Source organism: Danio aesculapii, chromosome 1, assembly GCF_903798145.1.
Source record: "Danio aesculapii chromosome 1, fDanAes4.1, whole genome shotgun sequence".
NCBI classification, from domain to species: Eukaryota; Metazoa; Chordata; class Actinopteri; order Cypriniformes; family Danionidae; genus Danio; species Danio aesculapii.
This window is the reverse complement of record NC_079435.1, coordinates 50,739,196-50,883,374: the sequence shown is the minus strand read 5'-3', so window position 1 is coordinate 50,883,374 and position 144,179 is coordinate 50,739,196. Positions and strand designations below refer to the sequence as shown.

At 34.4% G+C, this 144,179-nt stretch overlaps 5 protein-coding genes across 5 annotated transcripts in view; 4 read left to right on the top strand and 1 right to left on the bottom strand.

Moving 5' to 3' along the window:
• eif3f (eukaryotic translation initiation factor 3, subunit F) overlaps positions 1-3,336 on the top strand; it is an 8,589-nt gene extending 5,253 nt beyond the window's left edge. The window contains exons 5-8 of the mRNA XM_056462143.1: positions 1,927-2,018; positions 2,109-2,245; positions 2,812-2,925; positions 3,216-3,336. Coding sequence (XP_056318118.1) covers positions 1,927-2,018; positions 2,109-2,245; positions 2,812-2,925; positions 3,216-3,293 — 421 coding nt within the window. The 3' untranslated portion in view covers positions 3,294-3,336. The remainder of the gene's footprint in view (positions 1-1,926; positions 2,019-2,108; positions 2,246-2,811; positions 2,926-3,215) is intronic.
• An 11,499-nt stretch (positions 3,337-14,835) lies between these two features.
• Positions 14,836-27,300, top strand: zgc:77880 (zf-DHHC domain-containing protein). Its single transcript, XM_056462132.1, has 9 exons — positions 14,836-14,964; positions 18,001-18,089; positions 18,336-18,409; positions 19,209-19,321; positions 21,070-21,131; positions 21,220-21,340; positions 21,461-21,533; positions 23,426-23,570; positions 26,476-27,300. Exons 1-9 carry the CDS (start codon positions 14,840-14,842, stop codon positions 26,565-26,567), a joined length of 894 nt encoding a protein of 297 aa, XP_056318107.1. The 5' UTR covers positions 14,836-14,839; the 3' UTR covers positions 26,568-27,300.
• A 2,809-nt stretch (positions 27,301-30,109) lies between these two features.
• On the top strand, positions 30,110-39,394 carry pip4p1b (phosphatidylinositol-4,5-bisphosphate 4-phosphatase 1b). Its single transcript, XM_056462120.1, has 7 exons — positions 30,110-30,259; positions 32,798-32,982; positions 34,792-34,898; positions 36,680-36,785; positions 36,875-36,927; positions 37,019-37,109; positions 37,206-39,394. Exons 1-7 carry the CDS (start codon positions 30,157-30,159, stop codon positions 37,347-37,349), a joined length of 789 nt encoding a protein of 262 aa, XP_056318095.1. The 5' UTR covers positions 30,110-30,156; the 3' UTR covers positions 37,350-39,394.
• A 2,105-nt stretch (positions 39,395-41,499) lies between these two features.
• Positions 41,500-56,438, bottom strand: LOC130218616 (FERM domain-containing protein 7). Its single transcript, XM_056450891.1, has 12 exons — positions 56,313-56,438; positions 52,252-52,356; positions 50,962-51,004; positions 49,625-49,703; positions 49,431-49,528; positions 49,234-49,348; positions 48,067-48,214; positions 47,139-47,234; positions 46,606-46,769; positions 44,626-44,694; positions 44,152-44,227; positions 41,500-44,073 (listed from the first exon to the last, which is right to left on the bottom strand). The coding sequence occupies exons 1-12, from the start codon at positions 56,436-56,438 to the stop codon at positions 43,021-43,023; spliced, it is 2,172 nt and encodes a 723-aa protein (XP_056306866.1). The 3' UTR covers positions 41,500-43,020.
• A 32,054-nt stretch (positions 56,439-88,492) lies between these two features.
• On the top strand, positions 88,493-140,171 carry dachb (dachshund b). Its single transcript, XM_056453709.1, has 4 exons — positions 88,493-89,057; positions 129,664-129,779; positions 139,786-139,911; positions 140,140-140,171. The coding sequence occupies exons 1-4, from the start codon at positions 88,618-88,620 to the stop codon at positions 140,169-140,171; spliced, it is 714 nt and encodes a 237-aa protein (XP_056309684.1). The 5' UTR covers positions 88,493-88,617.
• Positions 140,172-144,179: the final 4,008 nt, after the last annotated feature.

Genomic DNA, 144,179 nt, shown 5'->3' with positions numbered 1-144,179 from the left:
ATTTTACAGTCTATGGTTTTAATCGATTTTACTTGCTTTTAACATCTTTTAACTAATACTTCTGTTGATCAGCGCCACCTCCTGGACAGATTATTTATAAAATATGATCTAACAGGAATTACAAACAACATCTGTGCGTTATTTACCCTTTCCGTCAGACAGCATCTTGTGCCATTTAAATGGAGCATTGTCATGGCAAAAGTGATCATTTTCTCTTCTTTTCGAATGTATAACCAACCCAAGCAAATGTAATACACCAAAATGTTTGACACACACGTAGCCTGTACTGTCCTACTAACACACTGATTGAAAGACATAGTAAAAATAAAGGGGCATTTTGAAATGACAGAAAAACAAAATACAGTGGTAAATACTACACAAAAACTAAAAGCATCTTATCTGATGGCAGACACTGAATTAGGAGAGCATTGTTCTCATGCTTAACCGCATCTTGCAGAAGTATAACGGCTTTAACACACGTCTTTCAAATCAAAATCAAAGTTGTGGTTCACAAAAACACTCCATAAGCCATTCAAAACAGTATTGACAACCATTTTTAGATCAAGATTTACCAGTTGTGAACGGAAGTTCTAAGCCTCCTACCGAAAGATGCTGGTCGCTATGGTGCCCTCCATTCAGCAATGAAGAACAAGGTCTATAGAAAATATTTATATTTATATAAAAAAAGATATCTATATCTTATATATACATAATATTAGCCCCCCTGATTTATTAGCTTCCATTTATATCTTTCCACAATTTCTGTTTAACTGAGAGCAGATTTTTTTTCAACACATTTCTAAACATAATAGTTTTAATAACTCATTTCTAATAACTGATTTATTTTATCTTTGTCATGATGACAGTAAATAATATTTGACTAGATATTTTTAAAGACACTTCTATACAGCTTAAAGTGACATTAAAAGGCTTAACTAGGTTAATTAGGTTAACTAGGCAGGTTAGGGTAATTAGGCAAGTTATTGTATAACGATGGTTTTTGTTGACTATTGGACAAAAAAAAAATAGCTGAAAGAGGCTAATAATTTTGACCATAAAATGTTTTTTAAAACATTTAAAACATACTGTGAAAATTTACTTGCTCTGTTAAACATAATTTGGGAAATATTTAAAAAAATAAATAAATAAAAAGGGGGCTAATAATTTTGACTTCTGCGCGCACGCGTGTATGTGTGTGTGTGTGTGTGTAGATAGATAGATCGATAGATAGATAGATATGTAATGTAGATATAATATGTATGTTCTTATTATTATTTTTATATATATTTTTCTGAACATAATAGTTTTAATAACTAATTTCTAATAAATAGATCTATTTTATCTTTGCCATTATGACAGTATATAATATTTCACTAGATATTTTTTAAGATGTCAGTATTCAGCTTAAAGTGCAACTTAAAGGCTTAATTATGTTAACTAGGCAAGTTAGGGTATAACAATAGTTCTGTAGTTAATTGAAAAATGAATAGCTTGATGGGGCTAATAATATTGACTTTAAAATGTTTTTTATTTTTAATTTTAATTTTTTTGCAAATAAATGCTTTTATTTTAGCTGAAATCAAACAAAAAGAGTTTCTCCAGAAGAAAGATTTATAGGTAATACTGTGAAATATTCCTTGCTCCGTTAAACATAATTTGGGAAATATTGGAAAAATAAAATATAATTCAACTGTATGTAAATGTTTGTAAAGTGTGTGTATATATACATGTGTGTGAATTTAAATATGCATGAAAAATTTACACACAACACCTTTTTATGCAAACCTTTATTTTTTTGCAGTTAGTCATGATTCATCGTTAAACAGAATTAAAACAAACCGTCTGCAAGTCATGTTCTGTTATGCCACCTTTTCAAAGGTAGGTTTCCTCTTCTGCATTAATAGCATTTATTTATTGTGTTTTTAGTTCACAGATGGGTGTGCCAGGCAAGACTGTTGGTGTAATGTTCACCCCGCTGTCAGTCAAGTACATTTACTACGACACAGAGCGCATCGGAGGTCAGTAATTGAAAGGCTTTACCGTGTTTGCAGAGTAGGGTATTTTCTTGTGAGTGTGTTTTTTAATGGTTTAAACTTGTTTCTCTATAGTGGATCTTCTCCAAAGGACTCGTGCATCTCCCGGCCGCACCAATGGACTGACCACAGATCTGGCCCAGGTAGCCGGTGCAGCAGGACGTGTGCAGGAAATGCTGGCAACAGTGCTCTCATATATAGAGGACGTGCTGGTGAGTGTTTTTTTTTTATTTTTTATTTTTTATTTTTTGTATTTCCGTGTAATGTTAGTACTTGGTGGACTGATTGAATTCAGAAGTACTTTGTGTAAACATTATAGCTTAAGGAAGTAATTCTAACTTCAGAGCTGTCATTTAAGTTTTTAATTAAGTTTTTTGCTTTTCTGCACAGAAACTAATTTAAAAATGTTGTAATAAATGGCAAATATAAGGATGTAAATTCATATTTAATTTAATAAAGTAATTTATTCATGTTTTAATTGAGTTTTTATATATTTGTATTTTGCAACACTATATAAATATATTCATGTGCATCTATAGCACAATACATTATAGATTGATATACTACATCTGAAAGCATTTGAAAATGCCACACTTATTAATGTTTTTTTTACTCTAAGCTCATTTCATAACTTTATTGGAGTGTTTGAAATAAATCCTCCTGTGCAATGATTCCATAGTCGTGTGCTTATATATAATAATAACTTAAATTTTTAATGAATTTTTTATTTTTAAATAATTAACCAGTGCGTTTACTGTTTTATTGCTGTATTTTCCAGTCTGGTAAAGTGATGGCAGACAACAGTGTTGGTCGTTTCCTGATGGATCTTGTGAACAAAGTGCCCAAGATCACAGCAGAAGACTTTGAGAGCATGTTGAACTCCAACATTAATGTAAGTGGCATTAAATACTGTGATATTCAGTGTTTACTTGCTTTAAAATCAGGGGTGTTCCCATAGTGTTGAGTATTTTAATTTGGGGAGTTGTCATGGAAGCTGTACTGATAATTTGAGTAAATAGTGTTTAAAAACATTTTAAATTTCCAAAAGACTCACACAAACTTACCTTATCCGATGAATATTAAATAACTTGTAAACTCCAAAGCAGTGCGAATCTTGTAATGTCTTCCAGATTAAACTGAAGAGTGCTTTCATAGTTCTTACTCTTGTTCATTTCTTTTCAGGATCTGTTGATGGTGACCTACCTGGCCAATCTTACTCAAGCTCAGATCGCGCTTAACGAGAAACTAGTTGTTCTGTGATTTGGAAATTAATATTAATAAAAAGTTTTGTCATTCCAGAAAACTGTCTTGATTTTGTTTTGCTTTTTTACATTGTTACATGTCTGAGAGTTTGGTTAAACTTTAACATAAGAACAATCTAAAACACTTGGTGAACCCTTTTTTTTAAACGTTGAGATAACATTCTCAAAACAGGAAATTTTCAGAACATTGAGGGAACATTCCAAAAATATGAGAACCTTCCAAAACATTGAGGGAACATTCTGAAGGATTGAAGGAACATTATGAGAACATTTCAGAAACATTGACAGAACATTTCAAAAACAACATTCCAAAGACACTGAGAGAACACTCTAAAACCATAAGAACATTGCAAAACACAGAGAGGACATTCCAAAAACTTGAGAACATTCCAATATATTGAAAGAAAATTGCAAAAACAGCAATATTCAAAACATTGAGAAGTTTCTAAAAACATGAGAACTTTCCAAAACAATGAGGGAATATTCTGAAGGATTGAAGGAACATTATACAATCATGAGAACACTTTAAAACATTGAAGGAACGTTCTAAAAACATGAGAACATTCCAAAGCAGAACATTTCAAGAACATGAGAACATTACGAGGGATTGAAGAAAAATTACAAGAACACTCCAAAACATTGAGGGAACATTTCAAAACACAGATAGAACGTTCCAAAATATTGAGAGAACACTGCAAAACATAGGATTATTCAAAACATTGAGAAAACGTTCTATAAACATTGAGAGAATACCCCCAAAACATTAAGAGAACATTCCAAACACATAGGAACATTAAGAACATTCTAACATGAGAACTTTCCAAAACATTAAGGCAATATTCTGAAGGATTGTAGGAACATTATACAATCATAAGAACACTTTAAAACATTGAAGGAACATTCTAAAAACATGATAACATTCCAAAACACGAAGAACATTTCAAGAACATGAGAACACTCATGAAATGAGAATGAAATGAAAACAGAAACATTCAAAACTGGAACGTTCGAAAAACACGAGAACTTTTCAAAACATTAAGAGAGCATTCCAAAAACATAGGAACATTCAAAACTGAGATAACATTCTAAAAATGAGAACTTTCCAAAACATTGAGAGCACATTCCAAAACATTGACAGGACATTCCAAAAACATGCGAAGATTTCAAAACATAGAGAACATTCCAAAACATTAAGAGAATATTCCAAAAACATAGGAACATTCAAAACTGATATAACATGAGAACTTTTCTAAACATTGAAGGAACATTGCAAAAACTTTGAGAGAGCATTCCAAAAACATGAGAACATTCCAAAACATTGAGAAAACAGTCTAAAAACATTCTAAAAACATAAGAACATTCTTAAAACATGAGAACATACCAAAACATTGAGAAAACATTCTAAAAACATTAAAACAGAGAGAACATTCTAAAAACATGAGAACATTCCAAAACATTCTAAAAACATAAAAACATTCCAAAAACAGAGAGAACATTCTAAAAACATGAGAACATTCCAAAACATTGAGAAAACATTCTAAAAACATGAATACATTCCAAAACACAGAGAGAACATTTTAAAAACAGAACATTCCAAAACATTGAGAAAACATTCTAAAAACATGACAACATTACAAAACATAGAGGGCACATTACAAAAACATTCAGAAACATTGAGGGAATGTTCTTAAAACATGAGAATACACACAGGGAACATTTAAAAAAACATTACAGGAACATCTAAAAACATAAGGAAAACATTAAGGAAACATTCCAAAAACATGAGTGCATTATTTCAAAACATTGAGAGAACATTCTAAACATTGAAACATTCCAAAACGCTGGAAAACACTTATACATAGCACGAGTTCATGTTTTTATTAAAACTGTCATTTTAAAAGGAGTTAAATCAGAAATACAGGCTCGCAGGTGGTCAGAAGGATTAATAACAGCAGATGACAACACTGCATACGTAACGCTCGTCCTTTTATGACGTCATCAGGAAGACCGCAGATGAGTATGGAAGGCCATTAGGGCCAAAACGTCTGCAACAAACGCGTTTACACGTTATTACGTGTTAACACGTAATTTACGCGTTAACACGCAATTACGCGTTAACACGTAGGTACGTGTTAACACGTGATTTACGTGTTAACACGCAATTTACGTGTTAACACGTTTTTTTCAAACTAATGTCATTTTTAAACCATTATCATTTAATAAATTCTCCAACCTGCTCATTTTAAAATGTATAATGTCATTTCACTTAAATCACAATAAATGTTTTGCAGTCAATGATCTGTAGTAGATATTTTGTATTATGAAAGGCCAGACATCTTCTGCAATGTTATGTTTGATGGCCAGGGACATTTTAATTCTTGTCATTCAGCTGCTGAGATTTCTTGAAAAACATGTCCAGTGAAATCAGTATGAGCTTTATTTGACAAGTGTGGGCAAACACAAGAAACGTTTTGTGGTTGTTGTTTTTTTTCAGGAGCACAGGATACATACAAATTAACACAAGAACACAGAATGACATAAGTGGATATAAAATAAACAATAAAACATTTTGGTTACAAAAATCATAAACAGTAAGGGTTGTGTATATGTATGACCATAAAAATAAACAGTTAACAACTGATCTAATAATAAAGATCTATAGAGATTAAGATGTGTAGAGATCTGAAGGTTGGGCAGGTGCACAGCAATAATCCTCTCTGCTGTCCGGACAGTCCGCTGCAGTCTTATGTCTGATTTGGTGGCTGATCCAAACCAGAGAGTAATTGAAGTTTTGTCAGATGAAGTGGCGGCAGATTGTGCATTCTCATACATGTAACAGGTCAATAATTACTTAACACATAAATGATTTAATGCTGAGTAACCTATCTTGGTGAGGTTTATTTCTGCAAATAATGCACATATTGTAGAACAAACATTTTATAAAAAATACAGTTTCTTTATAATTTTGTGTTATAAATTTATGCTTGTAATATACATTTATTGTTTACAGAACTTTGGACTATGTACTTTTGTCTCTGTACTGGAAGCTCCAATCACCAAGACAAAATATTCTTGTGTGCAAACAATTGACAATAAATAATTGACAAGTTTCGATAAAACTATGTAATAACAAAGCTCCTTTCTGCCTTAGGAAAAAACTAAATTATGATACTAAATCAAAATTACAAGATAAAAAGTCGAAATAATGTTTTAATAACTCAAAATTATGACTGAATAAATCTGTAGAAATGACATGACAATAAGTGGCGACAAACCACCATCTAAATGTGGAACTTAATTCTCTAAAGAGGATTAATCTAATAAAACAAAGTTTTTTTAGAGAGTTATTAAATCTTTAACTGAAAATGTCATTTTTTCCAGCATGCAGTTTTCATAAACAAGCTAATGAAATAACCTAAACTTAAATTAATGTTCCATGGTAATTTACTTGACAAGTAACTTTGCATTTTAGTGGGTTAAGTCAATACAAAATGAAGTTAATTTAAAATAATATTTCCCACATTATCTTTAACAAACAAAAGGAAATTCACAGTATTATCTATGTCACAGTGTCCTATACAACAAAAATAATTATTCTGGAGTCATAAGTCTTATAGTGTGTGTGTGCGCATATATATATATATTTTTTTTTTTTTTTTACTTTCTTTAAAATATTAAGATGTTGTTAGTAATTTTATCTTGACAGACTGGCACAATTCAGCATGTAGACTCTCAAATTAAATAAATAACACATTGCACAGGCATGCACAGAGCATCTCCGTTCTCACAATGAGTTTCTGAGTTCTATCATCCAACCAAGTTTGTTCTTCCGAAGTAATCTGGGAACAAGGTCAGTGCTGCAAATAGCTTGTAAAGCCTGGCTCATTCAAAGAGACTTGCGCAATGAATGATAATGTCATTAATAATCAAAACAGTACAAATCAGGCTTCTCTAAAACAGTAAATATTGCACATAGAATTTAACAAATAGTGTTTTGGCGCTGAAGCATATAGCAGACTTGTGCACTTCAGATGGTATTCTCTCTTGTTTATTGTGTAGATAAGACACACACACAAAAAAAAAAAAACACCCACACATTACAATTAAGATATAAATTATATCAAATGTTTCAAAAAGATAATTTTCCAAGAAATTATTTCTTTTGTTGTGTGGAAAAGGGTTTGATTAATAATCTACTGTAATTGTTGCGTCTCAAACCACTGTCATATGTCTGCTACATTTTTAATTTCTCATTATTTTAAAGATTATAGTGCTTTCATTTTCTCCTCACTTGCTGCAGGAGTTTTAAAATCCTAACCGATAATAAAATCTGGTTGCAGCGCACACGAGGCGAATCTTCTGTTATTTCATTATCACAAATCTTAAACATACGCACACTAAAAGATATGAAAACTGCGGCACAGCACACTACAAGATACTCTTAAGATTGTGCCTAATAGAGCACCTAATTGAAGAATAACTCTGCTTTTTATTTATTATCGGCTAGGTTACAAATATTTGACCATCTGCCTGAGCGAACAGCCTGCAGAATGAAAAATGGTGCTTGTTGGGAAAAAAAAAAAAAAAAAAAAAAAAGCACATTAGGTTTTTTTATGGATCAGAGAGAAGACAAAGGCAGATTAACAAAGAATGCATATTTAATGATACTTTAAACAATGTTGAGGTTGTTTAGAACAGAAATATCATCAACACCAACGTAAAAGAAAGCAAAACAAACAGAACTTAACTTTGGGTGGTAACTGAAAACAAGATGATGCCGGTAGAGGTAAACACAGTACAGGATTCACAGCACGAAATAACAGACGGGATGACAGGCAAACTGGTGGGCGGGCGGGCAGGCAGGCAGGCAGGCAGGCAGGCAGGCAGGCAGGCAGGCAGGCAGGCAGGCAGGCAGGCAGAAGCTATCAAGTCAAAGAGAACCGAGTCTGGGTACTAACAAATAGATCAGACAGAGAATGAGTGAATGTTCCAGGCTTATGTAGTGCGAGCAGGGTGATGAGCAACAGGTGAAGGTGATTTAGTATTCTGGTGATTGGGGCTGTGCAGGTGCAGTGAATAAATCTGACAGTCCAGAAGGATTCCTGACAATTATTATTATAAGCTAATAATATCTCCATAATACTGGGATGCACTGTGCTTCGACTGGCTATCTATTTCAAAAGAAAAATTGTTACCTGTTGCACTGCAAAGCCAATAGTGTGGAAAAATATAATTCACAATGCAAGGAAACTCTGGTCTGCAGTTACAGTACTGTCTCTCCCTGGGAATTTTTTGTTTTCTATACTTTAATTTTCTAAACCTTACATTTTAATGTTTAAGCATTTTGTTTCATTAGCTACAGATCTGGGTCATAAATACCACACACACATAATAAAGTGTGGCTAATGAAAAAAATTATAATTTAAGCTTATTATAAATTAGCTTATTAATTTATTCAGTGTAAAACCAATGTGATTCTCGCCAGCTATTTTTTCAGGCTTTCAGGACGTTGTCACAGCCATGAACGGAATAACTGGCTGTATTAATAGCCTAATAATTACTTATTGTCATTATGGTAATATTTGACTAACTGCCTATAGGCACAACCTCAAAATGGTTCCTGGCAGTTATAAAAATAAATAAATGCATGCACTCGAGGTGTGCTGCAATTGTCTTTCATATATGAAATGAAAGTTTGTATGTGAGACAGAAATTAACAGAAAATTGCGGCTCATCGTGTACGATTTATTTAATTTTATAACTGCCAGGAACAGCTATGCAAACTGGGACATAATAACACGTATTTTGAGGTTTTGCTCATAGTGTCAGGTAATCAAATATTATCATAATAATAATAATATTTATTATTATTATTATTATTATTATTATTATTATTATTAGCAGGTTGTTGATAAAGCCAGTTATTCCGTTCATTGCTGTGACAAGGTCCTGTAAGCCTAAAAAGAATAGCTGGGGAGAATCGCATCGGTTTTAACTAATAAATAAATATATATAAGCTAATTTATAATAAGCTTAAATTATAATTTTTTTACCCACAAGTTTGTGCGGTATTCTTGAGCCCAATGTGCAGCCAATAAATCAAAATGCTTAAATATTAAAATGTCCTTAAAACTATATATATATATATATATATATATATATATATATATATATATATATATATATATATATATATATATATATATATATATATATATATATATATATATATGTTATGTTGGTTAAGTATAGGGAATAGAATAGTATAAAGTATAAAAAAAAATCCCATAGTCCCATAGCCTAAACCGAAAAGAGTAGGCTATAGGCTATAAGATTTTTTTTTTCAGAGAGAGATAACTGCAGGGCCAGGGTTTTGCATTGTGAATTATATTTTTCCACATAGCCAACAATTTTGCTTTTGAACTATATAGCCAGTCAAGGCACAGTATAATAAGTAAAACTGACCACAATTTAGTTTGCCTGCGATAAACTGGCAGGAAATATACATTAAATACCAAGGCTGATTATTTTACTGGCATTGAGGCACACTATTACAGATTTTCAACAAAAATATTATAACATATGAGGAAACATATTTGACAACAACAGATCCTATTATTGTCACAACAAATGTCCTTAATTACCTACCTAGTTGACAGCAAGCGTCAAGTGTTTATTGAGATTGTGTCTGTCATCAGTTCTTTATGAAGCATTACACAGAAGCGCGTGCGGTGACCGCAGCGATGTTCAGCTGATGAGGCGCATTTATTTAGCCTGTAACCTACCCTACTGTATAAAAAAAATTTTTTTACGTATAATGTTCCATTACTTAAAATTTCATTAAAATGTATATGTATAGTTTATATATAAAATGAGCCCTAGCTTATTTCGCTTTGATAATTATGCAAGGATAATATTGCATATTCGGTTTAGGCCTGGATAAATTATGTATTTTATACAAGGATTGTTTATGGACTAAGCTAACTGTGATTCAAGCGAAAGGAGAGAGACCGAGTGCGCGCGCGAGATGACTCATATCTCCTTGGTGACCAATCATGGTTTTTCATGTTTGTTAACCATTTATTAATATGATTTACTATTACCATTAACAAAGCATTTGTGAGTGTAATTATGAACCTTATTGTAGTGTACACTCCAGCATTATCTAATGTTACATTTGTTCATTGTTTGTTCTTGTTACCACTAATGTGTTAATTAACACTGTAACAGACGTTAATAAGAGTTATCTTACATTTCTTTATGTTTAAGGATCACTTTACTTCTATTGTTTATGCGGGACTTTTATTTTGACAAGAAATCCGTTTTTCAGAGCTAAAAAGAAATGATGAGAGAACAGTATGGGCATTTCATGACGGTTTAAAAGAGGTCGTACGAAAAAGGACGGTCTATAAGTTTATTCAGCAACCCCCCGAAAAGGCATACGGTTTGTTATTGTAGACTATTTCATTTAAATTATTTTCGCTAGTCTCTCTCTCTCTCTCTCTCTCTCTCTCTCTCTCGAATTTTTTTTTATCCTCGTATGAATACAGCCCAACGTTTTTTTACAGTTAGATGACTGGTAAAGAAGCAGGCTATCGGAAATTGAAATAAAAACTGTCTCAACGCAATCTCTGCCTTATTCCTCGCTGCCAAATATGTTGAGCTCCTTTTAAGGAAGTGGACCAGATGGCGTAGGCTCGACGTAGCCATTGTGTAACAAAACGATTGCGCGCATCACCACATTAATATTTAGGAGAAGGATTACGAGCTGTTACGACAGACACAGTCATCGGGACACCACAGCTACGTTTTACTTGAATTATTCATGATGCAGTGACCGAAGCACTACGATGGGCTTACGGTGACCTTACCTCATCAACCAAGATCATGACGGGAGAGTAACGCACGCGGAAGTGCGTTAAGAAATACAAACCGAAAGCATCAAGTATCGCTGCTGTTTAATGTCTGGTTCAGTTATTTATCGAAGCCAGTTTCTGCCAGGAAATCATGCTTTAGAAATAGAGATTATGATTTAGAAAAGTCGAAATTATTGGATAAAAATCAAAATTGGAGGTCCAAGGTGGAGGTGAATAATTAATCTAATGAAACATGAAATCCTTATAGTAAATTGAATCTTTAACTGAAAATGAGATTTAAATTGTTAATTTCTATTATATAGTATAAAACATATCATTTCAAATAAATATCAAGACATACAAATATACTGATTAATCATATATATATATATATATATATATATATATATATATATATATATATATATATATATATATATATATATATATATATATTACAATTCTGTCTAAAGATGTTAAAGTGGCATAAAACAGTATATATAATGCACAAATATTTAATACTACTCCAGTCTATACAACAGGATGAGTCCATTTTTATGGTTGTCATGTTTTATGTTTTGTATTTGTTACAGCCAAAACATAATTTTATGTGTAAGCCTTGAATATTGTATTGTGCTCCACTCTGATTTTCCACCTTTGACCTTTTCCAAAAATTTCACCCTTGTGCTCTCCCCAGCTCTCAGGTTAATTAGCTTCCAGCTGCTAATCATTATGAACCTGCCTGAGTCAGAGTGGTTTGGCTATAAATACTGCCTTCTAAAGCTATAGTGAGTTGAGGAACACTTCTTAGTTGGTATTTGTGATTGCAGTCACTAGTGGTTGTGGTAGTTGGATTAAGCCTTAAAGCTAAATTAATATTATTGCGCCTGCATTTCCATTACTATTTATTATTTTGTGTACTTTATTTGAGATTTACTTCCAAGTGTGACTAAAGGGTGGGTGCCTTTTATTTTTTATATCTTTTCACCTGTTCGTTTTTTTTGGGGGGTCCATCTTTGAGTTTTTTGTTTGTTTTATTTATTAATTTTTTTTGCATTGCTAGTCCTCTAAATTTAGCTGCTTTCTCTTTGTGGTTAGGCTATACTCCCTCAGCTTGACAACTAGTTTCTATTAAAGTTCTTATATTTCTAATAAACATCTTATTTCTATAAAATAAAATCCAGTTGTTTTTTTTTTCTCTCTCCTCTAACCTTGTGCTGACTCCTCACTCTTGGGCTGAGGATTGAAGTGTGTTCTCCACATTTCTTTAATTCTAATTCAATATTTGTACCAAATTTTAGTCTGTTACATCTTATTTCAAACGAGCTCCTTGATTTAAATAAAAAAAAAAAATATATATATATATATGTGTATCTCTTTTAAAGAGTACACTTGAAAACATGGTTTATGGAAATTATTAAAACTGGATATTTTAGTAGTTTTCAGAAAATGGTATTTACATTTGAGTTTAGAAGATTTATTAATAAAAACATGTAAACTAAAACATTTAAGTAACCTATTTATATAACTTTTAAAATTTAAGACTGTTAAGAGATTGTCCATTTTACTGGCCACTCAATGGATGACAACACAATGAAGCAATATAGTCTAACTCTTTATCTATTTTTTTTTCTTTAACAGCGAACCTCCTCAAGACAGTACTTTCTGTATGAAATTTATATTTGAAAAACTAGTTTGTGAATACCACCTCATGTAGAGGTGAATAAGTTGACAGAAGCTGAATTAAACTTGCTCAAATGCTGTTGCTGTCAAACATTGTTTACTTAACTTAGTCAGTTTAATGATAAAGAGAACGACCGACTATGCAATGCTCTCTTTTAAAGGTGTTTTATTTAGATATATTTGTGGCTGCTGTATTTTGTAGTTTTTCGATACATGTAAAATGGATGTAGTTAGTTTTTAAAATGCATTTCAATGTGATGCGGTGGCGCAGTATGCTGTCGCCTCACAGCAAGAAGGTTGCTGGTTCGAGCCTCGGCTGGGTCAGTTGGAATTTCTGTGTGGAGTTTGCATGTTCTCCCCTCGTTTGTGTGGGTTTCCTCTTGGTGCTCCAGTTTCCCCCACAAGTCCAAAGACATGCCGTACAGATGAATTAGGTAGGCTAAATTGTCGTGTGTGTGTACACGTTTCCCAGTGCTGGGCTACAACTGAAAACGTTCTGGATGAGTTGGCGGTTCATTCACCTGTGGTGAACCCAAATTACTAAAGGGACTAAGCCGAAAAGAAAATGAATATCGAAAAAATTGCCCCTTAGCCTATTTATATAACTATTACAAATATGTACATGTTCAAATATAATGTTTTTGAATAATATGTTTTATGTAAAATAAATCTATATTTTCACACAATTCTCAGTTAAAGATTAAATAACGAGCCTTTTTTTTTTTTTTTTTTTTTAATTAAACTTTTTATAAAATCATCCTTAGAGAATTAAGTTCAACATTTAGATAGTGCTTTGTGGCCACCTATTGTTGTAATGTAATTTCTACAGATTTATTCAGTCATAATTTTGAGTTCTTAAATCATAATTTCTGCTTTTTATCTTGTAATTTTGATTTAGTTAATCATAATTTGGGTTTTTCTTACCTCAATTGTTTGCACACAAGAATATTTTGTCTTGGTGATTGGAGCTTCCAGTACAGAGACAAAAGTACATAGTCCAAAGTTCTGTAAACAATAAATATATATTACAAGCATAAATGTATAACAAAATTATAAAGAAAAACTGTATTTTCATAAAATGTTTGTTCTACAATATGTGCATTATTTGCAGAAATAAACCTCACCAAGATAGGTTACTCAGCATTAAATCATTTATGTGTTAAGTAATTATTGACCTGTTACATGTATGAGAATGCACAATCTGCCGCCACTTCATCTGACAAAACTTCAATTACTCTCTGGTTTGGATCAGCCACCAAATCAGACATAAGACTGCAGCGGACTGTCAGGACAGCAGAGAGGATTATTGCTGTGCACCTGCCCAACCTTCAGATCTCTACACATCTTAATCTCTATAGATCTTTATTATTAGATCAGTTGTTAACTGTTTATTTTTATGGTCATACATATACACAACCCTTACTGTTTATGATTTTTGTAACCAAAATGTTTTATTGTTTATTTTATATCCACTTATGTCATTCTGTGTTCTTGTGTTAATTTGTATGTATCCTGTGCTCCTGAAAAAAAACAACAACCACAAAACGTTTCTTGTGTTTGCCCACACTTGTCAAATAAAGCTCATACTGATTTCACTGGACATGTTTTTTAAGAAATCTCAGCAGCTGAATGACAAGAATTAAAATGTCCCCGGCCATCAAACATAACATTGCAGAAGATGTCTGGCCTTTCATAATACAAAATATCTACTACAGATCATTGACTGCAAAACATTTATTGTGATTTAAGTGAAATGACATTATACATTTTAAAATGAGCAGGTTGGAGAATTTATTAAATGATAATGGTTTAAAAATGACATTAGTTTGAAAAAAACGTGTTAACACGTAAATTGCGTGTTAACACGTAAATCACGTGTTAACACGTACCTACGTGTTAACGCGTAATTGCGTGTTAACGCGTAAATTACGTGTTAACACGTAATAACGTGTAAACGCGTTTGTTGCAGACGTTTTGGCCCTAATGGCCTTCCATAGATGGGAAGATGGCTGCGTTTCGCTGTCGGCGAGACCCGTGCGGCTTTATTTGTCTTATTTTAACTTATTTCAGCGTCTTTTACGCGGACTATGTTGTAATTCAGTATGTCTTGATTCCCGCGTATTCTGGAAGGTGAGTTACCGTCTTTAAAGAGCCAGTTTTTGAGACCCCACGCGCCGCTCGTGAGCTCATGATATGATTGTTAATTTTCAAATCAATCACCCATAGCAACAGCAGATCAAAAGCAACGCGCGTGCCTATTCTTATCGCCTTCTGATGGAGTTTCCCGCGAAACGTGTTTCAAATGCGCTTGAACTGTTTACAAACGCATCGTCGCTGTCAGGCAGTCTGCAGTAGTGCATCGGTTTACTACACTTGTCTCGGTTACATTCGAGGTCTAAGGTTTCAGGTTATCTCGGTTGAAATTAACAAACCACCTTATAAGACTGGTGTATTATGATATTCCTCACTCACAGGTCTGTTTTTGAAAGTGTAACGTGGTACTCTTTAAAACATTCATGCCACAGGTTAACAAACTCTGAATACTATAGTTCATAAATGTTAACATTCAAGGTTGTTATCATCAATGTCTTCTAGCTGAAAGAGAGGACATTTTAAATGGAAAATGTATTGTTTATTTATTTTTAGTTTTGTGTAGGTGACATGTTTGAGCTTATTAACAATTTTCTTTCATTTGAAGTTATGTCCAGTGTTTCCACGGGTCATGGAATTTTAAAAGGTCTATTTCATTGTTATAATGATTTTTGTCATTTTAATTTTTGAAGTCGTGGAATATAAGGATTTTTTGTTTATTGCTTGAAATTTGTGTTTTAATTGATCAAAATGTAAATTTTAAATTTCTTATTTTTTATATTATACTGTTTCACACCTGTTATGGCCAGTGGTGGAAAGAGTACTGACAAATCGTATTCAAGTAAAAGCACCATTACTTGCATAAAAATGTAGAGTAAAAGTATCTGTTGTAAATATTACTCAAAGTATGAGTAAAAAGTAGCCCTTTCAAAAGTGCTCAAGAGTAGTGAGTATTACTCTGTTAAATGCTGATGCATTTATATGTAATTTGTGCATGTGTTTGTAAATGTAACATTCTGTAGTGCATCTAGTTATTGCCCAGCAGGCACACAACGTCATATGATGTTAATATTAGGTTCAATTTGGGTTGTGATGTCAGGTGACCAAAATTCAACTTTTATTTTATGTTATGTTATTTTGATGTCCTATAACGATGTCAAATGACGTTGATATTTGGTCGATTTTAGGTTTTTAGAAAGTGACTAAAATCCAACGTCGACCTAACATCTAAAACCAACATCATATTGTTGTCAAATACTGACATTTATTCACCAGTTTATGGCAACCAAAATCCAACGTCTGATAGACGTTATAGTGGTAACATCCACACAAGGTCAAGCTGTAACATCATTAGACGTTGGTTTTAGGTTGGACATTGACGTTGGCCTGACGTTGAGTTATAGCGTCAACCCGATTTTCATTTCCAAACAAAAATGCAACGTCCCCATGACATTAGGGTACAATGTGAATCTGACGTCTTGTGCCTGCTGGGTGTTTAAGGCCATTTCGGTCATCATACAGTAAAGATCCGTCATCTTCTCATCAGTGACATGCATCTAAACAGTCTCTGGGTCAATGCGCGTAGAGATTTTGAACATCTTCTTGGACACTTTTAATGCCTCCAAACAGTTTGCTGCAATTATAAAGTGCCCATGTCTTTAGGTAGTTCATTATGATGCGATTTACCTTCTACAGTATGTGCAATTTGATTGGACAGGAATCACAGGACTGATTTTTCTAATCCCCATAATAAAGTAGTGACTGCAGGTTGAAGGAAAGTAGTGGAGTAAAAGTACAGATACAGCACTAAACATGTACTCAAGAGAAAGTAAAAGAACACATTTTAAAACTACTTAGTAAATTGCAATACCTTAGAAAAACTACTCAATTACAGTAATTTGAGTATTTGTAATCAGTTACTTTACACCACTGGTTATGGCTAGGCTATTTTTCGGCTCCAGTTTATTTCTTTTACACTTGTAAGCTGGAAGTCACCAAACTGTACCAGTTAACTATAGCCAGCAGACACACAACGTCATAACACATTTTGAAGTCCAATAACGATGTAAAATTATGTTGATATTTGGTTGATTTTAGGTTGTGTTGAAAAGTGACCAAAATCCAACGTGGAGCCAACATCTTAAACCAGGGATGTCAAACTCAGTTCCTGGAGGGCTGGTGCCCTGCACAGTTTAGTTCCAACCCTGCTTCAACACACTTACCTGTAGGTTTAAAACAAGCCTAAAGGACTCAATTAAACTGTGCAGAGCTGTGTCTTAAGCCAATGTTATATTGACATCAAATACTGACATTTATTTGTCAGGTTTGGCAACCAAAATCCATTGTCTGATAAACGTCATAGTGGTAACGTCCACAAAACGTCACGATGTAACATCATTAGATGTTGATATTTTGTTGTTTTTAGGTTGTGTTAGAAAGTGACCAAAATGTAACGTCTGTCTGACGTTGGACATTGACGTCGGCCCATCTTTGGGTTCTGACGTCAACCTGATTTTATTTTCCAAACGAAATGCAACATCCCACGACGTTGGGGTACAGCGTCAATTAGACGTGATGTTGACACTCATGCCTGCTGGGTAGTATAGCATGTCAGGATAATATAAATTTGAAGTGCTTTGACTTCAAAATGACCACTTAAATGACAGTGTGTCACAAAGTAGACGACAGAAAAGCTAAATGCTAAAATGTAAATCTGAGGTAAATTATCTATTTTTGTTCTCATAGTGGCTATTAAAGTCATACAAAATGATATTTAATTATAAAAAGTGTCATTGCTATTATTTTAACATATTAATAATGTAAAATAATGAAATATAAGCACAACAGTGACCTGTTTTTGTGTTCATTTGTTGTCTTATTAGTCTGTGAAATAAGGTAAAACTTAGGGAAGTTGATATATGACTTAAATCGTGACCTCTGCTGGCCATATTAAGAAACACCAGAAAGCAAAACGATTTTTGTGTTTAATACATAGGCTATGTGATATTTAAAATTATTACAATTATTGTGAGTATTTTATCTTGTGAATTGACAGTTTTCATTTTTTATGTTTAGTGTATGGTGCACTCTCCATGGATCTGTGTTTAATATTATTCTATTACTGCTACTTGCGTGCCATTCGAAGGCAGTGTTCTCAGACCCTGGTAAGTGCTGCAAAAATGTAACATTGTTACATTTAATATCTTGTTTAATAAATTTATTTTAATTTATTTGATTTTCCCTGGGGTTGATTCGTAGTCTGGTAATGTTTTAACCCTGAAACTACTGTACCATGATGGTTGTTAGTATTATTTTAATATGAAAATTTACCGGACTGAAGCAGTGTGAGTCTACTTTAATCATTCATAGATCTATATATAATAAATCAATTGATGCATTTACTATTACAGGTATGGTTCCTCTACCTGAAACAGCCATTGATTTCTCTGACCTGAGATCACAGTCCAACCGTCTAAATGACAGAGTGAGTGGCACTGTTCTATTTCCTCCTATAACTATTAAAGTTTTATTAATGTCATGTAAATGTAAAAGTGTTTTTTTAACTGCTGTTTTAATGTGTTTTAATGCCATGTGTCAAAGTTATCTGCGTTTACAGATGAAAATCACATATGTCTCAACGAAATCCAGTTATCATAAGAAAATACATTTTATAACATTATTAAGTGAAAAAAAAAAATAGCATATAGTTCGCTAGCCTGTGTGTGGCAGCATTGCGTCACAGTGAATGAGTCGGCCTATCTGGTTTTGGAATATAAAAAAACAAGGTTTTTTATTGGTTTTTGGTCAGTGTATCTTTTATTCATTGGATTTTCATTTTAGAAACAGATATTGAAAAATAAAAAACGAGTCATTTTTTATTTTTGTTTTATAATTAAAAAAGAAAATTTAAATTCAAAGCATTTTTTGATTTTCGTTTTTGAATTTTAAAACGAAAAATCAAAAAACGGCTCGTTTTTTGTGTTCATGGTGAAAAACGGAAAAACAAAATTCAAAAATGTTTTTATTTTGAATAACAAGAACTAAAATCACAAGAAAACAAAAAAGAATAAACACTTGTTTTTTATATATTCCGAAACCAGATAGGCAGACGCATTTACGATGACGCAATGCTGCCACACACGAGTTATTTCTGATAACTCATGAATCAAAACAGATCAAATACATAAAACAAAATACATGCTTGTTTATATAATTTGTGTAGTGTGTCTGTAGTGAGTGTGTGTAGTGATTATATAGTGTGTTTATTTAATGGTTGTGTTCAGGGCTGTGAGGGCTGGACGGTGTGCAGTCGCTGTGAGACGTATCGTCCTCCTCGAGCTCATCATTGTAGAGTGTGTCAGCGCTGCATCAGGAGAATGGACCATCACTGCCCATGGTCAGTCTCTTCTTGCTCTTCACTGGCTAATCTCATCACATTATTTAGGCCTATTTATCTGTATTATTTCAGACTATTGGCTGTATTTACTTATGACCGGGCACACACAAAATCTGTGCCTTTAGAAATCTACAGAAAACAGATTTCCACAATTTTTTTAGCCTATTATTTAATATAATTATTTAACTATGCAAATGTGTGTAAATATACTGTTCCTTCAGGATTTTGTGAGTCCAATAGTTCTTGAGACCAAAAAAAATTTTTTTTTGCATTTTTAAAGCAAAACACAAGAATTGAATCATGAAGTTCCATACGTTTTGAGAAAAGCAGTCACAAAATCAGTCATTTTAGCATATATATATTAGGGATGCTCCAATCGATTGGACGGAGATCGGTATCACATTTTATCGGTGCTCGCCAATCTGGCTGATCTCATGAACTGATCGCAGGTGTTGTTTACGGGTTTACATACAGAGGAAGGGATGCGAGTGCAAATGAGATAAAACACCCCAGAAATCATAGAGACGAGGGCGAATTAGCAAGAGAACAGATAGCGAGACGAAAACCGGGCTGAAAAAAAAACGTTTAAAAATTTGTTATTTTTAACTTGAATTTCATAATATACCTTTTTGTATTATGCTTATCGCAAAAAAATCTTTTCTCTCATTTGCAATGTTTTTAAATTGCTTTGTTAGTCATTTTTCTTACAATTTTTTTATCTAACATTTTCTGTAAAGCTGCTTCTGACCATGAAATGTCCACACTAAATGGTTAAAAGAGACCTGTTTAAGGGTCTATATGCAACATCCTTCATTTATTCTCTTAGGTAAGGAAAGATCTCCACTTAAGTATCATACTTGGAGGGAAAATGTGCTTTATGCATTATAAAGCTTGAAGCATCAGAATCGATGCTCTTCAAATATATATATATATTTGAAGTCTTATCACAATCATTTCAATCAGAATTATTAGCCCCCCTTAATTTTTTTTTCCTTTTTTAAATATTTCCCAAATGATGTTAAGCAGAGCAAGGACATTTTCACAGAATGTTTGATAATATTTTTTCATCTGGGGAAAGCCGTATTTCTTTTATTAAGGCTAGAATAAAAGTAGTTTTAATTTTTTCAAACCCATTTTAAGGTCAATATTATTAGCCCCTTTAGCCTATATTTTTCTTTGATAGTCTTCATAACAAACCATCGTTATACATTAACTTGCCTAATTACCCTAACCTGCCTAGTTAACCTAATTAACCCAGTTAAGCCTTTAAATGTCACTTCAAGCTGTATAGAAGTGTCTTGAAAAATATCTAGTCAAATATTATTTACTGTTTTCATGGCAAAGATAAAATAAATCAGTTATTAGAAATGAGTTCTTAAAACTATTGTTTAAAAATGTGTTGAAAAAAATCTTATCTCCATTAAACAGAAAATGGGGGAAAAAATAAAGAGGGGGCTAATAATTCTGACTTCAACTGTATGTATGTATGTACATATGTATGTGTGTGTATATATATATATATATATATATATATATATATATATATATATATATATATATATATATATATATATATATATATATATATATATATATATATATATATATATATATATATATATATATATATATATATATATATATATATATATATATATATATATATATATATATATATATACACACACACACGCGCGCGCACACACACACACAAATATATTGGTGTTCTTTTTTTCTCCTTTTTGTAGGATTAATAACTGTGTTGGAGAGCTTAATCAGAAATACTTCATTCAGTTTCTCTTCTACACGGGTGAGTTTTAAAATTAGCTCACAGACAATATTTTACAAAGCAAAGGAGCATGCAGTGTTCCAGCAGACCTGCCATGTTGTTTCTGTAGGCATGGCCAGCTTGTACTCCATGGCACTGGTGGTTTCGGCCTGGGTATGGAGGATAAGGAGTGAAAGAGAAGGAGATGAAGACAAAGAAGGAGAAGAAGCTCCCAGCAAACATCTTATTGTGTAAGTTTGTGCACATTTTCCTCTGAGAAACTATTTGTTATAGTCAATATCGCTTTAATATTTTTTGCTCAGCTATTACTTCTCTCACATTGTTTTTCTTATTGATCATTTTTGTTTCAGGGCACATTATATTATTTTACTGGTGGAGTCGATACTTTTTGGAGTTTTTGTCTTGGTGATATTTTATGACCAGGTATGTTTCAACTATGAAAACCTTGTTTATTACTGACATTCAGGGCTTGACTTTAACTTTTTTGATCATCAGCCACTGTGGCTAGTAGTTTTTCAACATTACTAGCCACTCGCCATTTTCACTAGCCACAATTTTATTGTTGGGAAGATATATTTTATACACATAAAGATGACTTTAACGTGCTAAAATTACTTTATTTAGATTTTGCATTATCTCCAGATGCCTCCTCATTCATTTCACTTTTTGTGTGTCGTGTATGAGCTCAATAACCATGAGCAAATGGGTCATGGTTTCATAGTATTACAATTAGTTTTTATTTCACATAATTTTCAGAGCTCAAAATGAAGGATTTACTAAATGTATCTTTGACCACACCAAACATAAACAATTAATTATTTTTTAGTCACACATTTTAAATGTGTCAAAACAGGCAAAATATAACTGTATACTGTACTTTTTATTTAACAAATCATATGCACAGTAATCTGTCCTGGCTAAAGGTCCCAGATCACCAGTTAACTACACATAAATGGGGAGTTAATCTCCCATTAAAGCAATGTTATTGTAAAAAATTATAATTGAACCATATTAACGCAAAAAAAGCAGGTAAAAAACATACCGTGTGATAATGAAAGGATGATCACGCACACGCACACACACACACACGCACACACACACACACACACACACACACACACACGGTTAACGTTAGACCCATAAATAATCTGTTCAAAGAATGGTTAAAGCCAAAGCAACTGGCACTGCTCACAATAAGTTAACTCTGGAAATCTTGAAAGCAGCAAGACTATGGGTGCACGTTCATCAGTTTTTGTCTAGTCTATTTGAAAGAGAACCGATCGCATCAGTTGTGTTTGCAGATTACAGTTACTTCACGAAAGTAAACAGGTGCGCGCACGCGTTATAAACAGTCGCGCACATCACCTCAGCTCATCACACTCAGTGCGAGTGATTATCCTCTCATTCGGTATTCATCTGCTTTGCTCGCGCGAAGTTGCGAACGCAATTATTTTTGTCAGTCGTGTTGCTTCTCAATTCTAAGATCGCCTTTGCATGCATATTGGACCATCCTTATTGTCGAACCCTGCTTTTAAGATTTATTATCTGGGAAATTTGTTTTCAACCAGCCAAAGTGGCTAGTGGGAGTGTCTGTCTTACCGGGCGTGTGTTAATTTAAAGCACTGCTGACATTATATGTATTAATATCATAAAATTCACCTACAGCCACAGAACTGATTCATTGTTACAGTGTGTTTACATGTCAGAAATATTCCTTTTTTTCAACAGCTTAACATACACACTACCGGTCAAAAACTTGAACACATTAAGAGTAATTCATGTTAAAAAAAAAAAAAAGAGTATCTTCTGCTTACCAAGGATTTATTATTGGATAAAATTAAGATTTTTATCCAATAATTTAAGTTTTTATTTTATTTATTTTAATTTCATATACATTTTTTGTGAATATTTTTTAAAATGCAGTTTATTCAGTTGATTTTTTTTGCATTTGCATTGAAAGTTTTTTTTTTTCAAGTATTATTTTAAAGATATTTTTGATCAAATAAATACAACCTTCTTGGGCAGAGAAGAAATCTTCTTTTATTATTCATAATAATGTCAGTATTTTTAATAGCAATGTACATATTCATTTTAGGTTCTTATAGAAGCCATTTAATAAAAATTTTTAAAGTATTTTAGGGATTTTCAGCAATTAAAGTCTAATTAAACAGAACTGACATAATTTTATTGACCATATCTAATCATCTTTTATTTATATTTTAAACGGCAAAGATCATGTTATGACTATCTTTGTTAATGCTCAACATAAATATATTTGTGTTGATCTGTCATCTCTCTCGTGTTTTTGTCCAAAGCTGGTGTCCATAATAACAGATGAGACGCCCATTGAGCAGATGAGGAACAGACTAATGAAAGACAAAGCCAACAACAGCCAGCCATCACACGTTACACACACAAGAAAGCCAAAAATTGCACTGCTGAGAGAGGTTTTCGGACGGGGTGAGTATAACCATGTTACAAATGATTAAAATATGATTTGGTAATACAATCAGGCCCATAAATATTGAGACCTTGACACAATTCTGACAATTTTGTCTCTATACACCAACACACTGGATTTAAAATGAAACACACTGCATACTGTCAGCTTTAATTTGAGGGAATTTACATCCAAATCAGGTGAAAGGTGTAGGGACTACAACAGTTTGCGTATGTGCCTCCCACTTGTTAAGGGACCAAAAGTAATAGGACAATTGGCTTTTAAGCTGTTCCATGGCCATGTGTGTGTTATATTTAAATTAAAGCTGACAGTCTGCAGTTAAAGCACATCTTGTTCGTTTTATTTAAAATCCATTGTGTTGGGGTATAGAGCCAAAAATGTTAGCATTGTGTCGATGTCCAAATATTTATGGGCCTGACTGTATTACCTAAATAACACTGTATAATATGTCCATAGTAAGTACATCTGTATATCTTATCATGCATGTATACCCTTAGTAGCTATCAAACCACCTTATTCATATCCATAATACTACCTCTATTTCTATATTGCAACCAGAGATGGGAAGTAACGAAGTACAAATACTTCGTTACTGTACTTAAGTAGATTTTTTTTGGTATCAGTAATTTACTCCTATTTATTTTTCTTACAACTTTTTACTTTTACTCCTTACATTTTTGCACAAATATCTGTACTTTCTACTCCTTACATTTTTAAATCGGGCTCCTTACTTTTGTTTTCATGTGTTTGGTGGCGCGATCTATATTATTTCTTGTCATTGTGCACTTTGAGTGCCTTTTTTGCAGTCAGTCTATTTTTCAATCTATTGTGCGCCTCTGTGCTGCATTGCTTGGCTTCTTCAACCAAGGTTATCATGCATTTCATGTAGGCTAGTTGATGAAGATTACTGTGTGAAAGGCAAGAATGGCTACACAAATTTAATAAGACACATTTTGCTCAATTGGATCACAGGTAAACAACAGAGACGCATTCCAGTTCAAAAATATGCCATACAAATGCTTAAGGTCAAAAGTCTTTTGTCTAGTCCACTTCCGATCATACTGCACAGGCTTTCTCTGGTCTTTCAATCTAATACCGCGAAAAAAAGGGCTTTTCTGTAATGATTTGTACATTTGAAGTTCTAAAACAATCAAATACTTTATAAAAACTTTATGCATTCCAATTTATTTCCTTTATTTCTAATAAGTTCATCTTTCCTAATACAGAATTTATGCTGTTTTACAGTTTTTAATATATATTTTTTTGACTATATGATTTTACTTATAGGCATATTAATCTTGAATATGTTTTTAACAAATATTTTACAACAACAAAAGTACAGGAACTAATCTGGGCAATTCATGAATAAAAATATAATGCAAAAAAATCCTGAATTTATCACGTGAATAAAAGATCATGCACATGTTTTGTAGGTTGTAGTCACGCCTGTGTATGTAGCATTTAGCATAGAATAAATGCATTAACAGAATTAATGTTTATCCATTAAATAAAATATCCACAATACCCTGGAAAAATAACGTGCTATGTATTAGAGCTGCTAAAGCAAAAACAAAAAGAAATAGTTTGCAGTCACATACAATAAGTATTTATTTTAGCAAAAAAAATACATATTTTCAATATATTTAATACAAAAATATTCAAATATAAAATAAAAAAACGCAGTATATTTTGGACAGAATTCAGTGTAAAATGTAAGACATTATTTATAAAGACAGACAGGGCTACAGAATTATTTTTAGAGTGTATGAACATGAATGGCGGATGTTGTATTTGATCCAACAACTGCTAAACTACATAATGAATGCTGCGAGTTTGCATCAAGATGATGATACATGGGAAGAAACTGGATATTTACCTACCTACTGAAACTAAAACATGTAGTAGTAACGGGTACTTTTTACTTAAGTACATTTTTGAGGCCGTACTTTACTTTTACTTGAGTACAAAAGTGTAATCAGTACTTCAACTTTTACCAGAGTCATTTTAAACATGAGTATCTCTACTTCTTGAGTAAAGGATTTGTGTACTTTTGCCATCTCTGATAGCAACATATGGATATCATATATATCATTCCTGCACTTACTGCTTATATTTGCACTCTGGTTAGACGCTAACTGCATTTAGACAATAAAGTTGAATTAAATGTCCATATCACCCATTCCTAGTTGACATGCAGTTGAAGTCAGAATTATTAGCCTGCTTTTAAACTTTTCTTTTCTTTTTCTTTTTTTTTAATATTTCCCAAATGATGATTAACAGCGCAAGAAAATTTTTCACAATATTTTAGATAACATTTTTTTTTCTGGAGAAACTCTTATTTGTTTTATTTCGGCTAGAATACAAGCAGTTTTACATTTTTTTAAAAATCAAATTTAAGGTCAATATTATTAGCCCCTTTAAGCAAATTTTTTTTCGTTATACAATAACTTGCCTAATTACCCTAACCTGCCTAGTTAACCTAATTACTCTAGTTAAGTCTTTAAATGTCACTTTAAGCTGTATAGAAGTGCCTTGAAAAAATATTTAGTCAAATATTATTTACTGTCATCATGGCAAAGATAAAATTAATCAGTTAATAGAAATGAGTTATTATTGAAAAATCTTCTCTCCGTTAAACAGAAATTGGGGGTAAAAATAAACAGGGGGCTAATAATTCAGAGGGGCTAATAATTCTGACTTCATCTGTATATTTTATAAATTACCAAAGACCATGATTATAAAATCTTTCATTTTCTACTGTTGGGGAGGAAAAAGAATCCTAAGGGTGTGTAAATTACTAGCAAATTTAAATTTTCGGCTGAACCATCCCTTCAAATGTAGTGACCCAAGGTTCTCAACAGCATTTCTAATAATGCTAAATGTATTTCTCTCATATATCTACAGGTTCTATACTGTGCTGGTTATTCCCGCTTCATTCCACTCCTCCTTCTGTTGGCGGCATCAGTTATTCAGCACTTCCTGATTACGATGTGTAACACTAACTGGTTTTTCATCAGTTCTTTTGACCGCTCAATCAGTATGGCAGTATCGTGTGTGTGTGTGTGTGTGTGTGTGTGTGTGTGTGTGTTGGGAACTGTGAATATTACTTTACTGAGATGCAGATTTCAGCTCTCATGAATGGTGTGTGAGTGCTTTTGTATACTTCTGCATACTGCTTCTCCATCACACACAGAGATTATTACAAGGTACTGGATCTTTTTCTCCTTAGTCTGTTTCTTTAAATGATTTTATGATTTTTTTTTCAGGAGTCTTGTTTAAAGTTGTTAAATCAGTATGTTAACCAGCAACCAGTATACATTGTGTTACTTAACCACTGATTTGCATTAAGGGACAAGGTCAGCTGAGTTGACTTTAACAGGTAAATGCAATAGGACTCGTTGTCATTCATTTCGATTTCATGGTGTGTGTGTTTTTGAGTACATGGACTGTACTCCATTTTACATGAGGACTGTATATAAAGATGTATTTTATAACTTTAATTTCTGACAAAAGTGTTTTCAGGGTACTGGACTATTTTTGTTTTATTTATTTATTTGTTTTGTTCGAAACGTTCATGCTTTTGCTGTTTTGCGGACAGCTTGAGGGATGTGTGTACATAACAGATGAACATGTATATTGATAATGTTTACATTGATATTTATTTGTGAATTTGTGTCTGTCTAAATGCTGCTCTGACTCACGTGAAGTAAAAGACATGTTTTTACATAACTCTGGCTGCTTCTCGCTTTTAAAATCGTAAGTTTAAGTGGAAATAAAACCAGTGGTGTTGAATATAAACACTGTTTTATCATTTAGGACATTTACAGTAAATATAGGTGTGTTTAATCAAGTTAGAACTTGTAGTCATCTTAATTTAGTCTTTTTAAATACTAGGAGTTTTTATAATAACTGTATAGGTTAAAGACATCCTATTTTCTGTTAGTGTTAAATTATGATTAACCCTTATGTACTGTTGGGGATGTTTTCATCCACTCTGGGCTGATTTTGAGTCTTAATTTGGCCATTACTTTTTCTGTGTTTCAGCTAGCAGAATCATTTTTGGTGACAAATCGTATTTTGACACATATTTTGAGAAAATGCTTTGAAATTTTTAAAGAACTTAACAATACACTCTGGGCACATTTACTACCCTTTTGTGATGTTGGGGATGAAAACATCCACTGAATTAAACTGCTGTAAAAATGCTTCAGATAAATATTAAAAAAAAACATTTTTTTGCATAAATCTATTAATCAACTTCAGTCCTGATCAAAACTACTAAATTGCTTAGAAAATTACAGGATTTTTACCTCTTTAATTGCTAAATTCATAAATTCATAAATTCATTGATGTCACTGATTTGGTGAAAAAAACACAAAATGGTGTATTTTTAACCTTTTATCAATGTCTTGGACATGTGAAACAACATTGACTTTGATGCATCGTTTTTGATTCATTTTCAATTTTTGAAAAATTCAACTGTTGGTGGGGCTGTTTTTGCCCTATTGACTTCCATTATAACCACTTTTTTTTATTGCAAATCCATGATACCATATAGTCATGCATTTTTGATTGGTGGTGGATTTCCCTTTTGGTAAGAAGTAAAATTTGTAATTTTTACTGTGCATCATCAGTTGACACCATTACCCCTTTAGACAGTGCACTTTATGTGGAGTATAACAGCAATTTAAAGTGTGAATGTGTGTCTGAGTGTGTGAGAGTGACCTTTTGCGCACTTTCCTTGATGTGTCTGAGAAAATCAAAATATTCATCTCAGTTCTCAGTACTACATGGAGTAAACAAAAAACGAAGACTGTATTTATTCACCATCAAATGTGGTTATAATGGAAGTCAATGGTGCAAAAACAGCCACAAACAGTAAATTAGGGAGAAGAAATTAAAATCTCACAATGCATTAAAACTAATGTTGTTTCTAATCATTCACATGTCCAAGACCGTGATAAAAGATCCAAAAAAAATCCATTTCACAATTACTTTTTACATTAAAAATATGTCAATTTTGGCTTTTTTTTTTCTCAAAATTAGTGACATAATTTGTGAACGTGGCAATTAAAGAGATAAAATACCTGTAATTAAAAAAAAACATTTAGTAATTTTAATCAGGACTGAGAAATTCAGGTTGAATTTTTTTCTAAAACAATGGAAAAATGTATGCATTTTTACAGCAGTTTAACTCAGTGGATGCTTTTCATCCCTAACATAACAAAATAGTAAATCTGAACAGTGCACAAGGGTTAAGTGATCTTTTGCATAGAAATCATATTAAATGCAAATAAAATATTTCAAATAATATTTTAGGGAAAAAATAAGCATATGTAAAATGTACATTTCTGTAAAAAATGTACTTATTAAAATATTGTGTCTAATTTGTGTTAAATATAAAAAACTTGAAAACGTTCTTGATCACAAATAAGAACTTTTAAGTGTTTGTTTACAGAAATTTTAAAGGATTTTGGCGAAGTATAAAAATTTAAAATGACAATATTTCTTAGATAATCTTTAAACATTTGCTCACATTATTCCAGTTCTGAATATGCCGGACAAGATTTTTTACTATATTAACTCTCTTTACTGTGCAGGGTATCTTTTGGGTTTTTTAAAGTCTTGAATCTTAAAAACTATATTTCAGGCCTTCAAAAGTCTTAAATCTACTTCAATATTGTGTTGTAGGTCTGAAATCCTGTTTTTAACAGGTCTTAATTTTTTTTTATTCATGTATAACTTTACGATCTGGCCATTAACAATCATACAGTCACCAACATTCCCTATCTCAATAAAACTTTTTATTTAAAAATAGAATTAACGGTATTTCTTTCCTTACAGTAACATTTGTTTAGCAAAAGTTCTCTATTTACTGCTGAGGATACTGACCTGGCATATATTTACCATTTAATTATCATTATTGTATGATTAAATGTATTAAATTGTAATCATTTTTGATAGGGCAAGTAAAAATCTTTTCCAATTGGGATATTTGGGAAAAAATCCTTAGCATTAAGCCCTCTGTAAGTCTAAAATATCCTTCATAATGGTCTAAAAAATCTTACAACTTGGTGAAACCTGCAGAAACTCTGCAATGTGTTTAAATATGGGTTTATCCACTAAAACAACAGTTAAAACATTACTATGAAGAAACAAATTATCTAATTATCTTACAGAATAATTAAATGACCTTACTGTAAATAAAAAAAGCATTTAATTTGCTTCTAATGTTTGACATTCACAAATACAGTAGGCTTTATTTTTAAAGGCGTCTATAGTGAGTGCTGAACATTAATATTTCACTGAACGCACAGCACACCTAAATGAGAGAGAGCTAATTAAAATGGGATCATATAAATTTTTCAATTCATTCTAGCTCGCCGCTCATTGGCCCAAACTGCGGTCACGTGCTAGTGTTGTTATTTTTGTTGTCGACTTCCTGGTCGCAGAAATCATGTGATTCTCTGACGCTTCCTGGAGCTTTACTTTCACGCATCACTTTTTTTGCTTTGCGTGACATCATTTACTAGTGACAAACACCAGCATTAGGATTTAGTTGCAGATTTTGTGTTGGTTAACGGCATGGCTGACGGAGAACGATCACCCTTACTGTTGGATGGTCGCGATGGAATGAAGGGACTGTCACCGGGAGACGAGCCCTACCGACCGATGAGCAAACCGCAGAGTGAGTCAAACATGATCCAGATTGACACTGGCTTTGTTTAACAGCCTGTTTATTTTGCTATCCACACAGTATATTTGAGCATATGCGAATTGGAAAGTACTATTCAGTTTCACTGGTGATACGCTCACGTTGTCTAAGTAGACAGGACACTGTTAAGAATTCAGCGGTTTATGAATTGTGTTGTCTTTTACTGTATACACACCGCACAGTGAGTGCATATGTTGATCATGTTGTTCAATGTGCAGTAATCTGTAATCTGCAGACCACGAGCTAAGCACAAATAGATTAGCGTCCGATTACTGAGTACACCTGAATCACATGACTAAAGGAATCATGATTTATCAGTGTATCAGTCTGAGTGTTATTGACTCCGTGATCAGCAGGAGTATTAATGAACGCTGTTCACTGGCCTTTCCATTTATTCATTTTCAAAACAAAAATACAATGAATGTGGATATATAGAATGACGATTAGCCTAACATAGTATTGATCTTTAATACGTGTATTTATTAATTTACTTTATTAATATTCATATTTTGTATAATCAGTCCTATTTCACCTTCTTTGAACTGTTCTTATCATTTCAGCATATTTATATTGTCTGTAAGATATAATTTGTGTATAAAGGTAAAACATGTACAGTATTATTAATGTTGTGTAAAAAGCATACGTAAAATATTCTTTGTATTTAAAATGATCTGTTTTAATGCATATATACTTGTGTGTAAATATTTATACATTAAAAGCGATTACTTTTTTACATTTTTAACTTCTATCTATCTATCTATCTATCTATCTATCTATCTATCTATCTATCTATCTATCTATCTATCTATCTATCTATCTATCTATCTATCTATCTCTGGAGGACGAAACTTGCAGAAACAATAAATAAATAAATACGCAAATATATAAATAAATGAGTAAATAATTCCATAAATTCCTGCATAAATAAAATAATAAATAAATAAAACACAAATTCCTGCATAAATAAATATATAAACAATTAATGGTGCAGGCAGGTAAAGTTTTTTCTCCCCCTTTCAAATGTTTATTTATTGATTCTCATTAGCTTGTTGTTGGCCTGAGGAAAAGTAAATATGGAACTATGTTCAACAAATGAATAAACATTCAAAAGGGGGTAAAAATTCATTTTCAGTTTAGCGTTTTCCAACATTCGTATAATTTATTTAATTATTAATCTGTTTGCAATATTAATTACTTAATTATTTATGCATGAATTTGTGGATTTTTTAAAAAATGTACATTTATTTATTTATTTGCATGTTTATTTAATGTTTTATTTCTATCTATCTATCTATCTATCTATCTATCTATCTATCTATCTATCTATCTATCTATCTATCTATCTATCTATCTATCTATCCATCCATGCATTCATCCTTCATTCGATCCATCCATGCATCTATTTATCCATCCATCTTTCTTTAGTTCTATCTATCTATCTATCTATCTATCTATCTATCTATCTATCTATCTATCTATCTATCTATCTATCTATCTATCTATCTATCTATCTATCTATCTATCTATCTATCCATGCATTCATCCTTCATTCGATCCATCCATGCATCTATTTATCCATCCATCTTTCTTTAGTTCTATCTATCTATCTATCTATCTATCTATCTATCTATCTATCTATCTATCTATCTATCTATCTATCTATCTATCTATCTATCTATCTATCTATCTATCTATCTATCTATCTATCTATCTATCTATCTATCTATCTATCTATCTATCTATCTATCTATCTATCTATCTATCTACTAGCTGAAAAATTTCTAATTTCTCTGGATGTTTGATTTAAGTTTGTGTATTATTATTTTTTTTTACCATATAATGCATTTTAAAAATAAATATAAATTATTAAAGAGTGTGCCATGTTTTATTTGATATTTTAGACAGCGCAATAATTTTAATGAGTAAAATGAAGATGTAATGGAATAACCCTGATTTCCATTCATAGCAAATAAAAAAAACATTTGAAATTCTAAAGAAACAAATGAGGTTTATCTGAAATTTGTAAGACGTTTTATCAAACCTTTTTAGAAAAAAATAAATGTTTTACTCAAATCCATACCTGAAAAATCCAGAAAATTCAAAGTGTTTTTTAAAAATGTTTTCTATAGTTGAATATACTTTAAGAAATAATAATATATTTAATATTATTTATATTAATAATTTTTTTCCAAAACGTTTCTGACATTTCTGTAATAATGCATACTGCAGCTATGACATAAAACTAACTGATGACTTACACAATGTATTCCTGTGAGTTGTTATAATAAGATTTTCAGTTTATGAGTAAAATGAGTTTATATTGCAGAAGAAAACATCAAGTAATGTTTCCAACAGACCTCATACTCTTGAATGAATGAAAATGAGAAAGTCTCAAGGGAATCCCTGCTGAATTAGTCTTCTGTGTTTTGACATCATGAATGCAACACTAATAATACTTGAATGACAAGGAAATCTTGTGATTTTTAGCTGAAGTCAGTCATTTTCCCCCAGATTTCGCAGTGTTCCCGTCAGCTCCTCCAATGCTGGGAGAAGCTCCTCCGCCGTACTCCCCGCTGGGCTCTCCGGAGAGCAGCAGCGCTCCTGTCATCGGCTGCAGAGTCTGCCAGTCGCTTATTAGCGTGGAGGGCAAAATCCACCAGCATGTGGTCAAATGTGGTGTCTGCAATGAGGCTACAGTGAGTCAACAAACACATTCATTTAGGATTCCTTTCATCACATGTTCAGTGATTAGTGAGGAGATGAAACCTGTAGCAGATTTAAAGGGACAGTTCACCCAAAATTAAACTTTACTGTTTAATTTTATTTCAGTATGTTGATGTACTTCCTGCTGAAACAGATTATTAAGTAGGGGGTGGGGCATTATTTTACACATCATTACCTCATAGCAAACTAAAGGTAATGGTACATTCACACCAGATGCAGATGAAGCATCAAGCACAATGATTTACATGTTAAAGGGCACCTATGGTAAAAAAAATCTACTTTTCAAGCTGTTTGGACAGACATATGTGCATGTATGGTGTATAGACTGTCATATTGGGGTGATATAAATACACCCAGTGCTTTTTTTTTCAATTTAACAACATAAAAAACGCTGGACCAATTGGAGCGGTTTTCAGATCGATCACAACTTTGTGTAGGAGAGCGGTCCCCCCGCCCACCAATATTGATTGACAGGCGCGTCATCATGTCCTCAGTTTGTTGATTCACGTCCGCTATTTTCAGCGTGAGTCGAAGCATAATCACTAAAGGAACACGCTAGCTCTATTTTTAGATGCAAGGCTCATTGGGCTCAACACAAGATCAATATTCTCCACATTATCGCTCTAATCGGAATTATTGGTTGTATCTTTAGGTAGGTTTGCAAACATGTGTACTTCTCATTGAGTCTACCTTATACTTCAGCTGTTTGCATTTCTCGCGATCACAGAAGCTCCCTGTGATCTTAACTAGGTGCTGCTGTACCTGACGCTGCATTTTAGAATTCTAAACATGGGTTTCTATCAGGGTACACACAACGGCGTGACGATTCGGGACACTTCATGTTTCTGCCGCGCCACAGTGAGTGTCTGGTGTGCCGTGTCGTGGCTTCGAGCGACGCATCCCATGCGCATCCCATTTCAAATATACATGACAGTTTCAACATATGTTGTTTACGTTTCATGCCTTTCTGACACAGATGGTTCTCAATGCATCCCCAAGTCCTCTCTCATGCTCTTTTATGACCCCTTTGCCTTAACCTATCACCTGTTTTCAAAGATATATAATGGCAGATTCGTAGGGCCCTCCACTCACCTAATTAAATGTGTCTTCATATAGGTTTAGTAAATAAAAATCATCTTCAGTCACAGCGGAATGAACCGGCAACTATTCCAGCAAATGTTTTACACAGCCACGACCCAGGATTGTGAAACACCAATACGCTCTCACATTCACACACACTCGCACTACAGTGTATATCTTTGGACTGGTGGGGAAACCGGAGCACCCAGAGGAAACCCACATGAACACGGCATTATAGGAATCACCAAGAACCACAATTTAAGCTACTTTGTTCGACTTAAAGGCATAGTTCTCTCAGAAAATGAAAAATCTGTCATCATTTACACACAGTTTACACAGGTTTCTTTCTTCTATTAAATACAAAATAGGTTATTTAGAAAAATCTTGGAAACCTGTAACCATTGACTTCCATATTCTTTGTTTTTTCTACAATGGAAGTCAATGGTTACAGGCTTTCAGTTTTCTTCAGAATAGCTTCTTTTGTGTTCAACAGAAGAAAGAAACTCATAAAGACTTGGATCCACTTGGGGATGAGTAAACAGTGAGTACATTTACAACTATCCCATTAAAAGATAAAAATCCCTAACATATCAAATAGCCCGAGGGTCAAGAAATGACCTGCAAACCTTCCTTTTTGGGTGAACTCTCCTTTTGTGAAAATAAAAATTCAGACTGTGAGATAATTTCCTGTTTTTCTCTAGCCTATAAAGAACGCTCCAGCGGGAAAGAAGTATGTGAGGTGTCCGTGTAACTGCCTGCTCATCTGTAAAGTCACCTCACAGAGGATCGCCTGTCCTCGGCCTTACTGGTGAGAGAATTAAGGAGCATTTTAATCTGATATCATGCACAGTATTGTTCTGTATTACATAAAACTACTTGTAACGTCTGCCCTAGGTTGTGTATAGTTGGATTACCGCTCCAGTGTGTTAGTTATGTAGAGGTTTCTAAATGTAGCTCTTACGTCCAGTGTTGTGTTCATATTCATGATTAGTGAAGTTTATTTATAAACTAATTTTGAGGATCACATGCTTATGATTGTTCACGGCTGGTCTGTTATTAGCTAACGCTAATCAATGTCACTTTAAAGCTAGTATGTGAATGATTCTCTAGCGTAATATCTAAAGATTTGACAAAGCAGATGATTTTGCTGACATTTTAAGATTATAAGGCTAAACGGCATGAAATGCCATCAGTCTACAGAGATTTCCCAGTATTTCTCTGTTGCAATCGGGAGATCACAGAATTACTATGGTATAAATACAGCACTACAACATACAAAGGAGAGACTTAGACCGATTTAGAAAGTCATTTACCTGTTTAATGATTGATTGATCGGCTGTAGTTTGAAATTATGTTATGTATTATTAGTTTTTTTCTTAGTACTTACTATGTGGTCTCTGTCGCCATCTTGTGGATAAACATCGTCAACCGTCTTTGCTCAATGACAGGCTAATGGCCGCCGACGTGCTGTCTCTCAAAAATGATAAATATTTTAAAATAGGCGTTATTCTTATAACTAAACTGCATAGTTGCAATCTAAACAACCACATTCTCAACAAAAAAAAGCCTCAAAAGTACATTATGCTGTCCAACAGCAGCAATATTTGTCAAACTGTAGTGTCTATTGCTTGTTGCTGTATGTTGGCGGAGTAATACACAAGGGTGAAGGGTTAAGAGGCTGGACGAGTGTTTTTACAGTTAGAATATCGGACGGTTATCAGCCAATCAGATTCAAGAACCAGACAGAACTGTGGTATAAATATATTTGTTTTATAATTGTGCATCTTGCGTTTTAAGTGTGATGTTAAACAGAAAAAAATTAAATGTAAAATCGGCTAAAGATGACATTATTAGCCCCTTAAGAATATATATATATATATATATATATATATATATATATATATATATATATATATATATATATATATATATATATATATATATATATATATATATATAAATAGTTGAAGTCTGAATTATTAGCCCCCCACTTAGAATTTTTTTTCTTTTTAAAATATTTCCCAACTGAAATTTTCACAGTATGTCTGATAATTTTTTTTTCTTCTGGAGAAAGTCTTATTTGTTTTAATTTGGCTTGAATAAAAGCAGTTTTAATTTTTTTAAAAACCATTTTAAGGTCAATATAATTCGCCCCTTTAAGCTATATATATTTTTTTCGATTTTTGAGCCTTTAAATGTCACTTTAAGCTGTATAGAAGTGTCTTGAAAAATATCTAGTCAAATATTATTTACTGTCATCATGGCAAAGATAAAATAAATCAGTTATTAGAAATTAGTTATTAAAACTATTGTTTATAAATGTGTTGAAAAAAAAATCTTCTCTCTGTTAAACAGATATTGGGGGAAAAAATTTACAGGGGGCTAATAATTCTGACTTCAACAGTATATATATATATATATATATATATATATATATATATATATATATATATATATATATATATATATATATATATATATATATATATATATATTGCTTTGCAACTTTATCTTCTTATTATTTTTAATGCTGAGTTTACAGAAGGAGCATCATTTAACATGTTTGTGTTTTTTATTTGCTGGGATTAGTAAGCGCATTATCAATTTAGGTCCAGTTAATCCTGGTGCCGGGAGTCCAAATCCTCAGCCAACTGGAGCCAGAGTTTCCTGTGGCCACTGTGCAAACACCTTCCTGGTAAGAACTTTTCATATCTATTAAAAAAAAAAATTCAAATCTTATTCTCATTCATTTTCACATTGTTTGTGTTTCCATTGTTGATTTAGTGGACAGAATTTACAGATCGGACACTGGCTCGCTGTCCACACTGCAGAAAAGTGTACGTTTTTATGTCTCTCTTTATGACTGCGCTGTTACATTAACTACAAATGAAATAATTGCACGAACTTCAATTCTTTTTATCCATATAGTTCATCGATAGGCCAGAGGTACCCTCGAAAACGGAGTTTGATATGTTTCCTGTTGTGTTTGATCTTCGTCATAACAACTGCAGGATTGATTGTAAGAATAAAGCATTTTCGATTTCCTTCTCTTTTTTATGCATTTCAGACTAACAGAAGTCCTCTTTTCTCTGTTTTTCTTTCTCTCTATATATAGGCTGGTACATGGTTGAAAGCACAGAAATATAAGGGCATTTATGCATCCTGGGTATTTTTCATTGTCCTGGTGCTGGTTACTTTAGTTCGAGCTTTACACTGGGCCTGCATGAAAATCAGTGAACCTCTGCACAACTACTCATAGGAGAGATTCATCCACGAAGAGCAACAGACAAGAAAATGGAGAACATGTTCATAGTTTGATGCTCTGTCTAAATAGGTGAAAACCTGTCAGGAAAGTATCAGTAATAATTCACCTCAAAATCAACGCAATAAATAGGTTTGATAACGTGTAATGGCCCAAAATCTTTAATACAGAAACAAAAATAAATAATAATAATGAAAATAATAATAACAATAATTAATATTCCTTTTGTTTTTAGGAGTGAATTTGATGAATGCTCATTTCGTCCTTAGAATAAAAGGTTAATAAATGTAATTGCAACTTTTTATCTTATAATTCTGAAATAGCTTTGCCCCTCAATTCGAAGTCAGAATTAAGAACTGTACAATATAAACCCAGATCTGAAAAAGCGTTAAGAATTACCACACGTAACATTATTTATAGCAGCTCGATATATTATTATTATTTTTTTTAAAGATTTTTTTGGGCATTTTTGCCTTTATTTGACAGGACAGTAGATTGACAGAAAATGAAGTGGGAGAGAGAGGGGTTAGGATCAGGAAAGGCCAATGAGCCATGATTCAAACTCGGGATGCCCAGAGCCCTGCCGCCCCATATGTCGGCGCATGAACCACTGGGCTATGGCGCCAACATAGCAACAATTGCAACTGGAGTTACTAGTAGTAAGAAAAAAGTCAGAATTGCTAGTTTATAACTTGCTGATCTGAGATGTATAAACTCAGCTGTGAGCAAAAATTTGTGTCAGATTTGTGAGTTGGTGGAAACAAGCTTCCATAGAAATGTGTGATGGACGCTTTTTACCAAATTGTGTTTCTTTGTGTTTTTTTTCCCCTCCCTTTTTCCTTATCTTCGCAGTGCTTCACTTTTGTACCCAGTCTGTTCACATTCCTATTATGAATCCACTTCCTAAACACTGCACACGGAGAAGAAGCATTGAGAAACAAATTCCAGCATCGTCAGTAATTAAACACAAAATTTTAGCTCAGTTGTGCAAACTGCTAAATCAGGCCATTTTTAATCCTGTGAATTGACTCTTGACATCACTGTGGCTTCACCCAAATATGCTGAAGCTTTATGTTTGAATGAGACTGTGACCAATTTGCTGACAGAAAAGTGCCTCAGATGACAGTAAAAATTACTAATACGGCTGTTTTTTTCCGTATATGAAGTAATCGTAAATTTTAGCTTTATTTAAAGTTGTACCCTGACCTGAAACATGAAATGTATTAGCAACAACAACTACAACAAAAAGAAGTCAAACTTATGGAAGTATTTGTAAGGGTTATTATAAAAGTGGAAAAAGCTAAATCTCTATTTAGGGAGCAGTTCATTGATTAATAATTTAGTTTATTGTTGTCGCATGGATATTATTTGACTATTATGTTTTATGATGTGTGGCTCCGTTTTAAACCAAACCCTTACCTTCGTTTTCCTAATCCAGCATCATCAGCATATCTTCACTGTAAAAAGTTGACTTTAAAAGCAACAAATTTACTCACTTTTTAAAGTAGTCAACTAATCACTTTTAATGCAGAAAATTTACTCACTTTATGTTGTCAACTAATAACTTTAAAAGTTACAAATTTGCTCACCTTTTTAAGCGATTAGTTGACTTTATAATTTAGTAAATTTGTTGCTTTTAAAGTGATTAGTTGATCTAAAAAAGGGAGTACATTTGTTGCTTTTAAAGCGATTAGTTGACTACTTAAAATGAGTACATTTGTTGATTTTAAAACGATTCTTTGACTTTAAAAGCAACAAAATTACTCATTTTAAGCCAATTAATTGCTTTAAAAGGGATAAGTTGACTACTTAAAAAGAGTAAATTTGTTGTTTTAAAACAATTAGTTGACCCAAAGAAGTAAATAAAGGTATTGCTTTTAAAGCAATTAATCGGCTTTAAAAAGTAAGTTTGTTGCTAGTTGTAATTAGTTGACTTTACTTAAAGTGAGTCAATTTGTAGCTTTTAAAGTGATTAGTTGACTTACAGAAGTGAATAAATGTTACTGCTTTTAAAGCAATTAGTTGACTTTAAAAAGTGAGTTAATTTGTTGCTTTTAAAGTAATTAGTTGACTTTAAAAGTGAGTAAATTTGTATCTTTTAAAGTGATTAGTTGACTCACAGAAGTGAATAAATGTTATTGCTTTTAAAGTAATTAGTTGACTTAAAAAAGTGAGTAGATTTGTTGCTTTTAAAGCAATTAATCTACTAAAAAAGTAAGTCAATTTGTAGCTTCTAAAGTGATTAGTTGATTCACAGAAGTGAATAAATGTATTGCTTTTAAAGTGATTAATCGACTTGAGTAAATTTGTAGCTTTTAAAGTGATTAGTTGACTCACAGAAGTGAATAAATGTATTGCTTTTAAAGTGATTAATCGACTTGAGTAAATGTGTTGCTTTTAAAGTGATTAGTTGACTTTAAAAAGTGAGTAAACGCATTGCCTTAACGTAAATTAGGTAAATAAACTGTGTATAAATAAATATATATAAAAAATCAAGTTACAATGGGTTTACTTACTTTTTTAAAAACTAAAGTAAACTTGTCGCTTTTAAGGCGATTGGGTTTACTCAGTAAATGCTTTTTACAGTGATTAATGGATGTAAATCTAAACCAATTGTTTAGGCAGTCACCAAATTATGCTTTGCTAATTAAAAAATGTAAAATATCCAACCATATTTGATATTACCAACATTCTAGAGATTTCGAAACAATACTTTTGTTGATGTTTTTGTTTTTTTAAATCAGGCATCTATGGTTCTATAGAGTAGCTGAAGCATTAGATTAGTACTAACAGACAGTTTTACTATTTCTAAAAAAAAAAAAGAAAATAATTTATTGTCTTTCCTTTCCTTGAAACAATCTGCACATAAAATTTTAGATGTTATAGTGAATGTAAATATTCATAAAAGAGAATCGCTGTGAGTAATTTATCTGTGATTTCAGGGAGAAAAATGTGCAGAAATTGTACTTTTAGAGGTCACTAGCAATGCTTTCTACAATATAAACCTGTAAAAGGTGCATATTAGCCTTAGAGATAAGCTGTTGTACCTCTATAGGTAGTATTTTTACACATTTTATCCTGAGAGAAGTCAGATCTACATGTATTGGCTGACCAATGGCTCCTTTGCAGCTGGGATGAACTCTTTGCACTGTACTATACATGAGAAATACAGGTATATTAATACAGATAAATATATATACTAAAACAGTACCTATTCTGTAAAATACAGAAGTGACCAGTATGTTTTTATTTCTGCTGAGTTTGATTTGTTTACATTGGTTGTGCAGTTGTACTGTGCATTTAATTTTTGTTGAAGATGATTATATATATATACACATTGTTGCACTACATTTTAGCGATACCGCTAATAGATCCTACAATTGTCATCAATGGTTTTGTTGTTGAACAGTTTTGTAAGTTTGTTTGTGACTAAAATGTTTTAATCTCTGAGTATTTGTGGGTTTTTGGCTGTGAATTGCAACTGTGAATGACAGCACACAAAATGTAATGTAATAGTTTTGGGAAGATTTATGGTTTCAAGTTAAAGCAAAGATTTAGTAGGACAAATCTAAAAAATACTTAGACAAATACTGACTAAATTAATTTATAACCTGCAAGTTCTATAAGATTGTCTTCTCTTTGATAAAAAAAAAGAGATAATTTCCTTTAAAATAAGGTTAAGGTGGAATCTGTTTTATGATGGTTGTCACAACGTTGTATTAACATTATTTTAATAATGGTATGGACTTTTAGTTTCTTTTCACAGGACAACAATTAGAGAAGTTTTAAAACAATAATTTATCAGAGATGTAAATTTACATCTGTTGCCATTAGTACACACACTTTAATCAAACCCAGATGACTAATTATCTTAACAGGCATAGACACAAGGTAAGGTTAAATATACAAACATTTAACTTCACCTTGAAGTACTACATGACCTTGCAATAAATTTCGGTTCATAGACAGAATTTCACATCCTTTTAAAAAATGATTTAATACATATTACTTTTTACTATGTTAATATGAAATGATGACTAATTGATGGTGTAGTTTACCCCAGAGTAACACTATAGTCATTATCTACACACCCTCATGTTATTTCAAAGGCAATAATATACAGTCTCAAAACATATCCACTAGGTCACTCGCCATCATGTCGTATTCATATGTTTGACAGATCTTTTTCAGTCAGTTGATAGTTCACATAATCTTTCTGTATTATTCATGATCTAGTTCTTGAAATCATCATCTTGTTGTGTTGCCCAGAAGAATGTAAGTCAAGCATGGTTGAAACAACATAAGGGTGAGTAAATGATACGTTTTTTTGTTTTTTTTTGAGGGCTTAACTATGCCTTTACATCAATTCAAAGCAGTTAACAACAAAATATTACATGATCAGAAGTTCACTGAAATGGTTCAAATAGTTATTTACAGTAATATTACTCCACTGATAAGTTATGTGCCCCCTTTGTTTCTCAGAATGGTACAAAGTCTGTAACTGAGGTACCTTTTCAAAGGCACTATGATGAATAATCAATGTCAGCGGCGTTCAATCCTGCTCCTGCCAGAAGATAAGCCATCGACCTGTCTCTAATGATCCTGAAGACTTAGATTTGTACTTGGTGTACTTATTTGGGTGCTAGAACAAAACTGATAGGTGTCAAAACCAAGTCCTGGTGGACCGCAGCCCTGTACAGTTTAGTTTCAACCCACTTACCTATAGATTTCAAAGAAACCTGAAGGACTGAATTAGTTTGATCAGCAGTGTTTTATTAGGGTTGGAACTAATCTGTGCAAAGCTCCGGCCCTCCAGGAACTGGCTTTGACACCTGTGCTGTAGAGGGTTTGGGTACCCCTGATTTAAAACCTTGATTGGGTGCTAATATGTACCTTTACATGTTAGGGGCAGCTGTGGCCTAATTAGTGTTGGACCTGTGATCCAAATGTTGTAGATTTGAGTCCTTGCACCATTAGGGATTGTAGGTGCATGAATGAAAAACCATCACTCTTTTCTACCATCAATACAATACGTGATGTGAGTCCTTTGAACAAGGCACCAAACCCCCAACAAATCCCCAGGCACCACAGAAAAAAAAGGGTTAAATTTAGAGCACACATTCTGAGTATTGGTCACCTTACTTGACCACATCTCAAGACTTTCCTTTTAAGGTCAGGGGTAGGCAACTCCTGAAGGGCCACTGTCCTGTAGAGTTCAGCTTAAAAAAATATAACCCATGTCTTTGGTTTGTTAAGGTAATACAGGAAAAACAAAGGCTATGTGTAAACTAAACAACAGTGGTCCACCGGGACAGGAGTTGCCTACACCTGTGCAAAGTCTACAGGGAATTGTATCAAACCTGAGATTGAAAGTCAGTGACATGAGGGTCATGGTTACTCATACTAGAAAATTGTACAATTAGGGGTTACATTTACCTTTGAGTTACAAGTCTGACTCTTTAGCCATTAGGCTACAACAAATCCTTTGGCTGACTTACCACTGCTCCAGGAATGTTTTTGGGAACCACTGCTTTACAGTTATAATATTTAAGGATATTCACTAATGTGAGTATGGGCTACCTTTGGGAAGGGTGACACCTCAGAGACAGATTTCACACAACTTCTAAGAGCACAAGATCTGGCCAATGGTTCAAACCTTTCTTCATGGCTATAACTTCATCACCTTAATTGTGGTAAGAGCTGTGCTTTCCTGATCATTTAGGCAGTCCTCTTCCTCATCCTCTCCATCCTCTTCATCAAGTTGGAGGCTTCCAGAAGAGATGCGCATGCGTGCCAATGGTCCAGAACGTACCACTTTACCCAATGCGGGAAAATAGGGGTAGAAGGTGTCTGAATCTGAATCACTGTAACTACTTGTGCCAAGTACACATAAAGAGGTGGGTCTTTCTGGGAGAGGGACGGGACTTAGAGGCAGGTAAGTGGGCCTGGCAGGAACCTGATGTCGAGAAAGGTGTGGATAGTATCCCAATGGGCGATACTCAGATGCATAGGCAGCAGCGTTTGAGGCAAGAGTGGGTCGTTGGAATTTGAAGTCTGGTTGGCTTGAGGTTCGACGGGGTAAGCCAGTCTGGAAGGTTGAATCGTCACTATAATGACCTGCTTCCACTCTGCTCAAGTCCAGTTTCCTATTCAACCCAGCCCTCAGCCCTAGTCCTCCTCTAGGGTACAATCTTGATTCACCTAATCCCAGGCCAATTGGACGAAGCCTTTCCTGCTGCTTCTGAAGTTGCGGTGACAAGCAAGAGGTCGGCCTAGATGAGTGAGCAATTTGTCTGGGCAAGTATTGCAGAGGCACATGGTTCTGATGGGTTTGAGGGAGGCGGTCTAGGGATGAGGACGTGTGGTCTTGCAATAGGTATGGGTGAGTGGCGAGTGGGAAAGTGGGCAGAACTGGATGAAACTGGAGGTGGGGTGCATTAGGATAGAGGAGCACAAGATGCTGTGCGCTTGGAGACAATCTCCTCTTTGCCTTCTGTCTCTGGGGTCCTCTACTCCGATGTTCAGCCCCTGACGTAGACAGGGAACGAAGCTTGGGAGAGGCAGAGTTGCTTGAGAAGGCAGGATTTCTTGACAAGGGCCTGGATGTTTCCAGCTCATTAGTGAACATGACTTCCATTGCAGATAAGCTGCGCTTTGTTACACCTGTCTGATCGCTGTGTTGCCGAGTAACAGTTGGGTTTGGAGGTAGATGCTCGTATAGCTATGTGTGAAAGAAATTAATGTGAGACACAGGATCCAAAAAACATCTTTTAATTGTTGGTAATTTACCATACAGTACCTGCTTGGAGACATCAGTCAGAATGTCTGGGGAGGATCTGCATTGCCTAGTGTCATATTCTGACTTGCAGTAACTTCTGAAAATAAGTGCAAAACAGACTGTCGGTACAAAACAAAAGTTGCACTTTCTTTATTCCTGTAATCTAAAAGTAAAAAATGTAAAGTTTAATTTTCAAAAACAACGTTAAATCATTTGTGTGTTGACTTTCCAATATGGTACGCTTATTCTTGTGGACTTAATATGGTTACGATTTATTTTTCCATGACACTCTAGGATATCCCAGTTGATGTTTTAGGTTTAAGAAGTGTGCATATGACTGTCTTTCTTTGAGTGGATCAATATATGTTGACTCAAGCCAATGGTGTTTAGGACTACCTGCTTGTAGACTCTAAGAGAGGACAGCCAAAGTGTTTGGGGAAAAACATAATATGTTAGAATTATATTTAAGACACAACATCCAGAATAATATCTTACCTTTCAAAAGGCAAATGTTTCTTGTCTCCAGAGCCCACACACTCGAGAAGTTGCTTCTGTGTCCTGCCACTACAATCCCACAATCAAAGAGATATAAAGATGATTTACAAAACAATTGTTACTCATATGCAATAAAAAAATAAAAATAGCTTTATTTACAGACTGATTGAATATCAGTATTTCCAACTGATATGTATGTAACTACTGCATGGTCTACTTTTAATAGTGGGTTGTATATGTACTGAGCAATTTTGATAATCTATAAACTTACAGTACTGTTTATTATTGCTTAATATTAAAACGTCCTGATATAATATTCTCTCTATTTCTGTGTGGAGTTTGCATGTTCTCCTTGTGTTCGCATGGGTTTCCTTCGGGTGCTCTGGTTTCCCCCACAAGTCCAAAGACATGTGGTATAGCTGAATTGGGTAGGCTAAATTGTCCATGGTGTATGTGTGTGAATGGGAGTGTATGGATATTTCCTAGTGATGGTTTGCAGGTGGAAGGGCATCCTCTCCGTAAAACATATGCTGGATGAGTTGGCGGTTCATTCCACTGTGGCGACCCCAGATTAATATTGTTGTACAATAACAGTAAAAACAGTATTTATTTAAAGCATAATTTGTTTGTAATAATGAGGTTTGTAAACATATTTCAGTCATTCTTGATCAATTTACTTGTTTTTTGTTTTAATTAAACAACCCCAAATCTTTGGAAGAGTACCACTGGTAAACATTTGATATTTAAAACTTTGACAGTTACTCATTTTATGCACTACTAAATCAGCATATTACTAAATCATTTTCAGCGTATTTTCAATTTGCAGTTCGCATTATATCCTGAACAGATGCATGATTGTCAATACATCAATCAAACCTACTCAGTATGCTGACAGCTCTGACACACATTTTCCACACATTTTATTGTACTGCTGAACGTGGGTAGAGGCATATCATAGAGACGAGTTAAATCCTTTAAAATGACACTAACATCTCCATCTTTGTCAATGCATAACTGTAGTATCTTATCATGTCACCACATTACTGCACATTTGCATCAGCTAAACTTTTCTCAATATTGTTATATCACCAGACATGGCCACTTTTACTTTCTACTGTCACTCATATTGTCAGTCATCTTCAATAAAATCACTATCATAAGAACCATCTCTCTGTTCAGCTAAGAAGATTAGAATGGCTCTATTTATTATCCTCATTAGACTCCCTACCAAATTTAACTGGTTTTACTTGAAGATGACAAAATTAATTGTTTCTTCGATGCAACGCAGACACAAACAATTTGGTATCTGTTCAGTAATAATAATAACGGTTATTATGTACTGACGTCCTTTATCACATATGTGTATATGATGGTAGCTTATATGGTGAAAGAGGAGACCGTATTAAAAGGCTCCAACTACTTAAAAAGCAGATAACTGCACAATTCACTGCTTGTGAGTTTGTTGGACAGTCTTTTACTGAGAGGGAAGTACATCAGAACCCAGCTCGGACCCTTTGACCTGCTGGGGTGTTTGTGAGGTAACATTTTATTTCCTCTCTCGCCTGTTAAAACAGTAACGTTAGCTGTGGATCCAGACACGAGTGTCTCTGCAGAGCGAGTTTTCTCCAAGAGATGTTACCATATGTGTAAAAGGGTTTACATGTTTACAACTAGTTTACTCAGTTAAATCCACCATAATAAAGCTATGCTGTGTTATTAAGGTTTTACTTCAAATGCCGTCGTAAAACCATGGTTCATATTGTAGTTACTATGGTTTTACTTCACATGCTATAGTAAACTATAGTTTCATTTTGTTTTTCCTACAAACATTTTTTAACAACAGTTACTGCAATAATACTATGGTTCACTTTCGTAAGGGCTCTCTCAGAGGGTTAAGGAAGGTTATTAGGAAAAATCAGTGGACTATTGAAACTATTAGACAACTATTGCTCAAGACTGCATTTCACAAATCTGAACTACCTGTATCTGAAACTGGATCCTTTGCTGGACAGAATGGATTTCTGATGTGACTTTGGTTCCTCTGTAAGTCTGAAGAACGCATGATACTCCACACACATCTTCCAGAAGGCCTTACACACGTCTCTGCTGGCCATGGAAAACTCCACCGTGTCTCTCCTCGAAGGCTAATATAGTAAGAGTGAATGACAAATTAAGATACTATTCAACATTCCATGCTGACTGTGAAAAAGATGTTGATTAGTAAAAACATTGGCCTCAATTAAGAGAATCTGCCTTGCTTTTTCTCAGTGTTTTTCTTTCTTTGCACTTCTATTTCATTGTTGTTGCTGATGATAAATTGCTTGTGCTGTTCCTCATTTGTAAGTCTGCCAGCTTTAGATAAAAGCATCTGCTAAATGGTTACAAGTAAAATGTAAAAGTCAGCACTAGTGTTGCAGATTTAATATATGAAGGAAAGATTACTTTGAGTACCTTGAGCCAAACTATTGTATTTTTTTCCAGCAGTTTCCAGTATATGATCATTTGTGTCTCACCCCAGTCTCAGTGTGGAGTTTGATCAGGAAATGTTTCCTCTTGAAGCTCAGTTTGCGGATCTTGGCCCAGCTGAAGGTATTGATCTTCGTGTTTCCCTGAAAAGATGGTAAATAATTAAACATGCAAAAAAGAGTTTTTATTTCTTTGCTGCATTTAAGGTTGATTTGTTTTTAAAGTGTTTTAAACTGAAAATCATTATTAATTACTCACCCTGATGTCATTCCAAAACCCTGAGACCACTTACAGCGACAGTCTTGACAGTTCAAAGTCCAGAAAACAAACCAAAAACATTGCCAAAACATCCCTTGTGATTTCAGTGGTTTAACTATAAATCTATGAAGTTCCAAGAACATTTTTGTGCCCAGTTTTTAGTTTTGTGGTGCACAAAAGTGTTCATGGAGCTTCGTTTGACTACAGTTTAACAGCTGAAGTCACATGTAATGTTTTGACCACCCGCTTTGAATGTTATTACTGAATGTGCATTATCAGTGGTTATCAGCTGATAGATTTGGGCCAGTAGGAGTCTTCTGCGCCTACTAGTACACATCAATTTCCAGCTGTATGTGATCTATAGCTGATTAACCACGTGGATGGATGATAACAGCCTACTAGCTCATATCTATCAGCTAATACCCACTGATAACGTCCATTCAATCGAGTGATAACATTCAAATCAGCTGGTTTTGACAGTGTTTTTGTTTCCTTTTCTGGACTTTGTCTCTGTACTTTATATGGAGGATATGAGAGCTCTCTGATTTTTTCTAATATATCTGAATTTGTGTCTCAAGATGAACGAAGGTCTCAGGAGATTAAAAATCTCACCAGGGTGAGTAATTAACAACAGAATTTTCATTTTTGTGTGAACTAACTTTTTAAACTAGAAGGCTTCTTTTATTTTATGTGTGAGCATTTATTTTTGCACAGTACCTGAAAAACAAGTACTCCCATATGGGTGACAGCTAGGTTGATTCTCATGCCTTCTCCATCATGAGCAGGATGAGGGCGAATCCCGTACATGTCCATTTTCCGAGCAACTTCCAGCAAATGCACATCTGATTCGGCAGGAGTGTGACCTCTGAACCCAAAAACAAATTTTGTAAATGATAATAGCTAAGTTAAAGATGCTGAAGCATTTGCGTGGGTTTTGATTTTATGTCTAATGCTGCATCCCAAAGTAAAGCATCCTTTTTGTAAAGTACATATCTTTGAAAAACAAGCAGATGGTAATTATATGGCATAATAGCAAGTCAACGGTCACTAGCATTCGGTAGGTGTAAATAAATAGGCAGAACGACATTAACCTTAACACCTTATTTAATGTTCTACCAAAGAAAAAAAGTCTCCTAAGTCTGTGAAGGCCTGTGTCTGTGTAAATTAATATCAAAAACTTTTATAGAAGTTAACAATGATGCAGATTAAGTAGAATATCGGATCAAATATAAATGAAACATTAAATTAAACTGCTCTGTTAAACACCATTTGGGAAATATACAGTTGAAGTCCAAATAATTAGCCCTATGGTAATTGTTTATTCTTTTTCAAATATTCCCCAAATGTTATTAAACAGAGCAAGGAATTTTTCACAGTATTTCCTATAATATTTTTTTTCTTCTGGAGAAAGTCTTGTTTGTTTTATTTTGGCTAGAATGAAAGCAGTTTTTAATCCTCTTTCTTTTTAAAAGCAGTTTTAATTTCTCTTTCATTAAACAGAAATTAGGGGAAAATATACAGGAAGGCTAAATTTGTAAATCAATATATCCACACTTCAAACTTCCAATAAAAGTAGCAAACCAGCTATTTTTGGGATGCTTTTTACAACATTTTGATTTATATATAGAATAGATATTGTTAGAACTGGGACACAACATAAAGGACCTCAAAAAATATTTTAAAAGTTTTAAGTGCCACATTTTTGCCTTACTGAGTCAACGGGGAATGGTAAAACATAAAGGATTAACATTGAAAAAAACAACTCAAATGTGGTGATGTGGAATGGAAAAATGTAACAAAATATCATGTACATTATAGGAGGATGATGAATGTCAGTGGTAGTATGATTTCAGGATGCTTATAATTTGAATAGCTATCTGTTACCTGTTTTTTTTGTGAAAACGAATTATTTTATGGTCCAAGTACTCCTGGTTTGGTACGTATTGTTTATTTTCAAGATGATGAGCATCCAGCTCCTCGTCATAATCCCCAATTTCTGCTACAATGTGGGGTAGAGAGAGGAAACTGTAAGTGTTTTTGATATTTACGGCCAAAAGTTTAAATTAGAAGAGATAAAATACCTTGCAGTATATGAGAGACCAGCAGGGCGGCGCTGTTATCATTGCAGGTGAGGCTGCCATTGGACAGATCCTGTTTGATCTGAAGGGCAAACAGATACCTGTATAAAAGAGGCAGCAGTCAGCCTGAACGCATATCACCTATTAGCATCTATTTATTAGTCTGTGTATCAGTTAATTATATATAAGTGGTTTACCTGGTCAAGCCTTTCTGCAGTTGTCCTGGGTCTGGAGGGAAAAACTTCACTATGAAATGGAAAGCCACATCGCTGGTGTCTGTGGGAAGTACAAAATCTTATTTGACTCATTTGTGCACTCTCACACCCACTATATGCACTCACCGGCCACTTTATTGGGTACACCTTACTACAGTAGTACCGTGTTGGACCCCTTTTACCTTCAGGACTGCCTTCGAGCAGAAATCGAGACTCATCAGACCAGGCAACGTTTTTCCAATTATTTATTGTCCAATTTTGGTGAGCCTGTGCGAATTATAACCTCAGTTTTCTGTTCTTAGCTAACAGGAGTGGCACCTGGTGTGGTCTTTTGCTCCTGTAGCCCATCCACCTCAAGGTTTGGCGCGTTGTGCGTTTAGAGATGCAGAACATACCTCAGTTGTAACGAGTGGTTTTTTGAGTTACTGTTGCCTTTCTATCAGTTGACCATTTTCCTCTGACCTCTGGCATCAACGAGGCATTTGCACCCACAGAACTGCATCGCACTGGATATTTTCTCTTTTTCGGACCATACTCTGTAAACCCTAGAGATGGTTGTGCGTGAAAATCCCAGTAGAACAGCAGTTTCTGAAATACTCAGACCAGCCAGTCTACAACTAACAACCTTTCTTCCCCATTCTGATGCTTGGTTTGATCTGCAGCAGTCGTCTTGACCATGTCTACATGCCTAAATGTATTGAGTTGCTGCCATGTGATTGGCTGATTAGAAATTTGGTTAACAAGCAGTTGGACAGGTGTACCTAATAAAGTGGCTGGTGAGTGTATTTACTAAATGCAAAGGATCAAGTGAATGGTCATAGTATTTTAAGGTGGTAAAAAAGAATAATAATAGTAAACAGTAAATAATAGTTACTGTTGAGTTCACAAACCTGAAGAAGAAATTGTGAATTCAATAGCAAGTAACTAGTAGAGGGAAAGTGGGGTAAAAAGTGCCAGGAGTTACACACTCAAGGTAAAGGATTTTTATGTATTTTTAAAAATAAGTTTATTTGCAGAAAATGCTGCTGACATGCAAAAGCAGTGTGTCAGCAGCATTTTTAGCTGCTGGTGTAGTTTTCTACCAGTATAATGAGTGTTATGTCAACTTGTTTTGGAGGAAATTTGGATCACTAAATGATTTAAGACTTTTTGGTCTTTTTAAGAAGCCCTATTTCTCAATAGCGGGTATCCTTAAATATACTACTAGGTGCATTCATTTGATCCCTGGATCCTTTCTCTTTGCCAACAGTAAATGTTCTACCAAACCTGCCACATTGTTCCCATTCACCATTACTGAGCTTAATAAGAATAAAACTCACTTTTGATTTGCTTAGCCACTGGTTTAAGGAGTTCAAGCCAGACCTGTAGAAGAAACAGACAAGACTGAATTTTAGTTTCTGTTGCAATTTCACAAGTGGGACAGTTCATTGTTGTCATTTATTGTTCAACCTCATTTTTCCAAACTGTATTTTCTTCAGAACAAACCTTAATTCAATATTTACTGGTAATCTTGCCATGCAACTAGGGCTGCACAATATGTCATTTAAGTATTGATATTGCAATGTACGCATCCACAATATTAACATCACAAATCTACATTATATTATTTCGAACTACTAAAATGTCAATAAAAGTCACTTTGTTAAAGAGTTAAAGAGTTAAAGAGTTAAGAGTTAAAGAGTTTAAACTTCAACATCAAAAGTCGACAGACATCAACATCCAATAATGCAATTCACAACCATAAATAAATGGAAAACAATTGTGAATCACAAAATACAGAAACTGTTCATTACCAGATATTTTTTACAGTGGTCTTAAAACTCTAATTATTATTTCTAGCCGAAATAAAACAAATAAGACTTTCTCCAGAAGTAAAAAAAAATATTATCAGACATGCTGTGAAATTTTCTTGCTCTGTTAAACATCATTTGGGAAATATTTAAAAAAGACAAAAAATTAAAAGGGGAGCTAATAATTCTGGCTTCAACTGTTAGTTAACATTATATCGAAACATCTATTTATTTTCCAAAACGACTAACCACAGAGTTGAGGGATCAGAAAAATCTCAATCTGTAAGCCTATTTTATATATTAAATAAGGAAAAATAAACATACGTTATGGATGTGACCAAAAAAAAGCATACCAGATTGCAGTATACAACATGCTTTGTAGAAATTCTGTGAATTAAACTGCACAACCCAAAATAAACGATGCTAATCAAAAGGATTAGAGTTGGCTCACTAGAACAAAAATGATTGATTTTATTTAAATGTTTCCATTTATGAGGGAAAAGCTTGGTTATGTACTGTATGACACCTCTCCATTATGTATGTGACAGATGTGAAATTGGCACTTATGTGACTCTGTCAGTGTTTCAAACAATTATTTTTGATTTAACAGAGGCATTTGTGAGTATTTATGCAGTACTGTAAAATACAAGCCTACACAAAAAACTCAGAAAGGGCTTCACTATTTTAGTGAAAAAAAAAATTTCATGGCAAGGTTGACATTTGCAAGGAATACTCCTAACCATGATCGTTTTTGTAGATTAAAACTCTTTTGCCTTCCTTTTTTCTTGACATCATTGATAATCAAAGGTCTCGACTCACAAAGCTGCCATTATGGTGTCGAAACTCCAGGCCGAAGTACTCCTTCTCCAGTAGCTTCAGATGGCCACACACTTTATTGAAGAAATCAGAACCCATAATCTTTCTCTGTGGGAAGACGAAGATGAGAGAAAAAAAACACACAGAACAGCAGAAAACGCGTTACACATCTTGCATGACATTTTAAAATTGATTCCTCTCTCAGTGCTGCATACATCAATGTTACTTTTGAATGATGTGACTGCAGTGTCAGTGTGAAATTACTCCTCGGTTTGCTGCTTTCTTCCATCTGTATTACTCGATTCGGGTGATAATGAGATGGTGATGTGAGTCGTGCAGAATGTGACTCCTAGAGCAACTTTCTCTGGTAATTGAATCTGCAGCAACGGAACTGCTCAAAGAGAATTATGGGAAAGTCAGATGCTCAGTGAGTCAGACTGAAAATACAGGGTTGCTGTCTAATGAGTGTGTTTACGGGCACATATGTGTGTGAGGATGTGTCCCTGGAGCCTGTATTTACTGTGACAGCGAAGCACAGAACCTCCACATTAGCCTGTCAAAGACAAGGAACGAGAGAAGATGATAGAGGTATAAGGTCTGGAGCAAGCGTTAGATAGAGATGTCGAAACAGACCAGAGTACAAAAATAAAGATAGATCTGTGAATTTCACGGCAGGGTGAATTTATGTCAGAATGTACACACTTCATGAATACTTGTGAAGGCATAATGGATGCTTTCTTGCGCTGTTTACTGAGTACAACTGGGGTTTTTAAAGTGAATCATTTCTGAACATCCACTACATTACAACTATGTTTAGGGAATAAGTTACATCAGATATCTACATTTCAGATTTTCTGTAAGAACTACACAATATATGAGAGGTACATGTCTATTCAATAGTTATAACATCAATGCCACTGGGTAGCAGTGTTATTTTAGAGTTATTTATATTTAATAGAAGGCTTTTTTTTATCTTTTCAGTTATAATTTTTAGTATATTACTATGTCTTTGTTTTTTATATACAGAATTATTAGGCTCCCTGTTTATTTTTCCACAATTTCTGTTTAACAGAGAGAAGATTTCTTCAACACATTTCTAAACATAGTTTTAATAACTCATTTCTAAAAACTGATTTATTTTATTTTTGCCATAATGACAGTACATAATATTTAATTAGATATTTTTCAAGACACTTCTATACAGTTTAAAGTGACATTTAAAGGCTTAACTAGGTTAACTAGGCAGGTTAGAGTAATTAGGCAAGTTATTGTATAATGATGGTTTGTTCTGTAGACTATCGAAAAAATATATAGCGTAAAGGGGCTATTAATTTTGACCTTAAAATGGTTTTTAAAAAATTAAAAACTGCTTTTATTCTGGCCAAAATAAAACAAATAAAAGTTTCTCCAGAGGAAAAAATATTATCAGACATACTGTGAAAATTTCCTTGCTCTGTTAAACATCATTTGGGAAATATTTAAAAAAAGAGAGAAAATTCAAAGGGGATTTAATAATTCTGACTTCAACTGTATATAATTTTTTTGCAATGTAATATTAGTTCTCAACCCGAGTTTTATTCAGCTAGATGCTGAGTAAAGTTTATTTCTTGTAATATATTTGAATTTTAATATATTCAATTAACAAAATTAACTTTTATTAGCTTTTTAGTTAACAATGGCATACTAAATATAACTGAAATACTACTGTAGTTGTATTAATAGTAAAACTAAAAATTTTAATAACATTTTAAATTAAGTTTTTGTTTTTATGATTTCTTTTTTCATTTATTTATATACACTACCTGACAAAAGTCTTGTCGCCTATCCAAGATTTAGAAAAAACAAATAATATCTTGACTTCTAGATCACGCTTATTTTACCCAAATAAAATATGATCATGCCTTGATTTTTAATTATTTAATTAGGACAGTAAGGTCTGACTTTGCTTAGACAAAAGTCTTGTCACTTAACAGAAATAATGTACAGTATAGAATATAAAGTCATGGTGCAGTGGAAAAAAAATTATATTGTGTATGACTCCTATGAGCTTGGAGGACTGCAACCATTCATCTCTGCAATGACTCAAATAACTTATTAATAAAGTCATCTGGAATGGCAAATTTATGATGATTCATCAGAAAAAAATTTACCTTCTGCCACTTTTCCAAGTAATCAACTAGAACATCTGGAAATCAAGTTATTATTTGTTGCTCTCACAAAAGGTAAGAGTCAGGTAGTCTGTGTGTATATATAAATATATTCATTCATTCATTCATTCTCTTTTCGGCTTAGTCCCTTTATTAATCCGGGGTCGCCACAGTGGAATGAACCACCAACTTATCCAGCACATGTTTTACGGAGCGGATGCCCTTCCTGCTGCAACCCATTTCTGGGAAACATCCATCCATACTCATTCACACACATACACTACGGACAACTTAGCCTACCAAATTCACCTGTACCACATGTCTTTGGACTGTGGGGGAAACCGGAGCACTCGGAAGAAACTCACGTGAACGCAGGGAGAACATGCAAACTCCACACAGAAATGCCAACTGACCCAGCCGAGGCTCGAACCAGTGACCTTCTTGCTGTGAGGTGACAGCACTACCTACTGTGCCACTGCGTCGCCCATGTATTTCAATGTAAATGTATACAATTGTCCCATTTTTAAGTCTGATTACTTAGCCAACTATTAGCAAAGCTCTCAATACAATACAAACATTCATGTCAACATGTAATAGCCTAATTATGCACAGAAACTTGCCGACTCTAACAATCAGTATTAATCTCTATAATAGCAAGCAAAGAAAACAACAAAAGTTCATCTCTCTACAACCTGACATCTTTCTTTCCGATTTCTTGTATTCTTCCTGCCTTCTTTACTAATTGCCTGTTTTACCCGAGGCTGTAGGGGAAAGCTGGAATGAGGCCAGGACCATCTTCTGTTCAGTGTAGGCTACGAAATTTACCCCATTCAGACACACACATGCCTCACAGGCACACATTCACTCTCTGTCTTTTTTTTTTTTTGTTTATCTCCCCACCCCCTTGACTTTACATCTCACCTGCTTTTTCTGACTGGCAGGACAAGATTGTGCTGCATAAAAGCAGTGAAAACCCCCAGGCACATCGACACACATACACACAACGCATCCTCAAGAAGAAGCAGCAGCACAAGGATAATAGGACGTGAAATGATGCTCCTTTACAAGCAAAACACAGCTGGACCAAAAGTGAGAGAACCCCTCACTCACACACACACACAAGGATATACTAACATAGAATATAGGCTATTTTTAACATTATCAATTACAAGGTAAAACAAATAATAAATAAAGAAGGAAGGAATAAAGAAACTCCGACACTTATTTCTATGTCATATAGACAAGGAAAAAAACATTGCAAAGCATAATTATAGGGTATAAAGCGGGCTTGTCACATTTTTTTTTTTTTTTTTTTTTTTTTTTTTTTTTAACTTCACTGCATGTTTCACAGGGTAGAGTTATTTTTATATCTGCTTTTGGAAAGCCACGTAGCTTGAAGTTACAGCTACAGAAATTAGCTTACTTTAATTTCCCCTCCAAGACTATAGTTCAATAATTCAACAACACAAGCTGTTTTATAACAATTCTTCCCCAATTGAGGGCTATGTTTTGACACTACAAATATACAAATTTAACATTTTTAATATTAATTTATCAAGCATAAGTGGAAAAAGTAACGTAACGTAACGTAAACGTATCAAACCTTTATCTGGACACCAACATGGGAAATACGTGTCAAACAAACACAACTACACAAATACCTTCATTATAGTTAAGATTTACTTGTTTACACTACATATATAGTAAAAAATACACTGTTAAGAAAATTACTGTTATTGTTACAATTATAATTACAAATATCACAAAAATAATTTTAATTTAAGACGGTTTGAGTTCCAGCTAAACCACTGCTATAAAAACAGCATTCACAGTCCTGTAGTCACTCTGTCATCGCCCTGACAACTTGCCCCAGTCTTTATATAGCCTACAGTATGTATTTTAAACCTTATTTCTCACCTCCACCTCGAAAACTCTCTCGCTATCGTCTAAGAAGATGACGCGTAATCGCAGTTTCTCATTCTTGTTCTTCCGCGCAGCTGCCCTATTGACAGGTGTCTTCAGCAGCTCGAACTTGTCCACCATCTTCAGAGTGTTTAGGGTTTCAGCGACACACTTTTCATTTATGTAAAGAATAGCAGGTCCATTTGGGTGTCATTATTCTCCGTTTGTTGCTGTATGAGGGAGTTGCGCGCGCGTTCTCGTGACGAGTGTTCACGCATGCTGTTCTTAAACTGAGCAGCATCAGCAGCGCTACTGTACTGCATCTGATCACAGAGCATCTGTAAAGCTTAAACCGTATATTATCGTTGTTTTTTAGTGTTGTAGACAAAATTACCGGCTGTCAAAATATTGTTTTAGTCACTTTATTTAACGCTGAATTTAGATAATGTCTGAACGTAAGCCTGTGTGGTTTTAAACTAGATAGATAGATAGATAGATAGATAGATAGATAGATAGATAGATAGATAGATAGATAGATAGATAGATAGATAGATAGATAGATAGATAGATAGTTTAGAAGTTTACTTTAGTTAATTGGTTAATTCACAAAAGTTAATTTAATTATTTGATAAATTTTATTAAATCTATGTACTTCAAGTATCCAAATGTTTTTTTTTTACTCATATTCTATGTACAGTAGCTTATGAATTTATATCAATGTACTTGTAAACATACTTTAATACTTGGGATTAAATGGGCCCACCTAGTTTATTAAATTATACTTTATAAATAATACTATAGCTTAAGTATAACAGTAGTTAGGCTACTTAGTTTAAAACTATACCTGTACTGCAGCTATGATAAGTGAACTTATTTAAATACTGATAGTTTACTAGTTAAATATCTGTAGGGCACGTCTTAGTTCATGAAAGTACACTTTGAAGCTACTGTATACTCACAGCAAACTAGTTTTGAAGTTTTATACTGAATAAATTGGCACATGTAATTTTTACTTAAGTGAATTTAACTATTTGTTTGCACTTTACTGTTTAAGTATTGAGTTTACTAGTAAAATATTCTAAGTATTTAATTCACTATTATGCTTTTTTATTCTTGAAATTGACAGTTTTCCAGAAAAATTCAGAGGTTGTAAAATGTAGTTAAAGGAAAACAAATGTTAGGCTACATAATCAAGTGATTAAACAACAAGACAAAATTGCTTATACTAAAGTATACCTTTAAGCAGGCCTATATCTTAATCACCATGTGAGTTGTTATAAGCTATTTACTTAAGCATATCAATTGTATATTAAAAGTCAAGAAAGCTATATAATTTGCAAATATTTATTAAGAAGTTTAGACTACTCAAAGCAGCAAAACAGAACAAACCTTTTGTTTGAAATGTGTTTTTCTCTTTAACTTATTATTTTAAAGACATTTGGGCTTAAAAATCCATCCATCCATAAATTAAATATATGTATCATAAATACTGCCCATCCCTGACTATATTTATACTGCAACTAATTGAACTTATTTACTTACTGATAGTTTACTAGTTAAATATTTGTAGGGGACTTCTTAGTTCATAAAAGTACACTTTGAGGTAGTGCATACTCACAGCAAACTAGTTTTGTAGTTTCATACTGGATAAATAGGCACTTGTAATTTTTACTAATTCACTAATTCTCCTCACTCTCAGAAATCATGGTACGAGAGCTGTCACTGGGGTGGTACCTTTTCAAAACATACATATTTGTACTTAAAGAGACCATATTGGAACCTCAAAGGTAAATATTAGTACAAATTTCAAGAGATACACTTTTGTACTAAATAGGTACTAATATATACCCTTGAGGGTATAATTCAATTATAATTAAGGACCCGTTAGTTGTGTATCTTTTGAAAAGGTACCACCCCAGTGACAGCTCTTGTGCCTTTATTTCTGAGAGTGTAATATGCATTTTTTTCTTAAAATTGACAGTTTTCTAAAATGTAGTTTGAGAAAAAAAAATGTTAGGCTACATAATCAAGTGATTAAAAAACAAGCCAAAATTGCTTATACTTGATAGGCTATATCTTTAAGTAGACCTATGTCTTGATCACCACATGAGTAGGTATAAGAAATTTAATAAAAAGTTAATAGTTAAAATTTTCCTTTTACACGTAATTTTCTACATGTTATCCATGTTTAATTTCTCAATGACATGCAAGCATACAACCAAATAAAAGATTTCATGATTGATTTTTTTTAAAATTGATTTACTTCCGGTCATGTGAGGCTTTCAGCTTCCTACCCCTATTTCCAGGATGCTACATGGAGGCAAATCCTCCCAAATAAAGGCAATTTTTATAATAATTTTTTTTTTCACAAATATATATCAACATAATCATTAAGGGTTCTAGATTCATCCAAACAAAACAAATCTTACAAGAAATCTATGTTTTTTGTATACTTTGTCAAAAGATCAAGCAGCAATTCTAGTTGCCGGTGGGCAAATACAAATATATAAGTAAATAATGGCAAATTAAGGAATAATGTATTAGTAAGTTCATAAATCAAAGTTATTGACCTTGTTTAATGATTTTTGTTTTTATAATACCCCATCTAAACATAACTTAAGCCTTTAACTGATATCTTTACTTTAAAATAGACTTTGTATATTGATACAAATTGATACAGAGCAAAATCCTCAGAGTAAAATTAACTTTTCCCACTTGGAAATAACACCATTTTTCATTTATTAATTTTTTTGACTAACAGTAGTCTGTTGAGGAAACTAGTGTGCATTTCATGACTTTTAGACAAATGGATTAGTTCTTTGTGTTTTCAAATTCATGAAATTATATGATAGATAATTTTGGGGAGGGTTCATATCAAATGGTTCTCTAATTTTAAACATGAATTGATCTGTTGAAAGCATTTTTTTTAATTAGAATGCTAAATGTTCTCCTCCTATTCAAATTTTACAGGTTCTTACACAATGCAAAACATGTTCATATAGGACACTATTAACAAGGCCACATGCATTAAACCATTAAAAGAAATCTGGGCACAAATGGGTTAAAAGTCAAGTAGGCTATATAATTTGTAAATATTTATTAAGAATTTCAAATTTAGACTACCCAAAAGCAACACAACAGAACAAACCTTTTGTATGAAATGTGTTTTACTCTTTAACTTATTTTTTAAAGACATTTGGGCTTGTGCCTAGTTAGACACTTTTCCATTCAAATCCATCCAAATCAATCAATCAATCAATCAATTAATCAATCAATCAATCAATCAATCAATCAATCAATCAATCGGAATATTTTAAAGAATTTTACTGTAAAAATATAACTAGTCGTGCATGATTAATTCTGTATTATTAGAACTATTATATTTCTGTTTTTTTATTATGACACGTTACCAAACAATCGTGACTAGACGCATAATGGAAGAACGTGGGCTATAGAACAAAACTGTAATTGCAAATCTTATATCAACCATAAGAGGGAGCCATGTACTAATGTATTCAATAGCAACGCCGCAGGTAAAGCAAACAGCATACTGTAACGTTATCTGAACAGTTTCACGTGTAGTTTACAACTGCGCGTGGACTGTGGAAAAACAGATTAAACTAATTAAAACACGTCAACCACACAAAATAGGACAGGCAGCTGATCCGTTTGTCTCGTCCTCACCTTTTGTGCGGTGTGTTCCTCGGCAGGTGAATGTAATCTGTTGTTTTGATACGGCGGAGCGGAACCTGTAAGAGGAGCTGAAGCCGAGCTCTGCCGACCAGCTGCTGCTGTTCCATCACAAATCATCACCATCATCATCATCATCATCGACCTGTTTGATTTTCCGAGCACCTGCCGGTCTGTGTGTTTCCACCGGCGGAGAGGTAAATCTGTCGACCACCTTAACCTAAAAACTTGCCTACTACAACATCTGGAGAAATGCTAATGTTCTGGTTTTACACATATTCTCTCTCTCTCTCTCTCTCTCTCTCTCTCTCTCTCTCTCTCTCTCTCTCTCTCTCTCTCTCTCTCTCTCGCACACACACACAGACAAAGGAATAAAGCTTAATAACATAACATAAACCTAAAACACAACATAAAACAATAAAGCTTATTTTTGAAAGTCAGATTGTTTAAATAGCCTAGAGAGCAGGGGCGTAGAGGACATTTTAAAAGTGGGGGGGACAGCTGAATGAGATCATACTTTCATTCTATTATTAATCATCTGTTTTTAAATGGTCTGTCTCTAAAAGTGAGTGGGACGTATTCCATATTTTATCGCGATATTTTATTTTTATGCGATACATATTGCGATATTGTATATAATTACACTAGATTAATCGAATAGCTGTATTTGTGAAGAATTTACATAATTGATTATGTCGTAGTACTTTTTTTTTCTGGTACTTTTAAAATCTAAACGGTCCATATTACAGTGTAACAGCTAAATACTGTACGTCCATACAAAAAATAAACATGGTTTTACTAAAAAATAAACAACAACAAAAAAAGTATACCTGGCAATATGTTTTAGTTTATAAACTTTTTATACACTTAATCGTTTAATTTTAGCAGGTGTCACCTGTAAATCATTGCAAAAATGTATGATAGTCATTATTGTTTTTTTTTTCTTTATCAGGAGAAACATTAATAAATGTGGCACATTCTTATGTACAAAAAAAGCTGTATTTTGGTTTGATGCTAAAAAACACTTTTTATCTTTGACCCACATGCATGATGTGAATATAGGCCACATAAGCACTCCTGAAAGCTGACAAAAACAACCCTTAAAAAATGTATTAAAAAAGGCGTCCACCTATAGCTGTCTCACATGTACATGTGTATCGACAAATGTGAGACAAATCGTCTCATCCATTTGTTTCTCCCACCTTAAACTTTTCTTCCCTGTTATCACTCATTTTCCACTTGAAAGGTATAAAAGCACAAATGCCCAGAAAGAGTTACTACAAAATGTCACGGGTGTCATTTGGAAAATGTCATACAGCGCCTGGCATGAGAAGGGTGATATATTTTAGAGCTCTTCTGTTAATTTAGTAAGCAGTCAGTGGTCCTCTGGTTCATCTCACCCTGGGGGTCTGAGAAAAAAATAGACTCTGGAAAAGGTCTAAACCATTCCAACCACTTTGCCCTTGATGATTCACTCACCTACACACTCAAATCCACATATTTAGCCAAACATCTGCCTTAAACTGTCTTCCTATTAGCTAATCCCCTATGGTTGTTTTTTCCTCGCTGTTTGCACAGATGTCGTTTAAGGATTAAGACCTGCATTTTGCCTTGCTTTCTGGTGGTTAGGTTTGTGTAGTTTATGGTTCTGCTTTTTAAAGTTGCACTGCTTTTTTGACATGTAATGGTGGTGAAGCAGCTCTATAGTTAATGCTTAATATTGTGAATAAAAGTAAGTAGTTTATTAAATGTCAAAAAAAAAAAAAGTTACAGGATTTGCAACATAGGCTCATTCTGAAAACGTAGCCCTATATACATTTCTGGTGATTGCGAATTATATAGCGTGCATAAATAGAGGTGCGTATGGCTGCATTTCATCTTTAAAACAAACGCTATGGGGCGTTATGACACTGTTCCTTTTAGGCTAAACAGCTGACTGCTTACCTCTTTGTGGACTGCTTTCCCACTGTTACAAGTTTGACCAGTCGCTCTTTGCGGGAGTCAGAGGATTTGAGACGTAGAGTTGTGTTGACCGTGATGACGGGGTTCGAGTCTGGCAAAGAACGGTTGCAGAAAGCAGGTAAAACAAAAACAAAATCCCCCCAAAAAATAAAACAAACAAGTAAATAACAGGGTAAGAATGTGGTAAGATCTGAAAATGTGATAAAAAAAACAGGCTGCCGTGAGGGCTTTTCTTTTTCTGGATTGCTTTTGAAAACACTGTTGGTTAGGATTAGGAAAGTGGGTGGGTGGGGTTATCGATCAGTCAGTGAGTCAACGCCGACCTCTGGTGGATTTACACAAGAAGAGCCAGGCATGAATGGCACTCGCGAGAGAAATTGAGATATGAAAAAGCATACACAGTGGCCTCTGGTGTATTCGCAAATATAAAAATGCAAAAAATATAGCTCCTGGGACATATTTGGCACTCTACGGAAATGTATATAGGGGTACATAATCTGAATGAGCCTGGGTTGGGGATTTGGCTGACTAGCGTTGGTCATTTAGCTTTAACTTAATTGCATGTAATGTTGTACAAAAGGTGCACAAAACATTTTCTTCACTGACAGCCATTCAAACATTACAGTTCATTTTAATGTTTATTTATTTCTTGACTGATTGATTACAAGAAGCATACATTATACTGCCTAAAATTTTGGAGTCAGAAAAAAATAATACATTTATTTGCCAAGACAATGAAAAAAATGAATTATGTTTATATGTATGTTTTTGCCATTATTTGTTGGTGCTTGGTGGCACGGTGGCTCAGTGGTTAGCACGGTCACCTCACAGCAAGAAGGTCGCAGGTTCTTGTCCCAGCTCGCATTTCTGTGAGGAGTTTGCATGTTTCCCCCTGTGTTCGCGTGGGTTTCCTCCAGGTGCTCCGGTTTCCCCCCACAGTCCAAAGACATGCGGTAAAGGTGAATTTGATTAACTAAATTGGTCGTATGTGTGTGTGTGAATGTGAGAGTGTATGGGTGTTTTCCAGTTCTGGGTCCCCTGATAAATAAGTGACTGAGCGGAAGGAAAATTAATGAATGAATGTTGGTGCTTGTTAAAGCATTACAAAGGGAGAAAACATACTTGTACCTCAGTTGGTTTAACATTGTATGAATTAATTAAATGTTGGGGTCCAACTTTTTTTAACATTTTCTCTATACAGTGTAACTATTTGTGTAACTACCGAGTAACATTAGTTAATGACATGTACTTATGGTTATGGTTAGAATGCTGGTTAGTTACTACAGTCAGTCATGTTAATTACTACAGTAAGTACACATAACATTTGTAACAAGGACACTTTAACTTAAATCTGGGGTTCCAAACAGTAACACTTTATTTTAAAGATAAAAAATATCAATTATTAAATGTTTTTAAAAAATGTACAGATTGTTTTCACAGTGCAGTAATGACATTTATAATGTTATAAAAATTCAGATTCTTATTAATTACATTGAAAAAAATGATTTCTGAAAAAAATTTGCAAAAATTTTATATGGGTTGTTTTTTTTAACCACTAACCTTAAAAATAATAAATCCATGGAATCATCTTTGAATATTTTTTTTCAGATATATGCTCTTTAAAACTTCTTATTCAAAACTGAATTCTTGTCATGCAACAATATTTGTTTTCTTGAATATTTGGCTTTGATGTCACAGAAACAATTTACATTTAGAAAAAAAACATTATTTAAATCATAATATTTTATTTTATCTTTATTTCACTTATTTTACTGTCAAATAATGCAGTCATGGTGAGGATATGATATTAAGTTGTACTCCTAATTTTGTTGTATATGGAAAAATAAAGGAATTTAAATCAATTAAATTATAAAATAATGGTGCAATATTAAATTGTGGTATTCACAATTTTTGTGATGTAATAGCAGCAACCAGATGTGTATTTCTGGGTGGTGGGCTAACATCTATAGCATTCTACAAGTATTTTTTCAATGTTTACAATTAAAATAATCAACCCAGGCTGATTCTGAAAACGTACCGCTATATACATTTCTGTAGAGCGCCAAATACATCCCAGGAGCAACGTTTTTTTGCAGTTTTTGCGAATCCACTAGTGGTCGATGTGTACGATTTATCAGTGTTTTCAAAAGCACAGATTGACCCACTCACCCCCTTCCCTAAACCCAACCGACAGTTTTAAAAAGCAATGCAGAAAAAGAAAAACCCTCGCATTCATTTTAAAGATGAAATGCAGTCATACGTACTTCTCGCTACATAATTCGCGACTCTAAAAAATGTATATAGGGCTACATTTTCAGAATGAGCCTATGTCTAAAGCAATATGACATTTATTTTAAGATATAATATGACATTTGTTGTACATAAACAGAATATTCAAGTACAGTACAAAAAAATGCAAGGTTGGAAGATTATGACGTATGTGTATTAGTAAAAAGTGTCAGGCTAGAGAATTAAATAAAACTAATTTTGAAGTAAGTCATGTTACTTATCTCCAAATGTCCTTCCCCGAAGAAAGAAACTTTATCTGTGCACAAAGAAGTTTCCTGAGCGGTCCAGCTAATGTATGTGCAGCCCTCAGGTATGGCGCTTCATATGATATGAAAAGGATATGAAAGTGTCTTTGAGCTCTTAATAACTTGTTCACTATAGTCTCACGAGACAATCCCAATCATTTTTCTGACCCGCTCATGCCTCTGGGGTCCATGTCTCAGGAGAGGTCGTGATGTCTTGACCAAGGACAATGTCACAGCCTATTAAAATCGTCCACATTGCTGGATCAAACTCCGTCTTTGCTTCCTAAAAGAAGGGAGAGATAGAGCGAGCAATCCCTTTATCCACAGCGAAATGAAATTTAAACCCCTACTGTTTTACACCGTGGAGCGGATGTTTAATGTGGATTCATTCTCTTTTGAATTTGAAAATCTCCTTCTTCTCTTGTGTTTTAAATGAGATTACATGTCACAGTTTAAAAGACTAGACAGAGGAATGTCTGTGGAGAGTGAGAAACTGTTCAGTGGTTGCTCTCTATGCTAACTGGGACGTTTAATAGTTTCTCGAAACTAAGCAGCATGTGCAACTTTGTGAGGTTTATTTATTTTTATTTATTTAATTTTTTTTTTGGAAAATAATCTGCACTCTTAAAAAATAAAAATTCTTTATTAGCATTTATGGTTCCGTTAAAAGGCACCTATCATGAAAAATCAACTTTTGGGAGTTTGTATTACCCCATAAAGGTAACTTTTGGGAGTTTGGACAGAAATGTGTGTAGTTAAATAAACATAAAATTTCATGACGGTAAAATAGGATACAAATCTCACCTATCTTGAGTCGCAATGTGACGTAGCAGCGCGATTTTTCCATGAACGCAGGCTTATTGTGAATACGTACCCACGTACACATTTCTGGGGAACGTGAATTATGTATCCAGTGCTATGTATGGCTGCATTTCGTCTTTAAAATGAACGCTTCAGGGCAGTATGACTCCACCGGCGGCTTCTGTTTCTTTTCGCGCTACCAGCTGGCCGCTTACCTCCGTTTGGATGGCTGTTCTAAGTTCAAATATTTTATATTTGAATATAAAATTCAAATATAATAAATAAATACCCCCCCCCCCCCAAAAAAAAAAAACAAAAAACAAAAAAAACATCAAATCGTACAAAACTGTACACATGAAATTTAACAAATTCATATGATTTAGCCAATAAATCAAAAAGTTACGAATTGCCGTGAGATAGCGTTGGTTCTGTCTGTCACTTTGTTTATCCTGATATTTGACCCTGATTATCCTTCTCTGAAGCAAAATGATGAAGAGTGGGCGGGGAGAACCAGCTCATTTTCATTTAAAGGCACAGGTGCTAAAACAGCTACAATTCCCTCTGACCCAAAAATTTACATTTTCAACAGGGTATATGATAAATTATCTAATAGGTATTATTTTTTTTACCTAAAACTTCACGGACACATTCTGGACAAAAGACTTGTTTTACATCTTGTTAAAAGGCCAAAATTGGAGCGTTTTAAGAACCTTTACATTTCACAAAACGACCTTTACAGTGGAAAAAAGGGTCTTCAGATTATTAAACAATAAGAAAACAAAAGGTTCTTCCACTGTTAAAACTATTTTGGAACGTTAATCATTAAGAGTGTGTGTCTTTCACTCAAGTTGTTTCCAATGAGGAACAGACACTCGATTACATGCTGAAAGCTAAAGTTGTGGCAGAACACTCCTGAGATGATTAATGACTTTGCTTATGATTTCATTAATCTATTAATACCACTGATAAGTATCCTGCTGCAGAGAGAGAAGGTCAGTGTCAGAATAAATCTGGACACTCATTAACCCCTCAAGCCAAAGCTCTTTCAGAAAGGTCTGCAAAAAGAACCAAGAGAAATGGTGTCTTGACTAGACACAATGCGTTAAAATAAAGAGTTCTGCTGAAAAAGTCTTGTATTCCTAATGAACGCTTGATTCAGTTCGCAAACTGGATTCGGTCAGAGAATGGACTGATCCAGGTTGTTATTCAAGGGATAGTTCAACGAAAAATGAAAATCAAGTTGCATTTATATGGTATTAAATACAGTAAAATCACGGACATTGTGGAAAAATTATTATAATTTAAATGAACTGTTGTAAAATACTAATATATATATATATATATATATATATATATATATATATATATATATATATATATATATATATATATATATATATAAATGTAATTTAATTATGTGATGCAAAGTTAAATTTAAATTTGATTTAAAATTTAGTTCTTCCAGTCTTTAGTGTCAAATGATCCCTCAGAATAAATATTATTATAATAATTTATTATAATAAATGTTAAAAACTGCTGCTTAATATTATTGTGGAAACTACAGTTGGCTGTAAGTTACTGCTGAAAAAATAAGGAATTATTTATTTTTCATTTTTTTAAATGGTTGCAAATTTATTAAAAATAAAAAAACCTGATAAATCACATGTACATAGGTATTCACAGCTTTTGCTCAATACTTTGTTGATGCACCTTTGGAAGCAATTACAGCCTCAAATCTTTTTGAATATGATGCCGCAAGCTTGGCACACCTGTCTTTGGAAATTTTTGCCTATTCCTCTTTGCAGTACCTCTCAAGCTCTATCAGGTTGGATGGGAAGCGACGGTGTACAGACATTTTCAGATCTCTCCAGAGATGTTCAATAAGATTTAGGTCTGGGCTCTCGCTGGGCCACTCCGGGACATTCACTGAGTTGTTGTGAAGCAACTCTATTGATATTCTGGTGGTGTGCTTTGGGTCATTGTCCTGCTAGAAGTCTGGACAAGTTGCCCCAGTCTGATGTCAAGAGCACTCTGAAGCAGGTATTCATTCGGGATGTCTCTGTACATTGCTTCATTCATCTTTCTCTCTATCCTGACTCTTCCTGTTTCTGCTGCTGAAAAAAATCCTCACAGCATGATGCTGCCACCACCATGCTTCCCTGTAGGGATGGTATTAGCCTGGTGATGAGCGGTGCCTGGTTTTCTCCAAACGTAACACCTGGCATTCACTCCAAGGAGTTACATTTTAGTCTCATCAGACCAGAGAATTTTGTTTCTTATGGTCTGAGAGTCCTTCAGATGCCTTTTGGCCAATTCCAGGTGGGGAGTGGCTTCCGTCTGGCCACTCTACCATACATGCCTGATTGGTGGATTGCTGCACAGATGGTTGTCCTTCTGTAAGGTTCTCCTCTCTCCAAAAGAACGCTGGAGCTCAGACAGAGTGACTATTGGGTTATTGATCGCCTCCCTGACTAAGGCCCTTCTCCACTAATCACTCAGCTTAGATGGCCAGCCAGCTCTAGAAAAAGGCCTGTCTCGGAGGTCTAAAGACAATTACTTTGTCTTCACGCTTGGTTTATACTTTGACATGCACTATCAACCCTGGGACCTTATATAGACAGGTGTATGCCTTTTCAAATCATGTCCAGTCAACTGAATTTACCACAGTTGAACTCCAATTAAGGTGCTAAAACATCTCAAGAAGCTCAATTTAGAGCTTCATGGCAAAGGCTGTGAATACATCTGTACATGTGATTTTTTTTTCAGGTTTTTATTTTTAATAAATTTGCAACAATTTAACAAAATCTTTTTTCACATTGTCATTATGGGGTATTGTGTGTAGAATTTTGAGGAAATAAATGAATCTATTTTGGAATAAGGCTGTAACATTAAAAAAATGTGGAAAAAGTGAATACTTTTTAATTAAATGAAATAAGTACTGAAATAAATAAATTAAATTAAATACTAAATAATGAAATAAATATGAATACTTTTTGGATGCACTGTATATAGTATGGACAATTTAGCTTACCCAGTTCACCTACAGCACGTCTTTGGACTGTGGGGGAAAACCAGAGCACCCGGAGGAAACCCACGAGAACACAGGAATAGCATGCAAACTCCACACAGAAACAAACCAGCGACCTTCTTGCTGTGAGGCAACAGTGCTACCCACTGCGCCACTGTGTCACCCATTTGCCTTAAATACTGTACATAAATTAAACAGTTCTCTGTAAATTCAAATATTTTGCCTAATAATTTGCATAATAAATTGTCTGACTAATTGTCTGATTAACAAATTATGAAACATTGAAATGTTTTAGAAATTTATGTCAATATGGTATGTATGAAATATGGAGTGATGGAGAAATGGAGAAATTAAAAAAAAAATTAATTATTTTTTGTAAACAAAGCTAAAAAGTACTTCGACTCAAATGTATAGAATTAAGCATTTAATTTCAGTTGAGATTTATGTGAATTTTTAAAAGTTAAGTAATTCAATTACCTTGGAACTGATTTACATTTTAGACGAAGTAATTCAAACATTTATTTAATTATTACTTTTTTCTAACACTTGTAGAAACTTATTAATCTCTTTTTATAGAGAAAAAATTAAACTAAACTTTTTTTGAATATCATGAACACCTTTAATTTCATTTTAGATTAGTCTTTGTGACCCCAAACTTACTGCAAAAACAAAAACATATTAATAAAAAACCTGAAAAGGTAGAGTTATTAGCATCAGGTCAATGACAATGCTATTGAAATTGATTGATTGTACTACTTTGGATCAAGCAAAAAGTAACTGCTGGCATAAGGTGGCCATAAATCCAGGTGTATCTTTGATAGACACTTGAGATTAAAACAAGACAAGACAAGGTTTTTTTTTAGATCTGTCCCATGATTGATCTTTAGGGGGAATTTTAGGTTGAATACAGATGAAAGAGACCATAACTGAAGGTGTTTTCTCCATTATCTCATGTATCAAGTTTTTCCTTCATGTTGACTTTTTCGTTTCTGCACCTTATCTGGATGGATTTCAGCATTTTTGGCCTTGCCCCATGCACTATGCTGAAAATAGATGCCTATTCAGTATGAATCATACATTTATTAGATCTCAAAACCATATCCTGCTCTCTACTCGATATGATCATTTCTTCACACACTGCATTAGAGTTGGATTTGGTTTTATGCGGGAGAAACTAATATTTATAGTCACAATTAAAACCTCTAGCCCTTTTTGGCCCTTTTTAATTAAGCCGATAGCACTGATGGCATTGGTCTGTCGAAGATTGTAAGTAAAAGGTTTTTAGTGTTTAATCAATGCTTAAATTTGTGAGATTTTATATCAGCAGGTTTCCTTCACACATACTAATGTGATCCTTCGACTGAATGACACTTGAAAGCAAATTCAATTAACCTCATGAACAGTTTTACCAACATGGAAAGAAATCTGTAAACACTTAACGCCAATGGAGATGAGGATGTTTGCAGCATATATTGCTTTACCGTTTTTAGCTCAATTACAGGTCTATTAAAATCATTTGATCCAGAATTATTTTCGTTTTATAACCCCATCACTTTTATGCTGCAAAACATTTTTCTATTTAAAAAGGTAAATGCAAGGCTCAACTGAATAAATGAATCACAATGATATAGTCTAGGGTTATATTAGTATAATTTAGATATACAGTAGTGTGTAATATGCATTGGTGGAAAGAGTATAGAAAAATCATACTCAAGCTAAAATACCATTATTTTCCCAAAAATGCATCCATTTTTTTCCTATAAAGGCCAAAAAGCGAATTTGATTGAGGCGTGAGGGCCGAATATATACCCAGGGTATCAGCAGGGTCTTAAAAAGTCTTAAAATGTTTTAAAAACAGAATTTTAGGCCCTAAAAAGTCCTAAATCTACTGAAATATTGAAGTATTGTGTTGTAGGTCTTAAGTCTTTTTTAACAGGTCTTAATTTTCCTTTGTTCATGTACTGTATTGCTACACAATCTGGCCATTAACACCCATACAATCACCAACAATCTATCTCAATAAAACTTTTTTATTTAAAAATAGCATTTAATTACTTTCTTTACAGTAACATTTGCTTAAAACTTCTCTTTTTCTTTACTGCTGAGGTTACTGACCTATATTTTTAATTATTAAATGATTTTTTTTTGTAGACTGAAGTAATTGACAGCTATGTTTGGTTCTATTCTTGGTATGGGTTGTAGGGTTTGTAAATGTATATATTTAAAATTTAATTAAAAATATATTCAAACAAAAATTATTATTGTATTATTAAATGTATTGTAATAATAAATGTAAATGTATTTTTTAATCATTTTTTGATAGAGTAAGTGAAAATCTTACTAACTGGGATATTCCAAAAAAAAATCCTTAGCATTTAGCCCTGTATAAGTCTAAAATTTAATTCATAATTGTCTTAAAAGTGTCTTAAAGTCTTAAACTTAACTTGGTGAAACCTCCAGAAACCCTGATACCAAACCATATATATTAAATTTGCCATGGGTAATTTTCTAATTTATTTGGTAATGTTTAAAAATAACTAGAAAACATGCTTTAAATCATATTGACTAATGCAGTATCATTTTATAATTCATTTAATAATGAACTTATTACAGTAAAACATTAAAAATCCCATTTATAACAAGTTTCATGCTGAATACACTAGTCGAGCTTACTTTGATTTGCTCGCAAATGTCTTGTAGAGTTTGCTGACAGTATTTACATTTTAAAAGTCTGATTCATTTACAGTATTTAAATGTATCATTTCATTTGGCTTTTTTTGTAGCTCAACAATGAAACAAAGAAACAAAATGTTATGTTAAATTCTAAATGACAATCACTGTCAAAGGCATTCGCCCCAACCACCTCCCCATCATTCTCCCTCTCTTTTTAGATGGGATGGCGGGCCAAATCAAAGGTTACCATGGGCCAACTAAAAGTATTGTAAAATAATTAAATAAATTAAATAAAGTAAAAGTAAAAGTATTGGTTGTAAATATTACTCAAAGCATGAGTAAAAAGAAGCCTGTTTAAAAGTACTCAAGAGTAGTGAGTAATACAATGTAAAAGTCTGATGCATTTACATGCGATTTGTGCATGTGAGTGAAAACGTAACATTCTGTAGTGCATTTAGTTATTGTTTAAGCCCATTTTAGTCATACAGTCATCATTCGTTATCTTTTCATCAGTCTAAAAAGTCTCTCGATCATTGCGTGTCACAATTTTGGACATCTTCTTGGACACTTTTAAGCCTTCCAAATGGTCTGCTGCATTTATAAAGCACCCATGGTTGTTCTGTGTGATGCGATTTTACTTCTTATGTGTTATTTGATTAGACAAGAATCACAGGACTGATTGTTCTACTTTAGCCAATCCCCATAGACAAGAAAAAAATAAAGTAGGTTGAAGGAAAATAGTGTAGTAAAAGTACCGATACAGCACTAAAATGTACTCAAAACTACTTAATAGTACAATTCTTGAGAAAAACAACCCTGTTATAGTAATTTAAGTATTTGTAATTTGTTACTTTACATCACTGGTAATTTGTATTAGTAGTTTGAATTAGAGATGCACCAATACAATTTTTTTTTTTTTAGCTGAGTGATATTTGCTGAAGCACATAGTTTGGTGGTTCTGCCTTTTATACCGTCTTTAAATGAGAGCAAATTAATTCCACATTTCTGAAAGAAATAAAAACCTTATTTTCTCTATTTCAGCAAAGTTTTTTCAAAGTAACTGATGTCAGTCAGTAATAAACAGGAACAAAAATACTTAAATTAACATTCTTAGCTTAATTCTGAGGATTAATTTAAGCTTTTCAAAGATTTTTAATGGTGGCACGGTGGCTCAGTGGTTGGCACTGTCACCTCACAGCATGAAGGTCACTGGTTTGAGTCCCGGCAGGCATTTCTGTGTTCGCCATAGTGTTTGAGAGTGTGTATGAATGTTAGAGTGTACAGTGTTTCCCAGCACTGGGTTATGGCTGGAAGGGCATCCGCTGTGTAAAACATATGCCGGAATAGTTGGTGGTTCATTGCACTGTGGCGACTTCTGATAAATAAGAGACTAAGCTGAAGGAAAATAAATGAATGAACAAAGCACAAAGCAATGCATGTTTCTGATCTAATGTAGTCTTTTCTTGCTTGTCACAATATCCTGAATTTAAATAATGGGTGGATTTTGTTAGTAGCATGTTGTCTTAATGTATAACAGATGCTGTTTCCTAGATGTAACTGATATGCATACAATTTCTTCCTCAGCTATTTACATTTACAGACATAACCAACATGATGTGAACTTGTGTGTCTTTTTGACATAACCTTTTGTGTATTTGATGTAAAACAAACCTGAATACTCACACAATGTGGCTCTCAGCTCATGTTTTATTATTGTATATATGCTCAGAAAAAGAGTTTAAACTGACAAGGCTTTAAAACACCTGTATAGATGCTTTGATTGTTGCGGGCACAAGCTGTAAGGCTCCATTCTCTTTTAGAAAGGGGGGCAGGGCAGCAGGTCATTTGCATTTAAAGAGACACACAAAAAAAAAACGTAATTTACAGCATGGTACAGCAAATAATCAATGAGGATTTTAAGCTGAAACTTCATATATACATTCTTGGTGGTTATATCACATCTTGGAAAAAGTCTGTTTTGATCACCCTGGCTACAGCTCGCAAATTATTGACAAACGTTGATGATGGAGGTACTGGAGGGGGTAGCGGTGTTTCGTAGGTTGTAGGATGCTAGGCGAATGGGATGGTAAGCTGACAAACATTGCTGTCACTCTGATACAAGTTTTATTTAAGGAGAAAATTACAAAGCGCTTTTTTGGGTGTTCTGTGTTTGTCTGAGAATTAGTCAACCGAAATGTGCGTATTCCATACAAGCTGAAGTTGATCGGTCAGTTCTTGTCACGTGAATCACAGTGTGCTCACGGGATTACTTCAACACGTCTGGAAGGCGCAAGCCAAACACCTGCAACGAAACAACGAACTTGTGCGAACTATGCAAAAGACACGATACGCGAACGGCCCCTAAAAGACCGCCGTCATTTGCGATCTCCAGCAATTGATCTTCTTGCACAGACATGCTGGATTCCCCTGATTTGTTGACAAATGGGTTGCAGATCCATTTTTTGGTAGTTCGCGGATCCTTCACTGGGCCTTTTTCCCTTAGCATAAAAACTTTACAAATATGTCTGTTTCTTACTCATTTTGCTGCTTATGGGTTAAATTTTGTGACCGAGATAATTTACCGGTAATTTATCAAAATAAAATATTTTTCCAAATAAAAGGTTGTTCAGACTCAGATAATAAATAAAAAATAATGAATGATTTCTTGTGCAGCGTGGTACCAATTGAGCTATGGCCCAGTGGTTGAGGACCACTGCTGTAGACTACACATTGTAAGATCATGCTATAACCAAAGTCCTTTTAAGGCAAGTAATTTCACTCTGCGGCCATCTTTAAAATGCCTCTTGGGCAGTATGCTCTGGCGTTCTGTTTAAATAGGGAAACATCAAATTCTCCAATATTGCTTGCCAAGCTTACGATTAAATTTCATATTAGAAATCACCAATAAGGTTAAACAACAACTGTCTCTTTAGTAATATTAATAACTGTCTCTTTTAATTTTAAAACGTTCAAATCACACAAAATCTCAACATAGGCTCATTCTGAAAACGTAGCCCTATATACATTTCTGGAGATCACGAAGTATGTAGCCAGAGCTACTAATGTCTGCATTTCATCTTTAAAATTAATGCTATGGTGCAGTATGATGCCGTTCCTTTTCTTGCTTACCAGCTGACTGCTTACCTCCAGATGGACGGTTTTTCCGCAGTTTGTCCGGTAGCTCGATACGTATGGCGACGGACTTGAAACGCAGAGTGGAGTTGACTGCGATGACAGGGTTTGAGTCTAATGAAGAACGGTTGCAGAAAGCAGGTAAGACAAAAACAAAAGCTTAAAAAATTAAATAAACAAGTAACAGGGTGAGAATGTGGTAAAATCTGAAAACGTGGTAAAAATCAGTCGTGGGCTTTTCTTTTTCTGGATTGCTTTTTAAAACTGTCGGTTGGGTTTAGGGACATGGGTGTTCAGGTCAATCGATGCTTTTTAAAACACTATTGATTGTGTTTAGGGAAGGGGGAGGGTGGGGGTATCAGTCGGTTGGTCAGTCAGTCGACAGCGGCCTCTGGTGGATTTACGCGAGAACAGCAGGCGTGAATGGCACCCACGAGAAAAATTTGAGATTTGAAAATGCATAAACAGCGGCCTCTGGTGGATTCGCGCAAACAAAAACTGCAAAAAACGCAGCTCCTGGGATGTATTTGCCGCTCTCCAGAAATGTATATAGGGGTTCCTAATCAGAATGAGCCTGGGTTGCAAAATCTGCAGAAACTCACTTCTGGTCCAAGCCCCTCCCCCGGAGGATAATCAGTCTATAGTGATCGATGATTGGCTCCTGTAGAAAGCATGGCTTCATTCAAACCTATACAAGTGACATGTCTTGTGTATTCTATAGTCTTTGCAATAACTTGGGCAAATAACTCACACTGGTTGACAGTATGTTTGTCTTTGATGAGGCAGTATGGGATTGTATCACTTTACTTTGCTCTAGGTATCAATGTTTTTCACTAAAGCAGTGATATCTACGACATGATGGAAAAAAAAAACCTGGTCAGGCATTTTTTCCTCTCTGCCTTTATGGAGAGTGAACGGAAAGTCGTAAAAGCCGGTGCCAGCTCTTACCTGGCCTTCCAAAGTCTGAGCTGAACTAGAGGCAGAAAGATGAGTCAAAAGCGATACAACAGTGATTTAGAGGCTCGCGGGAGCCCAGAGGAAACTCCTCTTCTCCGCCAGGAAAACTGATGGGACGAGTGGAGTCGGCAGAGGAATGAGAAGTTCTGTCAAACCAGGTCTAACAATAACTGAGAGAATCTCTTCACCACCGGGGAGAAATAAAGGCTAGTGGAGGACTGGAAATATCAAGGTGGAAAGTAAACAACAGCCAACATGTGGAGCAGAAGACAGAATACGTGTCAGAAATCATGTAAAGCAGAAGAAAAAGTTGTTTTTAGGATTAAGAATATAATTTTTTTGACCGATTTAAACCCTCTTTCTGTTTGTGCTCGACTTGAGCTGTGAGTCATAATTCTGGTCTTCTTCGTTGTCATCATAATGTCACAGTTATCTGAGATGTGCAAAAGCCAAAGTTGTGGAAACGCTGAGCAAACACTTGTAGTAGTAAATCATGTGGATCCCAGATCTGTCAGCTCCTTAGCCTATTAGTCACTTGGAGTTTATTTACTACCATCTACTAACTCCATTAGAGGAAGTCATCAGTGGAACAGAAGAAGCAGACATAAAATTGGACAAACATGCACATTTATTCATTTAGACATTTTAGAGTGAATTTACAGCACTTTTTCTGCACTTCAACAGTATTTTTACTGCAGCATTCTACAGTTTATCTAAATTTAAAGCACATCATGTGAGATTTTCTTCATTAAAATATCCAAAAAACACTAGAACAGTTTTAAATATATTGCTGACTGACATTAAACCAGATTTTCGGCTGAAGAGAATGTTCTAATTGGGTTTTTAGCAGCACTGAAAAATCGTACTCAAGTAAAATTACCATTACTTGTCCAAAATTGTAGTGCAAGTACAGTAAAAGTAACTGTTTTAAATATTACTCAATGAATGAGTTAAAAGTAGCTCTTTTAAAAGTACTTGAGAGTAGTGAGTATTACAATGTGAAAAGCTGATGCGTTTTCATGCTATTTTTGCATGTGTTTGAAAATGTAACATTCTTTAGGGAATTTAGCGATTGTTTAAGGTCATTTGGTGATTTCAGCCCTCATAGACATTTTCATCATCATCATCTAAACATTGTATATTGAGTATGTTTACATGGACACCAATAATCCGATATTAATATAATTAAGACGATACTCTGATTAAGAGTCTACCATGTAAACAGCGATATTTGATTAATCCGATTTAGGTCATAATTGAAAACAGAAATCGTATTAAGATGTGGAGTTTGCAGATTTTAGTCACATTATTGAAGTGCAGAACAGACATGTAAACCCCGCAATCAAACTATTACCAGCGTGTAGGATTTTCGCCCCATTTTGTGACAGGATGTTCCATACACAGATGGCTGTTTCGTCTGCACATACAAAGTCAGTGAAGGACCACAGACACCTGCATCGCGAAATACTCAGGGTTTTTTTTTTTTCCGCTCATTTATCATGCGGTATCAAATTACATTAAAACAACACTCTTCCAGTTGTTCATACTAGCATCCAATATCTTGTTTGTCATGGGGGGCAAGCATGAAATGTTCCTAAATGAAAGTGAAAGTGCCAAACTTCCTTTGACTTAGTCTCTGATTTATCAGGGGTCGCTACAGCGGAATGAACCGAAAACTATTTAGGCATATATTTTACACAGCGGATGCCCTTCCAGCCACAACCTAAAACTGGGAAACACCCATACAGTCTCGCAAACTCATACAAAATAATGTATATAACTAGTTAAACTATATAATATAGTAAAAAACTAACAAACAAAAAAATATTTTTACTTGAAATAAAAAATTAACCCTAATAATCAACTCAAGAAAATAACATAAAAAATTTCTGCTAATTGCCAAGTTAATATTTTGTATTTATATTTACATTTGTATTAATTTAAAACGATAAAGTATTAATTATAGTTTTTATTGTTAAATCTCACACTTAACATGCCACAATAGTAAATTCTTTGTTTGTTGGGAATATGCGTCCTCTAGTGGCAAAATTACACACTGTGCCTTTAAATGGACAGAAATGAATGAAAGCAGATTTTATTACAGTAATTTCATATACGTATTTGAAAAATTTTGAAATATTTTGTAAAATGTTAAAAATATGACAATTGTTTTATACAATAACATATTATAAAATATTAAAATATCATTATAATCACACATATACATTTTTTGTTTATAAAATTATGTATTTATAATTCATACATTCATTCGATTTTCTTCGAATTATCTATAAAAATAAATATTAATTCATTTATTCATTCATTTTCCTTTGACTTAGTCTCTGATTTATCAGGGGTCGCCACAGCAGAATGAAACGACAACTTTTCCGGCATATGTTTTACACAGCGGATGCCCTTCCAGCCACAACCCAGTACTGGGAAACACCCATACTCTCGCATTAACACACATACTTATACAAATTAACGTATATAATTAATTAAACTATATAATGTAGTTATTTTTTATTATTTTACTATTTTTATTATTTTACTTTTAAATTACACATAAAAAATATTTCAGCTAATTGCCAAGTAATATGCTGTATTTATATTTACATTTGTAGTAATTTTAATCTATAACTAAGTAATTATTATAGTTTTTTATTGTTAAATATTGTTAAACTTCACACTTAACATGCACTGCTATTCAATATGACAAGCGCAAATAATATTAGAAAAGAATTAGCTGTTTATGTGATTATTTTTTTGACTCAGAGAAACTTCAGCGAGCTTTGTTAAATAATCATTACTAAATTTAGCCCTAACCATTGTCCAAAATGAGCTGAGGCGTATAATAACAGCAGTAAAAGTGAGCTAGAGGAGACTTCACATTTCATCAGTGTCACTTTTGCCTGCTGTCATCTCAGACTCATTTAACCAAGAGGAAAATTATTTTAAGTGTTTTTAGCATCTGCCAGATAAGCAACACATCTGTTCTCATTTGCACACAGTGACAAAGAGCAGCGCAACACAAAAGGAGAGCGGCTGTAAGACAGAGCAGCTTGTTTCATACATGTGACGGTCATTTCTCTCTGGATCTGACAGCCTTAGACGTACATAACATCCTCAAATCATTCATTTAATAGATGCACATCAGCTTCTACAGCCCCCTCAGTATTGGCAGCCTTGGTAAAAAAAAGGAGCAAAGATGGCTGTGACAAATTTATGTCTTTATTGTTTGATGATTTGCTCAAAATATTTTACAAATTATATTTATAAAAAAAGATGAAGTGATGATTTGGGCAAAATATTTTACAAATTATATTTATAAAAATTATAAAGTGATGATTTGGTCAAAATATATAATATAACTGCTAAACACAGCAAGAAATCAGGAGGAATGTTTTTAAATTAAGCAAATACTGTAAAAAAATACTGTAAAATATTATTGTGAATTATTCAAGTTTTAAACAACTTTTTTTATATTTTTTTCTGAATTTCCATCATTATTCCAGTTTTCGGTTTCATATGATTCTTTGGAAATATATTATTTTTATTACTACTACTACTACTACTACTACTACTATTATTATTATTATTATTATTATTATTATTATTATTATTATTATTATTATTATTATTATTATTATTATCATCATTATTGGTATTATATTATTATTATATTATTATTGGTATTATTATTATTATATTATTATTATCATCTTTATTGGTATTATTATATTATTATTATTATTATTATTATTATTATTACTATTATTATTATTATTATTACTATTATTATTATTACTATTATCATCATCATTATCGGTATTATTATTATTAATTATTATTATTATTATTATTAATCTTAAGTGTCCCGTAAAAACTGTGATAGAAAAGTACTATTAAAAATGTATTTATTTGTATTTTATTCATCAAGGGAATAATGTAATAAAAGATTTTATTTAAACAATTAAAACATGAAATTGTCCAAAAGCTAAACTAAAGGCATTTATAACGTAATAAAAGATAAAAAATAAATGCTTTTATTATGAATTAGAGTGATTTCAGAAGGGTTGTGTGACACTGAAAACTGGAAAAAATTTGAATCACAGAAATAAATAACATATTACTCTACATTCAGTAAAACAATCTTTTATATTGTATGTATACACTATTTTATAGGTTTTACTGTATTTGTGACCAAATAAATGAAGCATTGATGAACGGAATATGGCTTCTTTTAAAAACGTTTACATGATTAATGATTACCTTTAGAGAAAAAATGTAAAGTACTCAGTTCAGTAAAATGGAAAAGTTATGAATCAGCCTGGAAGACGACAGTTCAAGAGGCAAAAGAAATCTCAAAGTAAATAAAAACATCTCCACAGCTGGAGAATTGCAGGAGTTTGCTGGGTATTTGGGTCAGAAAGTCTTTAAAAATTACAGTCCGAAATCACAAACATCGCCACAAATAGGTTAAAATGGTTTTAATAATAATAATAATAATAATAATAAATCTACTCTTATCTAAAAAGATTTTTTTGTTAATATTTTGACATCAAATATCAAAAGGTTAAACAAAAAATAATATTTTTTTTTCACAGCCTTCTTTGCATACATTTACCAAGGGTGCCATTATTATTAAATAAATATTATTATTATTGAAAAAGAATGTCATAATATTATTATTATTGCATATAAATTTTCCATCCATTTGGATTACATACTTTTAACATAATTGAACTAATAAACTTTGTGTGATTGGTATTTGTTAGTTAAACATAAATAAAACAAACATGAACAATATTTACGTAATAATATCAATAAATCCAGTGTCTTAAATGCTTCTTTCATTAATTCATCTATTGTGTGGCGTGGGAAGGTGCATCAATTTTGCCTCCTGAATATTAAGCAAACCATATCATAGAATTTAACTAATTGGATCTGGCTTTTTCTACGGCTAGATATATTTATACCAAATATCTTTCAACTGATTAAATTGAGTATTAGTTTTTAACAGATTTAGATTGATTCTAAGGAATCTGACAACAACTGACGAATTAAATAAAAAACAAAATGTTACAAACAGTTAATGATAAACGTCATTGTGTTTCATTGTTTTGAGTGTAGATAATAGATAATGAACATACTGTATGTGTACTGTATGCGTATGAGACACATACTGTATGAATGCTCCTCATCATTGAGGTCATCTTTATTCTAGAGCATCTGGATTTATTTTTCCATTTGAAGAACTCGTCTGATCTTTTCTTATATATCATGTTTATGCTGCTCTTCTGAGTGACAGATCTGTGTCTGTCCGTCTCTAAATGCATGTGTTTGAAAGAAAGGAAAAAAAAAAAGTTGATGAGACGTGAGTAGAAATATGGTCCGTACTCTTTCTTTATTCTCTCATTCTTTGAGCTCTTGAAGTGATCTGATACACAGCCAAAACTCTGACCGACTGACCTTGCCTTTTCTCTCAGTTTCTGTCTGTATCTGTGCACTATAAAAACAAATCTGTAAAATTATATAAAAAAAAACACCATAAAAAAAACGCCATTAAAAACCATCATAGTGACACTAAAAAAGAACCATAGTGAAGTCAACAAATACCATAAAAAATGAAGTGTCATACAGGAAATTCTAGGAAAGTCAATTCACGGTTATTTAATGTAAATATTAAGGAAGCTTACTGTTAACCAAGTTACAGATTCTTACTGTAGTATTTTTAAATTTTTTGGAAATCACGTTTGTTTTTTTACGTGTGTGTATAAATCCAATATTCAGAAACAGTATCAATATATGGATTTGATATTTCTATGTTTGCAACAGAATCAGACAGGCAGACTGAGAGAAGGAGCAGGAGCAGCAATCAGTCATACATATACGACTAGGACACAGACCAAGCCGAGAGTACAAAATCATTTGGGTCTTTATATAGTTTTACTGCCAACTGTGTGCTAGTTTCAAGTACCGAGCTTGTACAACGAGACTAATAACCACACACACTGAATTAACTTTGACTGAGGCACCGGATGCGTCGCTCGAAGCCGCGACACAGCACACCAGACACTCTCTGTGGCACGGCAGAAACATGAAGTGTCCCGAATCGTCACGCCACACATTTTTGAATTCTAAACATAGGTTTCTATCAGGGTACACACAACGGCGGTTCAAGTCAGCGCCTGTCCTTGAAGCGCCATTGTGTGTACCCTGATAGAAACCTATGTTTAGAATTCTAAAACGCATGGCACTGCGTCAGGTACAGCTGCGCCTAGTTAAGATCACAGGGAGCTTCTGTGATCGCGAGAAATGCAAATGGCTGAAGTATAAGGTAGACTCAATGAGAAGTACACATGTTTGCAAACCTACCTAAAGATACAACCAATAATTCCGATTAGAGTGATAATGTGGAGAATATTGATCGTGTGTTGAGCCCAATGAGCCTTGCATCTAAAAATAGAGCTAGCGTGTTCCTTTAGTGATATCGTTTCGACTCACGCTGAAAATGGCGGACGTGAATCAACAAACTGAGGATATGATGACGCGCCTGTCAGTCAATTTTGGTGGGCGGGGGGACCGCACTCCTACGTCAAGTAGCGGTCAATCTGAAAACCACTCCAATTGGTCCACCATTTTTTATGTTGTTAAATTGAAAAAAAAGCACTGGGTGTGCTTATATCACCCCAATATGATGGTCTATACACCATAGCTACACACATGTTTGTCCAAACAGCTTGAGAAGTAGATTTTTTACCATAGGTGCCCTTTAAATTTGTTAGTTTGTTAGCTATATTTTTTTCTTCTGAAAATGTCTGAATTTATTAGTTATTTTCTATATATTTGATCCTGAAAATTATTTATTTATTTATGTATTTTTTACAGAGGTGTCATCTTTTTTCTTGAGAGCAAGATGATTTACTGTCGTTGATACACAAAGGTAAGACGGCAGGGAATAACAAATGCATTATCACTCTCTATTGTAAATTTAAATGAGTGTTTATTGCAAAAAATTAAAAGAACTTCCAATGCATCACAGATAATTTATATAAGTAATTTCCCTTCTGAATATTTTAGTAAAACTAGATGTAAAACTAGGTGTTTTGCTAATAGGATTTAAATATGCAGTGAAATGCCATGTAAACATTTTGATATAAATATTGAACATATTGTAATGACAAATAAAAAATATCATAAATAAATATAAATATTTACCATTACCTAAATCTAATAAAATGCACAGATAAGAGAGATCAGTCTATGAAAAAGCCTAAAATAAACTGTTACAAAGTTAATATAAAATTAAATACTAAATGTGCCTATAAAACTGTCTGTATATTTAAATCAGATATTGTACCACCAAAACATAAAAACCTAGTCATTTTTGTTTCTTGACAAAAAGTAAAATTATAAACATTCAATGAATAATAAATAAATATCAACCGGTGTGTAAACTAAATAAGATACACATCATTTTAATTCATTACAGTATATGCATATAAAAAAATTCAAATGACAAAAACACAACAGAAATTAACGCTTGATGTAACTATATTTTAATAATTGTTATAACTAAACAAAAAAGAAAAGTAATTCAAACTATTAATTAAAAAAACTATAATAGTTACTTATATATATATAATAACACTGATATAAATTATTATTATTACATAAAAATGTATATTGATAAATTACTTAAAATATAATATTTAATAGAGCCTGTGTGTATATATAGAGTTGAAGTCAGAATTATTAGCCCAACTTTGATTTTTTGATTTTTTAAATATTTCTCAAATAATGTTTAACAGAGCAAGGATATTTTCACAGTATGTCTAATAATATTTTTTCCTCTGGAGAAAGTCTTATTTGTTTTATTTTGGCTAGAATAAAAGCAGTTTTTAATTTTTATTAAAACCATTTTAAGGTCAATATTATCAGCCCCTGTAAGCTATATATTTTTTCGATTGTCTACAGAACAAACCATCTTTATAACTTGCCTAATTACCCTAACCTGCATAGTTAACCTAATTAACCTAGTTAAGCCTTAAAATGTCACTTTAAGCTGTATAGAAGTGTCTTGAAAAATATCTAGTCAAATATTATGTACTGTCATCATGACAAAGAGAAAATAAATCAGTTATTAGAAATGAGTTGTTAAAACTATTATGTTTAGAAATGTGGCAACTTCAAACTTAAGCAAAAAAAAGTGACTAAAGAGACTTTAAGTGTCAGAATATATAAGATAATTTAAATCACAAAATGAACAAGAAGAGATTATAAATTTCATTGGAGTTTAACTCAACAAAAAAACAGTACAGAAATAAATCAGCGCACAATAATCACCCCAACACTTTTGGGTCTTATTAACACCCCTCACTTTTCGAATGCTTGTAAATGGCCGAGTGTTCAATGTGTTCCTGCAGCTCTCGCACCATTCATTTACTGTCCATTAACCATTTAAATAGAGACCCGTCAGTCTAACACTAGTTATACACTCTCTCCTTCAAATTGGATTTGAATGGATTAACTCCAGCCTTGTTTCCCAGAAAGCCTCATACGTACTGTTCATAATTACATTTCACACAAATGCAAATTCAGGTCAAAGTGTCATTAAGGTCATGCACATCTTCATGCCGCTTTATCACAATCCCACATTTATTGACTTTTACCATGCTTGAAGTTGTGAAATAGTGATATTCGATACACAAAAGGAGATCATAGTGTTGATTAATTGCATCTAAATCAATATTTTGTCAGCATGATTCCACTGTAAAAAGCAATTCAACTTTAAAAAGTGTAATTTACACTGCCTTAAAATGATTAAGTAAATGAACTACAATGCTCGGCATATGTAAGTACACCCCTTACAAATCTATCTTTTAAATTCATATTTTTAATAGGAAGCTATACAATATTATATTTGTGCAAATACATTAGATTAGTCAGTATTGAAGGCAAATCTGGAACTTATCTAAGAAAATAACTTACAATAACGGTCCAAAACTAGTACAGCCGAATTTATATGTTACAGAAAAATATTAAATACAAATTTTAAAAAAAGAGGAAAAATCTAAAGAAACAAAACATAAAAAATGTAGTTGCAATTTTGCAGGTTGTAATTTATTTTTGCAATATTTTGCTTGAATTTATTTGTATTGTCTTTCAATTTCTAAATATATTTGGTGACTAAAGTATTATTTTAATAAATATATCTGTTTAATAAATCTGTTTTGTTTAAATGCACCACAATACATCGCCTATATTCACTGAGAAATAGATAATAATCATTTTCAAAATGGGATGTGCTCAATTATGCTGAGCAGTGTATGTGCATAATTATAAAAATTAAGTAAATCTAATAGTTCTAAGTTGGAACAGAAATACATGACATTTAAAAGTAAAATTAAGTAAAATCAACTTGCTGGTTAATTTTATGACTTTCTCATCCATGCCTTTGTATATGGTTTTTTTGTGTGTAACAGATGTTTTTTTTTTTAATTTTACAAAATACATTAATTTACCATAAAGTTTAGAAATTTATTTAACGTTCCTACCATATTTTTAAATTCCTTTTTTTTTGTCATTTTTACAGTGTGACTCATGAACCCCTGAGATCTTTGTAATGTAATGTGTATTTATATAGCTCATTTACCATGTAAGCGCTTCACAATCATGATGGGGGTTTCTCTACACCACCACCAGTGTGCAGCATCCACTTGGATGATGCGACGGTAGCCACAGGACAACAGCGCTAGTGCGCTCACCACACACCAGCTATTGATGGAGTGGAGAGCCAATTCAGTGGATGGGGATGATTGGGAGGCCATGATGGGTAAGGGCCGATGGAGGGAATTTGGCCAGGACACCGAGGATACACCCCTACTCTTTACGAGAAGTGCCATGGGATTTTTAATGACCACAGAAAGTCAGGAGCTCGGTTTAACGTCTCATCGGAAAGACGGCACCCAATGACAGTATAGTGTCCCCTTCCTAATGCCTCAGGCATTAGGACACACGTAGACCACAGGCTGAGTGCCCCTGCTGGTCTCACTAACACCACTTCCAACAGCAACCTAGTTTTCCGATGTGGTCTCCCATCCAGGTACTGACCAGGCTCAGCCCTGCTTAGCTTCAGTGAGGCTTTCAGTCCTGTGGCACAGTCAGTGATCAAAGATGTGCTCTATCATTGAATTGTATGATTTTATGCTTGTTTTTTCAGGATTTCTTTGAGGATGACAAGCTTAAGTCAGGTCCTGTCACATTTTTTTATAAGTGAAAATGTATGTTTCTGGTAGAATGTCCCATTTTTAGTTTCATTGTAAGAAGCTTGAGCCATTGGGAACTATCCATTCACCATTACAGATCCCCTCATAAGAGACTTTTGCATCTATGCAAATAAAGAGATGGAATGTCTGATGGGAACGCAAATATGGTTAAAGGGTCATGTGGGATATTTTTATGGCATTTTTCTCCAAGGATTTCAGTGGTGTCCCAGGAGAGGGTGCACAGCAGTCTTTCCACAGACACATCCAGATGTGTGAGCGTGTTTTCCCAATGATGCTGAACAGATGGCATTCAAACGCTTGAGTACCTGACATAGACTGACCTATAAAAGACGAAGCTGATTCTTCTTTGCCTGAAGATCATGCTTCTTATTTCATGCTGTATTTTCTTGACATATAGGACTATTGTGTGTATTTTTATGTACATGAACACTGTCAGTGAAAACTGTAGCTTTCAAAGAAGATTGTACTTTTTCGGGGGCAAATGTTCATTGGAAAAAATGGTGGAGACATTTTGATCATGATTAGCTACATGTTAGCGGCTACCAATTGGTTCGCTTCATAAGACAGCATTTGAAGCCAACCGAATTAATTTTGCTTTGCCTGTCCTTTTTTACTAAAAACACAGAAGCTTGACTTACATTCTATCAATCACCATGGGACACATTTTCAGCCAAAACATTTTTTATGTCCTAAAAAAGTTGCAGGTTGCAGTAAACACAGTGGTGGTGAATAAATGAAGGACAAATATTAATTTTCTGATGAAAGACCTCAGTAAAGAGGTGGTCCACAGTGTATTTTTAAGACTTGGTTGTGTTTATAAGATGTAAAGCAATGTGTGCTCATGGTTCATTTGTAGAAAATCAAGTATTATTTCAGTTATCTTTGATTATATACAGCTACTCAGCTAACATAAAAAAGAATGTCATATTTCCTAGTTCCTCTGAAAGGTCTGCCCTCAAGAGGCTCTGATTGGTCAGCTAACATAATGTGCTGTGATTCGCGGATTGGCTCCACGTCACCACGTCATTCCCCTACAAGCACGAGCTTTTGCACTGTGTAAACAGAGAAGCTGTTAGCATTAGCTTCCTGAATCAGACAGAAATGAGTTTGTTATTTGAGATGTAGAACGCTCGGATAGCAGCCGCATTGAGAGACACGCATAGAGAGACAATGCATGCGCTGCTGACGATTGTGGCTGTTTACAGCGGTTTGGCGGATAAATATGAATTTGTAGCTAAATTGTTGGCTGTGCCAAACGGCATTTCCCTTTGTTTACGTCCTTGTTTACATCCTCGCTACAACATACCGTTAACGCTGGACACTATGCATGTAATAGATAAATTTGAACAAATAAAATACTTACAGGTTGTGGCTCACAATCCACAGCTTCTGATATTATGGTTGAACTGCTCCTTCTTTGAGGAGTTTTTAGCCAAATCCAGCATCAAACTGGGAGAGATTCTGGAAGCTGTCCTTAGTCAAATGCTAGATCTATATCTATTTTATAAATGATTCTATAAATTGTAAGCACTTCTCTCTCTGTGTCGTGTCCTTTGAAAGCCCAAATACAGAAACACAACAAGCTCTGTGGAAATAGCAGCGTTTGGACGCCATTTTAGCTTTCTCTGCTATAACATTACAGCGCCTCTGGCCACACCCCTTGGCTGCACAGGGTGTGTGTGCGTGGTAAATGCACATAACCAGAAGCCCCTGTGATCTCACTAGCACGGATGTATTTTTTTGTAGTCTCCAAACTTCGTTCGCTGTAGGCTTTGCTAAGCTAACTCTGTAAAAGCCAATGTCTCCCATTGCATTGAACGTCTTACATTCAGAGATGTTGTTTATGTTCACACAGCTACATTACACATCAACTAAAGTTTGAAATATGATATCGTATGGTCCATCGTATGGACCACCCCTTTGAATGAAAATTAGGAATATGTACCTTTTATAAAAACTGTATAAGCATAGTGACACGGTGGCTCAGTGGTTAGCACCATCGCCTCACTACAAGAACGTTGCTGGTTCTAGTCCCAGCTGGGTCAATTGACATGTTTGTGTGGAGTTTGCATGTTCTCCCTGTGTTGCTGTGTGGGTTTCCACCGGGTGCTTCAGTCTCCCCCACAGTCCAAAGACATGCGGTAGTGGTTGAATTAAATTTTCCATCGAGTTTGTGTGCGTGTGTGTGTGTGTGTGAGAATGAGTGTGTATGGGTGTTTTCCAGTACTGGGTTGAATCTGGAGAGGCATCTGCTGCATAAAACATATGCTGGAATAGTTGGCAGTTCATTCCACTGTCGCGACCCCTGATAAATCAGAGATTAAGCTGAAGGAAAATGAATGAATGAATGAATGAATGAATGAATGAATGAATGAATGAATAAGTGTTTTAAAATCACATGCACAGTAAATTAACAAAAGCATAACAGACACTTTTAAAAAGTAAACTTAAAATTAAATTATATAAATAAAAGCTTATTAATAGACTATTTTGAGGGATGTAAACAATAACAAAAGTGCTAACGTATTTCCTGCTTTACAATTTTACATTTTCATAGCTTCCGAGAATCCCAAAAAGTCCACATATTGATAAATAATCTTATGATAGCAGCTTTAATGTTAAGTTATAATTGAATTTCCTCTTGTTACCGTTATAAAATAGTTTGACAACAAGCAGGAAATGTTAATGGGCCAAAGACATCACCACATTGAAATGGTCTATACATACAATAATAACAAAACATGATATAGATATGGATAATTGTGTGAGCATAGGGCGGAGTCAGTCACTGCAAATAGACTTCAATAAAGTTGGCTATTTACACTTACTTTAAATAAAAGCTGTCTATTAATAGTCTTGCATACGAGAAGGAAAAACGCATGATTCTGAAATTGATTAATGTTTAGATAAATTGGGATATCTTGTCTAAAAAACATGGATAGATGCACTGAGCTGGACACCGCTCAATAAAGGAGGAGGGCTGTAATTTCTCGACCTCCAGTAAATTCTGTAGCCATAAATTGGAGCACATGTGGTTGGCAAACCGGAGCATCATTCTCCCACGGAGAGGCGGAGTCAACAGAGTCGAGATGCGCTCCGTTTATATCGATGTTCACACGGGTAAAGAGAGGCGCGCGGCTCGCTGCGGACACATCGCTCTCTGGACGCTTTGCAAACCACGGGGAAGCTTAAAACGCAGAGTAATGAGAAAGTAGACGACCTAAAAGAGCACAATAAGAAATTTAAGTTCAATGACCACTATGGCCGTTCCCGCGACTCTTCCGGTTCACTCTGGGACTTCTGCGGTGTCCGGTAAACTCTTCAGGACCGAGCCGTTCTTCTCGAGTCCCGCTGAGTCTCCGCGGATCATCAACTCGCTGCCGAGTAGCGGGACCACAAACGAGTGCAAGATCGTGGAGGTTCACGGGGTTAAAGTGGCGTCTTTCAGTGTTGACGGGCAGGAGCTTATTTGTCTCCCTCAAGTATTTGACCTTTTCCTGAAGCACCTGGTGGGCGGACTGCACACCGTGTACACTAAACTCAAGCGCTTGGATATAAACCCGGTGGTGTGCACCGTGGAGCAGGTGCGCGTGCTGCGCGGACTCGGTGCCATCCAGCCCGGAGTGAACCGCTGCAAACTCATTTCCAGAAAAGATTTCGAAGCGCTGTACAACGACTGCACCAACGCAAGGTAGGCAACGCTTGGCGAACTCTTTACTGTTTACAACTAATCAACGCGTAATTACGCATTAACAATTAAACTCCATTAAAATGAACTCTACTTTTGTCAATAGGACTTTCTTCCTAAAAGCAGTGTGCGTTTTAAATACTGAATTGAACACTGAAAAACAGCCATGCTGCATTTACACAAGTGTTGTGTATAGAGGGACATAGCTAATGTCCTGTTATGTGGCTCAAGGGTTTATTTAGACGGAAATCGACAAAAAGCAACAAGTGGAGATGACAATTTGGCAAATTTCCCAAATGATAAATGATTAAAAAAATCTAGGATTAAATGAAATCTCTAGTTTTAAACATAGAAGTTCTAAGAAACCTCTTGAATTGAAAGTTTGCATTCATTCACTCATTTATTTTCTTTTCGGCTTAGTCCCTTTATTAATCCGGGGTCGCCACAGCAGAATGAACCGCCAACTTATCCAGCACATGTTTTACGCAGCGGATGCCCTTCCAGTTACCCATCTCTGGGAAACATCCATACACACTTACTCACACACATACACTATGGATAATTTAGCCTTCCCAATTCACCTGTACCGCATGTCTTTGGACTGTGGGGGAAACCGGAGCACCCGGAGGAAACCCACGCGAACGCAAGGAGAACATGCAAACTCCACACAGAAACGCCAACTGACCCAGCCGAGGCTTGAACCAGCGACCTTCTAGCTGTGAGGTGACAGCACTACCTACTGCGCAACTGCGTTGCCATTTGTATTCATGTTTTTTTTTGTTTTTTTTTACATTTTAAAGAAGATTTAGGAACTTTTTAAATTTTATGACTGTAAAAAATAATTAAAAAGGAAGTTATAAAAAGGTATAGGCAGGTAAAATAGGTACTTTTAACAAAAGTGCTTTTAGGGTTTTATGACTTTATTTATTGTTTTATTTCATGGTTGTCACATGACAGCCTGACTTCCTTTTGGTAACTGACTTTGGTTCAGCATGCTATAAACAAAAACTAAAAGTCAAACTACTAAAACCAGCATTTTTTTTTCTACAATTTAGAACTTTTAATGTGACTTCTTTCTTTCTCCAGACGGTTACTCCAATTTAATAATTCAATCCTTTTTAGACATTTTTATTGGTTAAAAGAAGTTGTAGTTATCAAAAAAACAATTGTTAGATATCACAAAACCTATTCAGTTAAAAAAATTATTAAGATATAATATAAAATAAGTTTTATTTTTTTATTCATTTATTTTTTAATTACTTTTTAAAAATTTAACAATTATTTCCTTACAATAATTTATTTATTCACTTATCTATTTATTTATGTACTGTATATGTATGTACAGCTAAAGTTGAATTATTAGCCCTCCTGTTAGTTTTTCACCCAATTTCTGTTTAAGGGAGAGAAGATTTTTTCAACACATTTCTAAACATAATAGTTTTAATAACACATTTCTAATAACTGATTTATTTGATCTTTGCCATGATGACATTAAATAATATTTGACTAGATATTTTTCAAGACACTTCTATACAGCTTAACGTGACATTTAAAGGCTTAACTAGGTTAATTAGGTTAACTATGCAGGTTAGGGTAATTAGGCAAGTTATAACAATGGTTTGTTCTGTAGACTATCGAAAAAATATATTTTATTCTATATATTCTTATATTCTTTCTTTCTAATATTCTTTTATTCTAGCCGAAATAAAACAAATAAGACTTTCTCTAGAAGAAAAAATATTATTAGACATACTGTGAAAATGTCCTCTGTTAAACATCATTTGGGAAATATTTAAAAAGGAAAAAAATAATAATAATAATTAAAGGGGGGCTAATAATTCTGACTTCATGTATGTGTACCTATGTTTTTAAAGCATGTTTTTATTGAATGATCTTGGGTATGGTTTAAAAACAAACTTGGAAGATTACAAGAGAATATCTAAAAATGCCTAATGTATATTTTTAACTACCACCTGCTTATTATATTTTTATTATTATTATTACTTACAGAAGTGCATTTAAGTGTAAAATAGTGATGTGTTTGTGCCATAATTTCTGACTCAAGTTCCTGTGTGTACAATATATGATAATAGCTTTTTTGGTCCACGTAAAATAGTAAAATGCTGGTGAAGTGACTGTCGGAGCAGCCCTGGATATTATTCGAAATTTACTCACTATTTACTCAAGGGATTTTAAAACTCTATGAGTTTCTTTTTTTTCTGTTCAACACAAAAGAAAAAAAAACTGCTAACCATTGCCATAGGAAAAACAAATAGGTCACACTATTTTGATGGTCAGTTTGTTGAATTTAAGTTACATTGCATCAACATGTCAACTAATTCTCATTAGATTATAAACAGACTGTTAGGTTGGGGTTAGGGTTAGTGTAAGTTGACATGTACTTGCAAAGTTTCTAACAGTCAGTTAAATGTCTGTTTAGCAGCATTATCAACAGATATTAAGCAGACAGTCTATAAATAGTCAAAATTGACCATCAAAATAAAGTGTTACCAACAAATACTGTGAAAGTCAATGCCTTCCAGCTTTCTTATGAATTTCTTCTTGCTCTTCTTGCAAATCGCTTTAATTATCGACTTTAAAACCCCTCTGACTTTTAGTGGAGCTACAATATGGTCAAAAATGCTCAATAAATTCATAACAGCAATTAATAAATTACAAATTGCTATCTCGGTCTTCTTCATGGACACCCTGGAGTACTTTCTGGGACCCCCAGGGGTTCAACAGACCCCTGAATGAAAACTCTGCCTCTAATTGGATGCAATGGTTCCGTCAGGAGCCATTAGTTGTGTGAAAGCATGTTGTATGTCAGCATGTGCATTTTTCGTGGTCAGCTTGCAATTGCCATTCTTTGAAGCTCAATGCACGCCTGTCCCCTTAAATCCCTTTAGATCCTCACATATGAGACGCAAATCAATGTTCCAGATCTGCGCTATATGCATTGGTTATGATAGTAGTCATATGATAAAGTAATTTTAAAGTATCCTGAGTAAAGTTTAATTCCCAACATCAATAATAATAAGCCGAGAGAGACTATAATAATAAGGTTGTTTTGTCCTAGTGAATGCAATAAACATTGGAGTAAGAGCTTCTGTTTAACCCCCAAGTGATTAACTACATGACTGTATATATTTTAGTATGTTTTGTACAGTGCTGTGAAAACACTGGGATCATGTAACCTGAACAGAGTCAGGTTACGGTCGCGCTTTATTCACGGCAGACAATAGCTTAAAATATGGCGCTTTGAACGTGACGTCTTAATCCTTCTCTTTGTTGCGGTCTGTTTGTTCAGAGACCATAACTGAATAGATGAGAGATATATTGTCATATTAGGTCATGTGTTTTGAAAAAAAAGAAGCCTGTCATCAGGTTTCAAAGGGCCTTTCGGATACATTCAGAGGTTTGCAGGAAAAAGTTTTTTTTATGGGGTGTGAAAGTCAAAACTGTTGCCTCTGGCGAGATTAGACACTAATTTGAAAAAAGAAATAGTTTTGAAATTTAAAACTTTGACTTTTTAAGGAAATTATGAGAGAGAGAGAGAGAGAGAGAGAGAGAGAGAGAGAGAGAGAGAGAGAGAGAGAGATCAGCATCTACTAGCAGTCAGATAATTATGTACAGTAAAAACAAACCTGATATCATGGGAAAATGAAAGTGTTTTACAAGTAGCAATTCTATATCAATTTGGATGATGTAAACTTTTTCGAAAAAATTTGTACATGAAGGTATGGAAGTCTGTTTCTGCCTCTAAATAATAATAAAAAAATCCTCCATATTTTCCCAACACAAACTGATTAAGGGTGTACTCACACTATGTACAGTTGCCTTTAGCTATGCCGAAGCACGCTTGTCCCCCCTCCCCTGTCCCCCGACGGCCTGCACTCACACTGCATCCGAGCCAAAGCACGCTTATGTCATCGATGTTGTGCTGTTCAGTTAAACAGAATAGAAGCGCTCTCGCTCAGCACAGTGGAGATTTCTTTAGTTATATAATTTTAGTCGTTTGATATGCAGTGACATGCAGTCAAATATTTCGCTGAACTGATCAGTCACTTTTGACGCTCATAAATAGTCATAAAAGTCCTCATGCTGAAGGTATTAGGAGGTTTGCTGAAGGTGCAGCTGTCGTGCAGTGAGGAGTTTGCGTCTTTAATAAACTATGACAGTTTGTGTTCATTGAACATTAAGTATGATTAATAAATCCATATGAAACAGTCCCTTAAGTCACGCCGTGTCTTCAGTTTCGGGCTCAGGTGTGCTTTGCACACACTACAAGCATACCCCGCCAAAGCCCAAGTGAACCACGCTCTGGCACACCTCTTCCAACCGGGCCAGGGCAGGCCAACTGAACCGTGCCTGATCCCGATTCAGAGCACTCACACTTCTCAAATGAACCAGGAAACATGCCTGGGCACGGTTCAGATAGCATAGTGTGAGTGCTCCCTACTGTAAGTTAACAGTCTTTACAAATTTTAAGTAATTTGAACATAAAACAATTATGTTGTCCCAAAAAAAAATCAAGAATTGAGTTGATTCAGCTCATTTTAAGTAGTTTGAACAAGCAGCAAAAATAATTTTTTGAGTGTATCTATAACTCACAATTCCCAGTTTCCATCTTACATTTCTGCCTTTTTTAATAGGTTCTCAGAATCGCTAGATAAAAACACATAACTCTGTTATAAAGTCAGAACCGTAAGATATAAACATGCAATTCTGATTCTTTTCCTTTTAACGGAAAGCAGATTTTACTTTATAACACACAATTGCAATTATAAAGTCAGAATTGTGAGATATAAACTAACAATTGTAAGAATATTTCAACACAGGCTCATTGTGAAAATATGCCCCTGTATACATTTCTGAAGAGCACATTATGTAGCCAGAGCTAGGTATGGCTGCATTTCGTCTTTAAAGCAGACGATACGGAGTGGTATGAAGCCGCCAACAGCATCTGTTTCTTCTCGGGCTACCATCTGACCGCTTTCCTTCCATGTGGATGACTTTTCCGCTGTTACCAGTTTTCCCAGTGGCTCACTGCATACATCGCCAGACTTTAGATGGAGTTGACCGCGATGACAGGGTTTGAGTACGCCGAAAGAAGGTTAAATAAAAGGCAAACAATAAAATAAATATGTATATAACAGGGTATGTCGGAAGATCTGAAAACGTGGTAAAAATCAGGTGGCCGTGTGGGCTTTTCTTTTATTGGATTGCTTTTGAAAAACTGCGGTTGGGCTTTGAAAAGGTGGTGGGCGGGTCAATCTGTGCTTTTGAAAACACTGTCGGTTGGGTTTAGGGAAGTGGGTGGTTGGAGGAATCGGTCGGTCGGTGAGTCAGTCAGTCAGTCGACAGCGGCCTCTGGTGGATTTACGTGAGAAAAGCAGGTGCAAATGGCACTCGCGAGAGAAATTTGAGATCTGAAAAAGCGTACACAGCGGCCACTGGCGGATTTGCGAAAACAAAAACTGTTAAAATTGACCTCCTGGGACTTATTTCGCGCTGCCCAGAAATGTATGCAGGAGTACGTATCAATCTCACAATTCTGTGCACTTGTATTTTTTATTCTGCCAATTATTCCTCAGTATTCAGACTTTTTGTCTTGTTATTATGAGCAAATATCTTGTAATTCTGTCTTAATAATTATCAAATGAAAGTTTGTACCATACAATTTACAAGATATAAACTAACAATCATATGAAAACAGGTCAGAATTGTGAGATAAAAAGTTACAATTCCCCTTTATAATAAATGTTTTAATCAGCGGCAGAAATGAGCTGCCATACACAATTTCAGACCTAACCATTTGTACAAGAAACCAGTGTGGCTTTACAAATTTATATTCCCTAAAACCTAAAAATAGTTGCAAACTGCATGAGATTGTGTTAGTAGAAACCAACAATGTGGCTTTTAGTACATGTTTTTTTTTCCTTTTTGCCATTTTACCACTGAAGTAATTCATAATTCATTCTTAATTTAATTATTAATAAGAACCTATGATATAAAATGAATGATTCCAGAAAGAACAATGTAATTTTTTGATTGTATTAAGAATTTAGTATTGGTCACATTTCACCTTTGTGTCGTCTCTGGATTATGTTTCCTAGCAGATGGTTTACACTGCAGCGCATGAGTGAACTGCTTATTCACCTGTGACATATATTGTGGAGGACACACACATACACTCATGATTTTATTCCTCTGTATAAACAGCGAGGTCTCACCATATGTGATCCTCAGAATGCATGGGCTCAAAGGGTGGCTGTTTTATTGCCATGCAGTACACATTGCCGTTTGCTGATAAGAATAAAAATAATAAAAGATTCTCAGACATTTCTGATTCATGATTGAGTCAGTATGAAGCCATGCATGATGTAATGGTGAGTCTAAGGAGGATGACTGTTTTGTCTCCTATAATATGAATATAAGAATGGCCTCTAGGATCAGATTAATGCCAGCTATTGACTCATCCATTTATACTAAGTTTATTATTACAGATGAAATAATAAAAGGAAATATCTTAAAGGGATAGTTCACCCAAAATGAAGATTATCGCATCATTTATTCTCCCTTGGATGGTTTTAAACGTTGATGAGTTTCTTTCTTCTGTTAAATAAAAGAAGATATTTTGATTATTCATTTGCTGGGACATCCATAGCAGAAAAAAAAGTACTGTAGAAGTCAATGGGTGTCAGCAGCCAGCATTTTTCAAAATATCTTTTTTCGTGTTCAACAGACGAAAGAAACACAAATAGGTTTTGAACTGAAGGGTGAGAAAATGATAACAATTAAAATTTTGGGGTGAACGAGTTTCTAAATTGTCATAAAAAAGTCAAGAAAGTACAAAAAATAGGAATAAATAATATATAAATTTTACTCTTGCATTTGCCCTGAAATTGTTTATTTTACCAAGCTTCTTTTCTGACATGAAAAGTCAGATTTGTAAGGAAAGTCAGATTCGTAAGAGACTCAGGACTTTTGATATTAAACGGGTTCTATAATGTCCCTTTTTAGAAGATGTAGAATACAGTAATGCTGCGTTCACACGAGATGCGGATGAAGTATCAAGCGTGAGTGATTTACAAGTTAAATCAACGCAAACACGCGAATAGACAATTGCGGTGCATTTCGCACGAATGAAGCAGCACAAGTTGCGAATTTTGTGCGTTTGACACGCATAATGCATGTATAGTGTGTTTTGTGCGAATTGCTCGAGTTGGAAAATCTGAACTTCAGCGGACATTTACGCTGAGTTAACCAATCATGAGCTTACTCTTGTAAGGGAGTGATTATGACATAGTGCCTGTTGTTGGTGTCCCGACGGAAAATCCTCTTGCCGACACCGGACAACAGTTCATCAAACTGGGCTCGGCTCAGTCTGAAGCACTGCTGAAAGCTCCAGGTATAGTTTCTGGAGGAGATTATGAACTCACAGAGCTGGGTGCACTTCTGAAATGATCTAATGGACTCAGACATGGCGCCGAACGAATCTACGCTGTTTTTCAGAATTCCTAAAGCACATAAACACAGCTATTCTCTTAATAAAGTCCATGTAAGCCATTTAGCAACGAAGCTAGAAAGAAAGACAGTTTTTAAAGTCACCGGGCAGACAGAAGCCCCGCCAATGACTAGAATCTATGTCTATTGTGAAGTGAATTTGATGGGCAAATGAAGCGAGTAAACATGCCACGTCTGGAGTAAATGTCTCTGATGTCCCTAAAGTGTGTATGTGAGGCTTTAGCTCAAAATACCACACAAATAATGTTTTATAACTCTTTGAAACTGCCTCATTTAGGCTTTGGTCCCAATTGTGGCATTTTGGTGACTGTCGCTTTAAATTCAAATGAGTTTCCTCTTTTCTCAAGAGGGTGGAGCTACAATTGCCTATGTGTCAGCATAGTGGCAGATTCAAAAACAAAACTATGCTAATGAGGAATAGATCGTCATCAGTGGGCAGGACTTTCCCTTCTCTGATGAAGCGTACAAAGAGAGAATGTCAATCAAAGTGTTTCTGACTTTTTATGTAGTGTGATTAAAAACAATAAAATTAATTTGTATCATTAGAAGCAGGTTATATTCACAGACTGTTGACACACTATTGTGTTAAAACCGTGTAAGAAAGTGATTTTGGCACAATGGGTCCCCTTGCAATGGCAATTATAGTATACATATAATAAAAATATAGTCAAAAAAATCACTTTTGTTACAATTCTGACTTTTTTTCTCAAAATATGGGTTTATATATACCCCCCCCCCCCAAAAAAAATATTGGTATATATTTATATAATTTTAGATTTTTGTCAAATAATTCAAAATTTTTACAACAGCAATTATAGAATAGATATAATAAAATATTGTCAAAAATACAATTTTCTCACAATTCTGACTTTTTTTCTCAAAATATGGGTTTTTATATATATAATTCTGATTTAAAAAAATTTTTTTTTACAATGGCAATTATAGTATAGATATAATAAAAATCACCTTTTTCTCACAGTACTGACTTTTTTCTCAAAATAGTAGAAAAAGGGAATTTCTGATCATTTTGACTTTTTTTCAGCAATTAGTTTCAAAAACAAAATCTTACCAAAACATTAGCATTTTCTTTTTTGTAATTATTTTTTAGGGGTTTTTCACCTTTAATGTGATAGGTCAATGAAGGACAGACAGGAAAGCATTCTGAGCAGAGAGAGGGGAAGGATCGGCATAGGACCTCGAGCCGGGAATCGAACTCAGGTCACTGTGAGCACCATGGTGGTAAATCTCAATGCACTTAACCACTAGGTTATTTGCGCTGACTGCATTTGGATTTTCTCGACAACATTGTTACTTCAAATATCTTACTTTTGAGTTTATATCTTTTTAATTGTAAACTGCAAAAACACTAAAAAATTGTGACTCTTTTGTGAGCTTTCACTCCTTCAGTGAAAAGCTTCATATCATTCCTCTGATTCTGTGGCGCACTTTTACTTTAACTCACAGACAGTGTGAATGCAGTAACCTGTTAATGCCGGGTGCCACTGCAAACGAGTGGTGTGTGAAAGCGGCTAAACATGGCAGTGTGTGCTGCTTCCAGCCGCGAGTGTGAAGGACTATGAGAGCGGCAGTCATTCATCTGATGCCTTATTGAGTTGTGTCTCAGCTGAGGTCATTCAGTACATTCAGTACTAATGAGCTGCACTAGGGGTGCAGTTGCACTCAGCGAGGTTAATGTGTAGCATGAAGTGGACATTTTGATAACACTTAATTACATTTGTCCACATCAGAGGCGGATGTTGGATGGGACGACTTCTGCGTCACAGCTTTGTGCCACTCTGTCAAGAATCGGGCTGTAAATATTAGATACTTCCTCTTCGGAAAGATATTGTGCAGAACAGGTGAATATCAGGAACAAATGGATAATAAAGCGCTTTTTATGGTCTGAATGCATTCGGCGGATTGCAGGTTCATATACAATTGAAGGCAAAATTATTCACCCTCCTGTAAGATTTAAATTTTTAAAAAAAATTTCCAAATTATGTTTGACAGCAAGAATTGTTCACAGTATTTTTTGTTATACTGTACAGCGGGGAATATAAGTATTAAACACGTCATGTTTTCTCCTAGGAATAATATTTCTAAAGGCGCTATTAACATGGAATTGAACCAGATTTTAGTAAAAACCCAAATAATACAAACATAAAAATAAAACAAAACAAAAAAATCTGAAAAATTTGTTATGTGTAATAACAATGGAATGACACAAGGAGAAAGTACTTAACTACTGAATGTATTTAACACTTTATATACTGTAAAAGGCTTACACTGGAATGATGGCAGCTTAAAGACGCCTCTCATATGGAGAATAAAGTGCTCAGGTGTGAATTTTTCAGAGACTTCAACGGTGTAAAAATCTTAATGGTTCTGTGGGTCTCGTTTATCAAATCTCATCTTTATTTAGTATTTTCTATTGGATTCAAGTCAGGTGATTGGCTGGGCCATTCTACAGCTTGATTTTCTGTCTCTGAAAGCATTTGAGAGTTTCCTTGGCTGTTTTTTGGATCATTGTCTCGCTGAAATGTCCACCCTGGTTTTATCTTCATCATCCTGGTAATGTAGATGTTGGACTGAAACAGCTAATATATTCATTTATAATGTGGAAGGGCAGAGGGTTGCTGAAGAACTACTGAGAGATTTCAGCTGCTGTCTGGGCTTTCACCGCCTTTCTACACTTTCCTTTCTTTATGTGTTCAATTCTTTTCCTCTGTTTATTTTTTTACTCATATCTTAATTTGTAAACTAATTAGATTTGTTTGTTTTTTTTTTGTTTTTTTGCATACATGGATTTATTTGGTTGTTACCAGTAGGGCTGCACGATTCTGGCTAAAATGAAAATCACAAATTTTTTTGCTTAAAATCAAGATCACGATTTTCTCACGATTCTGTAGATATAAAATAAGTTTAATATGAGTAGGCTACTATTATTATTGTTTCACAAACATATGGTAAAACAACAATAATATTAGGCCTATGTGTAGGCCTACTGTTGGCTAAAATACAAAATTTGGATGTACTTTGAATGGTGGACTTGAATAGACTTTAAAAATGCCCTGCTAGTTAATTCACAGTAAAGTGATGACATCAGAACACAACTTTTGATAATTCTGAAGTTAATTATTATGTTTGAGACATATGCTTGTCATTTGTCATTGACAACATTATTAGACCACTTTCACTTCCGAGTGCGGCTCACAAACAGTGCATCAGTTCACGTGTGATTTTGCAGCCGCGAATACATCATTACATTAAGACATATATTATATTTTTGGCTGAATTTACCTTATAAAGACAGTATATGAACTTTTAACACCATTTGGAGGTGTCAGTGTTGCTTTGAAGACTTGTGCGACCGCCTTTACGCTTCTCTTCTGACCTTGAAAATATAATTGGCTGAATCTTAGAAAAGCTGAATTAAGATTGTGTGTAGGGTCGAATCGAGATTTTTTTCCGATTTATCGTGCAGCCCTAGTTACCAATATCTGGGGAAAATTTCAAGTCAACAGCACCTTTAGAAATATGTTTTCTGAGAAATGGTGAGATGTTCAATACTTATTTTCCCCGCTGTATTTTCTCATCTGGAGAAAATCTTATTCCTTTTAATAAATGTAGTTAAATAAAAAAAATATATATTTATTTTTAAAAGTTAATGGTATTAGGAATAAGAAATTAAGACTTTATTTAGAATATTAGTATCTTACAAAATAACGAGTAAACTATTATTTACTTTCCTCATGTCAAAGACAAAAAATAGATATCCGAAAATAGTTATTAAATGTATTATATTTAAAAAAAAAGTGTTGGAAAAAATGTTGAACAATGCGTGGGAAATATTTGAAAAAGAATAATAATTTCACAGGAAAGCTAATAATTTTACCTACAACTGTGAATCAGCAACAACTCGTGCTCATGCTTGACACTGTTTTGTGTATGATTTGTCATTTTTTGCTGTCAAATTAAGCAAATTTTAAAAGTATTGAAATAGAAATAATTACTTTTGTTTTCAATAAAATTTCACAATACTACAGTTAGCACAATCGCCTCAGAGCAAGAATGTCACTGGTTCGAGCCCCGGCTGGGTCAGTTGGCTTTTCTGTGTGGAGTTTGCATGTTCTCTACGTGTTCGCATGGGTTTCCTACAGGTGCTCCGGTTTCCCCCACAAGTCCAAAGACATGTGGTATAGGTGAATTGGGTAAGCTAAATTGCCCGTAGTGTATGTATGTGAATGAGTGTGTATGGATGTTTCTCAGTGATGGGTTGCAGCTGGAAGGGCATCCGCTGCATAAAACAGCTGGACAAGTGATGACCCCAGATTAATAACTAAGCCGAAAAGAAAATGAATGAATACTACTGTTCATTTTTTGTATTTTTGATCAAATAAATGATACAAAATATGATTTTGTAATATGATTGGGATTGGGCCTAAGAACCATGCAGTACGGTTTATGTTTTCACTTTCACTGTTTTATTCTTAACTCTTTATGTTTAGTAATTTCTTCATAACAAATGAGGGTTATTGCATGTAATCACTATGCGCCATTTTTTGACACAGTATTTGACCATTTAGGCACTCACCTTAAAGATCACATGAAGTTTTTTAAATGTTAGTATTAGCTAGTTTAAGCTAGAGGGCCCCAAAACAGTGACAAAATTTGCTTTTAGGAGATATAAAACTGATAAAAACATGTAAAGCTTGTAGTTTGTCACTTCCGCCTAAATGGGTCAATGGTCTTATTCACGTCACCTCACACTTCAGTTTCTCATCAAATAATAACCAATCAAATGCTCTCTAGTATTTGACATGCCCTGCCCCCTTCAAGATGCTTCTCATTTGCTTTCACTGACAGAGCTGTGAAAAAAAACAACAAAAAAACGCTATTGGCTATTATTTTTTTTAAAGGGGGAGGGGCTACACTATGTCCCACACTCTCTTCATGTTTCGGTTAAGATTACGTCACCGAATAAAATAAATGCAATGAATAAGGTGTGTGTGTTCTGCTCGTCTCTGAGGCTAAACGCACACACACAACGTGCATTCTCTTTTGTGCTTATAAAAACATGATCGAATCAAATACATATCAATAAATACAACATAGGTTCATTCTGAAATCGTAACCCTAAATACATTTCTGGAGATCTCAAATTATGTAGCCAGAAGTACATATGGCTGTATTTCGTCTTTAATACGAATGCTCTGGGTTGGTATGACACAGTTCCTTTTTGTGCTTACCAGCTGATTGCTTACCTCTGTATGGATGACTTTCCTGGTCTCTGTAGGTCCTAACGCCCCAGTATAGTGAAGAGGACACTACACTGCTCAGTGAGCGCCGTCTTTCGGATGAGACGTTAAACCAAGGTCCTGACTCTCTGTGGTCATGACAAATCCCAGGATGTTCTTCAAAAAAAGAGTTTGGGTTTAACCCCAGCATTCTGGCTAAATTTCCCCACTGGCCTCCATCAATCATGGCCTCTTAACCATCCCCATGTCATAATTGGCTTCATCACTCTCCTCTCCACCAATCAGCTGGTGTGTGGTGTGCGGTCTGGCGCAATATGGCTGCAGGTGGATGCTGCACACTGGTGGTGGATGAGGAGATTCTCCCCCATATTATGTGCTTTAAGTGTCTGGAAAAGTGCTTTATAAATGTAAGGAATTATTATTATTAATATTATTATTATTATTATTATTGTTGTTGTCACCAGTTTGTCTGGTAGCTTGACACGTACGTCGACGGACTTGAAACGTAGAGCAGAGTTGACCACGACAACAGGGTTGGAATGCGGTAAAGAACAATTCCAGAAAGCATGCAAGACAAAAACAAAGGCCAAAAAATAAAAATAAACAAGTAAATAACAGGGTGACATTATGGTAAATCTGAAAACGTGGTAAAAATCAGGCTGCTGCAAGGGTTTTTGTTTTTTTAGATTGCTTCTGAAAACACTGCGGTTGGGTTTAGGAAAGAGGTTGGGCGATGGTCAATTGGTGCTTTTTAAAACACTATTGGTTGGGTATGGGGGAGGGAGAGGGTGGAGGAATCAGTCAGTCAGTCAACAGCGCCCTCTGGTGGATTTACACAAAAAGAGCAGGCGCGAATGGCACTCGCTGGAGAAATTAGAGGTCTGAAAAAGCGTACACAGCTACCTCTGGTGGATTCACGAAAACAAATACTGCAAAAAACGTAGCCCCTGGGACATGTTTGGCACTCTCCAGAAATGTATACAGGGGTACGTAATCAGAATAAGCCTAGCTTGAATAAATAAAGCATGTCCCATGATGCAAAAGTCATGTTACAGTACATGGTTTTGCAAATTTTTATGTGAAACTGAGCTTTGCAGAGGAACTAATGATGCAATAATCACAATATGACGCAATAATCATCTTGATTCATGTTTTTTTCGTTGAAGCCAAAATCGACATCGAAACTGAATTTTGATTAATTGCACTTTCCTATTGTACAGTCATGTAGGTGAAACTAAACAATAATAAGTTAAGAGCCTTTTTACTATTTGTGGAAGCTTTGTTTAGCAACTTGATCACAAAGATGAGTTCGATTAGCTGATTGTAAGGTGCTAAGTGACAGATTAGCACCTTAATCGGCCAAGATGCTGAATGAAACAGGAGGAATCTGGCATCTCTTTTTCATGACCTGACGCTTGTGCGGTTCACAGACGCATAAATGAATGATCTCGTCTAGACGCAACAAGAGTCAGCTTGTTTTCAGACCAACCGATCCTCCATCTCGCTTGTTTTAGCGTTAGCATCATGACCTGTTTATGACTTCTGTCGAGTGTGTCATGCCTCACTGTTTGCTTTGTGGTTGTGTAGACGGGTAACATGCGGATGGATAGATGTGCTGTGATAATGTTTCTCCGCACAAAATAAACCAGACTTCTGTTCGGCCGTCTTATCTGAGCGAGGGAGATAAGCTGCTGTAAAATAGTCAGTTTCCCCTTAAGACAGTCAAACACACACACAAATATACACACACACATACTCCCTCCCCACGCTTTTTCCTGTTGAGGTGTGGATGTTATAGATGGATGTTAGACACATGATAAGCCCTCTCTTCCTACTCACCTCTCCATTAGAGGCTTGAAGAAAACAAAAATGACAAAGTGGTGCTTGACAGTGTATGTTTCAGAGACTGTTTTTCTTTTTCCTGCCTTCCTATTAAAGGAGCAGTTTACCCCCAATAATGAAAATGTTTATGATCTTCTTCTTTATATTATCAATTCATATAATCTAGATTTAGGAATCTGTTCACTTTTTTGATGCTTTTAGACTTCAAAGATGATACAAAGCATTATAAATTTATCATAACTGTATAAATTGTAGATATTTGAGGACTGCATCATTTCAGCATAGGCATTATATATATATATATATATATATATATATATATATATATATATATATATATATATATATATATATAAAATCAAAATAATGATAATGATTCATTCACAATTTAGACACATACTAGAATGATCTACACTACCTGACAGAAGTCTTGTCACCTATCCAAGTTTTAGGAACAACAATTAATAACTTGACCTCTAGTTGATCATTTGGTATCAGAAGTGGCTTATATGAAAGGCAAAGGCCTCTAGGTTTATTTTAGAACTTATTTTCCCAAAATAAAATATGAGCTTTGATTTTTAATTATTTAATCGGGACAGTAAGGTCTGGCTTTGCTTAGAGAAAAGTCTTGTCACTTAACAGAAATAATGTACAGTATAGAATATAAAGTCATGGTGCAGTAGAAAAAGAATGAATATTGTGTATGACTCCCATGAGCTTGGACGACTGCATTCATACATCTCTGCAATGACTCAAATAACTCATTAATAAAGTCATCTGGAATGGCAAAGAAAGCGTTCTTGCAGGACTCCCAGACGTGCTCAATAATGTTCATATCTGGTGACTGAGCTGGCCAATCCTTGAGCACCTTGACCTTCTTTGTTTTCAGGAATTTTGATGTGGAGGCTGAGGTATGAGAAGGAGCGCTATCCTGCTAAAGAATTTGCCCTCTCCTGTGGTTTGTAATGTAATGTGCAGCTCTGCAGATCTCTCGCACACCCCCATACCTTGATTTTTCCTTCACCAAACTTGACTGATTTCTATGAGAATCTCTGGTCCATGATCAACTAGAAGTTATTATTTGTTGCTCTTACAACTGGGATCGACAACAAGACTTTTGTCAGGTAGTGTACAGAGCAGATATTTGGAATCATTCATGTTAATTTATATTCAGAAATTCCACCTTTGCACGTGTTTAATAAAAACAAATATAAATGATGTCGATAGACTGCTACAACCAAACTCTTTTAGTAGGTCTATAGTTAGTTAAGGTTTAATACATATTATTAAACATCTATTTGGTACATGTTTTTTTTAAACCGTTAAATATGTTTATTCTTCTTTCTATGTCCAGGGAAACCTGTTAATTGCCTTAAAATAGCAGTAATGCAATTTATATGGCTTCTTGCTTAATTCTCTTCTGCTCTCCTATACGTTTGTTTTCCTATTTTCCCCCATCCTCACCCAGCAGCACCTTTGCGAATGCTGCTCGCGTCTCTCTGTCCGATCACAAGGTGTCATCCCTGACTGTGCTGACTTGGCACTTTTCCGACACACACACACACACACACACACACACACACACACATAGAGGATTGTTTATTGGCTTGCAAATATGTCCTCTATCTAAAAAGGACAGAGAGCGAGAAAAGTGGAGAGAATTGAATAAGTAAATGATTTAATATGCAGGAGGCAAAGAGGAAAAGAAAGACAGGAAGAGAGGAAGAGAAAGAAAGAGAAGTATTCATGAGGTAGAGACGGAAACTGGCAAGCGGTCAGTGAAGAACTGTGGTCATTAGAAGCGATTACCGACATACTATATGCATCACTTTGCTCATACTTAATAAAACACTGTGAAAAGTGTTGAGCTTTCATGTGCAACTCATTTCCATGCTAAAAATATTCATTTTAGCTCAAACTGGGAGGCTGATTTCATTTTAAAGCAGCATTTTTAAATTAAAATGATCCTTGTCCACACTGATTTTACTACCTTTTAGACCTGAACTTCATCCACACTACTAGAATATGCAAGTCAGAAGCTAAAACTATATATATATATATTTATACAACAGTTCTGTCTGGTTCTCAAATCTAATTGGCTGATAGCTCTGTGATATTCTGCAATAACTCGTACCGCCTCTTCACCCTTCTGTATCACTCCGCCCACATGGAGTGACAGCAGATTAATAAACTCGCTACAGTTTGACAAATATTGCAGCTGTTGGACAACATGATGTATCATACTGAGCAGTGCAAAGACGGTTGAGGTTCCGCCACAAGATGGCGACAGAGACAGCATAATAAGCCCTTAGAGAAAAAAAAACTCAGCATAATTTCAAACTACAGCTGATCAAATCATTATAAAACAGGTAATTGAAATTCTAAGTCGATCTCTCTCTCTTTTGTATGTTGTAGTGCTATATTTATACCATAGTCTGGTAGTGTTTCTGGTAGTGTTTGCTTTGCTTTGGCATTGCAACAAAGAAATGCTGGGAAATATCTCTGCAGACTGATGGCATTTCATGCCGTTCAGACTTATAATCTTAAAATGTGAGCAAAATGACCTGTTTTGTCATCACTTTAGGCATTACGCTAGAGAATCATTTAAACACTAGCTCTAAAGTGACGTTAGTGAATGAGCAACAGTTTCTGCTGTTCTGACGGTCAGCTGCAGATGTGAATGAATGGCGGAAGAAAGTAGTTCCTCATACAAAAGGGTTTTTAGCCTCTTTGTGTTTGATTTTCTTTTTTATTTACACGATTATGCTGTGGAACTGTTGTATAAATGCAATATCGCCGATATACATCTCATATATAAACATTTAGCAGAATTGGATTAAAGATAAACCAAAAAACCCAATTGATTATATTAACATCATATGATAGTGTGATGGGTCTGTGCAACAGGCACTGACTATACAATTGACCACTAAAATTGCTTCGTCCACCCTCTTCACTGTATATATGTTTATTTGACTGCATACAATGTCGATTTACCAATATTATGATATAGTATTTACGGTGGCCTAGAGAGCTCAAATGTGTAGCAAGTTAAGAGAACCCATCCAAATAAACAAAGACTAACAAATTGAGAAAACATCTTGATCACTTTGACAACACACGCAAATTCTCACAAGAAATGTGCAGCAAATAGCGCAGATCACTATGAAAATGTGACGGGGGACCACAAAAAATGAGAGAGTGAGACAGTCAGAGCTTTCTGAGATAAAAGGTGTTTATTTTATTTGCTTATTTTAAGATCCAGGTTGTACGGCTCCTTGGTGTTTGTATTTTTTATGTATTTTGTATTTGTTTCATGCAGATAAGAGTAACATTCAATCAGTCATTTTCCTTTCGGCTTAGTCCCTTTATTAATCTGGGGTTGCCACAGTGGAATGAACCGCCAACTTATCCAGCACGTTTTACACAGCGGATGCCCTTCCAGCCGCAACCCATCTCTGGGAAACTTCCATACACACTAACTCACACACATACACTACGGACAATTTAGCCTTCCCAATTCACCTGTACGGCATGTTTTTGGACTGTGGGGGAAACCTGGAGCTAAGAGTAACATCTCATTCGGGATTGAAAGTAATAGTTTTGTCTTTTTTAGTGTATAAAATATATACAAAACATGGTGGCACTTTCACCATTTTCTACTTTCTACCCTCTCAGTTTTTTAAAGTGTGGCTCAGAAAAAAGAAACAAATCTCAGGGTAGTAGTCATAATTGGGATTGACGAATCAGAGAGGGAGGGAATCTGGACATATTGTTTTTCTACAATGAAATGCAAGCCCACAATGTTTTTTCATACTAAAAATGTGTACAGTGTTTGTTTGCGCGTTTTAAAATAAAAAATGCACTAGTCTAAAATGTAGCCTCACAGTTGGCTAGAAAACATGCTGTCGATTTAATTTTTCACGTTAGAGTTATGGGTTAGGTTCTTAAAATAACAATTTTCTTTGTTTAAAGAACACTTAGGAATAATGGAACCTTTTAACACTATTAGGAACCTTTTTAATTTCAAAGTCTACATGAACTGAAAGTTGGGCAGTGCAGTGGGTAGCGCTGTCACCTCACAGCAAGAAAGTTGCTGGTTCGAGCCTCGGCTGGGTCAGTTTCCATTTCTGTGTGGAGTTTGCTTGTTCTCCCCGTTTTCGCGTGGATTTCCTCCGTGTGCTCCGGTTTCCCCCACAAGTCCAAAGACATGCAGTACAGGTGAATTGGGTAAACTAAATTGTCTGTAGTGTATGTGCGTGAATGAAATTGTATGGGTGTTTCCCAGTGAAGGGCATCCGCTGCGCAAAACATATGCAGGATAAGTTGATAATTAACCCCTGATAATTAAAAGACTAATCCGAAGGAAAATTAATGAAAAATAATATATATATATATATATATATATATATATATATATATATATATATATATATATATATATATATATATATATATATATATATAAAGATGTATGAATGAATGAACCAAAGTTGTTGAGACTTCAATATTTGTATGTTGATCCATTTCCAACTGAAACTAAATATTGTGTAGGGGCGGGGCTTTCTTTTTGTGCCCCCTTCCCTCATAGCAAACTAACAGTAATAGGGGCGTGGTTAAAAATATTGCAGCTGAATCCGTCAAACTGACGTCAACAGAGAAAGACAATGAACTTGACCGGATTAATTGTTCACCTAAAGAATACAATGTGCGCTAGCAAAATAAACATTGTTTATTATATTTCATTAATTTTCCTTTGGATTAGTCTCTTAATTATCAGGGGTTAATTATCAACTATTCCAGCATATTTTTTTATGCAGATGATGCCCTTCCAGCCGCAACCCAGTACTTTGAAACACCCGTACACTCATTCACACAAACCCACACACTATAGACAATTTAGCTTACTCAATTCAACTATACCAAGCAGCAAACAAATACTGGATGGAAAAATACAATGTAAAAGCAAATGAAATATTGGGAAACATAAAAGGAAGGTATGTAGAAACAAAAGTCGAATGTCTAGAATTTTTTATAAGGCATAAAGCAATATTTTCAGATGTCATTTTAAACAAGATAGGGATGGAACAAAGTGCAATGTGTAAAGTATGTCCAATAGAAGAAGAGTTTTTTTACACATGTTTTTATATTGTCAAGAATTGGAAAGTTTTTTAAAAGATTGTAAAGTTTTAATTAAAGGACTACTTGGAGACTGGGATGAAAATGAAACAGAATGGAGCAGAGTATTGATGTTAGGATGGAATAAGAAAAATGAAAATAAGAAAATTGTCAACCTATGTATCTTGCTCATGAAGAATGCAATGTGGGAAGGGAGAATTGTGGCAAAAAAAGAGAAAATTGTGATGGATGTATGGGCAATTTTAAAGAGGAAAACGGAAGGATATGTGGAAAAATTGTATATATATTATAAAAACGAGAACAATTTACGTGAACTGCACAAAATTTTGACAGACAAAGCATGTCAAGTTTTTAAAGAAATTAACTGCAATTTACCACCGTTTTAATGTTTTGATTCCAAATGATCTTTTAATGTGTATTGTATTATGCTTTACCATGTAAAATTGTATTTGAAATCATTTAAATAAAAAAAATAAAATAAAATTCAACTATAGCGCATGTCTTTGGACTTGTGGGGGAAACCGGAGCACCCGAAGTAAACCCACACCAACACGGGGAGAACATGCAAACTCCACACAGAAATGCCAACTGACCCAGCCGGGACACAGACCAGCGAACTTTTTCCTGTGCATTTTATTTCACACAGACTTTAAAAGTGCCGCAACCACTCAGAAATTCATAGAAATCACAACTGACACAATTACACATGTATTTTTTCATACTTGTATATTTCCCATAAGATTTCACCTCATGTTTAGACAGTATAGTTTTTAGAGCAGATCATAAGCGTGTTATGAATGTAAATCACTCTCAAAGCTGTTTACTTGGTCATTTCATCTTTCAAAGACGTTTCTAAATTTACACAAGCATTAATAATAAAAATGCTTTAAGCCACTGGTTGTTGTTGTTTCCCTGTGCCCCTTTTCCTCTATCGCTCTATGAATAGAAATCAGCATTTATGTTTTCTGTTTGCTTCTGTGATTCTTTTTAGAAAGAGAATGAATGGTGTCTTTGTGTGGTCAAGAAACAGAGCAGATAAACTGTGCCTCTTTCTCTCTCTCTCAGTCTGTCCATTTCCCCTCTCATTCCTATACACTGCTTTCATACACAGTCCTCCAAATGCATTTTACTGTGGTTTTCATGCAGAATTAATCAAAGGATTTCTGCTTAATTTACTATGATAGATTAATCATAAGATAATTACAACGATTACAAACCTCTTAACCAATGCTGAAAACTACAGAAAATAGGTCGGGAGGTAATTATTTTGTGATATTAAAGGTTAAAATGAACAACTGATTTGAATATAGCTACATGTAATGTATTTTTATAAAAATAATATTGAAAAAAGGAGTAAGAATATGACTGTCATAATACTAAACAATAATAAAAACTACTGGTCAAATGTTTGGGGGTCAGTTTTTTTTCAAGTTTTTTTTTTTTTTTTTTTAAGAAAATTATTCTGTTCATCAAGGTGACATTTATTAAAAGTAAAAAAAAAAATTAAATTGTTAAATATTTATTACAATTTTAAATAACTGCTTTCTTTTTGGATCTGTTTAAAATGAAATTATCACTCCAGTCATTATTGCTTTTATTACTATTACCATTAATAATAATAATAATAATAATAATAATAAATATTAGAGTGATTTCTGAAGGATCATATGACTCTGAAGCTGAAATTCAAATTTAAAATCACTGAAGTTAATTTTTAAATTAAATGATAAACTACTTTTGAACAGTTATTTTATAGTGCAATACCATTTCACAATTTGTCCTGTATTTTTGATTAAATAAATGCAGCCTTAGTCAGCAGGATAAGCTTAATTTAAAAATCCTACTGACCCCAAACTTTGGACCGGTATATATTATTTAGTATTATGACAGTCGTCATCTTATTCCTTTTTTCAATATTATTGTCATAAAATTGCATTACATGCAGCTATATTTAAATCATTTGTTCATTTTACCCTTTAATATCATAAAATATGTACCTTCCGACCAATTTTCTATAGTTTTTAGCATTGGTTGAGAGATTTGTAATCATAATTTCTTTTAAAAAAATTAATTGTTGTAATAACTTTGTTTTTTTTTATTATTCAAGTTAAATTGTGAATGTAATAGTTTTTTAAAATGCATTATATGACACTATATATACACACTACATATATGTATTTTTCATCTATTTAAATAAAATAAGGTAAAAATATAGTTTTATATAATAATTTGGGAGGGTGACACTGTGGTCACTGGTTCAAGCCTCGGCTGGGTCACTTGGCATTTCTGTGTGGAGTTTGCATGTTCTCCCTGTGTTAGCGTGGGTTTCTTCCGGGTGCTCCGGTTTCCCCCACAAGTCCAAAAACATGCGGTACAGATGAATTGGGTAAGCTAAATTGTCCATAGTGTATGTGTGTGAGTGAGTGTGTATGGATGTTTCCCAGTGATGGGTTGTGGCTGGAAGAGCTACCGCTGTGTAAAACACATGCTAGATAAGTTGGCGGTTCATTCCGCTGTGGTGACCCCAGATTATCAAAGGGACTAAGCGAAGAGAAAATGAATGAGTGAATGTTGTTTTAGTTAACTATAATAAGCTGAATATAGTTATAATTATTTGCTTCTTTTTGTATTTAATTTTTGTACTTAATTTAAGTTAAATTTGAGTTATTTTTTATTATTAAAGTAAAATTGTGAAAAATAATAGATTTCTTTAAATGCATTATCTGACATTTATATGTATTGTTATCTATTTTAATAAAATAAAGTGAAAATATAGTTTTATATAATAATTTGGTTTGAATTAATTAGCTTAGTTATACATCCAGTCAAATTAAAATAAAAAATATGAAAACTATTTTTAGAAATGTTATCATTTATTTTATTTTAGCTTGCAAATGTTGTTTTAGTTAACTATAATAAGCGGATTTTCTTATAATCATATGCTTCAAATAATTATAATTTAATTTGAGCTATTATTAATATATATATACTGACTGGCCACATTATTAGGTACACCTTACTAGTCCTTCGTGGCCTAGATTAAACAAGGTACTGGAAATATTCCTCAGAGATTTTGGTCTATATTGACATGATAGCATCACGCAGTTGCTGCAGATTTGTTGGCTGCACATCCATGATGTGAATCTCCCGTTCAACCACATCCCAAAGGTGCTCTTGGATTGAGTTCTGGAGACTGTGGAGGCCATTTGAGTACTGTGAACTCATTGTCATGTTCAAGAAACCAGTCTGAGATGATTCGTGTTTTATGACATGGCACGTTATCCTGCTGGAAGTAGCTATCAGAAGATGGGTACACTGTGGTCATAAAGGGATGGACATGGTCTGCATCAATACTCTGTGGTGTTGACACGATGCTCAACTGGTAATAATGGGCTCAAAGTGTGCCAAGATCCCCCACACCATTACACCACCACCAGCAGACTGAACCGTTGATACAAGGCAGGATGGATCCATGCTTTCATATTGTTGACGCCAAATTCTGCCCCTACCATCTGGATGTCACAGCAGAAATCGAGACTCATCAGACCAGGCAACATTTTTTCAATCTTCTATTGTCCAATTTTGGTGAGCCTGTGCGAATTGTAGCCTCAGTTTCCTGTTCTTAGCTGATAGGAGTGGCACCCGGTGTGGTCTTCTGCTGCTGTAGCCCATTCACCTCAAGGTTCAATGTGTTGTGCAATCAGTGTTTCTCTTCTGCATACCTCGGTTGTGACATGTGGTTATTTGAGTTACTTTTGCCTTTCTATTAGCTCGAACCAGTCTGGCCATTCTCCTCTGACCTTTGGCATCAACAAGGCATTTGCGCCCACAGAACTGCCGCTCACTGGATATTTTCTCTTTTTAGAATCATTCTCTGTAAACCCTATGGTTGTGCATGAAAATCCCAGTAGATCAGCAATTTCTGAAATACTCAGACCAGCCCGTCTGGCACCAACAACCATGCCACGTTCAAGGTCACTTAAATCACCTTTCTTCCCCATTCTAATGCTCAGTTTGAACTGCAGCAGATTGTCTTGACCATGTCTACATGCATTGAGTTGCTACCAAGTGATTGGCTGATGATAAATTTATGTTAGAGCAGTTGGACCGGTATACCTAAAAAAGTGGCCGGCAAGCACACGTACATGTACACGCACACGCACACGCACACGCACACACACGTATGTTTATCTGTTTTAATAAAATAAAGTAAAAATATAGTTTTATATAATAATTTGGTTTTAATAAATTAGTTTAGTTATATATATATATATATATATATATATATATATATATATATATATATATATATTTTTTTTTTTTTTTTTTTTTTTTTTTTTTTTATTTTTTTTTTTTTTAAGCTAAACTGAAATTTAAAAATATAAAAAATACTTTAATTTATAATTAAATAATATATTTTATTTTCGTTAACAAATTTTGCTTTAGTTATCTACAATAAGTCGCTAAGTTAGCTACAATAAACTAAAATAATTTCCTTATAATTATATGCTTCTCACAATTTCTGAAGAAATTATTCTGTTTTGCCTGTACAACATTTCCCACCACCCCTATAGCATATGTGTGTGTGCATCATCAAATATTAAGCATAAGTACAGACTTCGACCCCTAATAACTGTGATCTTTTCATCATATACTATACAAATGTGAAGTCCAGGAGCTGTAAATGATATTGGTTTTGAACGTGGTCTCCCTGTGATCTTCTAATTCATTTTCTCCCTCGCTTTCCTCTTTGTGTTGTTTGTTATGGGGATTTTTATTCTGTCATCTGCTCACTCAATTGAAAATAAGAGACTGTAATTAGCTCTTCTGTGGTCGACACAAAACCGGCCAAAGAAAGATGGAGCTTTTGCAATTCTTAGAAGAAAGTCAATAGATGTCATTGTGTATGTGTGTATAGATGTGTGTGTTTGTGTTTAATGTGTGTTGTGCTGCTTGTCTGTCCTTATTATCATTCTTGATAGTAGCAAGGCAAAGAGGCATATGCTATATAAATTCAATAGCGAGCTCAAATGAAAAGAAAGCCAGTAAAGAAGACAACCTTGACTGATCAATAAAGGGTGGGATTCCCTCTAGAGCTGAACACCATGACATCATTGAGGAAAAACAACACAAAGAAACAGACACAACCAGTTTGGTGTCAGCACAGAGAAATAACTGTTCAGGTGTGATGCAGAAAAACAAAATGAGTATCCTAAAAATATTAGAAAATGTACAGTGTACCTGTAATATACTAAGGAAGAGAAGTAATATTCTTATGTCTAATAATACTAATATCATTCAGAAGGTCATGATTCGCACTCGTTGCGTTATTACTTTATATAGCTTTATTTTACATTCTTATGAGATACCGAAGAATCTATATGTCCTAAGATATATTTGTCCTATATATATATATATATATATATATATATATATATATATATATATATATATATATATATATATATATATATATATATATATATATATTATAGGTGAGCATATATAATTTTTTTTTAATCTAGATTAATCTCAGAACTAATCTAGATTAAAATGTCTCATTTGAATTCTGCCGAAGGCATCCAGAATATGTGTGCTACCCAAATAATAAGTCTTTGAAGAACGGGTTTCGCAAGCCAGGTGGCGCATTAGACCAGGGACTCATCTCCTGTTTCCAAAATGCATCACAAACTGCTTGAGAAACTGTTCTACTATGATAATTGGTGATGAAAATAAATTATGTTCAATAAAATGTACTTGTGTTTACTAACTGTTTATTCAGTTAAACATGAATTTTGAACTGTAGGCCTACATAAGCACAAAACAGCGAATTTTGATCACCTTAATCCAACTAAAATCATAACTGAACTAAACAGAAATGGAATTAAGACATGTGGAGTATGGATATATTAGTGGCACCATAATCAAACTATTACTGTCATGTAGAACTTTGCCATATTTTCTGACAAAATCCACACACGCGGCTGTCAGTAAAGGACCGCACACACACATCGCGAAATGCTGAAGTTTTTCTTTCCATTTGGCGTGCGATATTAAATTCCATAACACTCTCACCAGACCTTACTCCTTATTTGCGTCTAATACCTCAGTTTGTCATGGGGGCTTAAAAGAATTGTTCATGAGTTAAAGTGAAACTGCCGAACTGCAGTTAAAGTCAGGCATCTTGCTGATTTGATTCAGACGGCTCACCAGTCAGGCATACTTTCGCGCTAAAATATCAAGGTGAAAGTCATCATAGCTTGCGTAGAATAGAGCCAGCTCCCAAACCAACTTTGAGAATAGATTAACGCCGATATTTTTTTATCACGCGATAAAAGTCTCGCGTTAACACAGCACGGTAATGCCGATAACAGCCCACCACTAATATATTTAGTAAATTAGTAACGATTGCAGAGAGATCGCCTCTCGCGTCATTCAAATCTCATGTATGAAAGCATATTATATGTAAAAAATAATGATGACAGAAGTTGTGGTAGGTTTCATTAAAGGTGTTTTCTGTCACTACTTGTTTAGCCTGCCCTGCTGGGAGTACTGGGATAACAGATTATAGTTCTGATATAACCGCTGATGTTTATGGTAAAGACTACAATCACCGTCATATGCATTTAACGACACTCAAAAATGAAAGCTGCAGGCAGCAATTATATTATTTAACCAAAAGGTGGCAACAACCAGCCCTCAAAAATATGCCACTGAATAATTCTTTAAAAATGAAACATCCAGCAATGAAACATGAAGGTTTATGAATGAATAATTGAATCATTTATTGAAAATGACACTAAAAATAAATATGGGCTGTACAAATGATAATGTTAGATTTCTGCATTTAGTGCTATCAGCAACAGTAGTAGTAACAGTGAATTTTTCACAGTACTGAATATTTTACTATTTATTTTTATTCAGATGATTATTTCTTTTAATAAAATTACAGGTTCTAAGTTCTGTTTGTTAAAACCAAAAGTGTCTTGCAGTGCTGTTTTTGTAAAAAATGGAAAGCAAATTACATTTGTCTCTTCCCTTTTTGGCTGATCCAAAAACTGGTCCGATCCATGACTAAAAATCCATAATGTGATACGAACCGTAAGATTTGTGATCTCCGAAAAATATAAAATACAGTTATGTTAAGTAGTTATTTAACGAGTGCAAATCATGACCTTCTGAATGATATTATTAACAATATTAACACACCAAAATTTTCAAAACCGGTAATGTGCAGTGCAGACCTCATTACTACTACTACTACTACTACTACTAATAATAATAATAATAATAGCAAATACTGAAAATATGAGAATAAAAAAGGATATTTGTTTTAAATAATTATTACTATTATTATTATTATTATGTCGACATATAATATAATATAATATAATATAATATTTTTATTATTATGCACTAAATGATATGGACATTAAGCAATTAAAGGTTATTTAGGTGCAAAATGATATTTGCTGTAAAATAACCCTTATTTTTCTATAATACATTCATGAAGAGATAAAATGGCATGAAAAATAATGTTTAAGGTGAAGTGTGCACTTTTGTCCCAGTACTAAAGGCAACCATTACAAAAGTAATGACTGCTTTTAAAGAGCTCCCTTTTTCACCTTTGCAGACCCACCTTCACAGCGATTAACCTTTTCATGGAAATCAACCAGAAAATGGCTAACTTACTGTATTTTATTCTCAATAAACTGTGATAGGAGAAAGTCTTGTAATATTACACATTTCTAATGTTTAAATCTAAATGTTAATCTGAATGCTATATGTTAATCTAAAAAAAATTTAAAATCTATATAGCGCCAATTGTAAATCATACCCCTTTGAAATAATTACTTCATTTGTCATACAGCCTGAAATCAAATCACGTTTCAAATAACTTTTGCTATGCATTTCTACAACTTTATCCTGAAGTCTATTGAAAGCAGAGTGTAATGCGGGTACAGATTTGTACAGGTTATGAAGATTTTCTATAGGCACTATAAGTGACCCTGGATTACAAAACCAATTATAAGTGTCAATTGTGTTATGTAAAGCGTCAAAAGTGTCAGTATACTGTACATCATTTAAAAGCTGAATAAATAAGCTTTACATTGATGTCTGAGCTGTTAGGTTATGACACAATTTTTGCTGAGAAATCTGGCAAATCTGAGGGTTCAAAAAAAAAAAAAAAAATCACCTTTAAAGTTGTCTACATGAAGGGCTTAGCAATGCACATTACTGATCAGAAATATATTTTTGATATATTTATAGTTAAATTTCCATGGAACATGACCTTTACTTTAAATTCTAATGATATTTGGAATAATAGAAAATGTATCATTTTAAGCCATACAATGTATTTTTGGAAAATTAATATTTGTATCCATTTCTCAGTGAATATATAGCCAATGTATTTGGTGCAATTAAACAAAACAGATTTATTACAGATATATTTATTAAAAAATTATATTTTAGTCACCAAACATAATTAGAAATTGAAAGATAATACAATTAAATTCAAGCAAAGTATTGCAAATTTTACAACCTAGAAAATTTTAACTAATCAAAATATCAAACTTCTCTTGATTTTTCTTCTTTTTAAAATTTGTATTTAATATTTTTCTATAACATATAAATTTGGCCGTACTCGTTTTTGAACCGTTATCGAAAGTTATTTAGTTAGATAAGCTCCAGATTTGGCTTCAGTACTGACTAATCTAATGTATATGCACAGATATATTATTGTATAGCTTCCTATTAAAAATCTAAACTTAAAAGATAGATTTGTGAGGGGTGTACTTATATATGCTGAGCACTGTAGCTTTGCGACTTTTTAGACCACTTTTGAGGTCTAGGGTCACATATAACATCACTTACGGTGAAAATGTTTGTGTATATGTGTATATATATATATATATATATATATATATATATATATATATATATATATATATATATATATATATGTATGTATATGTATGTATATGTATGTATATGTATATGTATGTATATGTATATATATATATGTATATATATATGTATATATACATATATATGTATATATATATATATATATATATATATATATATATATATATATATATATATATATATATATATATATGTATATATACATATATATGTATATATATATATATATATATATATATATATATATATATATGTATATGTATATGTATATATATATATATATATATATATATATATATATATATATATATATATATATATATATATATATATATATAATAGAACATTTACAAAAAATGTCATCAAACATGACCTTTACTTAATATTTTAATAATATTTTCCATACAAAAAAAATCTTTAATATTTTTTTTGTGTGCCTTGGACAGATTTTTGCTCATTTATTCTGATGAATCCCTTCTCCAAACAGCACTTTTTTGTTTGATTTTGGAAAAAAACTATCATTTTAACCCATACAATGTATTTTGGCTATTGACAAAAATATACCTGTGCACATTTTTAGACCACTTTTGAGGTTTAGGGTCATATATAACATCACTCACAGTGTATATCTTTTTTTATTTGAGCAAAATGCAATTTCAAGATGTTTCTCTAAGAGTTTTTTGTCCTGTTTTATTTAGTTATTATAAGTGAACCAGTGTGAAAGAGGAACTGCAGAGAACCTGTGTTCAACGCTTATGACAGCTGCTCCATCTCTATCACAGCAATAAATAGTGCAGCTACACCTCTGTGTGTGTGTGTGAGATTGACAAAATCACTAGTTGTCGATCTGTGTGTGTGCGTATGTGTGCGCTTATGTGTGTGCGTGCTTCAGTAATATGTGTTTGATCTCGAGGGGAATCCTTCTCTCTTGTCCTCCATCTGCCACCAATCATGGCTGATGACAGAGTATTGATTGAGAGGAGCTTTGCACAGTAACAGGCTCCTGGGTGTGGTCTGATATATGCTTTATGCAGAGTCCTTGATCAAACGCGATAATATTTTCACCTATATACTCTGGAGTAAACACATCGATAAATAAAGAGCTATTCTGTGTTCAAGATGAGGCAGCAAATTTCACATCAAGATCTCATGCAATAGGCCTGTATGTATGAGAGCCAGCGGGGTTAATTCGATTCAATTAGATTAGATAATGCTTCATTGTGCACTACTGGGGAAATGTGTCTTTGATTTTATGCACTAAACTATTTAAGAGCAAATTAAATATCATGTCTTGCCAAAACAAAAATATAGTATCGCATAAGAAAAATAAAAATGCAATTTAAAATAATTTAATACTTGAAAAAGAAATATTATTTTATTGGGAAAATTATTTCATTTTTGCATAATGCTAATCAACATTTTCTGTTTGGCCACTACTAATTTAGACCATTAGAAGGGATAATGAAAACAACAACAGTACTGAAATGTATCACCTAATGTAGCCACTCAACCACTTTAAGACATCAGGTAAACAGTTATAACTAATGTCCCATCAGGGCTCCAGACTGCGACTCAAAGGTTGCATTTTACAAACATTTTCCCAGCCAGTGTGACCAGAGCTGATCTTAGACTTTTAGGAGCCCTAAACAACTCATTCTCACAAACAGATTTTTGCACATCAGGTTCCTCTCTTAGCCGCTGTTTACAATATGCTTGTTATTTAAAAACATATAGGTTTTGTTATAGTTACACGTGGCGTCCACATACATCTTCAACCCAGGAAAAGGAATGATTTGAAAACACTAAAGACCCTGTTTTACTTTGAAAATGCTAGGCTGTTTCTTAATATGCATTCGTCAGTGATCTTGCATTCTTGTGTTCTCGTGGAACGTCATCATCAACCGCCAAAGTTCAGTTCCAAAACTCACGGCCGCAAGAACGAAGGAAGCGGGGAAAACCTGAGTGCGTTCTTGATATCGAGGATGCATCGATGCAGACTTGAGTGCAAACTTGCTTGAAAAGTTCCAGAAGTCACTGTGGCTGAATAAAGGAGGTGGGAAGTGCAGCATTTTATATACAGTAGATTTATCATTAAAGTTCAGAGATAACACTTATTTATCTCAGAAGTTTCCCTAAATGAGACGGTGAAAGTAAACATTAACATGAAAATCTTATAAGAGGCAAGAAAATCTTATAAGAGGCAAGAACACAAACACAGGGTGTTTATTTGCTGATATTTGAATTAAAATCTGTTTCATTTGTATTGTGCAAAGTATATCTGTAAGAATCTGTGCATGTTTTATATATATATATATATATATATATATATATATATATATATATATATATATATATATATATATATATATATATAGAAAAGGGAAAAAAAAACAAATCATTGTATAAATGCTGTAATGCTTAAATAATTTTGAGCAAAAGTGTGTAAAGGTCATGTGACCATCAGGAAGAAGACAACATCTCATTTCTCACAGAACACTTTCTGTGTTCTCGCAGTCTCCTGAGTTCGTTCTTTCGAGGAAACCTGGCAAGAATGGTCTTCTCAAGAACACAAGTACATTCTCTGCGTTCTTGGAACTGAAAAGCAGTCGTAGTGTTCCGTTTTAGTCTGTCTACACCAGGGCTGCATCTGAAATCACGCACTTCCATACTATATAGTACGACTGTATGTGAGCCGAGTAGTATGTCTGAATTCATAGAATTCAAAAAACAGTATGCGAGTAGTACCCTGATGACCTACTACTTCCAGCGAGATTCTGAAGTGCGCATCCAATGCATGTTACGCTATTCCATGATGCCCCATGAGAGAATTCATGAATGGGAGTGAAGCGACGCAACTGACGTGGGTAGGTCACTTGATCTTGACAAAATGGCAGATGTCGTACATCCAAGTTCCATTCATACTACTGACATTCATAGGCTGCGCCCGAAACCGCATACTTCCATACTATACAGTACGCTAAAATCAGTATGTGAGCCGAGTAGTATGTCCGAATTCATAGAATCAGACAATCAGTATGCGAGAAGTACCCGGATGACTTGCTACTTCTGGTGAGATTCTGAAGTGCGCATCCCATGCACGCTGCGCTATCCCATGATGCCCCACGAGAGAATTCATAAATGGGAGTGAAGCGACACAACTGACGCAGGTAGGTCACGTGACCATGACAAAATGGCGGATGTAGTACGTCTGGATTCCATTCATGCTTCTCACATTCATACTGCATAGAACGTACTTTTCTAACGGCCGAGTAGTACGTTTAATTTCAAATGCAGTACCTACTGAGTAGTAGGCAGTTTCGGACGCCATACTGTATAGAGTGAGCTTTTCTAACGGTGGAGTAGTACATTTAAACTCAAATGCAGTACCTACTGAGTCAGAGGTAATTTCGGACGCAGCCCAGGGGTGCCCAAACTCAGTCCTGGAAGGCTGGTGTCAGATTTTAGCTCCAGCTTGCCTCAACATTGCAAGGATGTTTCTAGAAAGTTTAGTAAGAGCTTGATTTGCTAGCCCAGGTGTGTCTGATTGGAGTTGGAACTAAACTTTGCAGGACAGGACACCGGCCTTCCAGAACTTAGAACTTAAATCACTCAGTTTTTTTGCAAACGTTCCTAAACGGATGTGTGGTTATCCTTTTGCTCTCTGACTGGTCTTCTGGACTATTACATATCGTTCACTGATTCATCAAGCTCTTCTCATGTGACCATTACTCAACCTCTACACTGCAAGTATGGATGCCAGCAAAATATGCAGGATATACCTATTGAATTGTATTACCTTTGAAATATATTACTTGAGTAAAAATATAATATTTTGGGTTATTCAGTCTTATCAGTTTTCAAACTAGAATTTACTATGGTAGTGAAGACAACTTTTATAGATGGTGCTGTTTTTGTCAATAGAAATTAATTAGCATCTGGATTCCAACTCACCCTCTTGCTATTCTCAACTCAAGTCAATGTCAAATGAGCATTTCAAAGAAAGAAACAAAAAATATGTGTGCAATACTGCCAAAATAAGGTGTTGTGCAAATCATCAGTTCAATGTACACTTTTAGAAATAAGTGTACGAAAGCTGTCACTGGGGTGGGTATCTTTCAAAAAAGTACACTTTTGTACCCTACAGGTGCACATTGGTACCTTAATGGAACATTTTTGTACCTATAGGGTATACTTTTGTACCTTTAAGCTACTATGAAGTAAACAAATGTACATTTTACGTATACATATGTGTACCTTTATGGTACAAAAGTGGACCTAAAAAGTACAAAAGTGTACCTTTAGAAAAGGTACTGCCCCAATGACAGCCTTTGTACTTTATTTTTGGAGAGTTTAGTGGCATCGGTGTCTGTCTAGTGGCATCGGTGTCCACAGCAAAGCTCATGGCTTGGGTTCTACCTTCAAATTTATGTCTATGGCATCTATGGCATGACTCGCCCTGCACCGTTTATGCTACAGACATGAATAATACTGCAGATTGTGTGGCTTATTGAGGAGAGCCGTGCTATTACTTTTCAAAGCGTTATATGAGCTATGGTGTTTGAATAGCGGGTGATTAAAAGGATAGATGAAAGATGCCATAGACATACATTTAAAGGAGGGACCCAAGCCGTGAGATTTGTAGTAGTAAGCAACGGTCTAGCGACACCTTAACAACCACTCAGAACATCTTAATGCCATGATTTACTTTGTTATTTTTTTTGATGGTCAAGTTTGAGTTTGAAAAGCCTGAGGTAAGTCTGCACAATTAAACAAAGGTCCCGTTTACACAGTCAGGTCTTGATGCCCAATTCCGATTTGTTGCCTATATCTGATTGTTTTGCCTGTCCGTTTACACGTTCTTTTAATTGTGACCCATATCCGATTCATGTGTTTACACTTGCCATACAATTTACAAAGTTGCACATGCGTAAACGTGGGTTCTAGCAACTGCGCCACATTAGCCACGGTGGAGGAAATTGGCTGTTTCTCAAAATGCATTCTTTAGCGAACTGCAACGTCATCATCAACTGCCAAAGTTCAGTTCCAATACTCAAGACCGCAAGAGCGGAGGATGCGTGAAACTTCCCAGATGTGTTCTTGATATCGAGGACTTATGAATGCAGACTTGAGCACCGAATTCGCTCAAGAAGTCCCAGAAGTCATTGCGACTGGAGGTGGGAAGCGCAGAATTTTATATAGATTTATTATTAATGTTCAGAGAAATAACTTATTTATCTCAGGAGTTTCCCGAAATGAAAATAAATATAAACATTACTATGAAAACCTTAATAAAAGAATAAACACATTAAGGCTGTTTTTTTGCTGAAATTTGTATTAAAATCTGTTTTATTTATATTGTGCAACGTATATTTGTAAAGATTTTATGCATAGTATATATTTTTTAAAAGGGGAACATCAACAAATCGTATGAATGCTGTAATATTGTAATACATTTTCATTAAAAACGCATGAAGGTCACGTGACCATCAGAAAGAACGCATCTCATTTCTCACAGGACATGTTATCTGTTTTCGTTGTCTCCTGAGTTCGTTCTTCTGAGGTGACCTGGCAAGACCGGTCTTCATAAGTCCGTTCTCTGCATTCAAAGGGCTACTTTTTACTCACACTTTGAGTAATATTTACAACAGATTTACTCTACTCTTAGGCAAGTATTGGTACTTTTACTTACATATGAGTTTTCAGTACTTCCAACAATGTCTATAAAGTTTTAAGTCCGCTGAAAAAAGTAATGCTAATTATATTCAATGTACAATTACGCATGTAAATTGTCACCAGTGATTCAAACCCATGCCCGCTGCATTTCTTGCTTTACTTGTTGAGCTGCGGAAATGCAGTTTTATCTGATGCCATGATGTTGGCATGACTAGCTTGTTTAGCCAGTCGTTTTATTCAGAGTTTGTGCGCGCCAGTGACCTCTGCATGACTGCATCGCTTCCATCAGCGGCTCATCCTGTCGTTCACTAAAAGAGAGGGATTCTTTTCTCTCTGATAATACAGAACAAAAGAGCTGTTGTCAGTAGATCTGGATTAGCTTTTTTGTGCGTCTCTCTATGTGTGTGTGCACCGAAAGGAGCGAGCGAGAGAAAGAAAGTGAGAGAGAAGTGGTATCAAGAGATCAATGAATGAGCGTCTCCGAGAGCTGTATTACTGTAAGCTTTGTAAACAGCGTTCTTCCTTTTGTCTGTGCTTTTAAGAAAGAGGAAACCATTCACACCCCCGTACATCAACACACCGTCCCACACACACTGCACACATTCCTGTTAGGCTGACACAGCGGGTTAGTGGATGTATAAACATTACACACCGGGATGAAAAGAGAGATACGAGCAGCTGAACTGCCGTGGAAATGCCTTTTTTTCTGTCTCTGTTGGGATTCGTTCACATATGCTTGTGGCTCTTTTATGCATCAAACTAATTAAGCGTGCAAAAATAAAGGCATACACGATCCTTATTGTTTCAAAATCTAAATGTCCTCAGTTTAACATCTAAACTGCTGCTGAGCCTGTGTTAATACTGGGAGATTTCAAAGGGGCCATATCAAGAAAACAGGATTTTCCTTGCTCTTTTGAAATACAAGAGTATTAGATTTCAGTGCATGACTCGCCCTGCACCGTTTATGCTACAGACATGAATAATACTGCAGATTGTGTGGCTTGTTGAGGAGAGCCGTGCTATTACTTTTCAAAGCGTTATGAGCTACGGTTTTTGAATAGCGGGTGATTAAAAGGATAAAGCATGCCATAGACATACATTTGAAGGAGGGACCCGAGCCATGAGATTTGTGGCATTAAGCAACGGCCTAGCGACACCTTAACAACCACTCAGAACATCTTAATGCCATAATATACTTTAAACAAAAATTTTTGATGGTAAAAAGAAGTTTTGAAAAGGCTGAGAGATGGTCTGAATGATTAATCGAAGGCTATTTTCATGCACATTTTGGCAGTAAAGCCAGCTCTGTGATCAGCTGTAAATTTCCAGCACTTACGCAAAAGATTGTGGACAATATAATTGATGCGATTCTGAAATCAAAGAGAATTAATATACTAATCAATGTAGTATTTTTGACAACATAGGCTTATTCTAAAAACGTAGCCCTATTTACATTTCTGGAGATCGCAAAATATGTTGCCAGAGCTACATATGGCTGCATTTCATTTTGAAAATGAACGCTACGGGGCGATATGACGGCGTTCCTTTTTGCACTTACCAGCGGGATGGCTTTCCCGCTGTTACAAGTTTGTCCCGTTAGCTCGCCCTCTACGTCGATGGTCTTGAGATGCAGAGACAAGTTGACCACGATGACAGGGTTCAAGTCTGGTGAAGAACGGTTCCAGAAGGCAGGAAAGACAAAAACAAAATCCAAAATGTAAAATAAATAAGTAAATAACAGGGAGAGAATATGGTAAAATCTGAAAATGTGTTAAAAATCAGACGAGGGCTTTTCTTTTTCTTGATTGCTTTTGAACATTGTTAGTTGGGTTTAGGGAAGTGGGTGGGCGGGTTAATCAATACAATTGGTTGGGTTTAGGGAAGGAGGAGGGTGGGTCAGTCGATCGTCAGTCAGTCTCACAGTCAGTCAACTGCACCCTCTGGTGGATTTACGTGAGAACAGCAGGCACAAATGGTGGTCGCGAGAGAAATTTGAGATCTCAAAAAGTGTACACAGCGGCCCCTAGTGGATTCGTGGAAACCAGAAGTATATATAGGGGTACGTTTTCAGAATGAGCCTGGGTTGATTTTTGAATGCCCTGTGCTGCAGTAGGCAGGGTGGTAAATGTGTCTCGCAACAATGTTGACGGCTGTGAGAGAAGAATAGTTTAAACATTTGTAAGCCTTGTCTAGCCTGTTGCACAACGGACGAGAAGAATTCACATCTATACATTGTTTTTTATTTGTCTATATTACATAAATTGAATGCTGTCAATGTGCGTATACTCGACTTGACATGACATGACACGACATCTCATCTAGTGTGTGACCTTATAGGGCTGGGTGATTAATCGAAACGAAATCAAAATGGACATTCAGAACCAATAATCGATCTAATTTTTATAGGTCGATTTTTTTGATTACCATTTTAACATAAAAACCTGCTGCCAGCTAGCGTTTTGGAAGTGTTATTGCAGAGCAACACAAACAGCACACAGAAGTATAAATGCACAGCTACGCGCAAGGCATGCGCCGTGGGTCACGCCGATCATTCGACACAGAAGTATAATCAGCCTTTAAAGACTTTGCAGTCACATCTGGTCTCTGGTCAAGTAGGACTATGGACCCATTCTTGAGCCTTACTCTGCACTACATTGACGATGATTGAAAGCTCCACCAGAGATGCCTTGAGATAGAGAGACGACATAATTTCCATTACATTAAAATTATTATTATTATTTAAATTTAAATATTTGTATACAGAAGATGCAAGAAATGCACGGTTTAAAATATTATTTACAGGCTATGCAACAGTTATTTTATTTAGAAGAGATACTGGTTATTTTCTACTTTTAATGTTTGCAAAAGTACAAGTTATTTATTTTCAAACAGTGACCGTTCGTTTTAGGCAATGTGTGTTTTAATTTTAGTTGTTTAATGTTAATGTTCAATAAATAATCATAGATAGTAGATTGTGTGTGTTTCCTTTAGTTATTTTAAAATCAAGTAATGCACCCTTCATTCAAAAATGTCTTCTGTAAAAAACTTCTCAGTGAACTATGGGGGGGGGGGGGGGGGGGGGGGATAAAATAACCATTCATTAATCATAATCGCCCAGCCCTAGGCGACCCTTTCAAGTGTCTTTAAAATCTCTGTGTATACATCTGTACCAGCTCTGCTACTCGACTCTAGTGTATTCATGTGGCTAAGTTGGACCTGTTGATTTGGATGTTATTCCTCTGTTAACAATAAACAATTAACACAGAGACAACAAACGGTATCATTTTCAAATCCTGCACTTTGAAACATGTTTTAAAAAGTTTGCTTTTTCGAGCCCCAAAATGCCGTGTCAATCAATAGCCAAATCTCATAAAAAGTTGTCCTTTTTTTGAGGTTGACAGAATATCCCTGCTTTAAATAAAAATGCCAGCGGTTCACCAGCTCGCTGTACGTCAATGTCATTTTCTTGTTATTCACATATGAGTTCATGATTGTTGCTCCATCAGGAGACAGATCACAGTGTTGTGCTCGACTACCATTGCCACATAAATCAATGCAGGGATGTTAAACTCTGTCTGTTCCTCTGTCAGTCACGGACCTCTCTTTAAAGGTCTTTCTCTTTTTTTCTTTCACATTCTTCCAGGGCAAAAGCCCCTCAGAGTCTTTTAACCTTTGACTGCTCAGAGATTGTGCCTCTACCCCTGAGATGAACCTTATAAACAAAAGCAAGAAAGACTACCGGCTGTCCTCTTTCTCTCTCCTGTATATTCGGTTTGTTTAATATAGTTTTGTATAGTAGTTGGATACTTTATGGATGTTGGTTTATATCCCATGATTGACAGGTGAGGTGAATGAAAAAGTGTAATGTTGAACTTACAGTACTTGTAGTATGTGAAAGAGGAACTAATGGACATCCCTTTTGAAACTGATTTAAGATAGTTCATGCTATAATTAATATTCGCTGTGGTCCTTAGTGATCCATAAAATGCAATGCAACCCATGCTAACTGTTGAGAGTCCAAAAAGAGCATTATCACAAATATTAGTATATTTTGTGTTGTCGGTAGAAAACTTTAAACTTTAGTATGTTTTTTTTTTTTTACTTCCCAGATTCTGCAGGTTGCAATGCAATCTTAAGCCAATTGTAATTGTTTGTTTTGGTTTGATTTGGAATTTCCCCAACCATTCGCAGAGCCCGGGGGCCCAGAGTGAGTGCTCCGACATGCCCCCCCCCCTCCTGGTCTATTAGTATGTTTACCTGTATTATATGAGGCTTCTATAAAAGGCTGTCAAAAGTCCTTAAAGGTGCAGTATGTAAGTTTGACACCCAGTGGTTGAACTAGGTATTGCATGCCTGGTTCAAAACACACGCAAGCACAGGTTGCTAGATTAAGTACATCAACAGCCTGACCATCTAGCCTAAAGGCTGATTTAATTTAAGTTGTGTTCTAACTAAAAGCAACATCACGCGATAGAAGGAATATTTTTTAGTTTAGTTTTATTTTTATTTTTTGTCCTAACCTACACCGTAAATTTATATTTTAGAAATGGCTTTTATTTCTTGCAGCTGAACAACAGGGATAAACTGACAAGGATCACCTCAGGTACACCTCATGTGCTTTGTTCAGTGTTAAATGCTAATAATGTGAGTTTGAATGCCATTTTACATGGCATTTATTGCCATATACTAAAAGCAGCAGCAGATAGTTCACCTCAGATCTTGAAAATAAAATAAACCGTTTGAAATTGAACTTTTAAACTGTAACTCTGTACAAGCCAACACATATCATTGATGCGGCATCTATATTTAATAAATTTAAAGTGGTTTAATGCGTATTAATTAGATTATAAACCTTACCATTTCGTTGGAGTGCAGTGAGTGCACTATTCTGTGCTGCTAAATGGCTGTATTTAAATTTCTGTCATGTTTCGTCTAGTACAAACTGCCAAATTGCTTATCACTGCGTATCTCGTCATGTACCGTGTTGTTGGGATACGGGGTTACAATGTAACCTGCTCACCTAACGCTTACGTCCATAATATTTATATCATTTGCTAATTAATATCCTCATGTGGAACTTAATCTAGGTCTCATTTCGGAGTCTGCTACTGTCCACCGGAGGTCACATTTCGGTCACGGAAACATACTTTAAGAGCCTTCCTGACTGAATGAATGAAATACCCTGTTTACCACCAAGGCAACCCAGTTAGCGGATATATTATTGGCTAAAGTGGCTTTGGGCGGGTTAAATGGCCAAAACAAAGACAGATGTTCCATCACGGAAAACACATTTTCAAAGCAGAATATCTGACTTCAGCATTGTTTTTCAAATAAACAAGAATGTTCACTTAACATGTTTCTTAAATATTTGCAAACATATTATGTTTTTTTTTGCTTTAGAAGAGTCAAAACTTACATACAGCACCTTTAAAAATTGTTGACCACTATAACATCGATCTAACATTCATAAAACAGTCTCATATTTATGAGTGTTTAAACACTACATTACACTATAAAAATATCTGTTGATTACCAGTTGCGTTTTCCATTTATTTGGGTTTTACGGAAGCATGATCTCTGCTTCAACAGCTTTTGATGCTGAATATTTAACAGTGTTACACAGTGACTTTTACTGAAATTGTAGGAGTGTGATTTAACATTTATGAGTGAATCCTTAAAATAACAGAAAAGGGAATTAGATTACAGCTTATTACCAGTATTGAAATTTACAACCCACACCATTACTTTAAAATATATAATATCCCAAGTAAAATATTTACTTGCAAGATTGCTAAATTTAAAGGGATGGTTGACCCAAAACTGAATATTCTGGATTTATTTTTTATTTTTTTTGGAGAAAATAATACTTATGTGCATGTGATTTTTCATGTTTTTTATTTGTAATAAATTTGCAACAATTTCAAAAAATCTTTTTTTTCACATTGTCTATATGGGGTATTGTGTGTAGAATTTTGAAGAATAAATGTATTTAATCCATTTTGGAATAAGGATGTAACATAAAAAAATGTGTAAAAAGTAAAGCGCTATGAATGCTTTCCGGATGCACTGTACATTAACTAATAGACCATTATTCTAAAATGTTACACTGTGCATAAAAAAAACATGTATTTGTTCCCTTTAATTGTGTACATTTTCCAACAGTGTTTCTCTGAGCAGGCCTCTTTGTTGTCCTTAATAATGGTCGCAATACTAATGTGTGTTTCCACCCCTTCCAGCTCTCGTCCAGGACGCCCACCTAAGCGCTCCTATGGGGCCAGTGTTCAAGAAAACCCCAGAATCCTGCACCACAGAGCAAACAACCTCCTGTCTCCAGCCCTGCTGTCACCCACAGGTAAACCCACACACCTCGTTGAGTGCGCTGTAAATTTAGATGAGCTTCAATTTCCTCACTTCAACACATATGAAAAGTATATGCTTAAATCAGTCCCTCCTCTGCTGTCCTTCTGCTCATCTTTCATTCTGTGCCGCTCTGTTCGGTCATCTTTCATGCACCTTCTTTTTCCGGGTGACAGTGATGAATGACACACCCCAGCGGGATCACTCATCCATCTGTTCATCCCTCTCTATTTCCCTCTTCCTCTCACTGGCCAAAAGCCTCGCAGCCCCCGTCCTCTCGTCTGAAATCCAACGCATCGGCAAGGGTGGACGGATGCTGAAATCGGCTCTGTCTTTCAATAAGAAAGCATTTATTATACTTGAAAGCGTTGTGTCCTTCCCACATTTAAATGAGTATGGCTAATTTTTAGGAACCTGACTCTAATTCTACTCTATTCTACTCTAAAATTCTAAGATTCTACTCTGAAATCATCCTGTTTTATAATTTAAAACTTTGTTGTTAGTCTAAAAACTGCTTGTTTTGAAGTGTTAATCTGCTAAAATGATTTCGATAATGTGGCTAAACTCAACCTCCACAGAATATGATCAACACTTAGTTCTACATCACTGCATATTTAACCCCGCCCACTGATTCACATCATAGTAAGGCAAGGCAAGTTTATTTTTAAAGCAGATTTCATACACAATTCAAAGTGCTTTACATAAACAAGAATAAAAGAAACAAGAAAAAAATTATTAAAAGAATTAAAAAATTATTAAAAACAGATTAAAATGTTTTACTTCAGGTTTTAAAGGAATGAAAAAGAAAAGAAAGACATTGAGTGAGAATGAGCACAGTGCTCATTCAGTAAAAGCACAGCTAAACAGATGATTTGTTTAAGTTTTGATTTGAATGTGCCTAATGTTGGAGCACATCTGATCATTTCTAGAAGCTGATTCCAGCAGCGAGGGGCGTAGTAGCTAAAGGTGGATTCAGCCTGCTTTGACTGAACTCTTGGAAATTCTAGTTCATATGATCCTAAAGATCTGAGTGATCTGTTAGGTTTGTATTCAGTGAGCATATCTGTAATGTATTGAGGTCTAGGCCATTTAGTGATTTATTGACAAATAATAATATTTTAACATGTATTCTGAATGAACAGTGTAAAGACCTGAGGACAGGTGTGATGTGCTGATTTTCTGTTTCTGGTCAGAATCCTGGCAGCAGCGTTCTGGATGAGCTACAACTGTTTAACTGTCTTTTTGGGAAGACCAGTGAGGAGTCCCATTACAGTAATCCACCCTACTGGTGATAAAAGCATGAACAAGTTTCTTTAAATCCTCACCGGAAACAAATCAACTAATTCTTGCAATGTTTTTGAGATGATAGTACGCTGATTTAGTTACTGTACTGTTTTGACATGACTACTGAAACTCATATCTGACTCCAGAATCACACCAAGATTCTTGACCTTATTTTTTGTTGTTTGACCCTTAGAGCCAATGTACGCATTTACCTTGAGAACCTTATCTCTGTTCCCAAATGCAATGACCTTCAGTAGGTAAATAACGACAAGCAAACTCAGAGACCAAATGGGTTCCACTTTAAATTAAGTGTCCTTATCTTCTATGTACTTGCATCAAAGAATAAATACAATGTACTTACTATGTTTTAAAGTATTGCAGAACACTTCTGGTGCTCTTGAGGTGGGATAGGGACAGGTTTGGTGGTATGGGTAGGTTTAAGGGTGGGTTAAGGTGTTGTTGTAATGTTGAATGCCAGAAAAACAAATCTCACACTTGTTTATATGGTAGCATCCTGCCTGAAGCTTTAAAAACAGGTAAACTAATGTCAAAAATCTTGACAGATTGTGTGCTTGATTAACACAATACATACTTTTTTTAGATTATATATATATATTTATATATATATATATATATATATATATATATATATATATATATATATATATATATATATATATATGTTTAAGATCAATGTATAAATTGGAACAATTTAAAATCCACCATAACATTTTTATGTGTTGTACACAGTGCTTCCCACACATAGACTTTACTTGGGTCAGGTATAATAACGGCCACCCAAGTATATTTTAGTGACACGTTTTTTTTTTACTATTATTACTATCTTTTAACACTTTTGTATCCGCTCAATATAACATCTGCAATCGATTAAGTAGTGGAAAATCTTCTCTCGTTTACCAGTTTCGTTCTGTGCCCGCGAGACCTGTCGACAATCGTGCAGACAGTATCATGTGCTCATCAGACCCACAGAAACGCACATTTAGGACCTAAATAATTCATCGAACCCAAGTTTCTAAATCTCGTAAAATGTCCAGCATTCAACTTTTGTTCTCTAAAGCTCGTATGCATTTTTGCATTACTCTTTTATGTAAGACCCCTTTCCTCCTGGTTTCACAGCTGACAACATACGCACAGCCACGATACCGAGAAAAAAAAGTAAACAACAGATTAATTCATCTAAACGACTCAGAAAATCTTTACTATATACACGGAGAGGATGAAATGCCATCTAAACTGGCTGCAAAATATATACAGCATTAGTAATGGTTAATCAACACATTTTAGAGATAATGTTTGTTTTTATGAACTTTTCTGTCATTTATTTCTCATTTGCTGATTATTTTATTAATTTGATGATGTTAATATATTACATACGCTATTTTATATACATATCTAAAATGCTTTGGCATTCAAGTCTTTGAACTTGAAAGAGAGAGAGAAGCAGATTTGACCTGTCAGTGGGTGCACATGGCTCCTGAATATCATAAAAGTATTGCTTTTTTTATTTATGTTTTTTTAACAGTGTTTTTTCCTTTAACCTATTAAATAAATACTTATAAATCAATAATAAAAATGAAATTATGTTTCGCTTGTCGCATATATAACTATTTATGTGATGTGGGTAAATGGTGTGTTTCAGTCTGGCTACCCCCCCAAGTATATTTCAAACCTGTGTGAAGCACTGGTTATACATTTTAGTTGTAATTTACTGTCTTGTTTATTAGCATTACAATATTTGGCTTTAATTTTTTATATTCATACATTTTTATTTAATTAATGTTTAGTATTTTTTTTTCTTTTCTTGATTTAGCTTTATTTGGCATTTGTTTAAGTAATTTCAACTTAAATTAGTTTATTTCAGCTCGACAGAAACATTTCTGATTTTCATTTAATTTAGCTGGGTTTTAATCTGAAGTTCACATTTCATTTTATTTCAGTTAAAAAAAGATATTTAATAGTTTTATTCAACAATGACAGTTTGATGACAATAACAATACCAGTTTAATTAGGCCTATGTAAAGTGTCAATTTAACAATAAAATAATGACCCCTGTTTTACTGAGGTCAGTGGTCCCTCCCATAAATATCATATGATTTAAATGCATGTTTTATTCATTAGCATATGTATATCGTGCCCAGTAATATCACTGTAGAAAGAATCCACACACACACACACACACACACACACACACACACACACACAGGGAGAGAGTTGTGGGGTCACCATGGCGGATGCGCTAGACTGTGCAGTGATGTGCTGCCGTGTTTGAGCTGTTACCGTGGAGATGTCACTTAGAATCTTGGCATCATCAAGTGCCAGATGTCAGGACTCGTCAGGAATGAGAGCAGGCCAGTTTGCTTTGATTTGCCAAGTGCTCAGTCATTGTTCTGGGCCATGACAGTACAGCAAAATACAAAACAAAACACACAAAAAAAGCACACAGTTGCACCATTTGAGTGAATCGGTAATTGTATTCTAACAGTGAGATACAACAGGACAGCAAACACAATGAAGATGCGACAGTAGTTTACTTTGTGTTTTTTTTAGGTTTACAGTATAAGAAAGAAAATTAGTTTCTTTAATAAAAGCAATTGGGATGCTTCTCAGGTTGTTCATCTCTGAACCAAAAGTCTCTTAAAGTGCCCCTGTTTTGCATTATAAAAGGTTATATTTAGGTTTTGGGGGTCTCCAACAACAGGCTGATATGCATGCAAGCTCAAAAGACACTTTCATAGCCTTATAATATGCATTTACTTTCACCTAATTATCCCAACGACCCCCATATGATTTGTTCAGCGATTCATTTGTTCCCAGACCCCTTCTTTGCTTGAGGCTAATCTGCTGTGATTGGCAGAGAGTATGTGAGAGCCCAATGCAGGAATGCAATAAAGAAATGCAGTTAAACATCAGCATATTACTCTACTCTTAACCCTAACCCCAAGTAATAACAACGATACACATTCAGTATTAATCCACACAGTGGCAAAAATTGAACTATTTTGAAATTGACCGCGCTGTGTGTGTGTAGGAACAGCTAATGGTGGCCATATCAAAGACAAATGGCAGAGTTCAGAAACGCATTTCAATCTGTTAAGGAAGGAGCATGCGTCACGTTTTCAACGGACACAATATGTGAACAGCCCCATAAAGGTTTAACCTGAGAGATACAGTAGAAGCACTTATCTATAATAGATAAGTGATTACAAGCCGTGTGGGGTGATTACAGCTTATAACACAGACTTAAACACATATTTTGCAAACTACAGAAAACAAGGCAACAATTTTAATTACACCTACATGTTATAGTCCGGAGGAAGAAGAAACTGGTCCATATGAACTGCAACAGTTACTGACAAAGTCCCATACATAACGGTTTCTGTTATTGTATCAAACATCAGAAAAATGACAGGAACAAACACAGCACTAGGTTTGCTATATTGTGGTGTTGTTGTGAAAATGTACTTTAACTCTTTATTTCCCACAACCGCATCTCCATCTGTCAGCGATCGTCATCTTTGTGTCATGATCAGTTCCATGATCCCCCAGCATTTCACTAGTGTCTGAAGGGAAAGGCACATTCACGTTTTACCGGATCTGGCACATCATATTTGACGTCGACCCATAGACGTCGACCCATTCAAGCACTCTGAGTGACTATTTCATTAAAGAATCAATAGTTTTAAACACTGTGCACTTTCAGATTTAACCCTCAGTTAGATGTTTTCATTCACTTCAAAAACCCATAATAGAGGCTCTTTAATAAACTCTTGTTTTTATTGAATGAGTATACTATCCACTTTAATATAGTAGTCCTCTATTTTTTTACTGAAAATCTAAACAAGTTTTCTGAAGTATGGGACAATGGATACACTGTAAAAAGTGTCTATCAAACTGACAAAAAATATGAAGTTAAACTATGAAAATGTAGTTAAAAGTGATTAATTTATTAAAATGAGTTATATGGACAGACATATTTGTTGTCTTGACTTTTTGTCATTACATTTCTTACAGTTTCTCTAGGTTTGAGAAGATCATCTAAGTATAATTGGATGTTGACATTCATTGGAGTCTTTTATCTTCCTTTTCTTTAATCTACAACCACTGCACATTAGCCTTGTTGGCATGTTTTGAATTTTTGGGATTGTTACTGGTTTAGGGCACTGACAGACAGCAGGTGGTGGTGCCAAAAGACTGAGAGGAGGAGAGGAATGAGATTCAGCATAGGGCTGCATGATTTTGGAAAAATCTGACATTGCCATATTTAGTTTTTCTGCTATATAATTGCAATATGCTGCTATATAATTGCAGATTGCTTAAATAGCTCTGTTTGGGGGGGGGGGGGGGGGGGGGGTTGGGGGGTGTCATTAATTTAGATTAATTGGGATGATTTTGTAGGGATGTGAATCATGTATATAAAAAATAATAAACACATTATTAATTTATTAAGCAAGCAGCAAAAATTACAATAGAGGAAAAAAAAAGAAAGGAAAACAAACAGTGCTTATAGTTTTCCAGAGAATCGAACAGTATTCAGGTACAGAAACTGAATAATTAAATGTAAAATAAAACTGTATGGTCTTCATTTTATTAATAATTCAGTAAAAATTTTTCTTCATTAAAGTTACAAATGTTGTACTTTCTTGAAATCGTTCTTTCTGTTATACTTTCTTTCTTGTACTTGAAATGTCTTTAAAGCACATGCAAATGATAAAGTTTCACTCTGTAATGGTTATACTTTACAATGACGCCACAAACTGTTGCCTCACAGCAAGAAGGTCACTGGTTCGGGCCTCGGCTGTCAGTTGGCAATTCTGTATGGAGTTTGCATGTTATTCCTGCGTTTATGTGGGTTTCCTCCGGGTGCTCTGGTTTCCCCCACAGTCCAAAGACATGCGGTACAGGTGAATTTGGTAGGCTAAATTGTCCATAGTGTATGTGTGTGAATGAGTGTGTGTGGATGTTTCCCAGAGATGGGTTGCGGCTGGAAGGGCATCCGCTGTGTAAATGCGCTGGATAAGTTGGCGGTTCATTCCACTGTGGCGATCCGGGACTAATAAAGGGACTCAGCCGAAAAGAAAATGAATAAATGAATTACAATCAGTACAATCAAGTGACTTCTGCAACATGAGATGTGATTGTTATTTGTATTATTAAGTGTTTATTTTATATTATTAAGTACTTTATTCATGTTTTTAAAAGCGCCAAAATGAATTTGTGCTGTTCAATGCATGCGCTGTAGGGATGCATGTCCTCACCAATGTCAAGAGCTACTGTACACCCTTGGTCCCTAGCACAGAGATGTCCAAGCTAGGGCCCGTGGGCCAAAGTTAGCCCATGGTAATCTTTGATTTAGCCCACCATCCAATCTGAGAGGAGAGGGAGAATGATTGGGATGCTTTAGAGATTTAATGCAACATTTTATTGGTTTGTTTTGCTGTTAAGCTACAAAAAGAGCTAACTGAAATTAAACGGTTCAATTGAAAAGCTGCAATTTAGTTTTAAATGTACATACTGTCACCCAACGGATAGAGGACAATGCAGAGACTTTGGTGAGCAAATCAAGTCAAAGGCAGATTCTCCTTGACCAATGTATTCAGCATTGAACTCTACTTTGTTATATGATTGTTTATGCTTTTATTGCCATAAGTTATCATTTAAAAAAGCTATACTGCATTAGTTAATACGATTCAAAGTGATTCATAATATAAATGAGGAAATTACCCATGTAAAATAGTTTAGTGTATTTATCTTTAGCCCACGGCTCTCAATGATATTTGGTTTTTGGCCCTTCATTCGAAAAAGATTGGGCACCCCTGCCCTAGCACGTGGTTTCAACTCACTGTTTCGAAGCATTGAAAAGCTCCCATCACTACTGTGACTTGTCGACTTTGTTTCCAATGTGCTATTAGATCTCAAGGAATAATATTTCCCCACCCAGATCAATCTCACTTCACATGAACGAGTAGTTTACGTAACTCAGCTCAAGTCTCAGAAGATTGCTTTTCCCATGACTCCACGCTGAAAATGCTCATGCAACAGCTGTACACTCCATTCAGACAGTCAGCATTTACACTGCGATGTTAAAGTCATGATCAGCCAAGCAGCCAGTGCTCTCTTGGGGAAATATGCGTCTCGTGTGTGTGTGTGTGTGTGTGTTAATGGGCAATTGTTTTTTCTCTTTCTCAGCATTCAGCTTTACCTGCACTTTTTTTGTTTTCCTTGTTGAGAGAAGATGGTGACCTTGTCAAATATGATACACTCTCACCCAAACAAATATGCAAAAACATACAGACACACACACACATACACCATCAACCATCAAACGCACAATAGACATGAGTCGTGCATTGAAATATCTGAACTATAATAAGAGAGGCAGCAATTTTGCCATCAATAACTGGTTCAGAGCATCGACCTTCTGTCACTAATCAATACATTTTTTGCCGTTTTTTTAATGGTATCCAAGGCGACCAAGGCCAGAGCTCTTCGACTGGCTAATTATGCTGACAGTGGGAGGAGTTTAAAGTGATTGATTGGCAGATGGCTATTTCTTGGGCGACTTCCATGATATGCTTGTATAAATAATGCAGTCCAGTTAACAGAGAGCTAATTCAGGTCCCTTATCTCAGAGTGACCCTGCAGTCGCTCTGACTAAAACCCTGACGATGACAACATCCATTCACTGTCGACAAAGGAATTTATTGCGGTAACTTTTAGTCTAATGCGCTTCATAAATAGCAGACCTCTTAGCTGCCTAAAACCTGAATATCATGGTATTTTCTTTAAAAAAAAGTTCATTTACTTTCAGTTTTTAAAAAGAAACAATGTATATATTATATTATATTATATTATATTATATTATATTATATTATATTATATTATATTATATTATAGTATATTATATTATATTATATTATATTATATTATATTATATTATATTATATTATATTATATTGTAGTCATGGAAAACATTAGGACACCTCTTCAAAATTCTTTTTATTTTTTTTTTTGGATTTATAATTTAGGTCATTTTGGTGTTTGACTAAAACTATTTTTGTTATTTTCCATAAACTAATGATGACAATTCTCCTAAAAGTTAAATAAAAATATTTAAAATGTTAAAAAAGGAGCATTTTTGCATAAAATAAAATAAAAATCAGATGATTACATACATTTTTAGGCAATAAAAGAGCAATATTTATACTTCAAAATGTTTAAGAGTGCAATTATTGGGGAAATAAGTCTACTTTTAAATCACAACAAATTTTGACCAATTCAGTAGTAAAGTGTTTTTGCCGATAGCTTTAAACACATATAACTTTGTTAAGCAAATTTATATCTGTAATATCTGTACACTGTAAAACCCATCAGTCAACTTTATCATGAGTGTTATTATGAGTCATGAGAAATGAGTGTAATTTGAAAAGGGTTTTGAACTCAGTGTTGAAGGTAACGAGTTAATTAAATACCTCATTACTTCAACTTAAATGGAGTAAGTTCACAGTACTCATATATATTAGTTTTTTTAACTCAAATAGTTTGTTGCAATCGGTTTCCTCAAACGGTTTGAGTTGCTTTAACTTAATGGGTTTTACAGTACTCAGTTGGTTCGAGTTCTCTTTATAAGTTGAGTTTTACTGTACTCAAATTACTTTGTTTACTCAAATGGTTTGGATGGTTTGAGTTACCTTAACTTTTTGGGTTTTACAGTATATCTATCTATGAAATATAAAGATTTGAGTTTATTATAGCGTATTTTGTGATATTGAGATCTCTGTAGAATCTGTTAAGGAGATATATGTGAGTGTTTTTATTAAAAGACCAATATTTACACTTCAAATGGTTAAGAGAGTAATATTTGAGGAAATATTTTAAATCACTTCAAAAAAATATTAATGACCAATGGTAAAGTGTTTCCCCATAGCTTTACACATGAGTGCTTTCACACATAGACGTTCTTTTTTCGGAACATGGTGCGCTGGCCCTGTTAGCTCGGTTCGTTTGGCATATGTGAACAGCGAAATCGCGCTCTGATCCGCGCCAAAACAATCGTCCAAGACCGCCTGAATGAGATGATCTGGGCACGGTTGAAATTAATTCTGGAGAAGATTGATTGTAGTGGGAAAGCAATACGATCCAACGAACCAAGCTATATCACAGTGTATTATGGATATCTATACGGCTATGAATGAGAATTATGTGTAGGGTGGGATGTCCTCATTCCTACCAGTAAATGTGCGTTTCATGTTGACTACGAAAGTGAAAGCATGCTAAAATATTAACAAGGGCTGTTTATCCGTTAGGAAAATTGACCGAAAATTGGATGTCTGGCCAATGTGACGAGAGTTTACTGACACGTGACTTGTTTTACCTATTTTGTCCATTTAGAAACTTTTCTGTGTGAAAGCGAACTGGACCAAGAACAAAATGCAACAACTTGAATCCCTGTTTCAGAACAAAACAATCGACCTGCAGCTGTAAAAGCACCCTATAGTTAAGCACATTTGGCAAAAAAAAAAAAAAGAGTAAATAGCTCATTTCAAGACTGACTTGTCTACTGAAAAACAGCAAAAAAAAAAAAAAAAAAATCAAACCTTATTTTGAGATATTGAGATCTAGAATCTGTTGAGAAGATTACTTGAGAAACATCCTTTTTGAGCTATTAAACAGCATTATTCTTCTTGACTGCATTGCAGGTTTAACAACAGCTGCTATGGCTGAAGCTCTGAAGATACAGAAGATGAAGATGATGATGAATCTACACAAAACTCACAACGGCTCCGAATTCGATTCAGATGAGCTGAACTCTAACGCAGGCACAGGTAGGGCTTGCACTGTTTGTTTGTTAACCTGTATTTGTGTTCCTGTAAAGCTGCTTGTTTAAACTGCAGTAGATGCACAAGACAGATGGTCCTGCAATAGTAAACTGGGCTTTTGGGCGAGTTGAGCCCCAGCACAGAGCTCGCTCAGGGGGCCCATGTTGAAGGGCTGTGCTCGGTTTACAGAGACTAATGGTGACATTAATGACTGCTGCCTGACTGTGCATTTAGAGAAGGCCAACAACAGACAGGAGAAGAGTTAATCGTACACCAGCCTTAGAGATGAAACAAGACATTTGCTGGAGAGGTGCATGTTTGTGCGCATATATACAGTACAAGGACAGAACAAAAGTAGCAAATAAGATCTAAATGTGTCCAAGTTAATTGGCATTCATTCATCAAAAGCATTTACGTTAAATTCAATTATTCATAAAAGTGAAGTAATTTTTTTTTTAATGAATTTTAGTTAAATCAGGTTAAGCTTTCTACTTTGAATTTTAGCTTCATCTACAAAATGGAAGGCCAAATGTTTGATTATTATTTAAAGAATTTAACAAAACAAATTCTGAACTTATTTGTTACAAATTGTATTAAAACCATTATATTTTTAAATATTATTGCTAATTAAAAATAAAAGTTTTCTTTAAAAAAAAAAAAAAAAAAAAAGCCGAAATAAAACAAATAAGACTTTCTCCAGAAGAAAAAATATTATCAGACATACTGTGAAAATTTCCTTGCTCTGTTAAACATCATTTGGGAAATATTTAAAGAAGATTTTCATCATGATCATTCATAAATCATTCTAATTCAGTTCTGCAAAATTAGTTATGTTAGAGCATTTATGTTTAATTATTCAGAATTTTTTTTATTATTATTTCATTTCCAAGCTTTCTAATTAAAATAAAACGAAACGGAAGAAAAAATATTTAAACCTCCGACATAAATAAAGTGTGTATATATATATATATATATATATATATATATATATATATATATATATATATATATATATATATATATATATATATATATATATATATATATATATATGAATTATAGAATTTATATATATGAATTATAGAATGTATATAATTATATTATATAATTATATTTTTAAAGAATTTTGCTAATAAATGCTGTATTTTTTGATAAATTTAACTGAAACTGTTAGATTTTTTTTTTTAAGTTTTCTTAAAAAAATATTGCAATATTAATATTATTTATATCTGTGATGAGTAAAATTTTCAGCATAATCATTCATCAATTTAGTGCTGTAAAAATTAGTAATGTTAAAAATGGTTGTGCTATTGTGGAAAAAATATACTGATTAATTAAAATGTGTGTGTATATATATATATATATATATATATATGTATATATTTTTTCTTATTTGTTTTATTTTGACTAGAATAAAAGCCGTTTTTAATTTTTTAAGGTCAAAATTATTAGCCCCTTTAAGCTATATTTTTTCAATTGTCTACAGAACAAACCATCTTTAAACTTGCTAAATTACCCTAACCTGCCTAGTTAACCTAATTACCCTAGTTAAGCCTTTAAATGTCACTTTAAGCTGTATAGAAGTGGCTTGAAAAATATCTAGTCGAATATTATGTACTGTCATCATGGCAAAGATAAAATAAATCAGTTATTAGAGATGAGTTATTAAAACTATTATGCTTAGAAATGTGTTGAAAAATCTTCTCTCCGTTAAACAGAAATTGTGGAAAAAATAAACAGGGGGGCTACTAATTCAGGGGGCTAACAATTTCATAATAACTTCAACTGTATATAAATATCTATTCAATTCAATTCACCTTTATTTGTATAGCGCTTATACAATGTAGATTGTGTCAAAGCAGCTTCACATAAAAGGTAACAGTAAATAGGAACAGTGTAGTTCAGTTTGTAGTGTTTAAGTTCAGTTCTATTACAAATTTTACTATATTACTATATCTAATACAAATCTTTTTTTAAATATCATATTGTCTTTACAGTTTTGAATTTACAGTATTCTTGATCCTATTAGTCTTGCTGAAAAACTTGTGTATATAAGCAATATTGCACTTCTTTCAGTGTTTGTTGGAAGCACCTCCTGCTAGACAGATTTTTTAGCATCACATGAAATCTGGAGTCTTCAAACAGATCGGCAACATACTAACTGTGGCTAAAACTAACACAGATAATGTGCACTTCAAAGGCCACCCTCACAAGTGTTCATGAGGAAAAGAGCGCAGCGTTCCTAGTGCGAACAGCTGTGGACGAGCAGAATTTAGGAGAGAAGAAAAAAAAAAGAGAGGCCTTCATCAGAAAGATGGACCGCAGTCAAGGAAAATCAGCATCAAGGATGACATCAGAAGAGAGCAGGGAGACAGTGAGAGATACTTTTTTCTCCTGCGTTGACAAGTTGAAAGAAAAATTCCATGCATTATTTAACAAGATGGCCGAAGCCTGTCATACGGGTGATTGCCTGCGTTAACAGAAACAGGTGTGCGGACGGGTGTATGTTAGCACATGTGCGCTTGTTTTCACGTTTAGCAGGGAAGTCGTGTCTAGTGTAACGCACACATTATATCTCTCTCTCTCTCTCTGTGTGTGTGTGTGTGTGAGCATATGGTCAGCAGTTTTGGATCTTCACCCATCCACCCTGTTTCTCTCTCATCTCATCTGTTTGAAGTTGCCCTCATTTTGAAGATGCTGTTTTTTTTGTGTGTGTGTGTGTTTTGGTGGAAGCGGACATGTAGAAACACACACAACTCTTCTTGTTGACTTTTAAAGCATTTGATCAAACAGTCTAGACAAGCTGACCATCTGGTGTTTATTAATTACTTGGATACTAATTACTGTAATTAATTACTGGCTAAAAATACTCAAAAGCGAGCCTCAATAGCCCTTTTCATGAGGAGACTTTTCATTGTATTGACCTTGTCGCTGTGGCTCTTTTTTTTTCTCCACAGTCAATGGAAGAGCAGCATTTTTGCGCAAAAGCCTTGTGCACGTTTTGTTGTTTCTTGCTTGTTTGGTTTTCAACAAGTTCAAGGTGAAAAGTGAAAGGGTTTTTGTTTTTTTTTCACTTTCGCCAATTGGTTAAGTTATTTCCTGTCGCCACTAGCTTGCATGGTTCGGGATCTGTAGAGCTGCGCATCGATGGATTGCTCTTCAGTGTTTGGACTCTCAGTAGTGACTATTAAACCACACTGAACTGAACTAAACTGAAAGTCTGAAAATTGAACTGACACTGTTTCTATTTACTATGATCTTTTATGTGAAGCTGCTTTGACACAATCTACATTGTAAAAGTGCTATACAAATAAAGGTGAATTGAATTAAATTGAATTGAATTGAATTGAAAGAGGGAAGGGTTTGCATGAAAACAGGTTCATTTCAGTGCATGCACATGCTGGCACAGATGCAGGGGAGACAGACAGTAACTACGTTTACATGGACATCAGTCATTGAATTATTTGCCTTAATCTGAATAAAGCAATAATATGATTAAGGTGTTTACATAAGTTGCTTTATGATTGTTCCTTTCATGATCCCGTTTTACATGTTATAACACAATACAATTAACGTCATCGTGTCACAACGCTATCCACATTTCCTCCGGAGTTTCATGTAATTTCGGGTGTTTCATTCTTAATTTGTGGACTTTAACTGCAGTTTGGCACTTTCACTTTCATTCAGGAACATTTCATGCATGCCCCTCATGACAAACGAGATACTGGATGCAAGGAACTGCTGGATGCAAGGAACTGCTGGAATAATGTTGTTTTAATGGATTGTTTGATACCGCATTTGTCGGTCAATGCAAAGACTCAGTAAGTGCCATGTGTGTATAGACTATCCTGTCACAAAAAAGTGGCGAAAATCTACACGACGATAATAGTTTGATTAAGGTGTTTACATGTTTACATTTGGAGAGCATCATTTACAGCCGATTTTTCAGTCCATATTATTGTAGTGATGTTAACTTACTCCAAACTTTGTAACTAAGTCATGTCTTTAATAACTGAAAGAGTACTGCTGACGATACTAACTAACTTTGCCTCTGAATAAACATAAACAAAGAACATTGATCACACACTTATCAAATCTGTAGAGACAGGACAATCAACACCACCTGGAACTGCGTCTTTTTTTTTTTTAAAAAGAAGACGAGCGGCAAATATGGATTTGACCATTTCCAGATGCGAAAAGCTCTTGGGTAAAAAATGTTCCCAACCAACATATTTATGTCGCGTGTTAGCAGACCACTGTAATCCACACATGTC

What these genes read in the sequence shown, in the direction of transcription:
- dachb (XM_056453709.1), top strand. Translation starts at nt 88,618, where the DNA reads ATGACCACTATGGCCGTTCCCGCGACTCTTCCGGTTCACTCTGGGACT. An exon ending in AACGACTGCACCAACGCAAG is followed by an intron (nt 89,058 to 129,663) that starts GTAGGCAACGCT and finishes CACCCCTTCCAG; the next exon opens with CTCTCGTCCAGGACGCCCAC. An exon ending in GAACTCTAACGCAGGCACAG is followed by an intron (nt 139,912 to 140,139) that starts GTAGGGCTTGCA and finishes CTGTGCATTTAG; the next exon opens with AGAAGGCCAACAACAGACAG.
- zgc:77880 (XM_056462132.1), top strand. Translation starts at nt 14,840, where the DNA reads ATGGCTGCGTTTCGCTGTCGGCGAGACCCGTGCGGCTTTATTTGTCTT. An exon ending in GGCAGTGTTCTCAGACCCTG is followed by an intron (nt 18,090 to 18,335) that starts GTAAGTGCTGCA and finishes TTACTATTACAG; the next exon opens with GTATGGTTCCTCTACCTGAA. An exon ending in GAGAGAGGTTTTCGGACGGG is followed by an intron (nt 23,571 to 26,475) that starts GTGAGTATAACC and finishes ATATATCTACAG; the next exon opens with GTTCTATACTGTGCTGGTTA.
- pip4p1b (XM_056462120.1), top strand. Translation starts at nt 30,157, where the DNA reads ATGGCTGACGGAGAACGATCACCCTTACTGTTGGATGGTCGCGATGGA. An exon ending in ACCGATGAGCAAACCGCAGA is followed by an intron (nt 30,260 to 32,797) that starts GTGAGTCAAACA and finishes ATTTTCCCCCAG; the next exon opens with ATTTCGCAGTGTTCCCGTCA. An exon ending in GTGTCTGCAATGAGGCTACA is followed by an intron (nt 32,983 to 34,791) that starts GTGAGTCAACAA and finishes GTTTTTCTCTAG; the next exon opens with CCTATAAAGAACGCTCCAGC.
- LOC130218616 (XM_056450891.1), bottom strand. Translation starts at nt 56,438, where the DNA reads ATGGTGGACAAGTTCGAGCTGCTGAAGACACCTGTCAATAGGGCAGCT. An exon ending in AGTGGCTAAGCAAATCAAAA is followed by an intron (nt 49,704 to 50,961) that starts GTGAGTTTTATT and finishes TACTTCCCACAG; the next exon opens with ACACCAGCGATGTGGCTTTC. An exon ending in TGGGAGTACTTGTTTTTCAG is followed by an intron (nt 47,235 to 48,066) that starts GTACTGTGCAAA and finishes CCATCTTTTCAG; the next exon opens with GGAAACACGAAGATCAATAC.